Source organism: Tachyglossus aculeatus, chromosome 9 (assembly GCF_015852505.1).
Source record: "Tachyglossus aculeatus isolate mTacAcu1 chromosome 9, mTacAcu1.pri, whole genome shotgun sequence".
Lineage (NCBI taxonomy): Eukaryota > Metazoa > Chordata > Mammalia > Monotremata > Tachyglossidae > Tachyglossus > Tachyglossus aculeatus.
This window is the reverse complement of record NC_052074.1, coordinates 144707-286342: the sequence shown is the minus strand read 5'-3', so window position 1 is coordinate 286342 and position 141636 is coordinate 144707. Positions and strand designations below refer to the sequence as shown.

The 141636-nt window shown below is 53.4% G+C and overlaps 3 protein-coding genes across 7 annotated transcripts in view; 2 read left to right on the top strand and 1 right to left on the bottom strand.

The window, feature by feature from the left end:
• The window catches only part of KCNG3 (potassium voltage-gated channel modifier subfamily G member 3), a 14684-nt gene extending 8538 nt beyond the window's left edge, over nt 1-6146 (top strand). The window contains exon 2 of the mRNA XM_038751566.1: nt 5489-6146. Within this exon, the coding sequence (XP_038607494.1) occupies nt 5489-6134 (646 nt within the window). The 3' untranslated portion in view covers nt 6135-6146. The remainder of the gene's footprint in view (nt 1-5488) is intronic.
• A 19840-nt stretch (nt 6147-25986) lies between these two features.
• Nucleotides 25987-30059, top strand: LOC119932385 (cytochrome c oxidase subunit 7A-related protein, mitochondrial). The gene is made up of 3 exons (XM_038751524.1): nt 25987-26103; nt 28648-28779; nt 29538-30059. Exons 1-3 carry the CDS (start codon nt 26032-26034, stop codon nt 29676-29678), a joined length of 345 nt encoding a protein of 114 aa, XP_038607452.1. The 5' UTR covers nt 25987-26031; the 3' UTR covers nt 29679-30059.
• Nucleotides 30060-36135: 6076 nt separating this feature from the next.
• EML4 (EMAP like 4) lies at nt 36136-99592 on the bottom strand. Of its 5 annotated transcripts, none has more exons than XM_038751162.1 (24): nt 99489-99592; nt 67130-67312; nt 64002-64134; nt 61799-61972; nt 59623-59751; nt 57870-57895; nt 57606-57641; nt 55689-55812; nt 54478-54627; nt 53482-53551; nt 53123-53233; nt 51430-51525; nt 50560-50694; nt 50259-50394; nt 48858-49009; nt 47195-47320; nt 46963-47094; nt 46769-46836; nt 44771-44859; nt 43542-43639; nt 39204-39291; nt 38469-38567; nt 37896-38026; nt 36136-36625 (listed from the first exon to the last, which is right to left on the bottom strand). In XM_038751162.1, the coding sequence occupies exons 1-24, from the start codon at nt 99511-99513 to the stop codon at nt 36188-36190; spliced, it is 2949 nt and encodes a 982-aa protein (XP_038607090.1). In that variant the 5' UTR covers nt 99514-99592; the 3' UTR covers nt 36136-36187. The 5 variants fall into 5 exon arrangements, with proteins under 5 accessions (XP_038607090.1, XP_038607088.1, XP_038607089.1 ...); XM_038751160.1 differs by lacking the exon at nt 99489-99592 and adding an exon at nt 72738-73079; XM_038751161.1 differs by lacking the exons at nt 57606-57641; nt 99489-99592 and adding an exon at nt 72738-73079.
• Nucleotides 99593-141636: the final 42044 nt, after the last annotated feature.

Sequence of the window (141636 nt, the reverse complement as noted above, 5' to 3'; positions counted from 1 at the left end):
CCTGGGTTCTAATCCCGTCATTAGAACCCTGCCATTGGTCTGCTGTGTGACCTTTGGCAAATCACTTAACTTCTCTATGCCTCAGTTACCTCATCCTCAGTACAGTGCCTGGCACATAGTGAGCACTTAGCAAATCTCATAAAAAACAACAACAAGTTAATCTTGGCCAAGAATATGCTTAAGTGCTAAGGAGTATTTTGGGCCAGATACAGCCTTGTGTCCCACCTGGGGCTCCCAAACAGATATTGACTCATCATTTTACAAATGAGGAAACAGAGGCCTAAAGAAGCTAAACGACGTGTCCCAAATCACCCAGCTGGCAAGCGGCGGGGCTGGGACTCGAACCCAGGTCCTCTGACTCCCAGGCCTGTGCCGTTTCCTTAGGGCCATAGAGGGCAGTCTTAACCTAAGGGGCAGGTTTCGCTGTGTTTCCCGGCGAGGACCATGGACCCCTCCAGGCCCTGGTGACTCTCAAATGCAGTAGGCCGGGCTGGGTTGGGCCGCTGGGCCTGGGGCGGCTCCCCCTGGTGATAACACTGGGCTGTTCTGGGTGTCAGTGCCCATTGTTGGGGTCTTCGCAGGGTGATAATAATAATAATGATGGCATTTATTAAGTGCTTACTATGTGCAAAGCACTGTTCTAAGCGCTGAGGAGGTTACAAAGTGATCAGGTTGTCCCACGTGGGGCTCACAGTCCTCATCCCCATTTTACAGGTGAGGTAACTGAGGCACAGAGAAGTGAAGTGACTTGCCCAAAGTCACACGGTTGACAAGTGGCGGGGCCGGGATTTGAACCCATGACCTCTGACTCCAAAGCCCGGGCTCTTGCCACGCTGCTTTTCACAGCCACCTGCTCTCCTGGTGTGACCCCGGATAGCCCACATTGACCTGGCCAGCCACTCATACACCTGTCTGATGTGGGGACTGGCACAGGGACCCAGAGGCAGGTTGCGGGCAGGGGAGATCCTCAAGTGGGGAGGGATGGGACCTGGGGGTTAGGGAGTCTTTCTTTGTATTTAAAGAGATGTCACCCGTGGGTGCAGCTGGTGAAAAATCCTGACTGCGCTGTATGCATGCGTGCGTGTAAACACACTCATTGATTGATTACGGTCTTGGGACTGGAAACTCCCTGGGCAGGGATTGTGCCTACCAACTCAGTTGTAGTGTATTCTCCCAAGTGCTTAGTACATTGCTCTGTACCCAGGAAGCACTCAGTAAAAACCATTGATTGATTTATTGGCAGCCACTCTCTGCAAACCTCCCCTCCCCTTTCCCCACTCCTCTGGGTGAGGACATCTCTCTCAGAGCCCCCAGCCGAGTTGGATCTCATGACACTCCACCCTGCCATGACCAAGGCCCAGGACAACCCCCCTCCCAACCCCCAGCCCAGTCACCACCCCTCTGTACCAGCTTGGGGTATCCAAAAAGCAGACCCATCCCACCATAGGCTAAGATGTCAGGCACAGAGGCTGTGTGTCATTTTTCCACCAGCTGCCCACACCCCCGATTCAGTCCTGGCACCTGTAGACTGCATTATTAAACACACAGAATATGAAGCTTCTTAGGAGGATTTAATGTCCCTGTTAACTGTTCTGCCATTGAAATGTACCATTCAAAAGTATAATTTTTTTCTGAAGTCAAAATGATGAGACTAAACGGAAGGAAATGGGAAGTAGCAATTTTTAGGGTGTGGCCCTTCCAAAGGCAGGGAGATGGCCAGAATGACTTATTGAGATCCTGCTTCTCTTGGAAGCCACGGGGTTTGCTGAAAATCTCTTGTCAGCTGAAGAGGGGCCAGGGTGGGTTCACCAGATGGAGAAGGAGGAGGAAGAGGTGGAGGAAAAGTCAGCCAGGCAGGAGCTGAAAGAGCCTAACTCCACCATTACCGGGGCCAGGGGGGCGGTGGTGGTCAAGCCAGCTGTGGGCCACATAGCAGCCCTGGACCCAATTCTGACTTTAGATGTTGGGTCCAGAGCCTGGACCTTGAGGGTCGATGAGGGGGGCCCTCCTGGGATGACTCTGGGAGCCTGTCGGAGACAAACATGGGCCGGATGGGCCATGGGGCCCCACCCGCTCACAGTCCTGTTGACACTGCGGATTTCAGGTTTCTGCAGTCCGAGTAAAACTGGAGTGGGATCAATCGGTGGGAGGCGGAAGCTGTCCGGAGCCCGCTCTTTTGCCCCCTCCCAGGACAGGCGTGGGAGCTGGGATGACTGGGCGGTCACTGAGGTTGAGGCCCCGGACCAAGGGCAACAAAGAAGTGACGTGTTCCCTATACATAAGGAGCTTCCAATCAGACAGGTGCCCAAGAAGGTCAGAACCGGTCCCGATTGGTCTCAGAGGCTCAGGCTGCATGCCTGGGGTTCACGATTACGCCAGTGTTCTTGCCGGGTCTCAGTGTGTTGGGCGGTGCCGGGATGGGATCTTTCCAAAGACTCCAGGATGCGGATCCTCCTGGGATTCGCCACCACTTGCGAAATGCACAGTTTCGCCTGGCATTGTTTGCCCTGCACATTCACGTCAGCCTGGGCTGCAGCCCGGGGCCCAGCCGCACGTCTACAGGCTGATCACCGTCCTGTCAATTCTACGCTCCTTGTGGGAAGAGATCAAAGCTACCAACCCTCTTGTATAGTAATAATTATAGTAATGGCATTTGTTAAGCGCTTACTATGTGCAAAGCACTGTTCTAAGCGCTGGGGAGGATACAAGGTGATCAGATTGTCCCACGTGGGGCTCACAATCTTAATCCCCATTTTACAGATGAGGTAACTGAGGCACAGAGAAGTTAAGTGACTTGCCCAAAGTTACACAGCTGACAAGTTGGCGGAGCAGGGATTTGAACCCATGACCTCTGACTCCTAAGCCCGTGCTCTTTCCACTGAGCCACACTGCTTCTCAAGTACTTTCCCAAGTGCTCTGCACCCAGGAAGAGCTCAGTAAATTCCACTGATGGATTGAGGGCAGAGGCACTCTGTCTCCGAGGGGGCTGGATGCAAATCTTGCAAGTCCTGCCACATCCACGATGGCTTGTTTTAAAGCTTTCAGGTTTTTTGTTTTGTTTTGTTTTTGTTTTTTCAAAAGAAAGACATTGTGCTTCCCATTTCCGGCTTCTGGTCCCTCATCAGCCCTTTATGGAAGATGGTGTCAGTTATTTTATAGCCAGGCTAATTACTCACAAGTTTGGGGCTGTCCTGGTCTCTGCCATCTCCTCCATTTTTTGCCTTTGAGCTAATTCCTAGGAGTGGGAAAGGGGAAATAAAGGGAACCCGAATTGCTGTCATTTGGTATTGTGGTTAAACAGTTTGGTAGAAGATGAGAGGATCTGGGGAGTGCAAGTCATGGCTGGAATGAAATTTGATGGTGTCTGCGAGTTTCAATTGTGCATAATGATATCCTGTGGCCATTGTGGTTGTGCGTTAGCCCCATGGCCATTGGGCTGGGGTTCATGTTGGCCCTGTGGCCATCGTGTCGGGGTTCAGGTAACCTCATGGCCACTGTATTTGGATTCGTGTAAGCCTCATGGCCATTGTGTTTGGTGGGGTTTGTAGTAGCCCTGTGGCCATTTGTTGTGGCCCGTGATAGTCCATGTCCATGGAGTCAAAGTTCGTGGTAGCCCCTTGGCCACTGGAGTGGATAATGAAGCGTTGGCTTTGACGGCTGGAAACCATTTGTTTCTTTAAACGCTGAGGATGAAAGAGAGGAGGACTGCTGATCTGACAACATTCAATTATACATAATTGTCCTTCACATTCACAGATGATGCCCTGACAGGGGCAAGGGAGGATGAAGGAACCCATCTGCTTGGGGGCCAGTGGGGGACCACCACCCAAGGGAAGGACAGACCCTGCTGTAATGCCCGGAGGGAGTCCCGGGGGTGGGGTAAGGGGAGCGGCAAATGGGAATGGGCTGGGGAGGTATCACTTGGAATCTGGGGCGATGAATTCTGGCCAGGTGAACTGAGTGGAGCCGCTTTCAGGGAAGGAGAGAGTGGGATGCAGTTTCGAACTCATCTGGAATTCGAATGGCATTTTGGTTCTTCCAGGCACTTCCACATCGTGGTGACCTCATTACACTTTGAAAGACTGTCCTCTCCACAGTGGGCACGCTGACCACACCGTGCTCACCCACTAAACCGGGCAGACCCACCACACTGAACACAAAGACCGCATTTTCTACCCTCACCACACTGTGCATGCACAAAGACTGTGCTGTGACTTGCTGTTTGCTTACTGTTTGTGGTATCTGTCCATCAGTTATTATTATTATTGTTTTTATTAATTCAGCCTGGCCTTGTGGTTAGAGAATGGGCCTGGGAGTCAGAAGGAACTTTGTTCTAAACCCAGCACCATCACCTGCCTTCTGTGTGACCTTGGGCAAATCATTTCACTTCTCTGGGCCTAAGTTACTTCATCTGTAAAATGAGGGTTCAGATTGTGAGCCCCATGTGGGACAGGGACTGTGTCCAACCTGATTAGCCGTGTTGGGTAGGGACCGTCTCTATATGTTGCCGACTTGTACTTCCCAAGCGCTTAGTACAGTGCTCTGCACACAGTAAGCGCTCAGTAAATACGATTGAATGAATTACCTTGTATCTACCCAAATGCTTAGAACAGTGCCTGTCATATAGTAAGCACCTAACAAATACCATTAAAAAAAATATATAAACAAAAAAACCCAGTTCTACCTGAATTCATTCAGAAAGGTCAGGACAAGTATTTGGCTCTCCCAAGGCCTGGGTAGACATGGACAGTGGTCCGTCCATCTCCACCTAGACAATGGTCCAGAGTATTGTACTGGGCATCTACTACTACTGCTAGAAATAATAAAGGTGTTTGGTAAGCACTTACTCTGTGCCTAAGCGCTGGGGTAGATAGAAGGCTTGGACACTGTCATTTTACAGATGAAGGAACTGAGGCCCAGAGAAATGAAGTGATTTGCCCAAGGTCACACAGCAGACAAGTGGCAGAGCCGGGATTAGAACCCAACTCCTTCTGACTCCTAAGCCTGTGCTGCTGGGTCACTAGGCCACGGCTGCTTCCTCCTCATACTGTGTGTGCAGAATGCTGTACTGGGCACTTGGAAGAGGACAATAAGAAAAACCTGGTCCCGTCCCTGTCCCCGAGGAGCTTGCCAATCTACTGTCTCTGTGGACCCAAGTTAAGAACCACTGCTCAAAGGGAGTGAGTCTGGGGGATGTTTTAGTGACTCCCAGTAAACTTGTCTTCCCTCTCATTTCAAGACTGATCCGCCTAAACCCATTGCATGAATTGACCTTGTAGCCAAGCCCCATGGTGGGGGTCATCTGTCCCGTCCCCAGGCACAGAGGTGGAAAGCCAGGGAGGGCGAGGTGGCGTCGGGCACCCCTCCTGCTCGCTGGCAGAGCCACCGGGCCAACACCAACCCGTCTTTCATTCTAGCTGAAGAAATAGGGGCGCTATTAAAAGGCTCCACGATGAAATGATCAATTCGTCTTTTGTTCTCTTGACAGGATAATTGAAGCCATCTGCATCGGCTGGTTCACCGCCGAGTGCATCGTGAGGTTCATCGTCTCCAGAAACAAGTGCGAGTTTGTCAGGAGGCCCCTCAACATCATCGACTTACTGGCCATCACCCCCTATTACATCTCCGTTGTGATGACGGTCTTCACGGGAGAGGATTCCCAGCTCCAGAGGGCAGGTGTCACCCTGCGCGTGCTCCGGATGATGCGGATTTTTTGGGTGATCAAGCTGGCCCGCCACTTCATCGGCCTGCAGACCCTGGGCCTGACGCTTAGGCGCTGCTACCGGGAGATGGTGATGCTGCTCGTCTTTATTTGCGTTGCCATGGCGATCTTCAGCGCGCTCTCCCAGCTCCTGGAGCACGGCTTGGACCTGGAGACGTCGAACGAGGACTTTGCCAGCATCCCCGCCGCCTGCTGGTGGGTGATCATCTCTATGACGACGGTCGGCTACGGCGACATGTACCCCGTCACGGTGCCCGGGCGGCTCCTTGGGGGGGTCTGCGTGGTGAGCGGCATCGTCCTGCTGGCCCTGCCGATCACCTTCATCTACCACAGCTTTGTGCAGTGCTACCACGAGCTCAGGTTTAGGTCCGCTAGGTGCGGCAGGAGCCTGTCCGCCGACCTCCTAAATTGAGGTGGGGCCCAGGCCGCCCTCTTCCTGCCCGTCCCCGGAAGGGCAATGTGGGGGCGATGCTGGCCTTCCCCAGCTAAGGGCGGAGATGAGCAGAGCGGCTCTTCCCGGGCAGGCCACGCATTGTCGCCTGCATCGGAGGCGCGCCCTGTCCCAACCTCGTTCTTTCAGGAAAGGAAAGGCAGCTCCCCCAGCGGGACGACGGAGAGGCTCTTGGGGCTCCGGCGTCTTTGGGTCGTCATCAGACACCCGCCGGCCCGGGACCACGGGAAGGGTCCGGGTCAATCAGAGACAATGCTCTCGGAGAACTGGGTGATTTCTCCCTCTCGGGTCAGGGATAGCCCGGAACCAAGTAGGGGCAAGAGGGAGAATCCCCCACTGAGTGCTGGGGAGCCCCCACCCCTGGTAGACAAGAGACGCAGGTGCCCCCCACAGCGCCCGGCCCTCCGGGCGCGCCTGTGCGTGGAGGTGGGGAGGGATGGTCCCCTGGGGCTGTCCTCCCAGGCGGATCTCCCCCATCCTCGGGCCCGAGTGCAGCAAGACATGGGGGACAGAGACCAGCCGGTCCTCATGCAGGGGTCGGGCATCCTCGTCCCCCACCATTTAGCTCTGGGCGAGCAAGCCCGGCTTCCCCCAAACCAGGGCAGCTCCAGCCCTCTGGAGACCTGGGGCCAATCGGAGGCCAGGAAGTTCTCCTCTACATGGGGCGGCTCAGCTGCGGGAGTCAGCCGACACCTGGTTGAGTCCGGCCCGGTGAGGGAGAGGGCCAATCGGCGTACATGAGTGGGGTCATTCTTTAGGTGCAGTGAGCCCGGCTGACCATTCCCTCCCTCACCCGTGCCAGGCTCCGGATGCTACGTCAGGCCACCCTGCCTGGAGCCGCTATGGACCAGTGGTGAGCAGAGCCGCCTGGACCCCTGGGACAATGTGGTCGTTTCACACGGGATCCCCTTCCTGCCCCACACCGGGCTCCTCCCACCTCCCCTCCCCGCCCACCGGAGCTCTCACCGGGCGATGCCTCACCCCAGGGAGGTCCAGCTCCCATATTCCCAATCACCCCCACCCCCTGCCCCGGCTCCAGGTCCACGGAGTTTGGGATCAGAAACATAAAGCGCAGCACGCGTTTAATAAATACCGGTCGATACATAGGCCCAGGCAAGTGAGTGCAGGAGTTGAACTCCGGGCATAAAGCCGGTCTACCGGAGTGGGTCTCGCTGGCGGGTGGGCTGAGGCCGTCAGGCTCGGCCCAACCACCCAACATGAGAGGACGAAGTGGCGGGGGATGAGATGGGGGGGCTCCCTTCCCCGGGGCCAGGAGCACCGTTGGACTTTGCAAGTGCATAGTGCAGTGCATCTTTGAGGGTGGGGGGAGTTGTTATAGTGAGGCAGGTTTCCCGTCCATTTAGCCTGCCCCCTCCCCTCACCAATGCCCCTGGCTCCACCTGAGCTCTCTGTGTGGCCGAGCGCCGGGGGCGGGGGGACGGAGAGGGGGGAGTGAGGCGGCGCTGTGTCTGCCAACTCTGTTCTGTTGTACTATCCCAAGTGCTTAGTACAAGTGCTCCGCACCCAGTAAGAGCTCTCAATAAACACCATCGATTGATTGGGGCCAGTCCGCTCTGGAGGAGAGTGCGCTTGGCCTCACAGCTGGGGGCTGGGCTGTGACCACTGCTTCCCCCAGTTGTCCACAGGTGGAACGGACCCCAGCCCAGTCCGGCTAGGAACCTGAGGGACAGGGGAGTTCTCCTTCCTCATGACAATCAAGGGAAGCAAAAGGTTTTCTCTTAAAGCCCGGTCCCCTGTGTTATTCTGAATTTCCTACACATGTAGAATGGTAAGAGAAAACTCATTAATTGCTGCTACTACCACCACCACTTCTAAGCAGAACAGGATCAGAAGCAATTTAGCCTTAGCTCTGGCCCATTTAGAATGGATGTTTTGGGAAACCAGGCGTCATAGCCACTTTTTTGACCCTTTTCCATCCAGTGCGAGCACTGTTTTAACACTTAGGAGAGAAGTTGTTAGCTGTCAACTCCAAGAGCCACACTAAACCCAAGGAGAGCCTTGGGTCCAGCTGCCAGAAAGGAATGGTTTATTTCCAGAATTTGGGAGAAAAGTGTAAAGCTGAGTAACTGTGCTTATGTCAAGTCCTCACAGTACCCAAATTTGGCAGTCCCTGAAATTAGGAGTCATTTATAAAGGCTCTTCTCTTCTCATACAAAACAGGAGAGCAAAGTAATAAATCAAGCAGTCAATCAGTAATATGTAGTGAGTGCCTACTGGGTGCAGGACACTATCCTAAGGGCTTGGGAGACTCTCATAGAGATAGTAGCCACTGTCCCTGCCCTTAAGGAGCTTACGGTTCACTTTGTGCAGAGCACTATCCCAAGCACCTGTGAGAGTCTTACAGAGTTAGTAGGTATGCTCCCTGCCCTTAAGAAGCCTACAGTCTTCTTTGTGCAGGGAACTGTACTGAGCACTTGGGAGAGGACAATAGAACTTGCAGACATGCTCTCTGCCCTCGAGGGACTTAGAGACTGTATGCAAAACACTGTTCGGGGCACTTGGGAGAGTACAAAAGCGTTGATAGACACGCTGCTCTCTGCCCTCCAGGAGCTCCCAATCAATCAGTCAATCCTATTTATAAAATGGTTACTGCGTGCTGAGCACTGGTATTAAGCGCTTGGGAGAATACAGTATGGCAGAGTTGGAAGACATGTTCCCTCTCCACCAAGAGCTTACAGTCTTCTGTGTGCAGAGGTCTGTACTGAGCACTTGGGGAAAGTACTATATAGAGTTAGCAGACATGCTCCCGGCCCTCAAGAAGTTTACCATCTAGCAGGGGGAGACAGACGTTAAAATAAATTGCAGTGAATGAATGAATCGATCAGTCAGTCTTATTTACTGACCGCTTACTGGGTGCAGGACATTGTACTCAGTGCTTGGGAGAGTACAATATGACAGTATAACAGATACATTCCCTGCCTGTAACCAACTTAAAGTGGGAGATGAGGAGGAAGATGTAAAGTGAGTGGTTTGAGTAATAGAGTAGAAACAGAAGGGCTTTGGGGGCTCAGATGAGTGAGAACTGAAGATTGTGGGGTGAGGGGCTCAGGGCTTGGTAAGGCAGTGCGGAAGGGAGTTGAGCGGGGAGCCATCTGTCTTCCCTTCTATTCAGGGTGAGCCGGGTGGGAGCAGAGCGTGTGTGAACACGGCCACGTGGAACCTCCGCTCGTAGGCTCAGCGGACCCTTGCCGGCGCTCAGCTGCTCCATTAATTTAGCACTTTATCCTCAATGAACTTTAAAGTGATTCCTCCAACGGGTGCAACAATATCGTGAAAGAATCGTTCATTAATACAGTCCGAGGTTCCAGGCCTTTCTAACCTTCTCAAAAATCTCAAGTTCAGTTCCTAGCAATGCTCTGCTGGAGTCATTTTTCCAATTGCTCGATATGTGGGTCGCGGGGAGGAGACCTAGCCTCGGACCGGGCTCCATATGTAGACCTTGGGAAGTACAAAACCATTTTCAAGAGGTTCAAGGTTCAAGCAGAAAGAAATGGGAGGAGTTGGGGCTGGGGCAGCCCTAGGAGCAGGACTTGGTTGGTAGTGTCAATCTGTAGGTTGTTCTGAGCGTCTCTACGGGCAAAGCACTGCGCTTAGCATTTGGGAGGAGGAAGCAGAGTTAGAAGACACGATCCCTGTCCTCAGGGAGCTTAAACTGTTGGGTACAGATCCCTGAACTTGAGCGCTTGGTGGGGGGCAGTAGAGGCAGTAGACCCGATCCCTGCCCCCGAGGAGATTACAGTCGGCGGTACTCAGAGCACTGTACTGAGTGCTTGGTGGGGGCCAGTAGAGTTGGTAGATTAGGTCCCTTCCAGTCTTCTGTGTGCACAGCTCTGTACCAAGGGTTGGGAGAGGACCGTGGAGTTAGCAGACTTGGCCCTGTATAGTCTTCTGTGTGCAGAGTGCTGTGCTGAGTGGCTGGGAGAGCACTGTAGGGGTAGTAGACTTGGCCCCTGCCCTTGAGGAGCCTCTCTTGGTCCCCTTCCCTCGGCCCCCTGCCCTTCCCTGCCCATTCCACTCCCCAGCCAGAGTGCTCAAAGCTCACAGTGTTTTTATTGTTGACATTTCCACCAGTTGATTTATCTGACACCTGTCTCTCATCTGGCACCAACCATGTCACCAAGCCACATCATCACCAGAACATGCCGGGCTCATAAATTGCTCATTTGTCCTTTGATGAGCCTGTTGATACCAGTGGGCACAATGACAGAGTTTTTGTATCCAAAATTTTCTCAAAATGCACTATAGAGATATCCCTGCCATTGGTGGCTACAGGTTTTCCAATTTTCTCAAAGGCAAGCAATTGAGAAATAGGACTTGTTGACCTCTGGGGAATAAATCTGGGGAGAAGTGGAGAGTCAATCCCTGCTCTCCCTCCTATTTACACTGTGAGCCCCATGGGGAGCCTAGTGATCTTGTATGTACCCCAGTGCTTAGTTCAGTGCTTGGCACATAGTAAGCACTGAACAGATATCACAGTTATTATTAAGATGACCCAAGAACTAACTCCCTTTGGATTCAGGTGACCTTAGAGCCTTGGGCAGCTGGGAACGGAGCTGAGGAGTGGGAGCCAGCTCACCTTCCTCCTGTCGCTGTGGCCAAAGGAAGCTGTGGGCTCAAGTTGCAGATAACAGATCCATTTCGCTTCAGCAGCCACAGTTTGCTGGGGGGGGGGGGGGGGGGGGGGGGATCTGGCTTTCGGCCCTAAATATTTCCCCCAAGGAGCTAAGTTTTGGAATTCCCCTGAGATGGCCTATGAAATGTGAGTCGCCAGGAGCTGCCCGTGGCCCGTCTTTTCCACACGGCTTCAGTGGTGGCCACAATACCTTCCGCTTTCTTTGGAACCTGCATTTTTCAGAGTGTAAGATTGAGGAGGGGAAAAATACTGAGGGAAACCAATTTGGTCACCAGCCAGAGCCTAGCATCTTTTTCAGCTGCTCCTCCACAATTTTCCAAAGTGCTTGGTTCCTGGAGTCTTCGGGATAGAAATGATGCAACCTATTTTAAGGGAGAAAGTGCCCAAAGCTGATAAATTATTCAACATCCAACTTTTCCACCGAAGAGTACTTCATTGCTTAAGTAGATGTAGCGTGGCCTAGTGGGAAGAGCTTGGGCCTGGGAGTCAGAGAACCTGGGTGCTAATCCCGGCTCTGCCACTTGTCTGCCGGGTGACCTTGGGCAAGTCACTTGGCTTTCCCGTGCTTTGGTTTCCTCAGCTGCAAAATGGGAATTTAGACTATGAGCCCCATGTGGGACAGGGACAGGGACTGGGTCCAACCTGAATAGTTTGTATTTATTCAATTCATCCAGTCGTATTTATTGAGCACTTACTGTGTGCAAAGCACTGTACAAAGCTCTTGGGAGAATACAGTATAACAAATAGACACATTCCTGCCCACAACGAGCTCACATCCACCTCAGCATTTAGTACAGTACTTGGCACATAGTAAGCTCTTACCAAATACCAGAATCATTATTATTATTGTTATTGTTTTAGCATTGATTTGAAGTGTGTATGTAAAGGCCAATGTCCATGTTTCAATGGAATAATTGTCGCCAGCTTCCATCATGGCCGGGCAGTTGCAAAATGGAAGCGTCGTGTCCAGCTCTGGCATATTTCCAAGTTGCTCCCTGAATAACTCAGCTCCGGCAGGCCAACTGTCTCGGCCCATCTGATGGCCCATCCTTATAGGGTGGGGATGATTTGGGGATTGGGGGTGGGTGGTTGCCCCTGTCCTCCTGCGAGCTTGGAAACCAAGTTGAAGTAGCCTTATATCCTTGCAGCCTTACAGCAGAGCCTTATTCTATAGATGTCATTTTCTAGAGGTGGTTTTCTTACACTTTCTGAGGTTACCCATTTTAGGGAAGAGTTCTACAAATACGGAAGCGTGCGTAAGTGTGTCTAATGTCACCGAGAGTTTGTCGAAGGGAGTCCAGTGGTTCTTTGATGAAAATTGTGCCCGAGGCTGGTTTTCGGTTTCTTTTTCTTCTTCCAAGCCCTTCTGACGTTTCTGGGCGGACGTGACTCGGTGCGTGGGGGTGGTCCGCATGTCAGGTGGTTAGAGGGCAGTCAGATGATCCAATAGCTTCTCAGAGGGAGGCACCCGAGCTTGCTTTCCAGCTGATGGCGGGCCGAGTCCAAGGGGCAGGGGGATGGACCAGGGCTGGGGGGAAGCTTCCTTCCCGTTGAGGCCTCAGGACGGGGGTGGAAGTAAGGTCACGGCAACTGAGGTGCCCATCTTCCAAAGCCCAGGTTTTCTGAGGGACAGGCCTGGGAAGGGACTTCGTGTTTTTTTCACTTAATTTACCCAGAAGAGAATCCAATTTGATAAGAGGTCATTGGGTCTCGCTGCACCTGATCCCAGGAGAACCTCAGCTCCTTGAGTCCAGTGGTCCTGTGGGCAACTTGGTCCCTCTAGTTATGCGTACAGGCCCGATGAGACCTACCCCTGGAGCCCACAGGTGGACTGGACCCTGACCCGGGCAGTGCCTTAGAGGGTCAGCCGGGGGTCCGCACTGTGTGGACAAGTCTGAGCAGCCCTGGGTGGTAGATAGGGCCCTGCTGGTCACGTGTTGGGGGATGGGCGGCCTGGGATGCTTACACACCACTGTTCAAATGAGCCTTTCCCTCTGGAGGCTCTTAAAGCGCCCCTGGGCCCCCAGAATCCCTTACCCGTCATGTCAAGTTGGAGCGAGGTAAGCATCCTGTGGTGGTGGTGGTGGTGGGTGGGTGAGGGGGGCAGCTCTACCATTTTCACCACGAGTGGGGTCATCTGGGCTTTTTAGAGACCTCCAGGGGGGTCCCATTCACATAGTTAATCAATTAGAAAACCAACTGGAGCCAATGCAGCTTTTTAGAATTCTCGGATCATTACAAAGCTAAATAGTTTATAGTTTTATACGGAACATTGATTTTATATGTCATTTGCATATCTGTACACATATTCTGTATAGTTCTAGTATTTGAACAGTTAATAAAATTTTGCTTCTAGAATCAGCCTCTGGTATTATGTGCCTACTACTGTATCTGTGGAATTGACTCCGTTCATTAGCAACATGACAATGATGTCAGCATTTACTGGGTCCAGAGCACTTTACCAAGCACTAGGGTGAGTATGGTAGAGTTGTCAGACACTATTTCTAGCCTCAAGGAGCATCCAGTTCTCTGTGGGCAAGAGCACTTTAGGGAGCATTTGGGAGAGGACAGTAGAGTTGGTAGACAGGATCTCTGTCCTCAAAGAGCTTCCAGTCTAGAGAGGAGACAGACAGACACACAGTGGAATAACTAACAGGGAGGAGGAAGGAGGAGACAGGAAGAAGTATCTAAGTTTGTGCGTCAATGTTAGGGTTTGGATAGCCACATAGCTCAGGAATGGCTTAGTTCTAAGATCCCTCTCTGGGCCAAAACAACCATAACAGCAGGAATGTGTCTACTCACTCTGGTGTACTTTCCCAATAATAATAATGATGGCATTTATTAAGCGCTTACTATGTGCAAAACACTGTTCTAAGCACTGGGGAGGTAACAAGGTGATCAGGTTGTCCCACGGGGGGCTCAAAGTCTTCATCCCCATTTTACAGATGAGGTAACTGAGGCACAGAGAAGCTAAGTGACTTGCCTAAAATCACACAGCTGACAATTGGTGGAGCCGGAATTTGAACCCATGACCTCTGACTCCAAAGCCCAGGCTCTTTCCACTGAGCCATGCTGTGATTAGTTCAGTGCTCTGTCCACAGTAAACGCTCAGTAAATACCATCAGTCAGTTGACCGAGGAGCAGCAGCAGAATCCAGTGAATGTCTGGAATTGGCAGAGGCGGCATCTGAGTGGCACTGGGCAGGATTCCGTCTCTCAGCATCTGTTGGCCTCTTGGACTCTCCAACGTCCAGACAGATATTGTGGCACCTAAATTGCTCTCACGAGCTGCCTCCATCTGGCATCCAATCAGAGAGCTTCGTTCTCCCAGAAGTTTCTCAGGGAAGCCCCCCACATTGCCCTCACCTCAAGTCTGGCACCACAACCACTGGGCAAACCCTCTTTCCCCAGCACTGAGGATGCTGTGTCGGCACAGATGTGGGTTGTCAGAAGCGCCTTCCCCAACTCTGCCGTTGCTTTCTCGCCAAACTGTCTAACGAACAAGTGGCCTCGCAGAGCTAATGGCATTCAGCATGGCGGTCCTGATGGTCCTCGGGGGATTTTGTCAAAAGGTAGCACCCCCCCCAACCCCGCCAAACAAGTGCAACAACCCTGTGGCCCCGACCAGACCCTGGTCAGCTTGGGTTTCAGGTCATGCCAATCTGGACCTTGGCCCTGCGTTTTGTTCTGGGCTCAGCCCCAGGTTCAGCGCCAAAGCTGGAGAAGATTAGGGAACGTCAAAAGGTTAAAGGTGAATCTCAGCAAGACTCCCAACCAGCTCTCTTGCGGTGTTCCTTGTCAAGATCGTTCCCCGTCACTACTCCTATTGCTCCTTGGGTTTGGGGGCGGGGAGAGGTGGGAGGAAGAAGTGAGCCTATTCTGGCTGCCAGGCAGTACCCCCGAGCCACAAGCCTTGCCATAGGGACCTTGCCACAGGGATCTGGCTCCAAAGCCCATGCCATGCGGTCAGAAATGACCAGGGCTTCTTGTGGAGCCTGGGGTGGCGAGTCCCTGTTTTGCCTCATGGGCTTTCCTGGAAAACAAATAGGGAGGGATCATCCTCAGTGGATTACTTTGGCCGGGTTGTCGGCCTTGGCAGAGGGACCCAAGCCAGCCTCGGGGGCAAGTCGCCAATGGGCTGTGAGCCTTTCCCTGTCAGGCAGCAGGAGGGAAATTTATATTTCAGCACCTGTTGCCTGTATTTTTCCTTCCAAGGAAATGTTGGAATTAATGAGCAGATGATTTGTGAGAGAAATAACCAGCACTCCCAGCTGGAGTGGCATCTCCCCTGGCAGAGGCTGCCACGTCATTGTGAACAGCTCGTTCCTCGCCCAGGTGCCCGGCTGCCAGTGGGGCTACAGGCCAGGCCATAGACTGCACTGGCTCAGGGACCATCAGAGCCCCCAGCCCTCCATGCCCCCCCCCCCCCCCAATCAACCCCACTGTCCTATGGACTCTGCTTTCCTGCTATGATCAGGATGGAATCCCGGGCCCCATGGGCTCCCAGCTTGAATCAACCCTGGATGACCTGTCAGGGCCTGGCAAGAGCTTCTGGGAGGGCAGCAGGCTGGAAACGCTTTCCGACTCACAACTGGCAAGGGGAAGGGCTGCGGCAGAGCCTGTCACAGGGGGATGGCTGCTTGCTCTGCCAGCTCAGTGCCCCCCTGCCCTGAAAGGCAGGTCCAGTCTTGCCTGGACAGGGGCCAAGGCCAAGCAGGAGCCAAGTATGGGAAAATGAGCAGGAGCCCCAACTGGCATTTCCACAGGTCCTTGACAAAGGGGCCCACGTTCTCTCCCTGACTTGGCTGCAGGAAAAAGAAGGGGAAGAAAAAACAACAAATTTCCAGGGTGGACAGTGTTCTCAGCTGTTTGGGGAGGCGGGAGCAGAATGGGGGCCGGGTTCTGCCTGGTCTCAGATCCATTTGGGCACCATCACCCGTGAGACGACAATACTGATGGAGAAATCCGACTGCCGGGACCCCTGGGCCACATCCTCAGGACAGCCATGGAGCTCGGACAGCCACGGAGCTCAGCCCCCACAGACACAACCCCAGAGGGCTGTTTCCTTCCGAGTTGGCCTGCGATGCTGTTCTGGTCAAAGCTGGGTGCAGAGGCTGAGGACTGGGCTAGTGATGGCACTTAGGAAGCGCTTACTAAGAGCCTAGCACTGTGCTAAGTGCTGTCGCAATGGCAGCATAATTTGATCAGAATGGGTCCCCGTTCCTGACCCCTGGGGTTCACAATCCACCTTATTTCCATTTTACAAATATGGAGATTGAGGCCTAGAGAGGTTCAGGGACCTGCTAGGTCCCCCTGTTTGCAAGTGTCAGAGCAGGACTCCCAACCCTGTACAGCCTTCCCTCTCTAAGCTGTGCCTCAACTGCCAAACGTTTTCCCCAAGGTTACTGTTCTCTTTTGCTTACATGTCCCAGTGCTTAGTACAGTGCTCCAGCACTTAGAACAGTGTGTGGCACATAGTAAGCACTTAAGTATTAATTATTATTATCATGTCCCCCTGATCCCACTGGCCATGGAATGCTTGCTCCGCCTGCTTCCCCTAAAGACCTCCCTCCCGTCTCTCTCTCTCTCTCATGGGGCTCTCCGTAAAAACCACCTCTGTCACTTGGGTGACGTTGTGCCAAGCATGCCAGCTTCTTCAGGGCTCCTGTGTGGGTGAAATAGCCATGATGTTCACTGCTGTCTTATGCTGCCTGGCTGGCCTTCTGAGACCATCAAGGGGCTTGGGTTCCCTGGCTTGACTGTGGGCTGCCAGATGGGGAGGAGCATATGCTCATCTTCCTCTTCCACAGCCTCGTGTGTGGACATTGGCACAAAGTTCGGCACCAAGCCCCCGACTGTTGTTGGGGCTGGGGGGGAGGATCAAAAACTTCTCGCTTTTCTATATTCTCTGGTGCTCCCAGGCTCCTCATCTCTGATTGGCCCTCTGTCACCCAGCCTTGAATTCTCTTTGAGGGCCTCTTTCATCCAGGCCCCTTCAGAAGGCCTACCTCCGAGGAAATTTCAAAGCTCTTCTTCTGCTGAAACCAAGCATCCGGCCTCCCCAGGTGGGCTCCTCCTCCTTCCTCCTTCTTTGTAGATCTGGGATGTGGCATTGCCAGGGACAGGACTGCAGTCCCTCCAGACTCCCAGTCCTCTCACAATGCTGGGCCGGCCGAGCAGCCCGCAGCCCAGAGGAGGAGCACGGAAATGTTGGTAGCCACATTCGATGCTCCTTTGATCTCCTGCTCCCAAGAAAGGCCCCATGGACTGCGCTTATCAGGTCTGGAGTCCCAGGGGACGCTGCCCCTGGCCCCCTGGCCCTGCTGGTAGTTCTCTGGGCAGAATGAGACACCCCCGCCCCCATCTCCACACTTGTGCGATCAGCTCCACCACTCGGGATAGGGGCCAAACGGCCTTTTCTTGACCCTGAGCTGGCCGAGATAATAAACACGTTTTCCGGCACCGACTCTGAGATGTTTGGAAGCCGTTCCAGGCCATTAGCTGAGTGACTTCCTCCCTCTGGAAGGCGGAATCCAAGGGGAATGCGCCTCTGCGGAACGCTCCCAGCACCAGCCAGAACACCCAGCTTTCAGCTGTACCTCAACCTCATCTACCTTGCCGACGAGCCCTTGTCCAAGTCCTACCTCTGGCGGATCTCCTTCCCCCTTCATACCCGACACAGGCCATCACTCTTCCCCCTTCAAAGCCTTACTGAAAGCACATCTCCTCCAAGAGGCCTTCCCTGATTAAGCCCTCATTTCCTCTTCTTCCACTTCCTTCTGTGTCACTCTTGCAGTTGTACAGTGCTTTGCACATAGTAGGCGCTTAACAAATGCCATCATCATCATCATTTGCACCCTTTACTCACCCACCCCTCAATCCCACATCACCTATGTACACAACCGCAATTTATTTATTTATTTATTTATATTAATGTCTGTCTCTCCACTTAAGACTGTAAATTCCTTGTGGGCAGGGAATGTGGCTACCAACTCTGCTGTTCTCCCCCACTCTCCCAGTGTACTCTCCCACCCAGTGCAGTGTTCTGCACGCAGGAAGTGCTTGATAAATAATACCATTAAAGGGTTGATAGATTGACTGGAGGGTCAGTTGCTGGGGGCAGCATGCAGGAGGGTCAGCATGCCCTCTGTGCTGTCATCTTTTTTTAAAAAAATAATATTTGTTAAGTGCTTACTATGCACCTGGCACTGTTCTAAATGATGGGTTGGGGTAGATACAAGCTAATCAGGTTGGACACAATCCTGGTCCCACAAAGGGATCACAATCTTAATCCCCATTTTACAGATGAGGTAACTGAGGCACAGAGGAGTGAACTTACCACTGCTCCGAAAGGCGTGGGCAGCTCTGGGAGGTTTTAAATGAAAAAGTGGAGAGACACTTCAAGTTGGCTGGCAGACTGAGTGGGATGGTGGGTATTTGTGAACTCTGATTAGTCAGTTTGGGCCAGTTGATCGACAGGTGGGATCTGAGGAAGCAGTCACCCGCTTCGTCTTTGCTCTTTACTCTGCCTGACCCTTCGGCCGTTTGGTCAGTGGCCCCCGCTGGCATACCAGCAAGACTGGGCAGGGCCAGGGCCAGCAGGATGGCAAGAGGGGAGGGGGGAAGAGGGGAAAAGGCAGGTGAAGGAGGCAGAAGTTGTCTTGTTGGGCCCCAACCAAGCTCTTTGATTGGCTGGAAGGCGGCTCCCCGTCAGCAGCTAGCTGGAGGGTGGGAGCAGGGGAAGGGCAGAGGACAGTATCAGAGACAGAGACAGGCAGGGGAGGGCGGAGCAAGGAAGTAAACTAGGACAACTGAGCCTAAATCAAGGATTCCTTTCGATTCCACTTTGCAACCCTGCTGACCAGCCAACTAGGTGACCAACCAACCAGCCGACCAACCATCCAGCCGAATAGATACGACTGACTGACTGAATGAATGAAGACCAACTTGCCCCAGGGCATCTTGGTGCACACCACCATGCCCCAGCTCTCCCAGACTGGCCCAGATTGATCCAGAGTGGCTTGGGGCATCCCAGGGCTTTTCGGACAAGCCCAGAGGATCCCAGCTCCACCCAGACTGGCCCAGCCAGCAAACCAACCAGCCAACTAGCTGACCAACCGAAAAAGCCAACCAGCCGGCCAGACAGAGGCGCCTCGAACCACAGGTTTGGGGTGAAGAGCTGTGGCTTTGTGTAAATCAACCTTCTCCCTTTGCAAGCCTCCCCACCTCTTCCACCCCAGGGTTCCCACGCTGAACTAGCCCTTTCTCCCGGTCCCCGAGCCCTTCGATTCCTCCTCCACCATCTCTGTCCTTCCAGCCTATCCCAGTCCCACTATCCTGATGTAACCCAGCATGCCCCAGGTCCCCGAGCCTGGCCTAAACAGTCCTAGACCATCCCAGCTCTTCCCAGACCAACCCGGATGGTCCCAGCACATCCCACACTGGGTACAGAGAGTCTAGACCATCCCAGCTCTTCCCAGACCATCCCAGATGGTCCCAGCACATCCCACACCGGGTACCAAGAGTCTAGACCATCCCAGATCTTCCCAGACCATCCCAGATGGTCCCAGCACATCCCACACTTGGTACAGAGAGTCCTAGACTGTCCCCGCTCTTCCCAGACCTGCCCAGATGATCCCAGGTGGCTCCAGCTGGGGTGCGGGATCTCTGCTGCTGGATTGCAGTGGGAGAAAAAATTGGCCCAGACAGCAGGTCACGCTCATTTTTGCTGCAAGCCAACAGAGCTGGGGTTTCCAGGGTGGGAGGGGTTCACTAAAGTGGGGAAACCACTTTACCCTGTGATAAGGCAATTGCAACTGTCTTCTGGAAAAGCAGGGATATTCATTTTTCCAAAAGAATGATCCTACAATTAGAATAGACATTTAAGAAAATAGCTTGATCTCAACTATTTGATCAGCTCCATCATTTAAACCGGCACTGAGTTTCCTAAGTGAAAATTCAATGCAAAATTTTTTTCTCCCCAAACACCTGAGCCCGCTGCCCCTACTGTTTGCCCAGTGAGGCTGGCACCAGGAGTAGCTGTGCCAGTGGTTGGCATCTGTTTGAGGAGGGTGGCAAGGGGCCCAGGCCGCAAGGATACACGATAGGGAGCCTGGGACACAGCGGGGGCCCTGCTGAGGACCCTGAAGGAAAACTAATTTTAACTTGGGGAAAATTGCACCGTTGAGATTATTCATGCATACTAAGCCCTTGGTTCCTGATCCACGTGGGCTCAAACCTTGTAGGGGGCAGGAGGTGGTGATGGGTGGCCACCGTGAGCCAGCTGCCTCTGTCTGCACTTGCTGCTTGCCCCCACCGGTCCCCGGCCCCCAGCCCCGGCAGCCACCAGCTCGCTGGGCTGGAGGATGGGGCTCAGTTACCGCTCTGGGAATGGACAACACACTCCCTGGGAGTGTCGCGAATGCCAGGCAAACAGAGGCATGAGGCTGTCCCAAGAAAGAAGAGGTGCACCTAGAAACGACTCCTTCCTCAACAAACAGGGTGCGTGCCCAGCAAGCTGCTGTTCTCGGGCCACCACCCACCCACCCACTCAGCCGCTTGCAACCAGTCTGGGAGAGCGGGCAGATGGTTGCGTGCGCGGGCAGACTGGCAGGGCTGCACTTCCAGACATCTGCGCCCTGACACTGCCGTGTGAGCTCACGGAGCCGTTTCTCCTATGAAAGGGAAAGCTGATTGCATTTTGCCTTTCACTGAAGAAAAATGAAAACAGCCGTATGAAGACAGGGCCCTCCTCTGGCCCCTGGTCGATCGGGTGAGACTCGCTCAGATGCCGATGGTTTGGAGGGGAAAGATGGGGGGTCCCACCACCCCCAGCAGGACCTGGGCTGGTGTTTGTGTTTGCAATAGCGGTGACGGCTGGCACTAAGCCATCCCCACTCTCTCGCCTGACGGACACACTGCGAGAAGGCCAACAGGGAGAACGGGTGCGGCCTCTGGTCACGGTACTGGATAGCTCTGTGGCCTGGACAGCCCTCACCCACTGGTCAGCCATCGTGGAGGGGACAGAGGGCCCTAGCATGGGCCCTAGGAGGCAGAGGGTGGAGGGAAAACCAGGGAAAAGGTAAATATAAGAAATGAAAGAAAAACAGCCAAGAGCAAAACCATAAAGTTGTCCTTCCTCCTGAGCGGGATGAGGTGTGGGGAGAGCACAGGCCGGATGCAGGGGGCAGGCACTGGGCAGGGTGGAGGGTGGTGGTTACCCCTTGCAGGGGCTGGCCTGCCTGACGGAGGGAGTCCGGTGGCGCTTGCCCCAAACCTAAGTGGAGACAATTCTCCCGCCCGCTCTCTGGGTTGGCGACCCTTCCTGCTTTGGCTTGGAAATGCAACCCCTCCACTCCAGGGTCTGGATCCCTGGCCCCCCTGGGCACCTTGTCCCGCCCGTGGGTCAACTGAGCCCCTTTCTCCCCACCTCCCCAACCATCCCCCCCCCGCCCCCGGGCCACAGCAGCCAATCCAGGTCCAGACGCAGCCCGGCCTGGCCCAGCCCGGCCTGCCATCATTCCTCCCAGAACCCACGGGCTGGTCTCCCCTGGCTCGCTCGGAGATCCCAGCAGGGCTCCCGCCAACTCCCAGAGTGGGAAACAGGCCAGGAGTGAGTCTGGTTCCAAGGGAGACCCGCAAGCCAGACAATTCAGAAATGAAAATGATGGTTTGCCTAAATTTCTCATAATGCAGCCGGCAAGCCTGTTCATCATTTTCATTTCACCTTCCACGTACTCGAGCAGCTGTTAGCCAGTGGCCATTAGCCGGACCAGGACTGGCAGGTTGAGATAGAATGGGGTCTGACAGGGCCCAGATTCTCCCAGTCCCACACACCCTCTTGGAACCGTCCGCCGACATTCTGGGGTCCCGGCCCAAGCCCCGGCACTCGGCGGGAGCAAGTCCAGAGCCGACCGGGCTTCGACCCCACGTGGGGACTTTGGTGCCCAAGGGCCACTGTGGGGCTTGGGCTGGGGCTAGTCAGTCAGTCAATAGTATTTATAGAGTGCTTACTGTGTGCAAAGCACTGTACTAAGCACTTGGGAGAATACAATATAATAATAAACAGACACATTCCCTGACCACAACAAACTAACAGTCTAGAGGGGGAAACAGACATTAATATAAATAAATAAATTACAGATATGAACATAAAGTGCTGGGGGGGGGGGGGTGAATAAAGGGATCAAGTCAGGGCAACACAGAAGGGAGTGGGAGAAGAGGAAAGGAGGGCTTAGTCAGGGAAAGCCTCTAGGAGGAGATGTGTCTTCAATAAGGCTTTTAAAAGAGGAGGAAAGTAATTGTCTGTCATATATTCTTTCATTCATTCAATCATATTTATTGAGCGCTCACTGGGTAAGTCACTTCACTTCTTTATGCCTCGGTTCCGTCATCTTCATTACCTGTTCTCTCTCCTACTTGGGCTGTGAGCCCCATGTGGGACTTGATTATCTTGCTCCGGCACTTAGTACAGTGTTTGGCATATAGTAAGCATTTAGCGAATACCACATTTATTATATGTCAGGCCACCACTCTCCCCACCTTCAAAGCCTTATTCAAATCACACCTCCAAGAGGCCTTCCCCAACTAAGCCCTCACTTCCCCCAATCCCTCTCTCTTCTGTACAGATAATAATAATAACGATGGCATTTGTTAAGTGCTTACTCTGTGCAAAGCACTGTTCTAAGTGCTGGGGTGGGGGGCGGAATATAAGGTGATCAGGTTGTCCCATGGGGGGCTCACAGTCTTCATCCTCATTTTACAGATGAGGTAACAGAGGCCCAAAGAAGTTATGTGACTTGCCCAAAGTTACACATCTGACAAGTGGCAGAGCCGGGATTAGAACCCATGACCTCTGGCTCCCAAGCCCGTGCTCTTTCCATTGGGCCATGCTGCTTCTCTACATTCATTCATTCAATCGTATTTAATGAGCACTTACTGTGTGCAGAGCACTGTACTAAGCGCTTGGGAAGTACAAGTCGGCAACATATAGAGACGGTCCCTACCCACCAATGGGCTCGTAGTCTAGAAGGGGGAAACAGACAACAAAACAAAACATGTAGACAGGTGTCAAAATAGTCAGACCAAATTGAATTAAAGCTATATGCACATCATTAACAAAATAAATAGAATAGTAAATATGTACAAGTAAAATAGAGTAATAAATCTGTACAAATATATATACAAGTGCTGTGGGGAGGGGAAGGAGGTAGGGTGGAGGGGATGCGGAGGAGAAGAGGAAAAGGGGGGCTCGGTCTGGGAAGGCCTCCTGGGGGAGGTGAGCTCTCAGTAGGGCTTTGAAGGGAGGAAGAGAGCTAGCTTGGCGGACGTATGGAGGGAGGGCATTCCGGGCCAGGGGAAGGACGTGGGCCAGGGGTCGACAGCGGGACAGGCGAGAACGAGGCCCAGTGAGGAGGTTAGCGACGGCAGAGGAGCGGAGGGAGCGGGCTGGGCTGGAGAAGGACAGAAGGGAGGTGAGGTAGGAGGGGGCGAGGTGATGGACAGCCTTGAAGCTGAGAGTGCGGAGTTTTTGCTTGATTCGTAGGTTGACAGGCAGCCACTGGAGATTTTCGAGGACGGGAGTAACCTGCCCATGTACAGATGCCAATAATAATAGTGATGGTATTTGTTAAGCGCTTACTATGTGCAAAGCACTGTTCACTTGAACCTGTACCCTTTAAGCACTTGATATTCCCCCCATCCTCAGCCCCCCAGCTGTTACGTACATATCAGGGGAAGCAGCATGGCTCAGTGGAAAGAGCCTGGGCTTTGGAGTCAGAGGTCATTGGTTCAAATCCCAGCTCCGCCAATTGTCAGCTGTGTGACTTTGGGCAGGTTACTTAACTTCTCTGGGCCTCAGTTACCTCATCTGTAAAATGGGGATTAAAACTGTAAGTCCCCCCGTGGGACAACCTGATCGCCTTGTAACCTCCCCAGCGCTTAGAACAGTGCTGTGCACATAGTAAGCGCTTAACAAATACCATTATTATTATTATTATTATCTCATTTATTTGAATGTCTGTCATCATCATCATCACCATCAATCGTATTTATTGAGCGCTATGTGCAGAACACTGTACTAAGCGCTTGGGAAGTACAAATTGGCAACATCTAGAGACAGTCCCTACCCAACAGTGGGCTCACAGTCTAAAGGGGGGAGACAGAGAACAAAACCAAACATACTAACAAAATAAAATAAATCATCATCATCAATCGTATTTATTGAGCGCTTACTATGTGCACAGCACTGTACTAAGCGCTTGGGAAGTACAAATTGGCAACATCTAGAGACAGTCCCTACCCAACAGTGGGCTCACAGTCTAAAAGGGGGAGACAGAGAACAAAACCAAACATACTAACAAAATAAAATAAATAGAATAGATATGTACAAGTAAAATAAATAAATAGAGTAATAAATCAGTACAAACATATATACATATATACGGGTGCTGTGGGGAAGGGAAGGAGGTAAGATGGGGGGATGGAGAGGAAGGAAGGGGCTCCTGGTCTGTCTTCCCTTCTAGACCTTGTGTGATGTTGGGCAAGGCTGTCCGCCGGGCTGGGCCTTCTTCTCCGGAGCCGCACCTCGTCCCAAGCCGAAGGGTGATCCCTGATCCCTGCTGGGTAGGGACCGTCTCTCTATGTTGCCAATTTGTACTTCCCAAGCGCTTAGTCCAGTGCTCTGCACACAGTAAGCGCTCAATAAATACGATTGATGATGATGATCCCTGATGGGTAGGGACTGTCTCTAGATGTTGCCAATTTGTACTTCCCAAGCGCTTAGTCCAGTGCTCTGCACATAGTAAGCGCTCAATAAATACGATTGATGATGATGATCCCTGATGGGTAGGGACTGTCTCTAGATGTTGCCAATTTGTACTTCCCAAGCTCTTAGTCCAGTGCTCTGCACACAGTAAGCGCTCAATAAATACGATTGATGATGATGATCCCTGATCCCTGTTGGGTAGGGACCGTCTCTAGATGTTGCCAATTTGTACTTCCCAAGCGCTCAGTCCAGTGCTCTGCACACAGTAAGCGCTCAATAAATACGATTGATGATGATGATCCCTGATGGGTAGGGACTGTCTCTAGATGTTGCCAATTTGTACTTCCCAAGCGCTTAGTCCAGTGCTCTGCACATAGTAAGCGCTCAATAAATACGATTGATGATGATGATCCCTGATGGGTAGGGACTGTCTCTAGATGTTGCCAATTTGTACTTCCCAAGCTTAGTCCAGTGCTCTGCACACAGTAAGCGCTCAATAAATACGATTGATGATGCTGATCCCTGATCCCTGTTGGGTAGGGACTGTCTCTAGATGTTGCCAACTTGTACTTCCCAAGCGCTTAGTCCAGTGCTCTGCACACAGTAAGCGCTCAATAAATACGATTGATGATGATGATCCCTGATCCCGGTTGGGTAGGGACTGTCTCTCTATGTTGCCAATTTGTACTTCCCAAGCGCTTAGTCCAGTGCTCTGCACACAGTAAGCGCTCAATAAATACGATTGATGATGCTGATCCCTGATCCTGGTTGGGTAGGGACCGTCTCTATATGTTGCCCATTTGTACTTCCGAAGCGCTTAGTCCAGTGCTCTGCACACAGTAAGCGCTCAATAAATATGATTGATGATGCTGATCCCTGATCCTGGTTGGGTAGGGACCGTCTCTATATGTTGCCCATTTGTACTTCCGAAGCGCTTAGTCCAGTGCTCTGCACATAGTAGGCGCTCAGTAAATACGATTGATGATGATGATCCCTGATCCCTGTTGGGTAGGGACTGTCTCTCTATGTTGCCAACTTGTACTTCCCAAGCGCTTAGTCCAGTGCTCTGCACACAGTAAGCGCTCAATAAATACGATTGATGATGATGATCCCTGATCCCTGTTGGGTAGGGACTGTCTCTGTATGTTGCCAATTTGCACTTCCCAAGCGCTTAGTCCAGTGCTCTGCACACAGTAAGCGCTCAAGAAATACGACTGATGATGATGATCCCTGTTCCCCGATCCGCTTCCCGCGCTCAAACCAAAGGCGGGCGGCTTCTCGTCGCGCAGGCCCGGGGGTCGGGGCTGTTTCTGCGCAGGCGCGCGCGGGGGGAGGGGGCGGTGTTTCTTCTGCGCAGGCGCGGGAGCGGGGCTTCTGGAGCGGCGTCGGGGCCGGGCCTGGTGGGGCCGTGCGCTGGGGCCCGGGGGCCGGCGGCGCGGCATGTACTACAAGTTCAGCGGCTTCAGCCAGCGGCTGTTGGGGGCCTGGGCCTCGGCCGCCTACAGCCCGCAGGTACGGGACCCTCCGCCCCCGGCCCCGGCCCGTCCCGCCCTGCCCTCCGGCTGGCCTCCCCGTGACCTTCCTGGGCCGCAGCTCGGGGCAGAGGGGCCGGGACGGGAGGGAGGGAGGGAGGGCAACGGTGGGCACGAGTCGGAATAGAGCATTCATTCATTCAGTCGAATTTATTGAGCGCTTGTGAGCCCACTGTTGGGTGGGGACCGTCTCTATACGTTGCCAACTTGTACTTCCCAAGCGTGGCTCAGTGGAGAAGAGCATCGTCATCATCAATCGTATTTATTGAGCGCTTACTGTGTGCAGAGCACTGGACTAAGCGCTTGGGAAGTACAAGTTGGCAACATCTAGAGACAGTCCCTACCCAACAGTGGGCTCACAGTCTAAAAGGGGGAGACAGAGAACAAAACCAAACATACTAACAAAATAAAATAAATAGGATAGATATGTACAAGTAAAATAAATAAATAGAGTAATAAATATGTACAAACATATATACATATATACAGGTGCTTTCGGGAAGGGAAGGAGGTAAGATGGGGGGGATGGAGAGGGGGACGAGGGGGAGAGGAAGGAAGGGGCTCAGTCTGGGAAGGCCTCCTGGAGGAGGTGAGCTCTCAGCAGGGCCTTGAAGGGAGGAAGAGAGCTAGCTTGGTGGATGGGCAGAGGGACTGGGGGCATTCCAGGCCCGGGGGATGACGTGGGCCGGGGGGCGATGGCAGGACAGGCGAGATCGAGGTACGGTGAGGAGATTAGCGGACTAATTAGAGCCCGGGCTTTGGAGTCAAAGGTCATGGGTTCCAACCCCGGCTCCGCCAATTGTCAGCTGTGTGACTTTGGGCAGGTCACTTCACTTCTCTGTGCCTCAGTTACCTCATCTGGAAAATGGGGGTTGAGACTGTGAGCCCCACGTGGGGCAACCTGATCACCTTGTAACCTCCCCAGCGCTTAGAACAGTGCTTTGCACGTAGTAAGCGCTTAATAAATGCCATTATTATTGTTATTATCAGTACAGTGCTCTGCACACAGTAAGCGCTCAACAAATACGATTGATGATGATGATGCAGAGCACTGTACTAAGCGCTTGGGAAGTCCAAGTTGGCAACCTATCGAGACGGTCCCTACCCAACAGTGGGCTCCCAGTCTAGAAGGGGGAGACAGTGAACAAAACCGAACATATTAACAAAATAAAATAAATAGAATAAGTATGTACAAATAAAATGGAGTAATAAATGCGTACAAACGTATGTACATATATACAGGTGCTGTGGGGAGGGGAAGGAGGTAAGGCCCGATGGAGAGGAGGAGGAGGAGGAGGGGGCTGAGTGTGGGAAGGCCTCCTGGAGGAGGTGAGCTCTCAGTAGGGCCTTGAAGGGAGGAAGAGAGCTAGCTTGGCGGATGGGCAGAGGGAGGGCATTCCAGGCCCGGGGGATGACGTGGGCCGGGGGTCGACGGCGGGACAGGCGAGAACGAGGCATGGTGAGGAGATGAGCGGCAGAGGAGCGGAGGGTGCGGGCTGGGCTGGATCCCGGAGGAGTTGGGCCGCGATGGACACACGATGCCTTTCGCCATCAGAAATGCTTCCGGTCGCACGGAGCAGAGGGGGCGCACGGCGGGGAGGCTCCGGAGAGGGCCCCCCCCCGGCCTGTGTCACGGGGAGAAAGAGGTGGTGGAGGTGGGGGTGATCGGGGGTAGGGGGAGAAGAGGGAAGAGGTGGAGGAGGAGGAGATGGTGGAGAAGGAGATACAGCGTGGCTCAGTGGAAAGAGCACGGGCTTTGGAGTCAGAGGTCATGAGTTCCAATCCCGGCTCCGCCAATTGTCAGCTGTGGGACTTTGGGCAAGTCACTTCACTTCTCTGGGCCTCAGTTACTTCATCCGTAAAATGGGGATTAAGACTGTGAGCCCCCAGTGGGACAACTTGATCACCTTGTAACCACCCTCAGCTCTTAGAACAGTGCTTTGCACATAGTAAGCGCTTAATAAATGCTGTCATTATTATTATTAGATAACGAAGGTGGTAGTGGAGGAGCACCTCCTCCCCCTCCCCCCGCCTTACCTCCTTCCCCTCCCCACGGCACCTGTATATATGTTTGTACATATTTATTACTCTATTTTACCTGTGCATACTTATTCTATTTATTTTATTTTGTTAATATGTTTTATTTTGTTGTCTGTCTCCCCCTTCTAGACTGTGAGCCTGCTATTGGGTAGGGACCGACTCTATATGTTGCCAACTTGGACTTCCCAAGCGCTTAGTACAGTGCTCTGCACACAGTAAGCGCTCAATGAATACGATTGAATGAATGAATGAGGAGAAGGAGGTGGTGATGGTGGAGAAGCAGGTGGTGGTGGTGGAGGAGGAGGTGGTGGGGCTGGAGGAGGAGGAGCAGGAGGAAGTGGTGGGGGTGGAGGAGGAGGAGCAGGAGGTGGTGGAGGAGGAGGTGGAGGAGGAGCAGGAGGAGGTGGAAGTGATGGGGGAGGGCACTGCCGTCAGCGCAAGACAGGGGAAGGGGCCTTACTTCACTTCGCTTCACTTCCCAAAGGGACTGCGCCCCTTGGACCCTGCTGGAGCACCAGCCATCACCTATGCTGGCCCAACCAAGTTCACCCCAGAGGCCACCGGCCGTGACTTTGCTGCTCAAAACCGGGTCCCTGAGCTCCAGAAGTTCTTCCAGGTGGGCATGGCCGGGCATGGGGTCAGGGCCCAGGCCAGACGTGGTTGGGCCCAGATGATCAAGGTGCACTGGGGCCCATGTAGGCCAGAGGGAAGGTTAGCAAGGTGGGGGAATGAGGCCCCGGCCCCCAGGGAGGGCACCTCGGCTACTGCCCCAGCCAGTCGGTTCCAGAACGAAATCAATCCACCTGTGGAACCGCTCCAGGGGCCGTACGTAGTAATGATAATAGTAATAATAATAATCATGGTGTTTGTTAAGCACCATGTGCCAGGCACTGTACTAAGCTCTGGGGTGGATACAAGGAAATCGAGGTGGACACGGTCCCTGTCCCACTTAGGTCTCAAAGACTCAATCCCCATTTTACAGATGAGATCACTGAGCCACAGACAAGTTAAGTGTGCCCAAGGTCACACAGCAAACAAGTGGTGGAGCCAGGATTAGAACTCATGACCTTCTGACTCCCAGGCTCGGGCTCTGTCCACTACGCCATGCTGCTTCCCATGCCCTCAAACATCGGGGCATTGTAAAACCGAACACACTAGTCACGCCTTGGGGAGACGGCCAGACTCATGGCCTAGGGTCTGTGCTGGTCCCGTGGAGGGAGGATGAGGGGTGAAGGGCCCTGACCTTGAGGGTGGGGGTCCAGGAGGGCAGCCTGCACATCATCATCAATCGTATTTATTGAGCGCTTACTGTGTGCAGAGCACTGTACTAAGCGCTTGGGAAGTACAAGTTGGGCTCTGTCTTCTTCCCCAAAGAAAGCCGACGGCCGGCCTGTCCACCTGAAGCGGGGTCTCCCCGACCAGATGCTCTACCGGACCACGATGGCCCTGACCGTGGGCGGGACCATCTACTGCCTGGTTGCCCTGTACATGGCTTCCCAGCCCCGGAACAAGTGAGGCCGCGGTGGGAGCTGAGGGCCGGGACCGTCGGAGTTGAGCCTTGCCGGCCCGGCGCAGACTCGGCGGCGGCGACGCAGGGGAGGATGTTTCTGAGGGAAGCACTTCTGCTGATTCCGAAAGAGGGCCCGAGTCGGCCTCCAGGCCTGCAGGAGTTGCTGCCGGATAAGCCTGTCACGGGGGAAGGGAGCGGGTAACCAGGGGGGTCTCCCAGTGGCCGCTCTTCCTGGGCGTCTGGCCTGTCAGCCGCTGTTCCTCTGCGGTGGCCAACCTGTAATCAGAGGCGCTGCAGGCCGACCCCCTCCGGGGCTTGGTCCCTGCCCGCCGCACCCAGGCCTGGGTAAGACGCAATAAATTCAGTCATCCACCGAGGTTCTAACAGTGATAACTCTGGTATTTAAGTGCTTTTATGCTAAGTGCTGGGGGTAGATACAATGCAAACAGATTGGACACAGTCCCCATCTCAAGTGCAACTCCAGTCTAAGTGGGGAGGGCGTTTCATCCCCATTTTTCAGGTGAGGAAACCGAGGCCCAGAGAACATAAGTTCACACAGCAGCCAGGAGTAGAACCCAAATGTTCTGAATCCAGGCCTGTGCTCTCTCCGCCAGGCCGTACTGCTTAACAGTGTGGTTCTCATTTTAGTTTCCCAGAATTTTCCAATGTCTGCATCCCAGGACAGAGGAGCCAGTGCTACTGGTCTTTGGCTAAGAACAAGTAATTTCTGCTGCCAGGAACCCTTGTAAACCAACCCAGCTTGAGCTCCCATGAGGGCCGTTGCACCGTGGGGTGGGGGAGGATGAGAGGGCACTTCAGGTGGTGGGCTTCCTTCCAGCAGGGGCCCAGCACCTGCCCATCCCCTGCTGTGGGTGGGGCCAAGTAATAATAATGATCTTGGCTTACTATGTGCTAGATACTGGATCATATCCTAGGGTGGATACAAGCAAATCAGGTTGCTGCCATACATGGAGCTCACAGTCTTGAACCCCATTTTACAGATGATGCTGATAATAATTGTGGTATTCGTTAAGTGCGTACTGCATTGTACTAAGCGTGGGGGTGGATACAAGTAAATTGGATTGTGGGGCTCACAGTCTCAATCCCCATTTTTCAGATGAGGTAACTGAGGCACAGAGAAGTAAACTGACTTGCCCAAGGTCACACAGCAGGCAAATGACAGAGCTGGGATTAGAATCTAGGTCCTCCTGACTCTCAGACCTGTGCTCTATGCAATAGACCACACTGCTTCTCAGTGCTTAAATAATCACGAAGGAGCAGGGGGCAAAATTCTTGAACAGGGCCCTGATCCTGGCTATGGCAGCTGCCCACTGCTCCAGCCCCATGCTGCTTCCACCATCACTGCCCAGACAGTGAGGAGTCCATCAGCCATGGGCTTTTCCACCTTCCTTTCTGAGCCTGGGCCACTGCTCCTGCTGACAGTATGTTCTCCGGAGGCTGGCTCGTCATCTGCTCCCCAACCGCTCCCAGGGCTCAGAGGGCTGGTCTGGGCAGGGTGGGAGTGGGGCTGGGAGAGGATGGCTCTTGGCCCACTGCTCCCAAATCAGCCACCCGGGGCTTGGGTAGCTGGCCCGGTCAAGGTGGGAGTGAGGCCGGGAGAGGGTGGCTTTCCATCCACTGCTCCCGGGTCAGGTGCGTGGCTGACTTTGCTCCCTGCGGAACTCTGGCCTCGGCCCCGGGAGTGTGGCTGCCCCCAGCTCGTGGGAGAGGAGGCCCCACCCATGGCCCCATGTCACACGCACGTCCTGTCCATATCCCCTGGAGACCCCGACCAGTGGCGGAAGCTCAGCACTCACGTTTGGTGCTTACTGTGGTATTTATTGAGCACTTACTGTGCAGAGCACTGTACCAAGTGCCTGGGAAAGTACAGTACAGCAATAAAGAGACAATCCCTGCCCACAACGAGTTCACAGTCTAGAGGCGGGGAGACAGACATCAATACAAATAGACATCAATATAAATAAAATTATAGAACTATACATAAGTGCTGTGGGGCACGGAGATGGGGGGGAAGAGCAAAGGGAATAAGTCAGGGCCATTGCAGAAGGGATTGGGAGATGAGGAAAAGTGGGTCTTGGTCTGGGAAGGCTTCTTGGAGGAGATGTGCCGTTAGTAAGGCTTTGAAATTGGGGGAGAGTAATTGGTGGATTTGAGGAGGGAGGGTATTCTAGGCCTGAGGTAGGTTGTGGGCCAGGGATTGGCGGATTTGAGGCGGGAGGCTATTCTAGGCCAGAGGTAGGATGCGGGCCAGGGGTTGGTGTGGAGACAGGAGAGAGCAAGGTACACTGAGATCAGCACCAGAGGGGTGGAGTGTGCGGGCTGGGTTGTAGGAGAGAAGCCAGGTGAGCTTCCACACTGGTCGGCGGTCCCGTGGGCACTCCCCAGGCCATGAGTGGAGTGGGGTGGAGGGGGGTGCTGTGCACCCTGTCCTTCCAAGGTGGCTGGCAGGTGGGGCGGGAATGGGGGCTGGGGCTGGGGTAGAGCAGGGCCACGGCACCCCAGGCTCAGCCATGGCAGCTGAGAGGAGTGGGCTGCTGTACGTGCGGGGCACATGCATTTGTTTTGGTGCTGAGATGCAAGAGCTCCCAGGCTCACAGCCACAGTCCCCTGCAGCCTCAGCCTCTCAGACCCCAGCAACCTCAGCCCCCCGGGCCCCCACAGCCACAGCTGGCCCACCGCACACCGATTTGGAAACTGAAATGCCATCACCTCTGCCGTGCAGCAGAGGGGACTTTGCCACTGTCTAATTAGGTGCTGCCCAACGCTTCCAGGACCAAGGGAATTGCTCCGGGAGCATAAAGGCTAAACCTGCATTTGTGGCAAAAGGTGCATTGCTCTCAGCACCTCCAAAACAGGAATTCCATTAACCTTTGCAAAATCGGTGGTAAATTACTTGAAATTAATTGTCTCCAATTAAAAGTCACCTTAAGTTGTACTTCTACATTCTGAGTAGGTGTGCGCTAGGGAACAATCAGTCATTTAGTGAGTGTACTGTGTACAGAGCACTGTACTGAGCACTCGGAATAGTACAATAAAACAGTTTGTAAACAACCCATTTCCTGGAACAGACCTCCACCCCTGTCAGCCTCCCTATTCATCTCCCCCTCCCCCTTTCCCTCCAGGGGTCCTCATCACCAGCTCCTGGTTGAATCTCCTCTCACAGACCCAGCCAGAAGAACTGGAACCTGGGAAGAGAAAGGCTTTGGGGGAGGGAGGAGGTGCCTTCTTACCCCCTTCGTGGGGTTATGGTGGACAGTCTAAAGCAGGGGAGCTCTCAGAGGGTGGTGTAACAATAATAATAACGATGGAATTTGTTAAGCACTTACTATGTGCAAAGCACTGTTCTAAGCGCTGGGGAGGTTACAAGGTGATCAGGTTTTCCCTTGGGGGGCTCACAGTTTTAATCCCCATTTTACAGATGAGGTAACTGAGGCACAGAGAAGTTAAGTGACTTGCCCAAAGTCACACAACTGACAGTTGGCGGAGACGGGATTTGAACCCATGACCTGACTCCAAAGCCCGGGCTCTTTCCACTGAGTCACGCTGCTTCTCAGCGTGTAGACCTGACCACCACTGACTGGGACAACTTCCGCCTACAACATTACGTTCTAGAGCTGCATGGCCTGAGGCCCATGGCAGTCACCCAGGAGAGCACTCTGCCCACAGCAGGCACCCTGCCCAGTGCCCAATCCAGTGCTTTGTCCACAGCAGGTGCCTAACCCAGTGTTCTGCTCTCAGCAGGCACCCAACCCAGTGCTCTGCCCATAGCAGACACCCAAACCAGCATTATGCCTTCAGCAAGCGCCCAGCCCGGCACTCAGCAGGCACCCAACCCAGCACAGTGCTCTGCCCACAGCAGACACCCAAACCAGCATTATGCCTTCAGCAAGCGCCCAGCCCGGCACTCAGCAGGCACCCAACCCAGCACAGTGCTCTGCTCTCAGCAGGCACCCAACTCAGCACTCTGCCCAAAGCAGGCACGTAGCCCAGTGTTCTGCTCAAAAGTCACCCAGCCCAACACTCTGCCCACAGCAGGCACCAATATATACTGACGACAATCACAACCAAGTCCTCATTTCTTCTTCTCCCACTCCCTTCTGCATCGCCTTTGTACGTGGATTTGTGCCCTTTATTCCCCCTCCCTCAACTCCACAAGAACTTGTGTGCGTATCGGTAATTTATTTGTATTACACGTGTCTTCCCCTCTGGACTGTAGCTCATTGTGGGTAGGGAGTGTGTTTACCAACTCTGTTATATTGTGCTCTCCCAAGCGCTTAGTGCAGTGCTCAGCCCACAGAAAGCACTCAATGAATACCATGGATTGACTGATGATTGAACAAAGGCTGTGGCTCCAAAGCCCCCGAGGAGGCGGCTGGCACTGCCCCATCCAAGAAAGACGGGAAAGTAGCTCTCCATGGAAAGAGACAAGGCAGGGTCTGATTTGGATCATTTTATTTTTTCAATCTTCAAAATTTTCTGCCATGAGACAGGAATGCATCATCGATAGAAATGGCTCAAACATCTTCACATGAAACATGGATTCCTATTTCGTTCACAATTTTCTACCACCATCTACAGTTACAGACCCACCCCCTTCACCCCCCACCCCCCCCAATAAACAGACTCGTTCATCCGTTAACAGTAGTAGCCGGGGCCCGGCCGCCGCCCGGTCTTCTCCGGCCTTCAGGCTCAGGTGGGGGCCCGGGGTGGGGCAGATCCCCTGATGCAGCCCAAAAGATCTGCCCGGTTCCTCCCCCGGGGACCCCAGCGGCCCCGCCCACGCAGACCGGGCTAGACCCGATGTGCACTAGGATGCGGGTGGACGGACGGGCAGGCTCAGGTTGGAACCGTCCCTTCACCCCGGGGACAGCTGGTTTTGAGGTGTGTGATCCGGTTGTAAACAAGTGCTGTGGGCACATACCCGTGTACGCCCGACCCTGTGGACAGGTGTTGGGTGCAGCCCGTGTTCATAGTAGGGGCCCCCGGGCGAGGGTGCAGTGGGTCCGATTCTGGCCGTGAGGTCGAAGAGGGGAGGTCCGGGGCCTCCAGCCCCCAGGGGGCTGGGCTCTGGCCAGGTTACACTCGCCTGGTGCCTCTGCAGGTGGCCTTTCCTGGGGCTGTCCTGTGGCCCTGCTGCTGTGAAGCGGCCCTTTCTGTCCTGCCCTGCCGACGGCTGCAGGGGTAGAAGGGGAGGGGGTGCCGCGCACGCGTGTCCGTGTTACGTGCATATTCTCACGTATGCGCGTTCTCTCCCAGGATTCAGCCCGTTCTCCCAGCTACACGGTCCCACTCAGGGAGTACCAAGTAGGCTGTAGGCGCTCGCCCACCAGCCTACTGGGCGGACACCTCCACTCCTGCAGCACCGGTGCACCCGCTCTTCGGCCAAACGGTCCTGGGGGGGGGGGGGGTGTCTTTGGGAGCCCCCCAGCTTGGTGCAGCCCGGCGGTGACCTCACGTGACACTTCTGCATCCCGTGGGCCCAGCTCTCTGCTTCTGGGGGCAGGGAGGGAGGGAAGGAGGGCGGGCATCTCCCAGCCCTCTGGAATGGCCCCGCCCCGGACCCGCTGGCACACTTAAGACTTCTGAACTCACCCAGAGTCTCTAAACATGGTTTCTACCTAAAAGTATCAGAACAATGCAGCTAGTAACAAAACAAAACCAGGAGATTTTATGTAATCAGAGTAGAAACAAATACAAAGAAATGCATATTGTCAGTAAATCTTCCCTTCTAGGAAATGGACGAACTTAAACAAAAAGCAGCTGTCCGACAGCCACCCGCCGAGGCCACGGGGCTCCCGGCTGGGGATGTGTCCCTGATCGCTGTCGGTTGAGTCCCCGCGGCAGCCGGGGTAGAAGGAGGGGAACCGAGTCACCGCCGACCAACTCCTACAGTGTCAGAGGGAGCCGCCGGATGCGGCGGCTCCGGCCCCTTGGCCTTGCAGGTTCCACCACCTCACCCGGATGCGGTGGGGACTATGGCGGGGGCTGGTCTGGGGACCGGAGTGAACACAGCTGGGCAGGAGAAGGGGGTGGCGAGGGACCAGCTACCCTCTCCCCAAAAAACAGTCTGGGTGTGGCTGGATAGACCTGATGCTGGGGTTTGGGGGAGGTGGGGACTGGGGCTTGGGGCTCTGCCCTGGCTGGCCGGGGGGGACCTGGACCGGAGGAGAAGCTGTGCTCGGCGGAGGCCGGAAAGGCGATGCCAGGCTCCCGGCCTGCTGGGCTGGCCCTCCTCCTCCTCCTCCTCCTCGTCGTCCCGATAATGGGGAAGACCAGGGCAGCTCAGGGGCTCGATCTCCAAGTCCCAGGGGCCCAGTCGGACCGATACCAGTTCGTCTGCCCCGCCATCATCGCTGGATCGAGCCCCTTGTGCCGTCCTTCCACCTCCACCCGCCCTGGCCCACAATCCTGCCCCTCGGCCTCCCCTCCCCTCCCCCCAACCCTAGCACCTCTCCCTGGGGGCTCCCCAGCCCGGCTCCCGCCCCGCCGGGGGCTAGGACTCCGGCGAGGGAGCTAGCCGCTCTTCTGTGAGTGTCGACTGGCTCTGCTCCTCGCTGACCTCGTCGGCCAGATCCGCGGAACTGGGCTCCATCAGCTCCTCGATGCTCCCCTCACTCCTCTCCTCGCTCCCGTCCTCACCCGGGACCGGAGACCCGCCCGGATCCTCGCTCTCGTCCTCCACAACCTCGCTGCCCGGGGCGGGCGGGGGTGGCGTGCCCGGCCAGCGGAGGCCCTCCCCAGGCCCAGGAGCTGCCCTGGCGAGACCGGGCTCTGCGGTGCTATCGTTCTGCGGAGGGGCGGCCTTCTCCACTAGCCGCCACTGGATGATGCTCATGTCTTTTCCCCCAGTGGAAATCAGGTGGCTGTCATTGTGGGTGAAGCTGACATTTGTCACGTGGCTGCTGTGGGCACTGTACTTGTGGCTTGGGGCCTGGGGGGACAACCAAGGGCACAGGTTTAGCACCTAATTAAGAATGAGCACTTCCTATGTGCTAAGAGACAAGGAGATCGAAAACAGCACCAAGCACTACCAACCACAAGGGACAAATGAATTGGGGACTGTGGATCCCATGGCAACCTGTACCCCTCCCCTGACAGACACACACACTCCCACCCCCCCGGACGGGTCAACTTCACTATCATTTCTGTCTTTCAAAACGAAGGATAAGTGCTTATGTATGTATGGTACATAGAAATGTGTTAAGCACTGGGGTAGACATAGTCGCCGTCCCCTGGGGGCTCACTGTCTAAGAGGGATTTTACAGCTGAGGAAACTGAGGCCCAGAGAAGTAAAGTGACCTGCCCAAGGTCACACAGCAGGCAAGGGGAGGAGCCAGGACAAGAAGCTGGGTCTCTTGACTCTTAGGCCTGTGTTCTTTATACTAGACCCCGCATGCTGCTTCTCCAGTGCCTGTCTAGTGTTGCCAGCTGACCCTCAATCAATCAAGGTGCTCATTGAGCTTTTACAACAGAGTGCCCTGTCATTCATTCACTCATTCATTCATTCATTCAATAGTATTTATTGAGCGCTTACTCTGTGCAGAGCACTGTACTAAGCGCTTGGAAAGTACAATATAGCGAGACAATCCCTGCCCACAATGGGCTTACCATCTGCGGGGGGGAGACAAACAACGAAACAAGTTATCAGTCATCAATATAAATAAATAGAATTATAGATATATACATATATATAAGTGTTATGGGGCGGGGAGAGGAGGGAAGAGCAAAAGGAGCAAGTCGAGGTGATGCAGAAGGGAGGGGGAGCTGAGGAAAAGGGGGATGGACCCAGGGTGTCTTCCCCGCGGATGGCAGAGTCTGAGCCTGCAACTGCTCCCGTGGGAGGTTGAACAGATTGATGGGCGGGTGCTCGGACCGGACAGATAGGCTTTCTTCCTCACCACTGTGGGCCACTTCACTGTCAGGGTAGGGTAGGGGAGAGAGAGGAGAGAGAGGAGAGAGAGGAGAGGGAGAGAGAGGGAGAGAGAGGGAAAGAGAGGGGGAGAGAGAGAGAGAGAGAGAGAGAGAGAGAGAGAGAGAGAGAGAGTGTGTGTGTGTGTGTGTGTGTGTGTGTGTGTGTGTGTGTGGCCAGCTTGGGAGGGGCCCAGCCATGTGATAGTCCACAGGCCCAGCCCCTCCCTTCCTCTTGGCCCAGGGGGCCAGCGGTTGGGGAGGGAAAGGAGACGGGGGGACTGGACACTGACCTTGGGCTTGGAGCAGGGGTACTGGAAGAGGTGGACCTTGCAGAAGTCGTCGGCCACGGCCATCACCTTGCGGTTGTGGGACCGGACCAGGGCATTGATGTCTGTCCCGTCTGAGCCCTCCGGCCACACTCCTGGATGGGAAATCCAACGGGGGCCTGCCTTCAGCCTGGATGTGCCTGGTCTCGGGGGGCACGGCGGGACCACGTGGGGGGGAGGCTGCATGGCCCCCCACCTGCCCCCACACCAGGCTGGACAGAGGGCCCCAGGACGGCCCCAGGGAGGCCGGGGGCAGTGGTGAATTGCAGGGAAAACCGCTGGCCAGAGGCTGGGGGGCAGCGATCGGAGAGGCGACAAGAACCTCCGAATCCACCTCTGACCGATCCCTGCTCCAGCTCCTGGCCCGGCACCCACGGCACCCACGGCACCCACAGCACCCACAGCGAGTGGGAGCAAGGAAGGGGCTGCTGCCGCCCAGTTTCTGGGGGCACCCACTGGGGCCTGTGCCAGGCGGCGCCTGCCCCCTGGCGGCCAGTCTGCCCACCTGCCGCCCCCACTGCCAAGCCCGGTCCTCACCGAACACCTGGAAGCCCAGCACACACGTGTACGTGGTCCAGTCCACGTCTTTACAGTCCGAGCGATTCCTGATGAGCTTGCAGCCTCCGGGAATGTCCCCTAGAGGGGCAAAGAGCCAACGGCACAGTAAGGCAAGCTGCCGCCGCCTTCCTCCCACCAGCACGGGGGCATATGAGGGGAGGGGGCTTGGGAACACAGGGAGGAGCTTTCTGGGTCTTTAAAAGAGGTTCTGAGTTGGGGCTCTTTTCCCCCCCCCGTCCAGGGCCCCTTCTGGTGGAGAAGTGAAGCAAAGAAGTGTGTAGTGCCCCCCAGACTGGATCCAAACCCAGCCTGGCCAGATCTCCCTGCCCCTGTGGCTCTTCAACCCAATACACCCCACCCCCACCGCCCCTCCTCCCTGACTCTTTGTCCCCGACCCTGCCTACCCTGGTCCTGCCCACCACTGGTGCTGCCATGGGACTCCAACAGAGCAGGTGCCCCGAGGGTGCCAGGGGGAGCTAGCTGAGGTCCCCACAGCTTGGGGGCGGGGGGAGTGGAGGAGGCAAGAGCAATGTTTGATTTTTATTCCATGATCTGCAAGAACCACACCTGGTCCTGCTTGGTCACGTCATGACCCAGTCCCCAGGAAGCAGCCCCCTCCCCTTTTCTGCACAACACGTGGGCACATGCGGGCATGTTGCCCCACTCTGGCTGCTCCAGGAGCACCTGCCTGCCCACCTGCCCCCGTGTACTCACAGTAGAGGATCTCGTAGTCCCCCGAGTTGGACATGATGTACTTGTTGTCGGGCGACCAGTCGAGGTGAGTGATGTAGCTGGAGTGACCCTGGGGGACACAAGAGACCAGCATGAAGGTTGCCCATCTTGCAGAGCAGTGGTAGTAGTGGCGGTGACACTGGCCCAGCCTGCCCCTTAGCAAGCCAACTGGCTGAGCCCCCCGGGCCCCCCGCCCAGTCCGAGGGGCGGCGGGGCCTACGGCCCATGCCAAACAGTCACCTGGCTGGGCATGTTGGTACCTGTGCAGACACAGGTGCTTCCAAGGCCTGGCGGGACCTGGCCAAACTCCCATGTTATCTATCAACAAGGCCTTTCCCAGGAAAGGCCCCTCCCACCCTGACTCCCGGTGAATCGGACACCTAAGGAATACTCTGCTCTAGTGAATGCAGCATGGGACTGGGAGTCCAAAGGACCTAGGTTCTAATCCTGACTCTGCCTCTTACCTGCTGTGTGACCTTGGGCAAATCACTTCACTTCTCTGTGCCTCAGTTCCCTCATCTATCTATAAATGGAGATTAAGACTGTGAGCCCCATGTGGGACATGGACTATGTCCAATACGATTATCTTGAATCTACCCCGGTGTTTAGAACAGTGCCTGGCACATAGTAAATGCGTAATACCATACAAATATAATAAAAAGAATAACCCCTATACGCCGTGCGGGGTACCTATGGTGTGCCACGGGCTGAACTGAGCACCTGGAGAGTACAACGGAAGCTAAAGACAGTGCCTGCCTCTCCAGTGCTTCCCCTCAAAAGTACAGGCCAAGTTCTGGCCCCGCAGAGTCATCCCCCACCGGGCCGCTACAGGTGAGAGCCACTGCCAAGCCAGCCCTCCCCCCCACATCCTCGTGGTTTTCTCACGTCTCTGCAGCCCCCCATGCCGGGGGCTCACCTGAGGGGTGAAATTCAAGGGGGGGCCGGACCCCCTGTTGGGGGGACACCAGACAGACCCCCGAGAGTGGGGGAAGTAGGCCCATGGCCGGCAGCACCAGCAACCAGCTGTTTTTGAATTTTTTTTTTAACAGCATTTGTTAAGTGCTTACTGTGCTCCAGGCCCTATACTAAGTACTAGGTAGATACAAGATAATCAGGTTGGATACAGTAGATGTCCCATACAGAGCTCACAGTCTTGATCCCCATTTACAGATGAGGGAACTGAGGCACAGAGAAGTGAAGTGACTTGGCCAAGGTCACACAAGAAGACAAATGGTGGAGCCGAGATTAGAATCCAGGTCCTCTGACTCCCACCAGGCTCACGCTCTTTCCACAAGGCCCCACTGCTTGCTTCAGGGTGACGCCTTGCCGGCAGGCTGGGGCCAGCCCAGAAGTGGGGCACCTAGGCCTTTGGGGAGAAAGTGTTTCTGCCTACCCAGTGAGTGAGTGGGCAGCAGGAAAATCTTTTTTTCCTCCTCCCAGCCCACAGCTTTGGCAGTTCATCACATCCATCTTGGTGAATAAAAATCATCTCTCCAACGTCAGGCACTCCTACACTGACCCCAGCCCTCCGCCCTGCTCTCTTCATTCCTCCCAGAACTACCTGCTGGCCAGCCCTCACTCTACTCTCCCGCCCCCATCCCCTTGCTCACACAGTTCCTCGGCCCGGCATGCCTTCTCCCCGCCACCTAAGGCGGGCCGCAGAGTGGTGGGGGCTGTGGGTGAGAGGCTGTTGAAATGGGAGAAACGGGGAGAGGGGCAGCAGTGGGGGCTCTGAACCTGAGGAGAGCTACGGCACAAAGGCATCACCCTCTGGGTAGCCAGGGCAAGGCTGACATCCACTGGGCGACTACAGGGCCTCACCCTTTTGGGAAACTCATAGTTAAGGCACAGGTGCAGCAGGCCCCAAGAGAGGGCGACTGTGCCCCGCCGTCTGGTGTGGAGTCACAGTCGGGGAGGAACAGGTGGGGCTTCCGGGGGCCTAAGAGCTCGAGCCCAAAGTAGCCCGATGGGCAGATACTCAATAGAAACAATGATACTTGTGGTACCTGTTAAGGACATACTGTGGCCGGGCAAGGTACACAGCGCTGGGGTGGACACAAAAGAAGCAGAGCCAACACTGCCCAGGCAAGGACCAGCCTCGCTGGCACGGCAGTAACCCTGAAGTTCCGTGGGGTTGAGGACACTGGGGTGTGCAACACAATGAAACACTAGGAAGGACCCACGAGAAGGGTCTCAGCAGAAATCTGCAGAACCCAGAACGCCCCGCTGAGGCAAACCCTCCGCCAGCCGTCCCCATACCCCACAGGTAGAGAAGCAGCGTGGCTCAGTGGAAAAGAGCCCGGGCTTTGGAGTCAGAGGTCATGGGTTCAAATCCCAGCTCTGCCAATTGTCAGCTGTGTGACTTTGGGCAAGTCACTTCACTTCTCTGGGCCTCAGTTATCTCATCTGTAAAATGGGGATGAAGACTGTGAGCCCCACTTGGGACAACCTGATCACCCTGAAACCTCCCCAGCGCTTAGAACAGTGCTTTGCACAGAGTAAGCGCTTAATAAATGCCATTATTATTATTATTAAAAGGCATCAAGACTTTCCAGTTCTAGGTCGGTTCTGGTTACCATTGGCTTTAAAGCGCTCACTTACCTGGCCCCCTCCCATCTTACCTCGCTGATTTCCTACTACAACCCAGCACTATCACTTCACTAACACCAACATACTCAACTGTACCTCAATCTTGTCTATCTCACCACTGACTCCTTGCCCACATCCTGCTTCTGGGCTGGAACTCCCTCCCCGTCATATCTGACAGACCACTACTCTCCCCACCTTCAAAGCCTTATTAAAATCACAATTCCTCCAAAAGGCCTACCCCAAGTCCCTATTTCCCCTACGTGCTCTCCCTTCTGCATTGCCCCTACAACTATATTTGCACCCTTTAGACATCTCACCCTCAACCCCGCAGTGCAGGTATTCATAATTTATTTAAAAGTCTGTCTCCCTCTCTAGACTGTATGCTCCTTGTGGGCAGGGAACATGGCTACCAACTCTGTTATATCGTACTCTTCCAAGCACTTAGTATAGTGCTCTGCATACAGTAAGCACTGATCAAAGTGGAAGGAGCATGGGCTTGGGAGTCAGAGACCATGGGTTCTAATCCCGGCTCCGCCACAAGTCTGCTTTGTGACCTTGGGAGAGTCACTTGACTTCTCTGGGCCTCAGTTACCTCACCTGTAAAATGGGGAAAAAGACTGTGTGCCCCACGTGGGACAACCTGATCACCTTGTATCCTCCCCAGCGCTTAGAACCGTGCTTCGCACATAGTAAGCGCTTTACAAATGCCCTCATTATTATTATTATTATTATTATTATTAAAGATGATGGACTAATTAGCTCCTCTAGCACCAACCTACTCACTGTGCCTCAATCTCGTCTACCTTGCTGCCAACTCCTTGTCCACATCCTCCCTCTGGCCTGGAACGCCCTCCTACTTCATTTATGTCAGACTGTCACTCTCCCCACTTTCAAACCTTTATTAAAATCACATCTCCAAAGGAGGCCTTCCCCAACTAAACCCTCATTTCCCTCTCCCTTCTGTGACACTATGAGCTTGGATCTGTACCATTCAAGCACACGATATTCACCCCACCTTCTGCCCCACAACATTCATGTACGTATCCATAATTTATTAATAAGAAATAATAGTAATAACTATGGTATTTGTTAAGCACTTACTAAGTGTCAAGAACTGTTCTAAACACTGCCCTCTCCTACCCAGGGCTCACAGTCTAAGTAGGAGGGAGAACAGGTATTTTAACGTCTGCCTCCCCATCCTGTAAGCTCCTGTGGTTAGGGAATTTCTCTACCAACTCTGTTGTACCAGACTCTCCCAAGTGATTAGTACAGTGCTCTGTACACAGTAAGTGCTCAATCAATACCACTCACTGATTGATTGATGCCAGTGGGCAAGCAAAGCGCCAGAGACTGAGGCAAATACTACTGCCCCGGCCCCCGCTTCCCCAATACGGGGCATCCTGCCCGCCAGCACCACCCGACCACCAGCCCCACATGGATCCTGCTGGAAAGAAACCCGATCTGAACCCGCCCACCCATAAGAAAACTTTTCTTCTCCTCCTCTTCTTCCCGCGGCAAGTACAGTCACCCCTCCAGTTGTCAGCCCCACACCTGCCCAAAGAGCAGACACGGTTCTTTCCGCAGAGGGCAGTGGAGCCGGCTGATCCCTCGCTGCTTCCCTCTTTCTCCCAAAGCCAGCGCCTCGCACTCTCAGCCTGGGCTTCTGCGGTACTTCCCCAGCGCTTGGTACGGTGCCCCGCCGCCCCCAGGCTCGCACACCACTCAACTCACCGTGCACTTGCCGAACCTGCTGTACTTCCTTCCGTTTTCGGTTACAACATAGAGGTAAATGAAGTTGTCGTGAGATCCCACTGCCAGAAAGGTTCCATCTATAAGAGAGGCAGAGAAACTAAGGATGGTGGGCCGGTATTGCTACTTTAGTTTTTTGGGTTTTTTTCCCCCCACACCCTTCCCACCCACCCCAATCCCTTCCTCTCAGTGGCCATGGTCTAGCATGGGGCCCCTGGTGGGCTGCGGCCAATCATTGGTGGCCTCAGGGGGTTGCCCCGTCCTGATGGCCACATCTCTACCCTGCACAGGTCCAGCAGGTCAGCCCAGTGGAGACACAGACGTAAAGTCCTGAGCGGAAACACTCAAATGACCCTGAACTTCTCCCAAGGACAGATCATTCCTGGCCCTGGAGTTGTTCCCCGGGACCACTTGTCCATCTGGTCCAGCCCGGCTCCCCCTCCCACGCCCCTTGGGTTCCCACTGGCCTCCAGCCCCATGGAAAAGGGAGTGCTCATGGGCGAGGCAGGGCCTGGTGACCCCTCCACTGCCTCTACTCCTTGTGCGGCCCCCTCCCCACCCCCCGGAGACCAGCCCCAGGGGTTGAGCCCGAGCACCCCGCCTGGGCTGCGCATTGGCACAAGACGCAGGGCTTCCAGAGAGCTGCAGGGGCTCATTCTAAGTCACCTCTGATCGGTGGTAGCTTTGAGCTCAGGGGGCTGAGAGTACTGCCTCACCACAGTAGGTTTACAGCAAACTGTCCGCAAGCAAGAACTCAGGGGAGCTTCTGCAACCAATGATGAGTTTTGGGAAAGAGCTTAAGCCTGGCTTTCTTTTTTGGGCAGGTTTGAGCTAAACCTTGTTGCTATCAAAATGATTTGAATTCAACCCCAAGCCCTACAAGGCACTTTTTTGCGATTCTCATCCTTATGTACATATATTTACATTTTGTATTGCAAATTATTTACTTATATTTATGTCTGTTTCCCCTTCTAGACTTGAAAGCTCATTATGAGCAGGGACTGTGTCTGCTAATTCTGTTGTACTCTCCCAAGCACTTACAACAGTGCTCTGCACATAGTAAGCATTCAATAAATATCACTAATGGAGAAGGGGCTCATCAGGGCGGTCCCTGGGCCAGAATGGAAGGATGGACAGATGGTAGCCTGACTCCGGAGGATCGGCTGCGCAGAGTGGGGGGCTTCGAGGGGGCCGCCCATCCAGACACCTACCAACCGCATAGCGCATGACCGACAGCTGTTCGTTCCCATCTGTGTGGATCGACACCAGGTCCCGGGTCTCCGCGTCAAGAACAAACCACCTGGAGGGAAGAAGTACAGGCTCAATTGGTGCTTCTTTCAGAGAGGAAACATAAAAGCTTACTGAAGTCAGCCTCGCTGGTTCTCAGGGCCTTCACTCCACGCTCATCTTCTCTTTGTGCTGGGTCAGAGCTGGGGGTGGGGGGCGCCAAGCTGCAGAGCTGGGGCTACTGGGGGTCAAGGAGCAGGGGGGAAGCACAGGTTCTGGCCCAGTTGAGCATGTGCTCAAGGAGAAGGCAGTGATCCCCCGAGCCTCCTCGTGGTCTCGGGCTCAACCCCCAACCCAACATGAAATGGTACCGCTGATCTCATCTTGTGTATCTTGCCGCCGACCTCTTACCAACATCCTGTCTCTGGCCTGGAATGTCCTCTCTCCTCACAGCTGACAGACAATTACTCTCCCCACCTTCAAAGCTTTTACTGAAGGCACAACTCCTTCAAGAGGCCTTCCCAGACTAAGCCCTCCTTTCCTCTTCACCCACCCTCTTCTGCGTCACCCTGGCTTGCTCCCTTTTCTCATCCCCCCCTCCCAGCCCCACAGCACTTACGTACATATCTGTAATCTATTTATATCAGTGTCTGTCTCCCACTCTACACTGTGAGCTCATTTTGGGCAGGGAAAGTGTTTGTTTATTGTTATATTGTAATAATAATAATTAGTAGTAATTGTGGTATTTGTTAAGCACTTACTCTATACTATGCCCTGGGGTGGATACGAGCAAATTGCGTTGGAAACGGACGCTGTCTTGCACGAGGCTCACAGTCTTAATCCTCACTTGTAAAATGAGGCACAGAGAAGTGAAGTGATTTGCCCAAGATCACACAGCAAATTGTGGAACCAGGATTAGAACCCAGGTCCTTCTGACTTGGTTCTGCTGAGCTGGTATACATGTTCCCTGCCCACAGGGAGCTTACTGTCTAGAGGAGGAGACAGATATTTAAAAGAAATTATTGATCTGTACATAAGTGCTGTGGGGGCTGAGGGAAGGGTGAATACCAAGTGCTTAAATGGTACAGATCCAAGTGCAAGGGTGACGCATAAGGGAGAAGAAGTAGGGGAAATGAGGGCTTGGTCTGGGAGGCCTCTTACAGGAGATGTGATTTTAATAAGGCTTTGAATGTGGGGAGAGTGGTGGACTGGTTGGATATGAACAAGGAGGGAGTTTCATGTCAGAGACAGGATGTGGGCAATGGGTTGGCGGTGAGATAGATGAGATCATGGTACAGGAAGAGTAGCCTTCTCTCGCCCTGGGACCTGCCCTACCCCCATCACTGGTGCACTTTTCCCCACTCTCTCCACCTTCCAGGCACCGAGATACCACCCATTAATGCAGCAGGGGAGAGGAGGCAGAAGCCACCAGGCTGGCCGGGGGTCTGCCATCAGCATCAGCAGCCCTTCCCATCAGCAGGTGAGGACAGTTTTCTGTGCTCCAGACCTCCTGTTCCTCCCAAGCCCCAGGACTCCCCACCTCACCCCACCCCATCCTCTTCCCATCCTCCTGCCTCAAGGCCAAGGGGAGTCTTGGGACATCGCCTGTGGCTGCAAGGCTCATCTACTGATTCTGGCTGCCACAAACCTCTTTCATCCAAAGCCCATTCCTGGACACTTGGGCGCTGGGGGACCCTGGGAAGCCGCCCACAGGAGGCTTAGTCCTGGGGCTGCTGCCGGGGCACTGGGCTGAGCTTCAAGGTGGCCAGTCCCTTTGGAGAGCCGCCCCTCCCCACTGGCTGAGGTGCAGACGATGGGCATTCCTGCGGAGACCGGCTGTGCTAGAAGCGGCTGGTGCTCTGGGCGGAAATGGCTGATCTCCAGCTAGCCTGAGCCCTGGGGTGTGTGCCCAGCGGGCCGGTCCCCAGGACCTTCACATTCTAATCCCACCACCGCACTCTCCCCGTCACGTCCCAACCTACCTTCCTGAGTGGGTCCCTATGGCCACCACCACACCGCTGGGATGGAAGTCTGCACAGTGCCCTGGCTCCTGGAGGACACACAACGACACGCTGGTGGGCTTCCCCAGGCTCCGAGGGACAACCCGTGCTCGCCCCCGCCGCTCCTGCTCGGCCCCCAAGCTGCCCCCACCCGCCGTGCCTGTGAGCTCACTCACGTCCACCAGCCTGGTCCACTCGAGTGTATGCTCCGCCGAGTTCCACAGGCACACCTGCCGGTCCTGGGCGCAGGTTAGCAGCAGGTCCTTGAAGGGGTGTGTGGCCAGACCCCACAGCTCATCCGTGTGGCCCTGCCCGCCGTGGTGGGAGAGAGACCGGGGGACCCACATGTCTGTCTTCCTCCATGCCCGCTCAGACACAGGCACCTCCCTCCAGCCCCACAGTGCTCACCTGCACCTCTATCTGGAATCCATCATTAAAGGTCCCGCGCAGAATAAAGTTCCGTGACGTGCCCACCAAAAACTGCTCCGCTTTGCCTTCTGCCACTGCTCTGATAGTCCCGTACTGATCCGGTACCTGGAACAACGCCTTCCCTTGAGCCGCCCCGTCACCAGCCCACCAGTGGGAGATCTGATTCCGGATTCCTAAGGGGTTGGTCCACTCCTCTTCCCATCCTCTGAAGCTATGGCTGCTGGCCAGGCCCCCCCAAGGCGGTTCCGCAGGCCCGCTGGTCAGTGGGCTGAGCTTGCTGCCCCAAACATACGTGCCACCCTAGCCCCCGTGTTCACTGTCCACTCTCAGCCAGCAGGATCGGGTCCAGTCTGGGGCCCACTGGCTGGCCGGACCCCCAGGGGAGGGGGAAACAGTACAGCTCCCGGTTAAGGATGGAATGACGGGGTGAGAAAGCTGCAGGCTGGATGAAAGCTGGCAAGCTAAGGAAGTGGGGGGACACGGGGAACCCTGGAACTGCTGCTGCTGCTGCTGGTCAGCACCAGAATGCCCAGCTAGCAGGACAAGCACAGGGCAGGGGGCCAGGGTGCAGGGGCACTGGGGGCAAAACACAGGGAATTTGGATGAAGGAGGAGGATGGTGCAGTCTGAAGGTCCTGATTTGGTACTGCCTCTCAGGCAATGGTCAGGATTTACCAAGTGTGCTAACACTAGGTAAGTCATACTGCTCAGTCAAAACCTGTCCTTGAGAGACCAGCTCTATGCTCTGGGACTCAGCCCCACAAGAAGTAGTGGGGCCTAGTGGACAGAGCAAGGACCTGGGTTCTAATCCTAGCTCTGCCAGTTGTCAGCTATGTGACCTTGTGCAAGTCACTTCACTCCTCTGTGCCTCAGTTCCCTCCTCTGTAAAATGGGGATTGAGATGGTGAACCCCATGCAGGACAGGGATTGTGGCCAACCTGACAACCCCGTATCTACCCCAGCACTTAGGACAGTAACTGGCACATAGCAAACACTTAGTAAATACCATAAAAAAAATGAGGAAACAAGCCTCCCTTTACTACGAAGGAAATGTGACTGGGTGAGAGGAACCGCCTTCCTGACATCCCCCAGGGCAGAGCCAGACCCAGAGCCCACGGGGCGTCCCTGTAGCAGCTGGCCCCACCTCTTCTCCTGGAGGACCCACAGCTGGCCCCGCACCCTCCCCCTTGAGCAGAGGGCCCGAGATCTGGCTGTGGCAGTGGTGATGGCTTCCTTCACAGACCCTACCGGAAGGGAAGGCAGGAAGCAGCGGTGGGAGAGGAAAGGGTGAGGAAGCAGCCTGTCTGCAGGGGGAGGGGGAGGAAGCAGCAGCAGTTGGGGGTGGGGGAGGGAGGTGGGGGCAGCAGGGGAAGAGAGAGGAAACAGGGGAGGGGAGGTGAAGGGGTGGGGAGGCGGACACATGTCTCTGCCCTCCTCCCGCACAGCTGCACTATTGCAGCACACCCTGGCCTCATCCCACTCTAGAATGTACGCTTGTTGTGGGCAGAGAGCATGTCTACCAACTCTGTTATCTTGTACTCTCCCAAGTGCTTAGTACAGTGCTCTGCACACAGTAAGCACTCAATAAATACGACTGACTGATTGAGCCCTTCTACCACAACTGTTTCCCGCTTCCAGCTTACCTCGATCTCCCTTTCAGGGTTCAGGTTGTGATCCCAGAGAATGATTTTTCTGTCTTTCCCGCCTCCGGTGAGGAGTGCTCCATCCCTCACCTGGCAGAGGGTGAACACGCTGCCGTCGTGGGCTTTGATTTGCCGGCTTATCTGATAGACACCTGAGGGAGGAGAAGAGAGCCAAATGCCGGAAACGTGTTTCTCCTTCTGGACTCTGAGTGCCAAGCAAGACCGGAGTGGAGATGGAGAGCCAATAAAGCCAGACTTCGACCTGACCCCGGTAAGCAGTGAAACCCCACCCTGTGGAATGGGTTGGGCAAAGTTGCCAGCACCTGCCAAGGGCAAGGCCTTTCCCCAGTCAAGCCAGTGAGTCGGGGCGGTGGGGATGGGGAGGGGAGGGGAGGGGAGGGGAGGGGAAAGGAGAGGAGGGGAGGGGAGAGGAGAGGAGGGGAGGGGAGAAGAGAGGAGAGGAGAGGGGAGAGAGAGAGAGAGAGAGAGAGAGAGAGAGAGAGAGAGAGAGAGAGAGAGAGAGAGAGAGAGAGAGAGAGAGAGAGAGAGAGAGAGAGAGAGAGAGAGAGAGAGAGTGTGTGTGTGTGTGTGTGTGTTTGCTGGGGAGACTGCTTTGCTTTGGAAGGGAAAGGGCTCTGAGCACCCCTGGTTCAATAGAAGCTTTACTCTCTGGCAGCTTAATGACAGAAAGCTGTGCCGCTGCCCCCTTTTCCCTCCTGATGCTGGTGTCTTAGCTGGAGAGGCCATGCCCTGGTGGGGAGGATCGGGGTGGGGGCATGGCAAGACCCTGTCTGGGGTACAGAGGGAAGAATATCTGACAGGGAGGGCTCCTCTGTGAGTGTGCCCTGCTGTGTCACACCCACTTTGCTCCTGTTTCAGCCCCCTCAAGTCAGCGCTTCTGCAGACTCCAGCTGCCTGCAACCAGACTTTCCCCTCATCCCCCCCCCATAACAATAATAATAATAATTGTAGTATTTGTTAAGCACTTATTACATGTCAGGCACTGTACAAAGCGCTGGGGTGGATATGAGTAAATCGTGTTGAACAAAGTCCCCGTCCCACATTGGGCTCCCAATCTTAATCCCCCATTTTACAGATGAGGTAACTGAGGCACAGAGAAGTGAAATGACTTGCCCGAAGTCACACAGATGACAAGTATCACTATGCTGCCAATCCTCCTCCGCCCCGAGGAGCCTCTCAGCCCGGCCCAAGGTAGATGCCTTGCCGGGCTCCTTCCAGCCAGAAATTGAGTGGGCAACTGCTTGGTGCCAGGTGCCCCAAGTGGTACTACTCACCCCTCCCCATGCTGCCCGTAAGTCATTCATTCAATCGTATTTATTGAGCGCTTCCTTTGTGCAGAGCATTGTACTAAACCGAGTGGGAGCCCAGGACACATCTTACCTTTAGGTCCTTTCCCCGGGGCCGCTTCTACAGTAGTTTTGCTCCAGACAAGAAGAATTCCCCCTGAGTCTCCAGTGAGGACATCGCCGTTGGCCAAAAAGGCCAGGCACTGCACAAACTTGGGCTTCTCGTATTTCTGCGATGGAACGAGGAGAGAGAAAGGTTCGATATGGAAGGCTGGAACGAGTACAACCCCGATGGCCCGAGGAACACAAGACGATGACTTTGGGTTGGTGGGCTCCGGCAGCTGGGGGCAGCGGCGGTGACTGGAGGTGGTGACATGCTCTCCGGACATTCTTACCCCAAAAATGCCTTGTTTCCTGGCCAGGGCACTGCCGCTCCAGGTCCAGAAGAAGATGTGAGACTTGCCACAGGTGATGATGGAATTGGCATCAGTTGGATGGAACTCCACTGCCAGGACCACCTCATTGGTCGTCTGTGTGGATGGAGACCTGGCTCAGGGGAGCCCCCTCGCTCCAACCCGAGGCAAGCCCATTCAAAGGGTTGAACCAGAGGCGGTGGGGGACCGTGCTGGGGGGCTGAGCTGGAGAGCGCTGGCTAGGGGAGTTACACCACGGGGGATGGGGGGACCGATGACCCAGCCTCAAGGATGGGCTTCCTCCTCTCCTTCCACCCATTGGCGTTGCGGTCCTGGGCTCACCTAGGTGCAGGGCTGTCTTGCTTAACACAGAGGGACTTGTGGTCCTGGGGCGAGCCTATTGTTTGGGAATTTTTGTGGTCCAGAGGGAGTGGTTCTGGCAGATTCAAACGTCGCCCAGTAATAGCCGAGGCTGGGGCTGAACTCAGAGTGTCCAGCTTGGCTGTGCGGTTCCTTGGCATAAATGCCCATATGGGGAACATGGCTGGAAGGCAGAAAGCTGCAGGCCTCCCTCCCTGTCCCCCAATGCGCGCACACGCACGCACACGCACACACACACAGAGTCCCGAAGGGGTCTTTCCTCCAGATTTCACGGTCTCGCCCTCCACTGGTGTGAGGTTTCACTTTGTGCTTTTCCTGTGTCAGGGCCTGGCTTCCCGGGGTGGACTAAGACCAGGCCTGGTGCTCTTGCCTCACTGTGTTGTGGGTGGGGACCCCAGCGTGACGCCCCACTGAGCAGAGCGCAAGGGCAATAATCAATTCCACTGGGGAATGTGGGTGCAGGGCACTCACCTTTATTTCTGCACTCTTGGACTTGCGTTGCCAGTCCCACACGGTGAGCATGTGCTCGTTGGAGTCATCGACCACACACAGATGGGTTCCTGAGTCCTGCAGCACGAGCCAGCCACCAGCGTTACTTTGCGACGTACAACCCGAGGGTGTGCAAACTCCCGTTTCCTGGGCTGCTGGACCCCCCAGCTCAGCTGGTCCAGCTCCCTGTTTCCACACAGGTGTGTGGCCAGCTGGACCAGAGCCCTCCAGGGAAGCGGCCCACACATCCCCACTGCCCCAACCTCCACCCCCACCCTCCAGACCTTGGGGCTTCCCAGTGACCCTATGACTTGGCCCAGAGTCCAAAAGTCTGACCCACCAGCACTGTCTTTACCCTGTGCAGCTCCAGGCTGGCCACTCAGACCCAATCCCCAACCTCCTCCTGGCCCGTTGCTGTCTAAGGGTTATCATGAGGTGGGCAGGGACGGAAGAGAATGCTCAGTTGGATGGATTCGGAGACAGATTAGTCTTTGCCCTTTAAGCACTTGATGTTCACCCTACTCTCAGCCCCAAAGCACTTATGTACATATTCATAATTTTTTTACTTACATTCATGCCTGTCTCCCTCTCCAGAATGTAAGCTTGTTGTGGACAGGAAACATATCTACCAACTCTGCTGAACTGTCTTCTCCCAAGTGCTTAGTACGGTGTTTTGCACAGTGAGCCAGAGAAGCAGCATGGCTTAGTGGATAGAGCACGGGTTTGGGAGTCAGAAGGACCCGGGTTCTAATCCCGGCCCCACCATATGTCTCCTGTGCAACTTTGGCCAGGTCACTTAACTTGCCTGGGCCTCAGTTACCTCATCTGTAAAATGGGGATTAAGACTGTGAACCCCCTGTGGGACTCACAGTCCACGTGGGACTTACAGTCCTCTGGACTCTAAACTCACTGTGGGCAAGGAATGTATCAATTTACTGTTGTATTACACTCTCTCAAGCTCAAAGTACAGTGCTCTGCACACGGTAAGCACTCAATAAGGTTGAATGAATAACAGGGACTGTGTCCAATCTGATTAATATGCACCTCCCCCAGCGCTTAGAACAGTGCACATAGTAAGGGCTATATAACTACCATAATTATTATTATTACCATTGATTGACTGGAGAGAGAGAGAGAGGGGAAACGAAGGCAGAGGCCACTCCCTGCGATTCTGAGCCAATGTCAATGGCCCTCTATTGCCATATCACGGACTTCTCCCCATTTCTAATGTCCACCTGGACCCACTGCCTGCCATGGCTGCCCCAATGTAGTGCTGGCTGTGTTCACTCAACGTCCCTTTAAAGGGCACTGGTGCCACGAAAGGCACCACAGAGCGATGGAGCAGTGTCATGAGCTGTTCCACGAGAGGTGCCACGGAACAGGCCCCGTGGCAGGGGCCTCGCGCCGGCGCCTTAGGGGGTCTCGGATGAGTCTATGGCCTTCAGGGGCACTGGGTGGGGCAGCTGGCGCATTCTAGGTGGGCCACTGGGAATGTGCTCTCCAGGGACAACGGGACCCCAACTGAAGGGTGCTGGCAGGACCGTGGAGGTGCACCCGCCCGTGGGTGTGGAGACCGGGGAAGGAATCCCCAAAAGTCTGGGTGGGAGCTGCTATGCAGACCCGTCGGACCCACGCCGGGTGCCAATTTGTGGCTTAGGAACAGAATCCTACTCACGGCTTTGGAAAAGTCCAGGCAGCCCACGCCACGCTCGAAGGTCCCCAGGCCGAGAACCTGCAGCGTCGCCAGGCTCACCGAGTCCCACACTCTGACGTGTGGCTGCAAGGGCTGTGGAGGCAGAGGGTCCCACCGGTGAGTAGAGCTTGAGCCTCCGGCAGCGTCCATCGGACCCGGCTCCCAGCCAGTGCGTCCCCCGCCATCGGGCCTGCCCAACCCCCGCCCCCGGGCCTGCACAACCCCCACCCCGGCCTACGCATCCCCCACCCCCAAGTTTTCCTCGACTAGACCAGAAAAGCCACCCAGTTCCGGGGCCCAGAGTCGGGGTTGGTGCCGATGGCAGTTCCACACTCACTCACCCTTCCATCCTTATCCACTCCAGCTATCTGGCCGGTGGCGATCCGGATCTTGTCAGGGTGGACTGCCAGGCTACGAGGAATTGCCAGAAACAATGTGACTCTTCAGGGCAGAGACAGCACAGAGACCTGCTTTTCCCTCAGGAGATTTCTGCAGCCAAGGGGTTTCATCGGGAGAAATCTCCCCCGCGCTGAAGTATACATGGGCCAAGCCCCTGCCCTGCCACAATCAGAGAAGTGATTCCGCCTTAGGCAGCCCACACTCTTCCCACAGCCCTCCACCTCAGCACCCTCCAAGGGAAGTAAGGCACCCGCTGCTAGGACTCTTCATCTATTTTTTGCCCCCTTGTAAAGAACAGGTCTACTGGCCTCTGATGGCTGAGGGCACAGTGGAAGGGCCACTTGCCACATGGCAGGGACATGGTTCAGATTCCGCAGTTCCAGGAAACCAGAGGATTAATCCTTAGAGCTGCTAAAATGGTCAACACTTGCTGACAAGATCGCCAGCATCGTCCCCGCCAGCCACAAAGAGACTGATGGATGTCTGGTTCTCTCCAGCCTCTGCTGGGCACCCCTTTTCCAAAACCTCTGCATTGGGCGGCCCCTCCCTAAAATCTCTGCACTGGATGTCCCTTCTCCAAAATCTCTGCATCGAGTGCCCCCTCTCCAAAAACCTCTGTGTCAGGCACACCCTCTCCAAATATGTCTGCTCCGGGCACCCCCTCTCCAAAGAGTTGCTGCACTACTGCAACCAGAACACAGGCCTTCCAAGAATCCTGGTGCCCATCAGAGCCCTGGGTGAGGTACGAGACTGACGCCTGGGGCACTGCTGACAGCCGGGACACAAATATATATTCCAGCTACCTCTGCTCAGCTTGCCCATCTCATGGCCTGGCCTCCACCACCCACCTTGCCCATCTCACATCCCCGCCACCGCTGCCCAGCCTGCCAACCTCACATCCCAGCCACTCAGCACCCGCCTCTGCCCCATACACCCACCACTTCACGCAGTCTGTGTGACCCAAGTAGTGCCGCTGAGTTCTCTCCTCATAATTGAACAGCACGACAACCGAAGCGATAAAGTAAACGATTTCTCCCGTCGGTAGGAGGAAAACATTGGCTCGACAATCCCTTCCCCGGTAGCCGTATCTTGGGGAATCAGTCAAGGCTCTCAACGACAATCGTTTTCCAGGTGTGGATTACCGACGCCTGAGGGTGGGCGGTTCAGAGGAACCAGGAATCTGGGGTAGTAGCCTGTGGGCTTGGGCGGCTCGCTCAGAAACTGGGGCACAGTACCACCCACGGGTGCCGGGCACTGGCTGACCGGCCAGCACCTCAGCCTCCCTGGTGGGAATCGCAGCTCCCTGGATGTGGGTGTGGAACGAGGACACCCCGGGAAATGAGGGCAGGTCTGACAAGCCCAGAGGCTCACACTCCTCCCGGGAAAGAGTAGTGGGAGTGGGGCAGGATTCCTGCAGGTGCTGTAGGAGCTGCAGCCCGGGTGCTTGGGCTGAACAGGGCCCACACAAACATGCACAGGAATCTGGGTTCCCACTAGATGGGCATGGCCGTTGATGCCCCTCAGCTCTTCCCCCAGCAGCACTTTAGACGAGAAGGGCAGCCGAGGCCAGCCCCAACCCTTGGAGCTGTAAAGAGCCCAGTGGTGGAGCCAAGATGGCAGGTCCACATCTGGCCTTCTACCAGCAGCAGCCCCCAGCTTGCCCAGTGTGTTGGAGGGGGAGCCAGAGTGGGTCTCCCACCCAGTCCCAGGGCTAACAGGATCAATCCGGCCCCTTGCCCAGCAGGGAGTTGCCCCTGTGCCCCCCAACACTTCCCTGCCAGTAAGCTGTAACCATCCCCCACCATCCTGGGCACCACCTGCCCACTCCAGCCAAGAGCTGTGGCAGCAGATGGCTGGTGAGCAGGAGGGGTTGGGCATATGATCAGTTGGCTATGGAAAAGGGGCTAGATGACCCCATGGAGATCTGTGGGCTCCGTTTGGCACAGGGACTGTGCCCGATCTTAATATCCTGTACCGACTTCAGTGCTTAGCACATGGTAAGCACTCAATCAGTACCATCATCATCATCAAAGGTGCAACTTGCCCTCAGGGCCCCACAAAAATCAAGTAGGGCTGAGCCTGCCAGAAAGTTGATCCAGCCCCCAGTGGGACGGCCTGTGAGGGGATGGGGGCCACTCTGGAAGGGTACGCCCACTCCAGTTTTAGCCTCTCAGAAGGCAGCTCGGTTCTGATGTCATCATAGCTGTCCACGTCAGAAGGAATGAACATGGTGATGGGTCGTCCTCGCATGAACATCTTGATGTACTCGCCCTCTGCCGGGACAAAACACCACAGTCACCTCCCGCTGGCCAGTGGGAGCCGGGGAAGAGCCACTTCACAGGGTGCACAGTGGTCTCCGCTGGAAGTCCAAACCATCACCCAGGATTAGGCCATTGGAGCTGGGAGTGGCCGCAGGGAGGGGGAAGGAGAGGGGAGTGAAAGGCGGTAACGGTGTTTCCCTGAGCTCGTCGGGGCAGGGCTTATGGGGCATGGGAAATTGGCGGGGGCAGTTAACTGAGATTCAGGCCAACGGGTGGAAGGAAATTTCAATATTACAGAAGAACACAGAAGCATTGTGGCCTAGTGGATAGAGCACAAGCCTGAGAATCAGAAGAACATCTAATCTTGGCTCTGCCACTTGTCTGCTGTGTGACCTCAGGCAAGTCACTTCACTACTCGGTGCCTCGGTTACCTCATCTGTAAAATGGGAATGAAGGCCTTGAGCTCCATGGGGGACATGGACTATGTCCAACCTGATTCACATGTATCCACTCCAGCACTTAGTACAATGGCTGGCACATATAAATCACTTAACAAATACCATAAAAAACCCACATAAAAAATCTGGGACTCACTAATCACAGTAATATAACCAGCTATTTCTTGATCTTCCCCTAAAAGTCCGAAACCGTGGCCAGTAGGCCAGCTGGGTCACCGCTTGTCTCTGCTTCCCCATCTCTCCCATGCAGGGGAGAGGAGAGATGGTTGAAAAGGGCTCAAAACCAAGGAGGAAAGGAGGAATGAAGGCTGAAAGCCCAGAGAAAAAAGTAGAGTAAGCCCCAGTCCCTGCTACTAGTGAGCTGCTGAAAAGTCCCAGGGGGACCCCAGCTTTCTAGCCCCCTCCCCCTCTGCCGGTGTAGTCCATGGACCCCAGCTCAGTCCCCTGGGAGAGGACCGGGGTTGGCGGGAGCACCATGCAGGGGGAATGGGCACTCGGGACCTACAGGCCTCAGTCCTGGAAACCTCCATGGGAAAAGCATCCCCAGAGGAGGGGTCCCAGCGCAGCAAGTACAGGAGCTGGTGGAGCAGGGACGGAAGCACAGGCCTTGCGGGGGAGTGGGGCAGACAGCCGCAGGGCAGACAGCAGAGGCCCGGGCCTCATGGGAAGCATGCACAGCAGCACAGGCCTCAAAGCAGAATGTCATCCCGAGGGAGGGCGAGCCCAGAGTGCTCAAGTCCAACAGCCCCAGTACCCATGGTATTCACAGAGTGCTTACTGAGTGCAGGGCATTGTACTTAGTACAGTGCCTGGCACATAGTAAGCGCTTAACAAATATTATAATAATAATAATAATGATAATACTTAGTGCTCAGTGTCCTGCCAGGTGGGTCAGGGTGAGCGGCCGCGGCAGGCACTCCACACTAACACACGAGGAAATAGTGAAAGCAGAGTTTCTCTGCCAGCGAGGACCCGAGCAACCGGCACCCCGGACTGCATCCTGGACCCCAAGGACGGCGAAGCAGGATATTTGGACTTTCGCTCGGCTTTTCCAGGGCCACTTTTGGAGGGAGCACAGTCCCCTTTCTCTTTGATGGGAATTTTTCTTCCAGCAGGAGAAACCCAAATCTACAGTAAAGGCTCTCCAGGCCCATCCCACGGGAACGAGTGGGGATCTGTTTTCGAAAATGGTCCAACTGAGCATTTCAACACGGTGACCCTGGCGCATGGCCGCCAAATCAGAGGGTCTCAGAACGTGCACGGGAAAAGCCAAGCCAGAGCCCGATGCCACAGGCCCAGCCACGGCCAACAGCAAGGGCTACTGCCCCTCCCCGGCCCCGTCCTTACCTTGACTGTTTTTTTCACGGGTTGACATTTTGGCTGCTTTATGAGACAGAAATAAAACATCTTAAAATGATTCCCAGTCTTTCCTGCCTGAAAGCCAGACCACAGATCAACCCATTTTCCAGTCTTTCAGTAACAAATCAAAAATAGTGCAATTGGTCCAGCTCCAGGTCTTGAATGCCGAGCCCCAAATGAAAATGGTTCCCGTTTTGTGGAATCACCAAACGCATTTCTCACAAATACAATAAAAATGATATTTTCATTTACCTTGGCTGACGATGACATCTTTATGTCTGGGGAAAGAAAACAAAATTGATAGTTTTACTTGAGAGATCCTCACATTCAGTACTAGCAATACCTGGTTGCTGACGCTCTGGCCCACGGTCAACAATGCCAAGGCCCCCGGTCAACAACCTCGTGGATCATGGTCAAGAAGACCTGATCGATGACGCCACAGCTTATGGTCAATAGCACCTGGTCAGTGGTACTGTGGCCCACAGCCGCTCACTGCCACAAATGATGAAAGAACCATATTATGGCTAAGGATGCAATGACAAGCTGGTCCCGACCACGGCAAAAGGACCGGCCGCATCACCCGGGGCCTGGGACATCACTGAACTCTAGCAGCTGCTCTTTTTTAACTTTCAAAAAGCTGTGCAATATTCCACGCTACCCCAAGCTCAGGGCAAGAGGGGCTGGAAGAAGGAGGGAGCCCGCAAAGGGGGCCCTCACCTGCCTCCATGGAGCAAATGATGATGGTATTTGTTAAGCGCTTACTATGTGCCAAGCACAACAAATATGAAGAGTCGGCCAGACAAAGGGCCCCTTGTCCCACAGGCCAGGACCCTCCCAAAGGAATCAGAGGACCTATCAATGGGTCCCAGTGAACAGAAATTGGCAGGGAGGGTGGGTGGGCTCTGGCTCCTGCAGAGGCACTGGACACTTTTGGAGGATGCTGGGGTGGGAGCGATTCCTGGGCACTGGAGGGGGCATAGCTTTCCCTGTCGCTAACCTGGGGTAGGAAGGAGCCGGGCCATTCTGGACCATTACTACCATCCCATTGCTACCAGGTTTGGGAGAGGATGCAAAACTCATCACCAGACTATCAGCGGGCAGCCACCCGAAGCGCCCGGGACACAGGGAAGACTCTGGCTCCCACTGGCCACAGCCACTGGGCCCGGCTGGGATGGAGCCAAGCATGCCCAGGCAAGAGGGCTGCCGCAGAGAAACAACACATCCCCACCCCTGTGAAGTGCTGAACTGTGGCCCTTAAAAGGGCAGGCCAGGCCCCAGGCAGGCCTGGAGACTGCGGCTGGCCCACACCTCGTCTCTGTCTTTACGGAGGGGAGGACCTCGCCCGCTCCCTGCCATTAACCACAGCCTGTCCGGGGGAATCACTGGAGAAGGAAACCAAAGCAATCTGGCTTTCTGGGAGAGTTACAGCAAACACCCTTCACCTGGGGGTAAGGGAGAGAATGGCCAAGGAAGCCAGGTAGCCTTGGTACCTTTCTTGCCCTGCTCATCCTGTGGCCCCGGCTGTGGTCAGCAAAAAAGGGACTCGTGGGGAAACGGCCAGGGTGACCCCGTCTCCGGAGGCTCCAGCTCACCCCAGCCTCTCTGGGCTAGCAGGCCTGGGTTGGGGCTGAGGCCGGAATCAGCTGCTTCCGGGCCCTCTTGGTGGACCCAGAGCAGCGGGCCGCATGACGAGGCCCTGGACGGAGGGGCAGTCAGCTCGCCCGGGGTCCCAGCCTGTTCTTCACAGTTGAAAGCAGCCCTTCCAACCTCTCTTCCTCTCTCAGCCCGAGCCCCCATCCTTTAGCCTCCTGCCCCTCAGAGGGCTGACGCCGTCCCTCCTGCTCCTGGCCACTTCCATCAATCCACCTCAATGGGAGGGAGTCGCCACAGACCCTCTAGCCAGGGGCTCTCCTGAGCCTCAAGGGGAGTGATGGTTTGAACACCACTGGGGCCACCACGTTCATGTGGCTCCCGACAGGAAGGGAATCGGAGCAATGCTACTCACTTGTCGGAGTTTTTAATGACCTTGGAGATCAGCCTGGATGTGGATGCTGCCCTCAGTAGCTTGTTCCGACTGTCATCCTGCCCGTCCCATTGCCCAGATATTTTTTCAGCCGTCGAGAATCGCTTTATGCTTGAATGAGAAAGAAAGCGCCTTCAGGGACCAGCCTGTGGCTGCCAGGGGCGGGTGACCGCCAGCCGAGAGCCAAGCACAGAGGCAGCAGCGAAGAGATTTCCGCAGAACTGGGCCAGCTCGGAAACCAGAGATGAGGGTTAGTCAGAAAGTTCTAGAGGAACGAGTGAAGCCAGGAAGCAAGGTGACTCCCAAGCGTGCTGTGTCCCCACCTCTCTGACGGGGCCCTTCGGCCCAGCCGGGAGCAACCTGGGGCAGACCATGGCCGTGAGGGTGTTGTGAGGCCCCAGCCAGTGGCAGCAGGGAGGCAGTTCTGATGGCAGGATGGAGGACTTCCCCCAGACTGTCCCTGATCAAGTCTGTCTCCCAGTTGCAGCAAGACCACCCTCTCTTTCTCTCAAAACTACCTGACGGGGAGACACAGGCTTCCTGGTGCCACCCCTTCCTTTATCTCTTCTCTGAGGGAGCCAGCTCCCCCAGGAGTGCGCTGTGGAACGATGCTGGGGCCGGCAGTGACGTCATGGCCGGTGGAGCTCAGAAAGAAGGCCGGGACCACAGGGACAAGGCTCGACCAGGCTCGAGTCCCCGAGAGGCGTTTCAAGTGACCCGGACGGAGCTGTGATACCACCTATGGGGGGGCTGGATGTCTGCCCCACCCCCTCCATTCATCCTGCTCAAAGCACCGTGGGCCAAGGGCCCCCAAGCAGCCCTCTCAGAACAACAAACTCACTGGCTCCAGCCCACCAGGAGCTTCCAGGACAGAGGAAGCAAGGGAGAGTTCAAAATCTCAGACCGAAACACACACATATAGCTGCGCTTGGAAGGGGCCAGGCTGGAGGGCCCCAGGCTTCGCCCTTGAAGCAGTGGAATTCTGCCTACCACAAAGAGGCTTAGACTTCAATCCATCACGGAAATATGGATTCTTGCCTCAAGCTTTGGATTATTCCAACAGTACCTTGAGGCAAGACCCGTTTGGGCAAAGAAACAAATCTCAGAACACAAATCTTTACAAAGTGGCTTCGGTCTGATTCTTCTGAAACGCTGGTCCATTTTAGAAGAGAGCAAATTTGGTCCTCCTGCATTTTCACCATGCATTTTGACTGAATAAATATTTTGCCCCTCCAAATATGCTAAGTTTGACTACTGATTGATTGATCTATTGTCTTTCCCTTAGGCAGCGTGGCTTAGTGGCAAGAGCCTGCTGGGTTTTAGTTCCAGGTCTGCTCCTGGCCTTTCTGTGTGACCTGGAGCAAGTGGCACTTCACCTCTCTGGGCCTCAGTTTCTTCATCAGTAAAATGAATCCAAAACACTATGAGCTAACTCCATGAGGGTAGGGGCCTTGGCCTGACCTGATTCCCCTGGATTTATTTCAGTGCTCAACCCAGCACTCGGCACTTAGGCAGGGCTTACTAAATGCCCTCATGCTTATTAATTAGAAGGAATTCAGATATCCAGCCCCCGGGCTGATTGAGGGCTGGACAAGGGTTTCTGGACCCATGATCCCTGGGGAACAGGCAGATGTGGGGTCAGATTTCCCAATCCCCCTGTTGAGCACTGCCCGTCTTCCCGGTGCCACCTCCCCGCCCGCCACGTTAGCAGATTTGAGTCGAATGGAGGTGCCCGCAAGTGAGGCTGCAGAGCAGAATGAGAAGGAGCAGGTGATCCCCCCAGTGGTGGCAAGCAAAGGAGAACAAGGAAAGCCCTAGCGGAGCCTTTTCCAAATGCCAGCACACTGCGGAGGTGGGAGGGGGGAAATCCCTCAGGGTCAAGGAGGTGATGATACCAAATTTTGGGGGGTTTGGCGGCTTGGGCCAGAGGGATTGGCCGCGGGGCCCTACAGGAGAGTCAACCCCTGAGCACGGCTAGGCCAAGTCAGCGGAATCACTCCCCACTGGAGCGGACACCACTTGGAAGGCCAGGCCTGCCTGCTGGGGGCAAGCATTCTGGCCTCTGACCACATTCCAGTTCAGAAGAGGAAGGCTGAAGTTCTGGATTGGGACGGGGAGGGGGCAAGGGAGAGTAGGAGGTGGGGCAGGGCAGGGAAACCTTTTGGCGGGAGCTGGGCCCCTGGGGTGTGGCGTTTGCCTGTGCGCTGGGAGAGGCTGTGACGAGGGCTGGGGAGAAGGCGGTGCCGGCCTTTGGGGGCTCGGATCATTAGACTGACATTCCTCTGTTTTTTCTCTCTGTCCCGGAGGCTTTTCTTTCTTTTTTTCAGAACCGCTGGAAAATAAAATTATAAAACGGAACAAAAAGGGTTGAAGCGATGACAGTTACCGCGGGAATTTAGCTGGCACAGGCAGGAATGAAATCGACAACAAGGTACGGAGAGATGGGGCGTGATCCAAGTCCGACCGAGACCACCTCACCACAGAAATGTGTCTTCTGGAAATCTCACTGCTCCTTCTTTCCCCGGGTCCCAGCCCCCTGGCCATTGCGCCCTACTCTAATGCTAATCTTCTCACTGTACCTTGAGCTCATCTATCGCGCCGCTGACGTCTTGCCCAATCCTGCCTCTGGCCTGGAATGCCCACTGCCCTCATATCTGACAGACAATTACTCGCCCCACCTTCAAAGCCTTATTGAAGGCACATCTCCTTCAAGAAGCCTTCCCTAAGTCTTCCTTTCCTCTTTTCCCACTCCCTTCTGCGTCACCCTGACTTGCTCCCTTTATTCATCCCCCTTCCCAGCCCCACAGCTTTTATGTACATATCTGTTATTTCTATCAATGTCTGTCTCCCCCCCTAGACTGTAAGCTTTCTGTGGGCAGGGAATCTGTCAATTACATTGTTTTGCTGTCCTCTCCCAAGCACTTAGTGCAGTGCTCTGCACGCAGTAAGACTGTGAGCCCCACACGGGACAGGGACTGTGTACCAACTCGATTTGCCTGTGTCCACCCCCGTGCTTAGCAAATAATAATTATACTATTTGTTAAGTGCTTACTATGTGCTAAGTACTGTTCTAAGCGCTGGGGTAGATACAGGGCAATCAGGTTGTACCAGGTGGGGCTTACACTTTTAATCCCCATTTTACAGAGGAGATAACTGAGGCACAGAGAAGTTAAGTGACTTGCCCAAGGTCACACAACAGACAAGTGGCAGAGGGGGAATCAGAACCCATGTCCTCCGACTCCCAAGCCCGTGCTCTTTCCAGTAAGCCAGGCTGCTTCTCTAGTAGCACAGTGCCTAGCCCATAGTAAGTGATTAAGTACCATTATTAGTAAGCACTCAATAAATATGATTAACTGACTGAGTGCTGCCCCTCTGGCTCTTAATCTGCCCTGCCTCCCTGAGACTCCCAGACTGCCATCTGGCATGCCACTGGTGCTCTGCGGGTGCTGGAGTGACTGAGTTTCTGACAGGCCCCGGGGTTAGTCGGGCAGGAGACAGCCTGGAGCTGGGGCTCAAGACAGATGCTGGGCAGCCAAGCCAGAACCCCTCCTCCCACCCCTGCCCAACTGCAGAGGTGGTTTGAGCTGTCCCAAGGTCAGGGGTGAGTCTTCGCCTGTTCCAAATGGTGGCGGCTGCCACCAAGGCAGCTGCATTTCCTGTTGAGGGGTGGAGGCCCAGGCCGGTGGGCAGTGTGGCCTTTTCGCCCTCACACGCCTCCAACTTTCACGAGCTGCACTGCCCCTGCTGCCCCAGAGTGGCTTGGAAAGGGTGGAGAATTGTTCTCCTCCTGTACTGCAGCCATCCTGCTCAGGCCGAGGCAAGGGTGGAGCACCACAGGTCAATCCATCATCCCCAACTGGACCGCAGCCAGCTGCCGGTCGGTGTTTCTACGGCACTGCTCCCCACTGGCCGAGCGCCGGGCTTGTCTCCCCTCCCTCGGTTTCCTCCTCGGGAGAGGCAGCCGGACCCCAGGTTGTTCCGGATTCTGCTCGGAGACCTTGGGAGGAAAAACTGGCCAGCAGTGAGCCACAGCCAGGTGAGCTGTAACCCCTCGCTCCGGCTCCTACAAACTCTTTCACCTCCCCCTTTCCGTGACTCAGTCTCCCCCTCAGCCAGATGGGCACCATGTGAACTCAACCCATCTCCTCCACCTGGTCCAAGATGGGCCAGGGCCTTTCCGCCGGGTCCCACCTCAGAGCTGCTTTTCCCAGAGGAGTGGCTCTCATCTTCCCCATGCCGGCCGTGCGGCTGTCCTGGCACTCCGACTGCACTGCCCACGGGGGCGGAGGCTGGTCCCAACCAGCTTCCGAAAAAGCAGGGACCGTGGGTGGTCTGCCCCCCCTCCCGCCCAAAGTGGGTACCTTTTAGCAGCAGAAGAAAAGGTTTCTTTTCTGACCACAGAGACCGAGCTTCCACCGTGCGGGCCTTTCCGGCTCCCGCCACTGCCGTTGGGAATGCAGGACACAGAAATGGCTTCCCGGAGGCCTGGCTGACCTAGAGGCAAATAGGAGAAGAGTAGGCTCAGGTCAGGATATAGAGTCTATGCTCTGCAGCAGGGGTGCGACAAAGGGCACAGCCTGGCTGGCCTCAAACTCTTCTTGAGAGACGGGCTCCGGGCCAAACTGCTCTCTGGAAATCAACCAGAAACCACGGACGAGGCCATGTGGATGCCCAGCTCAAGGCACTCAGCTGCAGTGCCCTGTTCCCAAACTCTGCTCATCAGACCAACTGCAGCAAGCCCACTCCTCCGACTAACTTTTCCATCTCAGTCAATAACACCACCATCCTCCACTACTGAAACTGCACGGATACAGGCACCATGGCACTCTCACAGCTTGCGGGAGCCTGGGCAGGACCCCTGCTCGGGGCAATTCACCATGGGTGTGGGAGGCCAATGCCCAAGCGTGGCCACCATGGAACAGCCTGATCTGAGGTCAAATGGGTGAGCTGGGGCAGGGAGAGGGGCCTGAATAGAGCCCCAGCCAACTGGAATGGGTATCGGGGACCGATCACATCTTTCTGCCACAGCGCCCAACTGCTGGGGCTCAGGCAACTGCCGGCACCCAGCATCCTGGGCTGGACGGCCAGATGCAGCAGGCTAGATGTAAAATGAGAGCTGGGATCTGGCGCTCGGGCCTGGAGCCGACCACCAAAGATTAAAGCGGGAAGAATGCCTCACACGGTTAATGAATTCCATCTCTACTTGGACATTTTCAGAGCACGGGATCTATCGAGTTATGAGCCCTCCTCTTCGGGCCTGATCAGGCAGCGTGGGCAGGGATAAGCGGGTTGGTAGAAGGGATAGTGAGGGAGACAATAAGACATCCACAAACCGCCTGCTGGAGCTGAATTTGGCCACAACCATCCAATGAAGAAACGGGAAATAACTGCTGTTGGCTAATGGAAAAAGAAAAAGAAGCACGACCTAGTGGAAAGAGTACGGACCTAGGAGCCAGAGGACCGGGTTCTAATCCTGGCTCTGCTACTTGCTTGCTGTGTGACCTTAGGCAAGTCACTCCACTTCTTTAGGTCTCAGTTTCCTTAACTGTATAACGAGGATTAAATCCCAGCTCCCTCCTACTTAAACTGTGAGCCCCATGCAAGACAGGGACTGTCTGCAACCTGATAACTTGTATCTGCTCTAGCCTTCAGAACAATACTTGACACGCAGTAAGCAATTATTAAATATCATAATGATGATGATAATGGGGAGACTCATGACACTTGAGTACAGATCTGTAATTTATTTATATTAGATATCTGCCTCCCCCTCTACACTTTAAACTCATTGTGGGCAGGGAATGTTTTTGTTTATTGTTATATTGTACTCTTCCAAGCACTTAGTACAGTGCTGTGCACACAATAACTGCTCAATAGATACAACTGCTTGACTGACAAAACCAGCTCCTGCTGCAGCGTTGGGACAGCCTGGGGTAGTGCAATGGGGGCCAGGAATGCACGGGACAGTGTAGCAGGGACCACTGGGCAGTGGGGGCTGGGAACCAACCATCCCACACTTCTGACTTTCTCCCAATGACCCCCCCCGCCCAGTCCATGAATTTATCAGTGAAACCTATTGGTCTTTCTGTCTGCCCAACTTGAAAAAAATTGGAAAATCCCAGGTGATAGCACATTGGCCACGGCTCCCCCTCGTCAATTCCACATACACCAATTCAAATACTCCAATGAGTTTTTCTTTTTTGTGTTCTTGATGTTACAGATTGTTTCAATATCAATTAGGGTCTGTCAGTCTCCCCAACAGGCCACATACTCCTCAAATGCCTCTCTTTTTATTGTGCTTTCCCAGGCCCCGGCTGCCGGGCTCTGAATCAGAAGAAGCTCAGGAAGCACCAATGATCGATCAATCGATTGATTGCCTGAGCAAGAGGAGGAAGAGCAGGGAGTCCACCAGAGACAGAAGGAAAAGGAAACTTGAAGGATGGACACCAACCTCCCCAACCTTCACTTTTAAAGACTGGCTTTGTTGTGCCCTGGGTTCTATCGGTGGCTTAGCTCACAACAGTGGCCGATAGCGGCGGGGGTGGGGGGGCGCTGTGATGAGGCCACACGAGCGGGATGAACCCCAGGGGAACCCTTGATTTTAGATTTCAATTGAGGATGGCAACCTGGTAGGGCCTGGAATTAATTTCCAGAACAGTCGGATTCGCTCTACTCTGGCAGGCAGGGAATGTGTCTGTTATACTGTACTCACCCCAGCACTTAGAACAGTGCTCTGCAACAGTAAGCACTCAATAAACATGACTGACTGACTGACTGACCTTTCGCCAACCCAGGTCCGCACCCACGCACAAAGCCGCTGGGGCACCTGCTAATGCCACGCACACAGACTCACGCATACACTTGTCCACGCACTTACCCACTTGCTTAAGTACACGCGTCCTTGTACACAAGTGCCCGTCCGCCCCCAAGCTAGCTGGGCCTCCTCTAGGGAAACCGCCTGCCTTCCGGCCTTCCCCTGCAGTGGACGCTGCCACCAGCCTTGCTGCTGAAAGTGCCTGCCAGCTCCAGTCTCCTGACAAGCTCCATCTGGAGGAGGAGCCAACCAAGATGCAGTTCTGGGTCTGAAACTGTCCCAGCCTTGCATAGTTAGGAATGTTTCCTTTGGAGCAGACACGCTCCGGGTCTCTCGGTCGGCCTCCCTGCTCCACTGGATTCCTACTCCCCAGCAAGCTCTTTCTGCCATTTCCTGCAGGCCAGGAAGCTCCAGAGTGATACCTAGGGCCATCCCTCAGTCCAAGGATAAGCCGGGCCAGCTGCCCCCAGCAAGAAGAAACCCCTGGCGCATCCTCATTTCTTTTGGGCACAGAAAACTGAGCAAAACTCTTTGCCAACAGCCAGCCCTCTTCAGCCTCAGCTGGGGATGGCTGGTGGAGAACTGGGGTCGGGGAGGAAGGGATCTGCACTTTACACACATGCACACACACACATACACACACTTGCACCCACCGTCCTCTCCCCCACATTTTACCTTTGCCGGTGGCTGCCTTCTTGCCGGCAGCCACGGTCTCTTCAGAGATGGTGAGACGGCGCAGCACGTCGGCCAGCGCGGCCTTGAGCACGGTGAGCTCGTCTTCCTGCTGCTGCACACGCAGCTCCAGAGCGGAGAGGCGGTCCTGGACATCGGACGTACTCGTGGCCGAGATGCTGTCGTCTACGGAGACAGGAGGCGATGGAACGTTTGGTAAGGTGGACGGCTCGGCCCCGAGAGTCCCTCAAAACCCAATGTGCCAACCCAAATGATCCTGTCTCCAAGAGGACGGGTCCTGTCAGAGAACCGTGGCATGGATGCCCCCCATGGCTGAGACCTGCTGGCGCCATCCCATCCCCTCCCAGTTTCTCCATCACCACTCAGATCACCGGTGTCAAGACCAACATCAGGGCAGGCAATGTAGGAGAGCAGGGGGACAAAGAGGGCCTGCTTTCAGGTCAGTGCCCCCGCATAGCCTGCTCTGGACCTGATGAGAGAAGGACCCAAGTTAAACGCCCCACAACCCATTGCTAAAATCTGTCTGGCTCCATGGGGACAGGGTCCACTGAACAGGCAGGGTGTGAATGCTTGAGCGCGGGTGTGCGCGCGCACGCGCACGCGCACACACACACACACGCGCGCGCGTGCGTGCGCGCCCCCCCCCCCGCCCCCCAACCATGTCCTAAGCATTTGGAGATGGCACTTCTGTGTGCATGCACAGCACAGATATAGCTCCTGTGGGGAGAAGAGGAGGCAGAGGAGACTTCTGGACCCACAGGAGTCTCTCCTCTTGTCACCCCTCTGCCACACACCCTGCTTCAGACCTTGTTTTCTTCTGCCTTTCCTTGTCTGAGCGACCTGGAAATTCACACTGCCATGGAGAAGACAAAAAGCCCATTGTGGGTGACTAAAAGGAAGGTCTGGGACAGCTTTGCGGGCCCCGTTCCCAGGTATCGATGCTCCTGGGAGGGCTCGTGGAGCAGGGCCACCCGACAGACACAGGTGGCCACGAGACATTGATTGCTACATCCCCAGGGGCAGCAGAGCCCCACGCTGCAGGAAGCAAATCTCCCATTCTCCCACACTGCCATCTCCTGGGGGTCATCAAGGCAACTGCCCATCTGGTCTCTCTGGTGCTGGCGGACCACCCCAGGCCAGTTTCACCAATCAGCTGGCCGGAGAGGACAGGAGGAGCCACGGGGTCCGGGTGCAGCTGGCTCCTTTCCCTCGCTCCCCATCTCTGGCTCTGGTGATCCCCACCCAGCTGGCAGGCCTGACTCAGCCCTGCTACCCTGGACCCCCTGCGAGTCCACGGGTGCCACAGACTCCCCTCCTGCCTGGCCGCCCCAGGATCTGGGTGGGAGATCGTCCCGTCACAGCCGTCGTCATTCCCGAGGAAAAGCAACCAGACAGCGATCTGGGCGTGAGAAGGGTGAACGGCAACGCTCTTGGCGATCCCTCGAAAGCAGCAGCCGCTGAGCCGGCCACAGCTGTGCCCGGAGAAACACGCCAGGGCCCCCGGCCAACGAGGGCGGGGGCAGGAGTCCCCGGCAGCTCTCCCCCAGCTCGGCCGGCAGGAGGTTTCCCCTTCCAGGGGAACCTCCACCCAGACGGAGTTGCAGAGAAAAGCTCCAGCTTTTTCCCTGGAGCTGCGGAGCCCAGTACGCATGGCAGGGGGCTGGACGTACGGCAGGGGGCTGGGCGTCTATTGGTCTGGTTTAATCCCACAGGCCAGATGCAGACCTGGACCCCTCTCAGCTGGGGAATCTGGGCCCAATGCAGGCCTCTAAGTTACTCGGCCCGGAGGATTATTCAACCTCCTCTCAAACCGCCCCCTCCCAGCACTTAATCGACCTGAGGTGGATTTCTATTTCTTATGCGCTTTTGGTTCCAGCTCCTTCGAAGCCAGGGGCTTTCACAAACACCTAGCTGGGCCTCTCAATCATTACAGTGCTCGGCCAGCAGATCGCCAGATGGCTCAATCGCTCCAACGGGGCTCCAGAACCAAGGGGCGGCACTGGCTCGTTTCTGGGCACACGGCTCTTCAATCCAAGTGTTGCCAGCTGCCGCTGTCGCTTGGCAGGGCACGGGTGGTCGCTCAGAAGGAAAAGTCTGGCCCCAGCTTGCTCTCAGCTGGAATGTGGGGCGAGTGGCAGGGAGGCAGGGGGTGGGAAGTGATGTACAAGTGATTTGCTTCAAGGCCGGCCCTCTCGAAACTCTCCCGGCCCTTCCCAGAAGGGTGTGTGTGTGGGGTGCTACTCTTAGAATAAATCGTTGGGGTGGAGAGGGGCCGACCTCATTTCTACAAAGGCAACCAGTTCCCTCCCTCTTGTCGGGATGTACCAAGTTGAGTAGCCCAGTGTGTCGGGGGGGAGTTAAAAATGTCTTCTCAGGAGCCCCTGGAATCTCCAGCGCCAAGTCAGCTCTGAACCTCCACGTGGAAAGCAGCAGAGCCAGAGGCCCAGCAGTACTTGCTGTGTTGTTTAGTGCGTTACATCCAGACACTGGGAGGTGTGGGACAGAATTCTTCCCCCTCCAAAGTCTCGGTCCAGTTAATCGGTGTGATTGAATGGTGAGTCAGATGGTCAGGTCCCAGGGGTCCCAGTGGGGGGACGGGACAAGGGAGACCATTCGTGCCAAGGAAAGGGGACAGAGACTTCCAACTGTCCTCACCCCCATCTCCATTCCAGACGCTCATCAAATTCACTGAGCTAAGTGTGCCCTCTCCCAATCAAAGGAGAGAGGAATTGCGGTCCCGGCCCCACGTCCTCCCCCGCCCCATCTTTTTTCCTCTCCCTTACCAATAAAACTGAAATAAATGAAAAAAATCACAGCTGCACATTACAGGATTGAAATGTCTTAGTTCCACATTTTGAGGTTCTTAAAACTGATTATTCATCGGCAACAGGTAAAGTACATTAAAAAAGTCGATTTCCAAAAATAATGGTACTTATCATTGTCCAGCACCTAGGGTAAAATGAATATCTGGTGCATAGTCCCTGCACATGCACACGTGTGTGCATGCACACAAACGCACACACACGTCTAATGACTTATCTAAAAATAATGATTATAAATTCTTAAAGGAAATATAATGGTTAAATACTGCCAAAGACATGTAGACAATTTCATTTACTTTGAAGGACCTAGAAAAATCCATTATTTTAATATACAACAGCCCCACCCTACACAGCATATCCCAAATCACTCTCTCGTGATTACCACATCTGCTTTACACAGAGAAGGTCCTGGGTTCCAGCCCCAGTGGAACCCAGCTTCTCCTTCACATCGACTATACTCTCCCAAGTGCTTAGTACAGTGTTCTGCACAGAGTTAGCATTCAATATATTCCACTGATTAATGAGCCTTTTGGATTTTTTGCCAACATATTTTACTTTCAAAAGTACCTATTTGAAATACGTATTATACAGAAAAAACTTTTCAGCAGAAGTTAAGTCACCTATTCTCACTTATTTTGCAACTGCAACATACATTGCTCATTTCAGGGGCTTCCGAGTGTCTGGCACACTCTGCGTGACACAACTGTGGGTTGAGTCGCAAGATCCGCTATGACGGTTTCATTTAGACACAAAAGCCATGCTCCTTTTTAAAAGAAAGATCTTCCCTTCCAGCTTTCCTCCTCCCTTTTCCATCCTATCCGACAACACCATCCACACCCGTCCCAGAAGCCCTCAAACCTCGGCGTCTTCCTTGACTCCTGGCTCATCTTCAACTCTCACATTCACATTCATTTTACTGCCAAACTCTGCCACACCCTCCTCCACTACATCTCCCAGACCCGCCCCTCCCTCTCCACCCAAACCCTCCTGCCCAGATCCAGGTTCTGGTCACTGCGCAGTTGAACTATTGGGTCAGCCTCCATGCCGGGCTCCCTGCCTCTAGCCTCTCCCCCTCCAATCTAAACCCACGCTGCCGGTGCCTGGATTGTCTCCCCAAGGCGTCACTCTACCCATGCCTCTCTGCTCCTCGATTCCTTCCGAAGGCTCCCTGGGTCTCTCTGCATGAAGCAAAAACACCTCCCACTGGGGCTTCAAGGCTCTCCACTCTCTGGCCCCACCTCACTCATGTGCTCTCTTCTTCCGCTATTCCCCATCTCACCGCCTTTGTTCCAGCTTAAGCCGAACTTTAAGCAACAATCTTTCTCTCGACTCTCCGGCCTCCGTCCCCTAGCTCAGGCTGTTCCCTCGACTGAAAACTCCTTCCCCAAACCCAACAGCCTTAGCTCACCTCCCACACTCAGCCCCCTGAAAGCCTACCTCCTCTAACCCACATTCCCTATTCAATTTCCAGCATCTCAAGTCACATCAACCCATCAGGCCTCTCTAGCTCTTACTAATTTATTTGTACCTATACTTAACACTAACATGTAGAGGTTGATTCGTTTTTTTTTTCGTTTACAGTATTTGTTAAGCATTTACTATGTGCCAAGTACTGTTTTAAGCTCTGGGGTGGATACAAGTCCCACATGGGACCCACAGTCTAAGTAGGAGGGAGAACAGATATTGAATCCCCATACTGCAGTTGAGGAAAATGAGGCACAGAAAATTGAAGTCACTTGCCTAAAGTCACACAGCAGAGAAATGGAAGAGCTGGGATTAGAACCCAGGTCCTCTGGCTCCCAAGCCCGTGCTTTTAACCACTAGGCCATGCTGCTTCTCTTTTATACACTCAATGGAATATTCTGCTCCCTTTCAGGTCTGTCTCCCCTGTTGGAATGATAGCTCTTTGCAGTCAGGGAACCTATTGTTTGCTGGTCCAGTGCCCCACACTCAGTGAGTGCCCAGACACATCATCTGGTTTTCCTGAGAGAGTGACCTTTCTGTGGTAGAAGGATCTGTTCCCAAGTGATCACTTTCATTTGCCCCCTCTCAGCGGGGCTTCCTGGGCTTGGAGCAGACCAATGCTTACCTGTGGGGTCCCATGGCCCTGGGCTCCCTGTCCCTAAATTAAATCCCAAGGAGATAACCTTGCCTGCAAATGGCTGGCAAAGGGGTTGCAGGTGGGGCTGGGCTGGGCAGTGCAGCATGGCCTACTGGAAAGAGCACGGACCTATGGGTCAGGAGACCTGAATTCTAATCCCAGCTCCACCACTTCCCTGCACTTAACCTCTCTGTGCCTCAGTAAATTGGGAATTCAATCCCTGTTCTCCCTTCCCCCTGGACTGTGAGCCCCGTGTGGGACAGGGGTTGTGCCCAACCTGATTATCCTGTATCTACCACAGAACTTACTTCAATGCGCAAAGTAAGCACTTAAATATCACCATTATTATGAGGAGGAGGATGGAGATTAGGGGGAGGTGGAAGAGGACAAGGAGAAGATTAAGAGGAGGATAGTGAGGACAAAAAGGATAAACTGGAGGATGAGGAGGAAGAGGAGAAGAATGAGAAAGAGAAGGAAGAGAAGTAGGAGGAGGAAAAGCAGCAGAAGAACAAGGCAGAGGAAGAGGAAATGAAAGAGGAGGAGGAGAAAAAGGAGGAGGAGGAGAACAAGACAAAGGGCTGGGGTGTCCCCTTCCGCTCTGCCGCCAGCCTCCCTCTGACGGAGGCTGGTTCTGTGCCTAGTTTCCGCGAGGAGAGAGCGACGTTACCGGTGCAGAAGCTGAGCAGTGCAGCAGAGTCACACAGGGAAGCGAGGCCGAGATCGGGTGGGCTGTCTTCCATGGTCGACCCGAGCCACCAGCACTAGCGACTGCTCCCGACTCCACTTCCCGCCGCCCAGCCGGAGTTTCCGCACACTTGGAATTCCAAGCAGACAGACTCTTCCTGGCCAGCGGGCCGCCACACAACCCTGCTGGCTGGCACAGACGGAAACCCCTCCAGACGCTCCTCTTCTCCGGCCTCCTTGCACTGAGGCCCCCCAAAAAGTTGCCTGCTTACTTACAGAAAACAGGGAGTGACAGAGACAGGCAGGACAGGGAGGGGAAGAGAAATGGGGAAGAAAAGGGAGAGAGGGAGGAAAGGGGGAAAGAAGTAAGAGGAGGTTACAAAGGGAAGGAGGGGAGAGAGAGAAAGAGAGAGAAGAAAAAGTGAGACAGAGGAGGGGAGGGGGAGAAAGGGGAAAAGGAGAAGGGGGAGGAAAGTAGAAAGGGGGAGGGGGAGGAGAGGGGAGCAGGAGAGGAGGGAAAGGAAGAGGGGAACCGGAGAAGGAGAGGGCCGAACACCGGAAGGGGGTGGGATCCAGAGAAAAGTGTCGGCTTGCTTCAGGGAGGGGCTAACCCTCTGGCGTCAGAAACAATGAAGAAACGCAGCCCATGCGATCCATTGGGTGATCTGTTGGTCACCGGTAACCGGCCGCTCCACCACCTCTTGCTCACCCTGCCCCGGTTATCCTCGCCAGTCGGCTCAGGGGGGCAGGGGGGAGACAACACCCCTGGCCTCAGCCCAGAAGCCTAGCCAACCACCCGGTGGTCGGACAAGGCACCCCAGCCCCCCAGAGCTGAGGGGTCCCAAGCCCGGCAGGCCATGGGTCTGGCCACACCAGATCGAGGTAGCTGGTCCATTCCGGAGGCCCTTAAACAAATGAGGATTTGAAGAAAATGACAGACAAGTGCCCTCAAAAGTTGTCTCTGGAAGCCACTGGAAAAAGGGTTCCTCCCTGAACGTCGGAAACGGTTCGGGCAGATCCATCAGCATTACTACCGATCAGGTTCCCCAAAGCCGAACAGGCCCTCAGTCCCTGCCTCTCCCTTCCACAGAAAAGAGATGTGCCCATCTGCTTTCTGCCCATGACACCGGTTTCCAAATGATCCCATCGGCTTCCCTCCCCCTCATGAAGCGGGGCCCCAGACACCCCCCAGTTCCGGGGGTGGGGAGAGGTGGGGGTCTAATGTGGCAGCTCTGGGGCCGCGTCTGTCAGAGCACTAATGAACGCAACATGTGGTCATTGTTTTGCAGCCGCTTCAGAAGCCAACTGGCAGGCGTGATTCAATAAAAAAGATGTCAAAACAAAGCTTTTGCTGGCTATGTGTTGCGTCTCTTGTTTGAAGTCCGAAAATGCACCAAGTTAGTATTTCCAGACCTTGCACACCTGAGGGGAGCCCCGCAACATCTGATGCTCAAACCCAAGAAAAAAGTCTGAGCAACGGTCTTCCCAGCAGCCACACTACTCAGCTCTTGCAACAACAGGCCCTGGGCCCAAGGAGAGATGGTCTGCCAACTGATTGATCAATCAGTCAAAGGGATTTGCTGAGCACTGACTGAGCGCCTGGCACTGTCCTAAATGCACCGAGAGAGTAAAACGGAAGCGAGACACACATTCCCCTCCTGCCCACAATGAGCTTTCTCTCCAATGGCCAAGCAACAAGACAGCAGGCTGAGGATGGGATCTAGGCCCCACGGTCTCATTCTTTCCAAGCCTGGACTTGTGGGTTCCGAAGGCAAGCATGGGCTGCGACCAGGCCCCTTCCAAGATCGAAAGCACGACCGGAAGCAAGTTGCCCCTGGAGATTCTCTTCCTCTCACCTTACCCAGGCCTGTTGGTCGCAGGAGATCTATCTGAACCCCCAAAACTTCCCTGACTGCAGCTGCGCACCCTGTTCTCCAGGGTCAAAACCCAAATCTTCTCCAGGAAATGAGCAGCCATCTTGGGTCATCGCTTCCCCTGGCATCTAGATAAACTGGGCTCTAAAACCAGAAATGATGCGCCATGTGGCCTGTCCAGCCCAGGCCCCAGCAGTTGCTGGGAGGAACAATTTGGTTTTGACATAAAGGTTTTTTTCCCTTCCCCTCACACTCAAGCTATTCCTAGAAACCTCCCTAGTGACCTAGGGGAACAGTCTGATGATTCTCCAGGGACCCTCGGGCTGCCGAGCCTGTGCTAACACACTCCCGCAGCTCACTGGCTGAGGGCCGGCGGGAGGGGGACTGGCGGAAGTGTAGGGCACAGAAGAGAGAGAGAGATCTCTGCCAAGCGGGTCCCAGGAGAATCTCGGTTCCCTCACTTCACCAGTTATCCAGGCAGGTGGATTTGGACTGAAAGATGGAAGCCTGGGCCCACCAGACCTTTCTACAAATGCAGGCGAGGTGACCGGATTGATTGAAAACTTGCTCTGATGGGAACAAAACTGTGTTCTGGGGTCCAGGGACCCTGGAAAGTCCCGAGGATCTGGCCCTCTGCCTCCAAGCAGGTGAAAGTCTGACCCAACTAGGACATCTGACCCAACTAGGACACTCCCAAGCGCTTAGTACAGTAAGTGCTCAATAAATACGACTGAATGAATGTTTTCTATGTCGTGGTTGCGGCCGGGAGTCACAGTGCCTGATGCTTCTTGCCTACCCTGTAAAAGTAGCCTAGTGTAGGGGATAGAGCATGGGCCTGGGAATCAGAAGGCCATGATTTCCAGTCCTGCCTCTGCCACTTGTCTGCTGTGTGGACTGTGAGCCCACTGTTGGGTAGGGACAGTCTCTATATGTTGCCAACTTGTACTTCCCAAGCGCTTAGCACAGTGCTCTGCACACAGTAAGCGCTCAATTAATATGATTGAATGAATGGCCTTGGGCAAGTCACTTTACTTCTCTGTGCCTCAGGTCCCTTATCTGAAAAATGGGGATGAAGACTGTGAGCCCTGTATGGGACAGGGACTGTGTCCAACCTGATTTGCTTGTATTCACCCCAGCGCTTAGTACAGTGCTTGGCACATAGTAAGCACTTAACACATACCACAATTATTACTATTATTATTATTACTCTGAGACTTTTGGTCTTTTTGAAGAATTTGCTCAAAAACAAGCTGCCTAATCTGGTTTGCCACCGCCTCCCCACTGTGCATTGCTTCATCTGCGCTGTTAGAGTTTTGGTTTCCAGGATCTCCAAAACATGCCTTCCCCTCACCCGGCTCGCTGCCATTTCAATTCTCTCGGCGGCAATGGCCACTGGCCCCTGTGGCGATACTCTCCCGGTCCAGACCCTGAGGCCCCCTCAGAGATATCCTCCCCGTCTGGACTGGAGGCTAGAAGCAAGACGTGTCTCTAGACTCCTTGTGGGCAGGGATCGTGTCTACCAACTCTTTTTTTTTCTTCTGGTATTTGTTAAGTGCATATTCTGTTGCCAGGCACTCTACTAAGTACTGGGGTAGACACAAGCTAGTCGGGTTGGACACAGTCTGTGTCCCAAAGGATTGAATTGTACTCTCCCAAGAGCTTAGTACAGTGCCCCGCACACAGTAAGCACTCATTAAATACCATCAATTGAAAACTGGCCACCATTAAGAGGCTGTGCACCTCCCTGACATTACACAGACCCGCTGGAGACCGGCACGGTAATTAAATGGAACCAAAAGGGCCAACGGCAAGGAGGAGTAGGAACCTCTGTCCAGTCCCTCCACTCCATGCCTCTCTGGGGCCCACACTCCAAGAAAGGAACCTGAGCTGTAGGCTGAGTCATGTTTAGCCACTGGCAATCAAGCACTTCATCTTCTTGTGCTAAAACTTTAGGCTGGGTGTTTGCTCTGACACATTGTTACTGCTGATTTTCTGGCACAGGAAGCCCACCAATTTTTTTTATTATATGGTAATTGTTAAGCCCATACTAATGAAGCAATGAAGCTAGGCCCTGGGATAGATACCAGCTAATCAGGTTGGGCACAGTCCATGAGCCACATGGGGCTTACAGTTTTAGTTCCCTTTTTACAGATGAGGGATCCGAGTCACAGACAAGTGACTTGTCCAAGGTCACACAGCAGATAAGTGGCAAAGCCGGGATTAGAACCCAGGTCCTTCTGACTGCCAGGGTCAAGCTCTACCCATTAGGCCATGCTGCTTCTCTCTTCAGAATGCCAACAGTCACTCAAAGTGATGACAAACTGTTCATTAAAAAATGAACTCTGACTGAAATGGGTCTAACATTTAAAGTGACCGAAGGCCACTGTGTAACTGCGTCCTGTAATGATTCAACATCTTAGGTCTCTCAGGTGTTCACCTCCTCTGGTTTCCTCCACAACTACACCTGCAAGGATTCAAATGAGGTAATTCCACTGGGGAGAATTAAAACGCTCAGTGCATCTGGGGGATTTCACAACCAAAGTGTGTTTTCATCCTGACACCAGGGAACCCAGTGGACCCAAAAGGAGCTAAAACTGTGATAACCCAAGAAGGCCATTCCATTGGTTTGCATACCAATGTTTTGTAAGCGGGTTATTGCGTGTCTGGAAAGAAAGCAGCCCAGCCTGCTGCCAGCCCAAGTTTACATTACCAACCAACACAAAGGGTAGATCTTCCGTGAGTCACAACACTGGCAACCTTCTGCAAAGTAGCAGCCACGGTTATGAAAGTTTAACTTCATTTCAAAGGGAAACTATGCAACCTCCAGTGTTTCAGGAATCCCGAGTGCCATGTAACATTCTATTGAAAATGACTTGAAAGCGTACAGTATCTGCTGCCTGTTGGGAACCCCATCAGCCTACCGGCTCCGTGGCCACCTGCGGCCCACCGGACAACCAGTGGCAGCGGGCTCCCCGGAGGCTCTGTGCAGCGGGCGGCTTGTCCCCATCCACCCGTTCCTGGATGGCTTCTGGGGAAATCGGGCTTGAGTTACGCACTGGCAGATGATCTCAAAGGCTGGAGGAAGTGCCAGTCGATCCATAGGTCTGGATCCACCTGATTAAATCAATGATATTTAATTCATTCAATCAATCGTATTTATTGAGTGCTTACTGTGTGCAGAGCACTGTACCAAGCACTTTAGAGACTATAGTAGTACAATATAACAGACACAATCCCTGCCCACAACAAGCTTGCACTGAGGAGAAAATAAAACAACAAATTTGGTACACACGATTCCTTTCCTCAAGAAGTTTACAGTCTAGTCTGGGAGACAGATATTAAAATAAATTTCAGGCTGCGAATAAGGGATATGGACATCAGTGTTGTTGGGCTGTGGTAAGGTGTCCCCCAAAGAGTCTAAGAGTAATGTGGTGCTGGGGTGCAGAGAGAATCCAAGAGCTTAAAGGATATAGAACTGAGTGCACAGGCGATCTGGGAGGGAGAGCAAATATGTGGGGATATGAGGCTTAGTCAGGGAAGGCCTCAGAGGACAGGAAATTTTAGGAAGGCTTTAAGGATGGGAGAGAGGTGGTCTGTGGGATTCAAGGTGGAGGGGAGGGAGGGCGAGGAGTCGGTGATGAAAGAGATGAGATGGAGGTGCCGTACACAGATGGATGTGGAGTGCAGTGTGCAGGCTGGGCTGTTAGTGGGAGAGGAATGAGGTTCACAGGAAAGGGAGAGAGGGGATGGACAGCCTGGATCCAACTCAGCGTCAGGCCTCAGGGGACTGACCCACCAGCCTGCTCAGGGTCCTCAGCCACTCCAGACCCAGTGGGCCCACTGGGGGGGGTCCCCTGTGGCTGGGGCCTACGAGCCTTGGCTGCAGCCAGGCAAGCCCCAGAGTGGTGGCTTAATGGCACCCCCAGCCCAACTCCATGGCAGGACTCTGTCCCTGCAGGGCTGCCGAGTTTGAGGAGAGCCCCATTTCCGGGCTTACTTACAAACCAGTGGGGTAGGCAGGAACCAGGCACTCGACCCCCAGGAAGGGCCCCTGGGATCCCTCCCAAATCACACTTTGCTCAGGGAAGACAGGAAATGCTGGGAGTCGTAGGTCACCCATACACTTTACATGGACCCCTGCCTCCGGTCATCCTCCAACCATACAGCCAGTGTCCTTTGTCCTGTTATCCTTGACTCCTCACTGCCATTCTGCTCTTTCTCCAACCCACCGCCAAAAAACAAAGGCTGGGTCTGACCTGATTTATCTTGCATCTACCCCTGTATTAGTGCTTGGCACATAGTATGTGCTTAAATACCACAACAGTTGTTACTATTACAAAACTGAAAATTCTTGAGGGTTCAATTAGTTACCAAAGTGTAAACTAAGGCTCAGACTGCTCCTTGGAGGTAGATCCAAGCAACACTTTCCATTCCCTCTCACCCCGACAACCTAACCGTCTGAAAACCGGAGGCCAGGAAGCGTGGGTCGCCCCCGGCGCATCTGCCCGAGCCGCCATCCGCCCCTTACTGGCAGAACCAGCTATTGAAGAGCAATGGGAATCACGTGCTCTGGGAATGAGGCTGAGGTGGGCACACCGCAGTTGCCCGGTGTGACGTGAGCCCGGAGGAAGCAGTTCTTGGAGACGGGCAGGGACCACCAAGAGCCCCAAGCTGCAACGATGAGGCGACGCCCCGGCAGGCCTGGGTTTCCTGGCAGCAGTCGCCGAGGTCTGGCCACCCCGCAATCCTTATCAAGACCCTGGAGCTACTACACAATGGCTGGGCTGGTCGCGGCAGAGTCGGAGGTGACCTGTCTGATCCTGTTCCATCCCCGGGGAGGGAAGCCGGGATTGTGGAACAGGACCAGTCTTGTTCCACCCAGCCTTCACAGCCACGATGGAGGAGGGTGAGAAGTGAACTGGTGCCAGAACACCTTCCAGCCGTCTGGGACACCACGACGATCCCCCGGCTCCCGTCCCAGAACCGGTGCGTGGTCCCTCGGCTGCCTGCTGGGGATCGGGCCCTGGGCCCAGCCAGACACCCACGGTGATCTGCAGAGCCAGCAAAGCAAGATGGACCACCCGCTTGCCCAAAGGCTGCGATGATGTCCCAGCCATCCCTGGGGAGTTGTGCTCGGAGCACTTGTCCCTGCGGTCAGAGGCTTCTCCGGTTTGTTCAGTGGGGCACCCCACTGGGCTCACCCTCCAGCAGCTTGGCATAGCCTGCTCAGGTGGTGAAGGCCTGAAGGGCAGGGGACAGACCTCCACCTCGCCGGACCCCGTCCCAGTGGCCAGTGATGCCCAACGTGATGCAGCTGAAGAAAAGAGGGCCCCAGGCTGTGCCCACGACATAGGGAACCCCTTGCACGAGGATGCAATACCACCCACATCAGCCTCATCGCCAAAACCTGAGCATGGCCAAGGCGCAAAGGTCACCGGTGCTGACGGCCCTGACCACTCTTGTGGGTGTCAATCAATCAATCAACCAACCCGGGTGGTGTGCACCTCAATGGCGATGTTTGCACACTTCCTGGGGTTCGGACAGGTCCTCGGACAAACCGTCTCTGGACGTGGACTGGCAGAATCCAGACAGACCCAGGTATAAGCGATTTGGGGACGGACAAACAATCTCTGGACACGGACTGGCAATATCAGGACAGACCCAGGGATTGGCGATCTGTGGACATGCGTTGGCGATATCTGGACACAGCCTGGGGTTCGGAGAAAACTGGGGACAAAGCAACCTAGGCTGATTTGTCTAGGGGAATGTTTCCAAAATAAAGCTGCAGGAAGTAGAATCTCCTTATACAAACATTCATTTCAGATTGAGCTGGTGAGATTTTTCTCTTTTACAGTGATAAGTTTAAAGGAGGAAGCCCTTTTTTTCCCAAGAAAAGATCAAAACCAACCCTGCTCTTCATGCTAGACTGTTCAGGGACACTGTCACTGCAGACCTTGTGTTGGTTTAGAAGATAATGGGGGCCCTTTCCTTCTCATTGTGGGCAGAGAACATGTCTCCCAACTCTGTTACACTGTACTCTCCCCAACACTTAGAACAGTGCCCCGCACACAGTAAGAGCTCAAAAAATACAAATGATTGGGTTGATTGATGAATAAATAGGATGAACTCTTAGGAAGGATGTGAGACACCAACAAATCCATAAACGGAGTGAGAGAAGGGGCAGGGGTCAGCCAGAACAGTCAGGGGGACGGAGCAGTTCCACAAGAGGAAGGATCGGATGAGCCAGGATGCCGCAGGCTGGGTCAGAACAGGGATGGAGTTCACAGCGCTCAATAAATACCACTCACTGACTGAGTTCATAGCACACAGTGGGTGGGCAGAGTGAACCCAGAATTACTGCTCCCCAAATCCCACCCCACCCAAGGCAAGGGCCCCCACTGGAGCTGGGGAATGGAAGGCTGGGAACAAACCTGGGCATGGGGAAGTGGACAGTCCCATAGCAACTGATCTGTGCAGGGTCACTGAGGAAAAGTCAGAATCGCAGAACCTGCTGTCATTCTCCATTTTGTTCTAGTGGCCTATAAATTATTTATTCATACTAACATCTGTCTCCCTCTCTAGTCTGTAAGCTCACTGTAGGCAGGGAGCGTGTCTACCAACTGTTGTATTGTACTCAGGTGCTTAATACAGTACCCTGCACACAGTGGGCACTCAATAAATACCATTCCCCCACTTCAAAACTTCACTGAAGGCACATCTCCTCCAAGAAGCCTTCCCTGACTAAGCCCTCCTCTCCTCTTCTCCCACTCCCTTCTGCATTGCTCTTACTTGTTCCTTCATTCACCCTCCCTCCCATCCCCACAGCACATATGTATATATCTGTATATAACTGTAATTTATTTATTCTGTTTGTTTATATTAATGTCTGTCTCCCCTCTAGACTCTGCACTCACTGTGGGCAGGAATGTGTCTGTGGTTATATTGTTCTCTCTCAAGCACTTAGTACAGTGCTTTGCACACAGTAAGTGCTCAATAAATATGATTAAATGAATGAATACCATTGATTGATTGGCCTGAGTTGGTGGCTGGGGGAGGAGGAAAGAGGGTTAAAGTTTTTAAGAGTCCATTCCCCACTTGCCCTCCCTCCCGTACCTCTCAGCAAGGGCCTCAGAGTCGGTCTCAGACAGTATATGAGTGAGGCAGCTGACTCGATGTCCCAAAGGAAAGGGGGAGCTGGCCCAGCCCAGAGGGACCTGACGTGGCAGGGACGGAGAAGGAGGCCTGGCAGGGAGCACCAGCAATGTGACAGGAGATGAGGGGATGATGATGATGGCCCAGCCTGTTGGCAGCAGTGCCTGAGGGAACTCAATGGCTTTGGAGGAAGGTGTGGGGGGCTGGAGGTTCCCCCCCCAAGACAATCCGAATGGCTACCATGCTGCTGCCTTTCTAGCTTCTCTGCTCCTTGCCCTTTCAGATGCTCCAATTTCCTGCAGGTTGGCAGTGCTTCCTGATCCTCACTAAAAACTCAAGGCTTCCACGGGGTCTGGCAAAGACACCCCACAGGGGAAAACACATCCTACTGCCGGTCAAGGGACAGACTGGGCTGTCACCCATTCATCCAGGAACGGTGGGGGGGATGTGGCTCAGTCCAGAAAACCCGCCCCGGAAAAGTGCACTGGACCTGGGAGCAAGCCCACGAAGCACACCCAACCAAGCAGGCTCCGTAACCGGACCAAATGCCAACCGAAGGCAGTCAAGCAGAACGTAGAGCTAGAGGAGGAGGAGAGCAGGAGAGAAAGGAGAAAGAATGGAGGCTATCCATGCATAAGAAGCTGATTCCACCAGACTGAAAACTCAGCAGTAGCAGCTGCTGCTGCCAGCTCGGGTCTCCTGGTCTTTGGGCCTTAAGAAGCCTTTCAGCAATAATTTTGATACCTCAAAAAAAAAAAAAAAAAAATCACTTGACCACACATTCCCCTGTACCAAAATGCCACCATCACCATTCTTTAGAGACCTCCCCTTCCACGCCTACCGGATCACACTTGCTTTCCATTTAAATACATAGATCCGAAGAACCATGATCAGTGGATGGGTTTGGGAAACAACCAGGAATTCAGAAACCTCGGCTTGCCACTGACGCCTGCGCATTCTTTATGAGGATTCTATTCCCTTTGCCCCTTTTCCGGGAAGGCGAGGCTAAAAGTGACTGTGTGCACCTTGGCTAATATGTCTTGGCTCTATCCCAGAACTCAGCACACAGTCAGGACTTAAATACCATTATCATTATCCTTATTAATAGCTACCACAGAGTGTCGAAACTCATCCTCTTTCGTTTCTCTCCCTGTTTCTGGCCAAGAAGCCCGCCCAGTGCGAATCCTGCCATAGTAGAACGGAAGCGCTCGCTTCATGCCAGACGACCCAATTGCTCTTCTTGGACAGGCTGCTTCCAGCTGTTAGGTCCAGAAAAACAAAACGGGCTCTTAAGATGAAGGTCACGGACGCTACTCCTTCCTACCTGCTAGACCTTCCTCTCCGGGAAGGGAAAACCCAATGGAAACCAAAGAGAGGGAATAAATAAGCCATGGCTCCCCAAGTAACCTCTTACCAAGGCATTTCTACGCCAACGTGGCATCAAGAGAAAATACCAACCCACGCTAAAACCACACACAAGTATCTTCAGGTGTTTTCGATAAAAATAGGAATACTTCAAACCCCATTAAATGCTTTGAGAATTCAGTGTAGCATTCAAGGAGAAACAGACGAAACTTCAGAAAACACACAAAACATTTTCTAACACAGACCCACACCTGCATTTCACTACCGATCAATTTATTGATACATTGATTTATTACGATACCTACTAAGTTATTCAAATGCATTTCCATCCAAGGACTGCCCAGAGAAATCCAATCCACAAGAATCAATGGCCACCAACGTCTTTCCCCAGGAACTGTTCAAAACACCAGCGATCACAGCATTCTAAACATAATCTCACCCCTTCTAGGTGGTGGCTCTCCTTCCCCGTGGCCTTAGGGGTGTGGGTCTGGGCACATCACCCAGAGACCAAGGTGTCAAAGAGCAAGGATCACTGGACCCAAAGGCCGAGGGAGTAGCGGCTTCAAGGAGCCAGGCGGCCGGGCCCACAGGGCTGGACTCATGGCATCCCTGAGACATAGTCACGGGGACCATCTCGGCACCATGCCCCATCACTAGAGTGAACCCCCACCCCCCAGCCTGTCCCGATCACGGGTCGGGGGAACAGAGAGGCAGAGCCGACCCCTGCCGCTCTCCAGAACTCAGCTGGTCCGCTGGGGTCCGGGGAGCCAGAGCCGGCAGTGGCCTCCTCAGGCTCTTGCCACTGCCCCCAGGACCAGCTCTCGCCATGTCTCCAGGAGCTGACCGACCCCTCCTGGCTAGACAAACATTCATTCATTCATTCAATCATATTTTTTGAGCAATTACTGTGTGCAGAGCACTGTACTAAGCGCTTGGGAAGTACAAGTTGGCAACATATAGAGACGGTCCCTACCCAACAGTGAGCTCACAGTCTAGAAGGGGGAGACAGAGAACAAAACAAAACATATTAACAAAATAAAATACATAGAATATGTACAAATAAAATAGAGTAATAAATATGTACAAACATATATACATATATACAGGTGCTGTGGGGAGGGGAAGAAGGTAAGGCGGGGGGCATGGGGAGGGCGAGGAGGGGGAGAAGAAGGAGGGGGCTCAATCTGGGAAGGCCTCCTGGAGGAGGTGAGCTCTCAGTAGGGCCTTGAAGGGAGGAAGAGAGCTAGCTTGGCAGATGTGCGGAGGGAGGGCATTCCAGGCCAGGGGGATGACGTGGGCCGGGGGTCGACGGTGGGACAGGTGAGAACGAGGCACGGTGAGGAGATTAGCGGCAGAGGAGTGGAGGGTGCGGGCTGGGCTGGAGAAGGAGAGAAGGGAGGTGAGGTAGGAGGGGGCGAGATGATGGACAGCCTTGAAGCCAAGGGTGAGGAGTTTTTGCCTGATGCATAGGCTGATTGGTGGCCACTGGAGATTTTTGAGGAGGGGAGTAATATGCCCAGAGCATTTCTGGACAAAGACAATCTGGGCAGTGGCGTGAAGTATGGATTGAAGTGGGGAGAGACAGGAGGATGGGAGATCGGAGAGAAGGCTGAGGGCAGAGGGCACTTCTGCTTCCGGTGACACAAATGATGCTTCTGCTCAGTATGTTCCTTACTTCATAAACCCCAAAACAGGAAATGGTCAGTACTGCCTGAAACTCGATGAGTGTCTGGAGAGATCTGGCATTATCTAGCTTCTGCAACAATGTTTCCATTGCCCTGAGGCAAATGCCAGGTCCCGGAAGAGAAAATTCTTCCTCTGGCACCGATTCTAAATTCTCTGATCAATGATGATAAAAATAAAATAAAGAAAATGGAAGGAAATCAACCATCTGAGCCTTTGAAATGACCCTACTGTTACCCACGGGTCCCTTTTCTTTGACCCTCCAGTATGCTGGCGTAGAAATGGGGGGTGGGGGTGTGAAGCTCCAGTTGCTAGCAGAGGAGAAATGGGGAGGGATCCCCACCGGACACACTCCCCAAGGCCCTTTGCTAGCTACCGCTTGCCCGTCCGAGCCACCTGGGATATGTGCCCTGGGAAGGCTGGGCTCATTCTGGGCTCTGGGCCTGCCACGGCTGCTGCCGCTGCCGCTGCCGCCCTCAACAACCAGCTCTGCAATCCTTGGTCGAGGAGGGGAGGCATGCAGAGAAGGCGGAAATGCCAGATGAAACCCGTGGGGCTGGGAGGGCCAGCGAGCACGCCGCCGCCAGCGTCTACCAGAGGGACACCAGAAACTCCCCACGGCAGAGCAGCTGACCTCCCCAGGCTGAGGAACCCGAAAGCCCACAGACAGACCCGGAGGAAGCCTTCTCCACTGTTCAAGCACAGGCCAAGAAGGAAAGTTGGATGTCTGAGAAAAGAAAAAAAGGAGGCCTTCCCTTAGAAAGCAGGAGAATGTCTGAACCTGACAATTTATGGAAAAAAAGCTTTTCCTTGACAAGAAGGAGCATGCAAATTTGCTAATCCTCCCAGCTGACATGGTGACAATAATCCTTACTGCATCCCTTAGGGACAGAGAGTGGAGGAAAGGAGCTGGGGCACGATGGGTTTCAGAGTCCCACGGGACTTGATCACTCGACACTGGCTCTGCCACTGGCAAGTAACTGGGCCTTCCAGCAAAGTTTTTTGCCAACCACCTGCCAGGTACCATCTAGAAGGGGCTCTCCCTCCCCCCAACCCCTTGACCAGTGGACAACTGATTCAATCGAGCTTCCGGCTTACAACCTTGTTCCCACCAAGTCAACCCCCATCGGGCAATGAGATGGTAGCTGACGGCCCAAAGACCTTTCACCCCAAGTTAGCAAACGCCCCACCTTCTCCAGACACCATCGTTCCCTTGCTGAGCTCCCTCTAGGGCTGAGGGCTGTACTAAGCCGTCACTCCCTTTGTTCATCCCCCCTCCCAGCCCCAAAGCACTTACGTAAGTATAATTTATTTACATTAGTGTCTGTCTCCCCCTCCTGATTATAAGCTCATTGTGTGCAGGGAATGTGTCTGTTTATTGTTGCACTGTGCTCTCCCAAGAGCTTAGTGCAGTGCTCTTAACACAGTAAGCACTCAATAAATATGATTGAATGAAGGAAGGAGGGTCCATTAGAATGAGTAGGCAGGATCTCTGCCCTCAAGATGCTTACAGTCTGTACTTTGAGGGGGGTGAGGGGAGAGTCAGTGTACATTAGCTTTAAGGCTGTGGTTCACTGCTTTTCTAATCCCGAAATTGGAGCACCAAGGAGAAAAGCAACGTGGCTTGACTCGGCTCGACACAAATGTGAGGATCAGGTGGTGTCGTCAGGTCAGCCTGAGAACCTCAAGCCAACAACCCGCCCACCCTGGAGCCCCGCAAGTCCAGAATTCCCTTTCCTCCCACTTCCCCTTCTATCTCCAGGGGCAGGCCCTGAGCACACGGACCCTCCTGGCTTCCCGGAGGCAGGGCCCAGCCCTGACTCTCCCTTCTCCAAAATGGCTCCCTCCCAGCATACATCTATTTCATGTTCACTTTTCCCCAAAGTTCACATGTGATCCCTGTCTGCTCTGTCAGGGATGAATGACGCCAACGGGGTCCTCCCGGCAAGCAGGCAAAGGAACTCGGCTGCTGCGACCCCTGAGCACCAGTACACCCTTGTGGTCTCCAGCGCCACGAGGCAATCTCCCTGCCGGCAGCACCTCCTTCAAGCTCGGAGGAGAGGTACCCAGAGGTACGGTGGAGCTAGGCAAGTAGGCAGGCTTGATGATGCTTTGTGTGGGGGCCCTTTTGAAGTCCCTACTGAAGTCTTTTAGCAGGAAAATCATTAGGATCTTTGAGAATGGTCTCAGCCCCAACCCCCACAGTGACTGTGGAGGGTTTGGCTGCTCAATTCCAGAGGACTAAAGCCACCCGGCTCCTGGATTTCTGCTCCCAGCTCAAGGCGAAGGGCACCGCTCCTTCAGTCTGTTGACAGTATGAAGCAGGCACACCTCGATGGTGAAATATGAAAACAGCCCAAGATAAAAAAAGAGGGGAATCTCAGCAGGGCCTCAGCAGGGAGGAAAAGACAAGGGGTGGGCCCCTCGAGGAGAACTGTGCTGGCCGGAGAGGGGAACCCCACCCCAACATGCCAGAGTTGCCCGCGGGTCCCCCCTCAGGTATTGAGAAATCATTAACTTTAATAACCCCAGGTGCACCAGTGACTGAAATGGCTGAGAGAGAAACCTTCAAAGAGCAAAGGCTCTACTTCCTTCCAGGCTTCCTGTAGTAAATATGTCCCGTGTTGCAATAAAGCTCCTTGAAAAAATGAGTCATCTCGAACCAAATATAATCAACCACATAATGATTAACAAAAAGCTGGCACATATCCTACAGATTAGTTCAATTTAGCATCCAGGTTTCAAAGACAATTCCTACACTGACGTGTGTTTTCAAACTCTGCCCCTGGAACACGCACAACCAGATCCCAGCTCGATTTCGCCCCAGTCTCCGGGTTGGGTATTTTCCGACAATTATCACCACTCCTCCCCGCCCAAGGAGAGATGGACCATGGGCCCTAAAATCCAATTAGACCCTCTTCGGCATGGAAGGATCCTGGTGGACTGTACTCCGGGCTTCTTTGCATAAACTTCGAGAAGCAGCATGACTTAGTGGATACAGCCCGGGAGTCAGAAGGTCCTGGGTTCTAATCACAGCTCCACCACATGTCTGCTGTGTGACCTTAGGCAAGTCATTTCACTTCACTGGGCCTCAGTTACCTCATCTGTAAAATGGGGATTAAGCATGTGAGCCCTATGTGGGACACAGACTGTGTCCAACCTGACTACCTAGAATCTCTCCCAGCAATTAGAAGAGTGATTGGCACATACTCATTCATTCATTCAATCGTATTTACTGAGCGCTGTGTGCAGAGCACTGTACTAAGCGCTTGGGAAGTACAAGTTGGAGAGACGGTCCCTACTCAACAACGGGCTCACAGTCTAGAAGGGGGTAAGCGCTTAACAAGTACCATTATTATTAATGGTAGACAAGCGGCATGGCTCAGTGGGAAGAGCCCGGGCTTTGGAGTCAGAGGTCATGGGTCTGAATCCCGGCTCCGCCGCATGTCTGCTGTGTGACCTTGGGCAAGTCACTACACTTCTCTGAGCCTCAGTGACCTCATCTGTAAAATGGGCATGAAGACTGTGAGCCCCACGTGGGACAACCTGATCACCTTGTATCCCCCCCAGTGCTTAGAACAGTGCTTTGCACACAGTAAGCACTCAATAAATACGATTGAGTGAATTATTATTATAATGATGGCATTTATTAAGCACTTACTATGTGCAAAGCACTGTTCTAAGCACTGGGGAGGTTACAATGTGATCAGGTTGTCCCTCTTGGGGCTCACAGATTTAATATTATTAAATTATTATTAACAGATTATTATACACTGTAAGCTCACTGTGGGCAGGGAATCTGTTACACTGTTATACTGTACTCTCTCAAGTGCTTAGTACATTGCTCAATAAATACTATTGATTGATTCCTTTGAGGCTGACAGGTGCTCGGAGCCCCACCCCGGGCACAGAGGGGCCCTGCGGGCCTTGGTTCCCCACGGGAAGGAGCAGGCTCCCGGAGAGAAAGGTTCATCACCCACGCTGGTACCTGCAGACTGAGGGCTTCTTGGAGGACAAACCCAATTACGAGTACAGCACAAAGACTGCACCTCCAGTGGGTCTCACCTCTCTTGAAACCTCAGGTCTAAAATGACCACTCAATGCATCAGTCACACCTCAGAGGCAGCAGAAAGACCAGTTGCCCCCTCACCACCCACTGGAATAACTCAACTGTCCCCACCCCACGCCCAAAGCCAGCACACTCCAGTTGCCAAGACTCCTAGGACCTGCGGGCCCCTCCAAATCTGGCCTCAGCCCTCTGGGGGCCCACAGCCCCATGCCACTGGGGTCCTGTGGGGGCCAGGAGAGAGAGCTGCCCACAGAGCACACCAACCACTCTGGGCCGGTGGGAGCCATGTCTGCCTCGACAACCTTTGGCGTGGCACCTGGGAGTGTTGTAGCGGTGTCTGCACGGCACAGGTGGGGAGCCTGCCACCGCCCCCTCCCAGCACCATTTAACTAGATAGAGTGTGACTGCACAGCCGCCGGAGATTCACTGTAACCAAACGATGGCCTTTCATTCTACAGATCTGCCCGCCTGCTTAGATGGGGAGATAGGCAGCTCCTGGTGGGTCACGAACTGGGTCCGAAGCAGATTTTCTTGTAATTTCTCCAGCATTTGGTTTGGTGCTCTGCTCAGTGTAAACATCAGGGCAACATCAAAAAGTCATCATCTCACCTGTGATAGTAATAGAGGGAGATTTATACCTCTAAAATTAACAAAGAATGCTCTAGTTCACCACAACAGTAATCAAAATGAAAACACCTACAATGAAGAAACACCTCAGCTCTTAAATGCGGCTCCCCAGGGTAGGTGGGAGAGGTGGGTACCCCACAATTCAGCAGCTATGAAGCATTAAGTTTTGAAACAATAATAATAATAATGATGATGATGATATTTGTTAAGCACCTACTATGTGTCAAGCACTGTTCTACGCACTGGGGAGGGGATACAAGGTGATCAGCTTGTCCCACACGGGGCTTACAGTTTTAATCCCCATTTTACAGATCAGGTAACTGAGGCACAGAGAAGTTAAGTGACTTGCCCAAGGTCACACAGCTGACAAGCGGCGGAGCCAGGATTAGAACCCATGACCTCTGACTCCCAAGCCCGTGCTCTTTCCACTGAGGCACGATGCTAAGTAGGCCTTTTCTGAAATAGTATGATGCCTTAGACAGCAGGAGGAAGAGAGGTTTGGGACTTAAGATGATACACTAGCAACAGTAGAAGGCTCAAGCAGGGTTTAAATAGATCACTGGAGTTCAGTTTTCATGACAAAAGAAAGGAATGTTGGATGATCCATGCTGGGCCACTGGAAAGAATAGGGATGGAGAAAGGAGAATCAGGGCTGTTGGATGGTTCATGCTTGATCGCTGGGGAGAGTCAGGGATGGAGAGGGGAGAGTCAGAGGTGTTGGACGGTCTGTGCTGGGCCAATGGAAAGACAGTCGGGGATGGAGGGGGAGAATCAAGTGTGTTGGATAGTCTGTGCAGGGTCACTGGAGAAGTCAGAGATGGAGGGGGAGAGTCGGGGGGTTGGATGGTCAATCAATCATTCGTGTTTATTGAGTGCTTACTAGAGAGGCAGCTTGGTTTAGTGGAAAGAGCCCGGGCTTGGGAGTCAGGGGTCGTGGGTTCTAATCCCAGATCTGCCACTTATCAGCTGTGTGATTCTGGACAAGTCACTTAACTTCTCTGTGCCTCAGTTACCTCCTCTGTAAAATGGGGACTTAGACCCACGAGGGACAACCTGATTACCTTGTATCTACCCCCAGCGCTTAGAACAGTGCTTGGCACAGAGTAAGTGCTTAACAAATACCATCGTAATTATTATTATTATTACTATGTGCAGAGCACTGTACTAAGGGCTTGGGAGGGCACAATACAATCTGTGCTAGGTCACTGTGGGAGAGGCAGGGGTGTTGAACGGCTCATCTCTCATCACGATAGTAGGTGTTCAAGGGAGCAACCAGCATCTGGTTCCTCTTAGGACTCTGGTGCTGCTGTCAGAGTCTTGGCCTGGGCAGATCATAGTCACTAATGGCCTGCTTCTGTTCTTATGTTCCAGCGATTAAAAAAAAGGGGGTAAGGACCTAAATCACTCCATACCATCGCCTCGATGTCTCGAGGAGCCAAAAACACAAGGAGAAGCACCACCTGGTGGGTCCAGACCCGAGGAGTCTCAATGGCCGGCGAGAGCCTAGAACCAAGCAGCCGTTCTTCATGGGTGGGGCTTGGAGCCAGGCATCACCCAGAGGCCCAGGGACAGGAGGCCAGCCGGGCGGCGTCCCTTGAAACATGCCAGGGCAGAAGCCCTGCAGAGAATGGGGCCAGAGGCGAGCAGACGGTACCCGTGTGTTTTATTCATGTCTCTCTCCCCACTAGACTGTAAGCTCATTGTGGGAGGGAATGTGTCCATTATACTGTTATATTGCACTCTCCCAAGAACACAGTACAGTGCTCTACACACAGTAAGCCCTCAATAAATGCAGTTGACTGACTCTGCCAAGCCAGGGCCAGGCCATGGAGGGGAAGGACGTGGAAGGATGTGGCATCCGGCATGGTGGGGCAGTGGCACCACTTGGCTTCGGGTCCAGATGGAAATCCAGATGGGGGATGAGGGGACCCTTACCCGATCACACTCCCAAAGCGGAAGCGCAGCAGCCGGAGCAGCAGCAGCCCCTCTTTCTCAAAGAGACAGTCGGACTTTCACCGCCTTGCTTTATTTGGGGGAAGCATCAGCTGCCTGCCTGCCACCCTCACCGGATTTCCTGGCACATCAGAGCGGGGCACAGCAGAATAGAACAGAGTGTGGGCAAGTACGACACACCACCCCAAGACAGGGATCAGTCATGCTGGCGGACCGGCGTGGGGGGCGGGGGGAGGGAGGAAAGGGGCAGAGAGAGAGCAGGAAACCCCGAGGGCGGAGGCAGTTGGGAGCCACTGTCATGCCACCTCCTAAAGAGCTGGGCAGGAATAGTCCACCTCTCCGGGGGACCGGGACATGCCCAGTGGGAGAGCCACACACTCCAGACGGAAGGAGGGAGGGAGGGGCACAAGGCCACACTGCCGACCGCTCCCTGACCCCAGCTGCTGAGAGAATCTAAAAATAATGCCAGGGGGCGGCACTGTAGCAGGGCCCCTGCCCTACCGACATGAAAATGCCCAGGCCCCACCCTGATCTCAGCCAATGGACAGGCCCGTGGCAGCATGAGTCGGGCCCTCCGGGAAGCGTCCTGCACCCAGTTCGGGGGAGCCCCCAGACTGGCAAGGGCCACATGTGCTCCCACCCCCAGTCCCAGAAGAGCTCTCAGTCTGGCCCAGTCCAGCGGGAGCGCAAGGTCCCTCAAGAGGAAAAGCCGTGATAGCTGAGCTCAGGGTGAGCGGGAAGCAGATACAGGCAGCTCGTTTTGCTCAAGTGGCTAAACAAGCAGCATATGCAAAACCAAATAAATTCACCACCCTAGGGACTGGAGGCACACCACCCAGCACAAAATTCCGATCAGGGTTAGAATTCCCCGGGCTTCTCAGACGGCATGCTTACAGTTTGAAACAGCTGGAAAACGTGCACCATCCAAAGAGCAGGCCCAATTTACCAGTAGGGAGGGTGGGCAAGAAAGAATCAAATGGGGACCACTCCCCCGGCTGACTGAAACGCTGATTGCCTACAACCAACCAGGCAAACCCTGCTTCGATCCCCCAAAAGGTAACCGGTTAAAGTGCCCAGCTACACTTCCTTCTTCTCTCCCTTCCCTCCCAGGCTCAGGGAAAGGTTCCCACAATCCCAGATCTAGAACAATCCTGGGGTCTCCTTGTCTCCCACAGGCTCCGGGCAGAGTATCCGTGATTCCAGAGGGCAAACAATCCTGGTGCCTCTGGGCCTTACCCCATGAGTTCCAGGAAGTGTTCCTCCGATCCCAGATCCAGAACAATCCCGGGAGTCTCCCGGTCTCCTCCCATGACAGGTTCCAAGAACTGTTCCCACAATCCCAGATTCAGAACAATCTGAGGAGCCTCCAGGCCTCTCCCCCTCAGGTTTGTGAAACCATAAACACAAACTGTGAGCTCCTGAAATGCCCAGCTTTGCCCTTTGTTTTTGCCATCTGGGAAGATAAAGGAAAGTGGGAGAGGCAGAGAGAATCCTGGGAAAAGGAGCGAAAGGAGAAAGTGGCAGGAAAGCCGAGGAGGAGGAGGAACGTGCATGTCACACTTCAAGAAAACCTTGGAAGTCCCCTCCCCCACCGGCAGAGACCACCCCTCCTGGCAGAGCCAGCTCACTAGTTTCTACCCTGGACTGCTCATTCTCCCCTCCACCCAACTCCCAGGGACCACCAAATCCAGCAGACTGTTCCATGGGGTCCTTCCCTCTGGCTCTACACCCTGGGGCCGGGTCCTAACCACTGGGAACCTGGAGTGCTCGAGAACTGAAATTCAGAGGGGTTGCACTAGGAAACCAAAATACGCAAATGACATTTCTGCACAAAAGCAATTTTCACAATTTTAACCAATCAGCGTCACCTTCAACACTGAGTGCCTACTGCACGTGCAACATTATACTGGGCACCTACTGTTTGCGAGAACTGTTCCAAGCACTGGGGAACATATAAAAGCAAAACAGATGCAGGCCCTGCCGTCAGGGAGCTTTCATTCTAGAAGGGTGACTGTAGGCCCAGTCTTTAGTCTCTAAAAGGCAGAGTAACTTGCGGAGTTTGAAAGTTTAAAATGACGGCCTTATTATTTTCCAATCAGCATCTATAACTTTTCCTTGTACCCAAATCTGATGCTATGAACGGCGCGATCCAACCCTAGTTTGAAGCTCGGGGTGGGGAGGGGGGGATGAAAATACTGGTGCAAGGCCAGCCTAGCTCTGCACACCATGCTCTGGCCGGTCTTTACCACGCTGCCACCTCTGCTGTGGAAGAGCACCTGGTGCTTGGTCTCCCCAAAGCCTCCACTCCAGGGGGGTCCATCCTCTCCTGACAGCCTCCTGGTCACTCCACTGCTGCCGGTTTGTCCCGACAGTGGATAATCAAGACTACTGGCAAAGCGCTAATAAGACCATGGGCTGTCTGAGTTTATCTTGATTCAAAAATGTTGACTGGACATATCATTCCCAGCAGCTCCAAAGGCTACTCACAAAAAATGAAATCTCCGGACCGCCTCCTCCCTCTCTCCTCCCACTACATCCCAGATCCTGCTCCTCACTCCTCCCAAACAGACCTCCCCACCATCATTCCTTCTCAACCTGCCTCCAACCCATTGCTCATGACACCATTGCTTATCCCCCAGGTCTGGTTCCCCCCCCCCCCCCCACACACACACCCATTTCACCAAACTACTCCCCTCCCTCCCCAAGCCACCTCCTTCAGGAAGCCAGAATTAATGAATCCCCATCTTCCTGGTCATGCCACTCCCAGGTGCCAGAAATATAATTCAAAGTCAAGGAAGATTTGGAAGGGCATTAATGACCTACTGACAGAGGAGACCTGACAGAACTTGGAGGAGATTTGGGAGTGGAGGAAGATACTCAGAGAGGAGAGTGAGAGTGGACAGTCAGGGATTAAGGCCGGGGTGCTAGATAACTACTACGGAAATCCAGTTGAACCACTCTGATCATGGTATTAATGCTGTTAGCTCTGCTGGAGACAATGGGTTTTCTAAAATTACCCAGATCCTTGGAATCATGATCTCACCGTTGTTTATACGATCTGATCATTTGCTTTTTAAATGACCCCAACACTGATTAACTCTCAGAGTTCATCTTAAACTTTTGGGGCTCTCTTGCTGCCTTGAAGGAAGTCCTGGACAGTAGTACAGTGTGATCCTTTATTGTTCCACATAGTCCCAGCCTGGCCTCTGAGAAGGGGTGGGGAGAAAGAGAGGGTGGGAGGGAATAGAGAGAGAGAGAAGGGGAGAGAGGTGTGAAGCAGCAGGAACCCTGGCCCAGCTTAGGGCTCCCCTAAGCAGAAGGCGAGGGTTTTTGCAGGTGGCATGGCCAACGGGCTGGCCTGCCTGCCTGCCTGTTGGGAAGCAACATCAGACCCTGTAAAGAGTCCCAGCCTGGCCCCAGTCCGCTTCCACCGAGTGCTGGGTTTCCTCACTGCTGCTGCTACTGCCACCACTTTCCTTTTGGTTTAATTACTGGCTACCAAGGCATCCGCAAGCAGCAGGAATCACTGAGAATCTCTTGTTCCGAGAAACCGAGCTCTGAAACTCTGGCCCAGAAAACCCTTGGGGGCAGTGGGGGGTGGGGTGGAGGGGAGATCTCCTTCCTTGCTTGCTGTTTTGCTTCCTTCCTTCCTTCCACACCGGAACAGTGAATAAGGCTCCCTCTTGGGCAAGGTTCAATGTGAAAGTTAGAAAATCTGTATTTTAAGAACCCCTGCAAAGGAGTAACTCTGCGGTACCTCGAAGTCTTGCTTCCTACAACGCACATCCTGGAAGCCAGTAGGGCAAGTTGAGTTTGACAGATGGAATTTAAATGTAATCTTCTGAAGGCCAGGCAGCAGAGTGTGATTGGAAAAGGCTGAAATGCTGGGGGAGGGGATCTCTGCGGGGGCTTTTTTTTTTTGAGTTCTAAAAAAGCTTTCCCCGAACCTGCCCTCTCCTCCAAGTAGGCCTCTCCGGTCGGGGGCTGTTAGGACCCAGGGGAGTCTTGGGTGGCTGAGAGGGGACCCCGGAGGGCCCACACTCTCTCCACCTGCTCCGAGTTCTTCAGCGGCAGGACACGCAAGGCTGTGCTAGGTTTGCGAAGCAGCGTGGCTCAGTGGAAAGAGCACGGGCTTGGGAGTCTGAGGTCATGGGTTAGAATCCCGGCTCTGCCATTTGTTAGCTGTGCAACTATGGGCAAGTCGCCTAACTTCTCTGTGCCTCAGTTTCCTCATCTGTAAAATGGGGATTAAGATTGTGAGTCCCACGTGGGACAACCTGATCACCTTGTATCCCCCCCGCGCTTAGAACAGTGCTTTGCACATAGTAAGCGCTTAACAAATACCAACATTATTATTATTTCGGGCCGGCCGTCTGTTGGGCCGGACACCGCGCCAGCCCGCTGGTCCCCAGGCGGTGCGGGGCTGCAGTAGGAGGAGGGGGGGAGGGCAGGGCTGCAGTGCGGGGCTGCAGCGGAGGGGGGAGGAGGGGAGGGCTGCAGTGCGGGGCTGCAGTGGAGGGGGGAGGAGGGGAGGGCTGCAGTGCGGGGCTGCAGGGGAAGCCCGGACCCCTGGCGCGGGCCCCAGCGGAACTGCAAACCGGCCCGCCGAGAGCAAGGCCCACCCCATCCCCGCCCCGGCCGAGAATCAATCAATCAATCAATCGTATTTATTGAGCGCTTACTGTGTGCAGAGCACTGTACTAAGCGCTTGGGAAGTACAAGTCGGCAACACATAGAGACAGTCCCTACCCAACAGCGGGCTCACAGTCTAGAAGGGGGAGACAGAACAAAATCAAACATACTAACAAAATAAAATAAATAGAATAGATATGTACAAGATAAATAAATAGAGTAATAAATATGTACAAACATATATACAGGTGCTGTGGGGAAGGGAAGGAGGAAAGATGGGGGAGATGGAGAGGGGGACGAGGGGGAGAGGAAGGAAGGGGCTCAGTCTGGGAAGGCCTCCTGGAGGAGGTGAGCTCTCAGTAGGGCCTTGAAGGGAGGAAGAGAGTCTCTGGAAGTCTCTGGACTCCCCGGGAGGGCGGCCGCGGAAGCTGGGCAGAGCCCCTCTCCCGCCGAGCGGCCCTGAAAGCCGGACATGCCGGCCTTCCTGCCCCGCGGCCGCCAACGGGCCCGCTCCCCCGGGGAGGGGAGGGGAGGGGAGGGGCGGGCAGGGCAGGACCGTCCGGAAAGCCCCCCGCCACTGACCCCGGGGGGCGGCGCGATCCCCTTCCCCCCCGCCCCCCCGAGGGGCCCGGCCTCAAACCCGGAAACGCTCCTTAGGCCCCGGTGGGGTCAGCCCCAGCAACAGGAAACGGCCGCGGGGACGGCTCCTCCCGGCCCGCTGCTGCCCCTGCCTGAGCCCCGGGATTGGGGGGGGGGGGGCGGGGACCACGGGTTTGGCCCGAGAATGCCACCGCATCCGCTCGCTTGCGGGCGGCCGAGGAGGCGGAGTCACCGGACCCGGGACGGTCTAGCCCCAAAACGTGACGAAGACAAACGTTCAATATTTCGGGATGTTCCAAACGCTGTTCTGTGCGAGCCCCGTGTGGCCCAAGCCCTGTGCGGAGCAGACGGCACGGTGCTCTGCACACAGTAAGCATTCAATAAATACGACTGAATGAATATTTCATCCCCATTTTGCGGATGGGGAAGCCGAAGCACGGTGAAGTTTGGTGACCTGTTCATGGTTACTCAGCAGGCCGGTGGCAGAGTAGGAACTGGAACCCTGGTCTCCTCCCGGACCCCTGCACTTTCTCCTAGGCTACGCTGCTCCTTTTGAACCCCCACCCCAGATCTGACCATGCAGCCGAAAGTTGTGGCCCCACAATTTGGGGACGTGCCAGGGGGCCGACTCCGGACATTTCCCTCTGTCCTTCCATCCCTGGAGCAGGGAGCCCTCCTGCACGCTCTGTGCGGCTGGCCTGGGGCCGAGGCCGGAGTTCTGGGCTGGGCAAGGAGGGCCTCTGCCTCAGTGCTGGCACACTGGCGTCTGGCATTAGATTCTAAGGGACGTGGGAAGAACCATCACTAAAAGCTCTCAATTCCTGGCTAACAGATTCTGGCCTGGCATATAAGCAGATTAAAAACGCCGCCAATGCTGCAGAAAACCACCAAGGTCTCTCAGGACTCATTTGCTATATTTCTGCCCGATGACGGCCGTCGGATCCCTGCAGGCTTTGAGAGCCTGCAGAGGGCTCCGGTAAAGGTATTCCCTCTGGTAAACACTCCCAATGGAGGAACATACGAGGAAGCCCATGAAATCGCAAGAGCCAACGCGGTAGTCAAGGAGGATGCAATGGGCAGCAGGAGGTTTTGCAGAGGGAAAGGGCTGGAGGGAGGGTCATCTCAGGAGCTAGATTCGCTTCTCAGCCCACCCCAATGCTTGTACCTGTTCCAGGACACCCTCTAGACTTTAAGCTCATCACGGGCAGTGAAGATGCCCATTAATTCTGTTGTACTGTACTCACTAAGTGTTAATACAGTGTTCTGCAAATAGTAAGCTCTCAATAAATACCACTGATTGATAGAGACCAAGCATCAGACAGGAAAAGCATTGTGGCCTAGTGGAAAGAACACAGGCCTGAGAGTCAGAAGACCTGGTTTCTGAACCCGGGTCTGCCACTAACCAACTGTGTGACCGTCAACAAATCACCTAACTTCTCTGTGCCCCAGTTTCCTCATCTGTAAAATTGAGCCTACATGTTCTTCCTCCTACTTGGATTGAGAACCCCATAAGACACAAGAACAAATACCACACTTATCATTATAGTAGGTAGGCCAATGCGGGTAGTTACTAGGCTGGAATAATCAGCTCAGGTACTTCTATTTACATGTCTTGAGACACATGAATCAAATCATCATCATCATCAATCATATTTATTGAGCGCTTACTGTGTGCAGAGCACTGTACTAAGCGCTTGGTAAATACAAGTTGGCAACATACAGAGACAGTCCCTACCCAACAGTGGGCTCACAGTAAACTCATGCACCACATTATCAACTCCTTGAAAGCAGGGCTCATGTAGACCAGCTCTACTGTACTCTCCCAAGTGCTCGGTACAGTACTCTGCACACGGTAAGGGCTCGGTAAATACTACTGATTGATTGCAACTGCACAACAGAGTGGCCTACTCCACTTGGTTCTCTCTCTCGTCCCCGCATAGCAGCAGGCTGTGACTCTCAACCTCCCCCGGGGCCCAGCGGCCAGGAGTATTCGGTGCCCTGGCCCGCACCCCACAACTCTCCGGGGCCGGACTGGCCACAGGTGTCCCGCAACTGGCAACTGCAGCCTGGCAGGAGGCGCCGGGATCCACTTGCTGGGGCGGGGAGGGCGCCAGTGGTCAGCCGGCCGGGAGCCGGCCAGGCCCGAGGGGGGTCAATCAATCAATCAGTCAATCGTATTTATTGAGCGCTTACTGTGTGCAGAGCACTGTACTAAGTGCTTGGGAAGCACAAGTTGGCAACATAGAGAGACAGTCCCTACCCAACAGTGGGCTCACAGTCCAAAAGGGGGAGACAGAGAACAAAACCAAACATACTAACAAAATAAAATAAATAGAAACGATATGTACAAGTAAATGGATAGGGAGGGCGCCGGGGTCCTTCCTCTCCTTCGACCCGGGGGCGGTCCCAGGCCAGGCGGCTCTCGGCGAGCTTGTTCGTGGGCGGTGTGTGTGTGTGTGTGTGTGTGTGTGTGACGCTTCTGCTTTCACTCTTCCCCACGCTCCCCTTGCAAGTCAACCGCCGTTCTCTTTCCCCCGGACCGGGTACGGTCCCCGCGGGTAACACCCCCTCCTCCGGCCCCTTACACACACCCTGCGCCCCAACAATATGGTCCGGTTCCCATCCCCCTTTCAGGGTCCGGTCCGGCCACCCGCCAAGGCCTGTCCGGTTTTCCTCCCTCCTGCCCCCCGGGTTGGGCCCCCCCCCCGAAGGGTCGACCCCGGGCCAGAGGAGGGGACGAGCGCTCGCCCCGACGGCGGCCCCCGCGGCGGACGCTCACCCAAGCTGCCGGCGAAGCCGTCCATGTCTTAGGGAAGGAGGCCGGCTCCGGACTCGGGGCGAAGTGGGGCCGGCGGGGCCGCGGCTTCATTCAGGGGACGGGACCGGCGGGGACGCGGGGGCGCGGGGCTCGCTCTGTGGCCCGGCCCGGCCCGGCTCGGCCGTCGGTCCCGTCGAGCTGGGACGGTGCGGCCCGAGCGGCCGCGCTCCCGGCCAGCCGCGACCCCGCCCCGCCCCCGCGCTGCCGACGTCATCGACCCCGCCCCCGGAGCGCCCCGCCCAGGATCCCCTGACGTCACCCTCCCCGCCCAGGATCCCTGACGTCACCGTCCCCGCCCCCTCCCTGCGCGCGGCGCGACCGGCTCCTCCTCGCCTCGGCTCCCGGGAGAGGTTTTCCGACCGCCGCCCCTTGAGGGCGCCATGGGACCAACTTCCGGTCGGAGCCACCTCGCCTCACCCCCACGTGAGGGATGACCCCCCCCCCACCCGCCCTACCTTCTTCCCTTCCCCACAGCCCTTGTGTGTATTTGTACGTATTTCATCAATCGTATTTATTGAGCATTTACTGTGTGCAGAGCACTGTACTAAGCGCTTGAAAAAAGCATTTATTAAGCGCTTACTATGCGCAAAGCACTGGGGAGGTTACAAGGTGATCAGGTTGTCCCACAGGGGGCTCACAGTCTCAATCCCCATTTTACAGATGAGGTAACTGAGGCACAGAGAGGTGAAGTGACTTGCCCAAAGTCACACAGCTGACAAGTGGCAGAGCTGGGATTTGAACCCATGCCCTCTGACTCCAAAACCCGTGCTCTTTCCACTGAGCCACGCTGCTTCTCATATTTATCAATCAATCAATCGTATTTATTGAGCGCTCACTGTGTGCAGAGCACTGTACTAAGCGCTTGGGAAGTACAAGTTGGCAACATATAGAGACAGTCCCTACCCAACAGCGGGCTCACAGTCTAAAAAGGGGGAGACAGAGAACAAAACCAAACATACTAACAAAATAAAGTAAATCATCATCATCAATCATATTTATAAATAGAATAGATATGTACAAGTAAAATAAATAAATAGAGTAATAAATATGTACAATCATATAGACATATATACAGGTGCTGTGGGGAAGGGAAGGAGGTAAGATGGGGGGATGGAGGGGGGATGAGGGGGAGAGGAAGGAAGGGGCTCAGTCTGGGAAGGCCTCCTGGAGGAGGTGAGCTCTCAGTAGGGCCTTGAAGGGAGGAAGGGAGTGAGCTTGGCGGATGGGCAGAGGGAGGGCATTCCAGGCCCGGGGGAGGACGTGGGCCGGGGGTCGATGGCGGGACAGGCGAGAACGAGGCCTAACGGTGAGGAGATTAGCGGCGGAGGAGCGGAGGGTGCGGGCTGGGCTGGAGAAGGACAGAAGGGAGGTGAGGTAGGAGGGGGCGAGGGGATGGACAGCCTTGAAGCCCAGGGTGAGGAGTTTCTGCCTGATGCGCAGATTGATTGATTGATTGATAGCCATTGGAGATTTTATTAATGATTTTATTAATGATTTAATCCTGTATGTATGTATATATGTTTGTACATATTTATTACTCTATTTATTTATTTTACTTGTACATATCTATTCTATTTACTTTATTTTGTTAGTATGTTTGGTTTTGTTTTCTGTCTCCCCCTTGTAGACTGTGAGCCCACTGTTGGGTAGGGACCGTCTCTATATGTTGCCAACTTGTACTTCCCAAGCGCTTAGTACAGTGCTCTGCACACAGTAAGCGCTTAATAAATACAATTGATTGATTGATTTGTATATAGCTATAACTCTATTTATTCTGATGGTATTGACACCTGTCTAGTTGTTTTGTTGTCTGTCTCCCCCTAAAAGGGGGTTGGGTAGGGACCGTTGTTGGGTAGGGACCGTCTCTATATATTGACGATTTGTACTTCCCAAGCGCTTAGTACAGTGCTCTGCAATCAATCAATCAATCAATCGTATTTATTGAGCGCTTACTGTGTGCAGAGCACTGTACTAAGCGCTTGGGAAGTACAAGTTGGCAACATATAGAGACAGTCCCTACCCAGCAGTGGGCTCACAGTCTAAAAGGGGGACACAGTAAGTGCTCAATAAATATGAATGAATGAAAGTGTATAGGTGAAGCAGACAGGAGGATGACTAGGGAAAATGAGGACTTAGTCCAGGAAGGCCTCTTGGAGGAGATGGAATTTTAGTAAGGTTTTGAAGTATTTATTAAGTGCTTACTTTGTGTAGGGCACTACACCAATAAATCAATGGTATTTATTGAGTGGTTACTATGGGAAGAATATGGTACTAAGTGCTTGGGGGAGTACAATACAACGGAGTTGGTAAATAGGTTTCCCGCCCACAATGAGCTTACAGTCTAAGGGCTAGGAAAGCTCTTCATGGGCAGGAAATGTGTCTAACAGCTCTGTTGTGTTGTACTCCCCCAGGCACTTAGTGCAGTGCTCTGCACACAGTAAGTTCTCAATAAATACCATTAATTGGTTGACTGATGGATTGATAGGAAAGATTATATGGTTGGTAATTAGACAGAGACTCTGTTCCTCAAGGGACTCACAACGTATCACTTTAGAAGGTAGGGGCGGACTGGAGACAGGCACAATGGAAGCAATGAAACAAAAACATTGAAACAAGATAAAGGGGCAAGGACAACTATGCAATACACAGAGTACAATCAGAAATCAGTAGGGAGCTGTGGTTAGAGAAGCAAAATTTCTCTCTTTTTTTTTAAAGAAAGCATTTAAGTGCTTACCTTGTCACTGGACTAAGCACTCAGGTAGATACAAGTTAATCATGTTGGACACAGTGCATGTCCCACAGAGAGCTCACAGTCTTATTCCCCATTTTACAGGTGAGGTAGCTGAGACACAGAGAACTGAAGTGGCTTGCCCAAGGCCACACAGCAGACACGTGGTGGAGCTGAGATTAGAACCCAAGTTCTTCTGACTTCCAGGGGTATGCTCGATCCATTAGGTCATACTGCTTCTCAAAACCACATTGTGAAGTTTTGTGTGTCCACATGCCTGTTGCAGCAATGAGTTGCACTAGTACACTCACTGGCCAGAGTTTCTCGGAGAATTCTCTCACAGCTGATTTTCCAAGTCCACAAGCCCAGCGGTCCAAAAGAGTTGAATCTTAATTTTCGAAGAAATCATCTCTGACAGTTGCCCACTTGGGTCAGGAGAAATTTCTCAGCCCCTTTCCTATCAGTCAATAAGTCAGTCGATCAAAAGGACTTTTGAGCACAGCACTCAGTACTTGGGAAAATATAGTTGAATTAATAGACACAATCCCTGCCCTCAGGGAGCTGACAGGGGAGACAGGCACTAAAATAGCTTATGGGCAGGAGGAAGCGACAGGATATAGGGAGATATACAGCTCCGCTACCTGGAGTCTGAAATCCTGAGTGGCAGTTAGGGGTGAAATAAGGCGGGAGAATGAGAGATTCATCAGGGAAGTCCTCCTGGAGGAGATGTGATTTCAGGAGGCTTTGAAGTTGGGGAGCGTGGTGGTCTGCTGGATGGGAGGGGAAGGAGTTTCAGGTAGGAAGGAGGGCATGAATAAGAGGTCAACGGTTGGCTATGGGAGAAACACAGTGAGCAGTTTGGCTCGAGAGGAAGGAAGCAGCTGAGCTGGGGTTTAGTGGGAGAGGAGTGAGGATAAGTATAGGAAGAGAGCTGATTGGGGGCCTCGAAGCCAGTGGTCAGGAGCTTCTGCTTGATGTGGAGAGGAAAGGGCCACCACTGGAGATCTTTGAGGATCAGGGAGATGAGTGCAGTACGTTGTTTTAGAAAAACGATTCAGGCAGCAGAGTGAAGTATGAACTGGAGAAGGGAAAGACTGGAAGCAGGGAGACCAGTGATGAGGCTGATGCAGGAATCTTGCCAGGAAGTCACAAGGACACCTCCCCCACCCCTCCTTTTCGCTAAGGGCTACAGGGACCCCCTTCCTTTTTCAAACCCACTCCTGCACAATAATTTGAGTTACCACTGGAAGGAGTGTGGTGAGGGGAGCAGTTCTATTAGCCTCCAGAGTAGGGAGAAGGCTCTGCTGTCTGCACTGTGGGTTGGACGGAGTTGGAAGTGAGCTCTCCATTTGCCTGGGACCCGAACAACCCCTCCCACCCGCTGGTCAAAGACAATAAAAAACCATATTGATTAGCCGAGGTCTGGTCGAAGAGAAGATGTGCATGTTCCAGCAGCAAACATTGTCCAGATGGCTTGCTTCGCGGTGAAACCGGAGATGCTGAGCGATTAGGTAGAGGTCGGAAGCAGCTGCAGATCATTCAGCCCCTCCCCCTTCCCCAGATGCCGCGGCCAGCTAAGACTCACCCTGGACGGTCCAGAGCCCTCACTCTCTTCCCCACCCCGGGCCAGCTTCAGCCAATCCATCGTCTCTGTTCTGAATGATGTCAGTGCGTTAGGCTGCATGCACCCTAGCACAGTGACATCATATGCCCCATTCTGCAGAAGAGTGTTTCCCACGCATCTGCCCCCCGACCACCACTCGATTGAATGCTCCAAACCCCTCAGCTCCAAGACTTCGACTTCCACCTGCCCAGACTCACCATCACCTCAGGGTGCAGGCTCGTGGGGGTTCCGCCAACATCTCTGGGGCAGTAGCACCATTACCCCCTCTGGAACTGTGGCCAAAGCAATGGCTTACCTTGCTTATCGTCTGAAGCCAGCCCTGCCATTCTCTCCACACACCCATCCCGTCTTCTCCCCAGCAGTCTTTATGGTCCCGAGGTCCAGGGACTAAGACGTCTGGGCCCTCAGAGTTGATCACCGCCATTCTCTGTTGGGTCCAATCTGGACTTGGGCCATGGGCCAAAAGCCATCCTGGACAAGTGACATCTTGGGAGCTGGACATGCTGTGGGATTAGGAGATGTGTGCATGAGAGAGAGAGAGAGAGAGAGAGAGAGAGAGAGAGAGAGAGAGAGAGAGTGCATGTGTGTGTGTGTGAAGGATATGTTTGTTGGGTCTGTATATGTTTTTAATGCATAAGGGTCTAAACATATTGTGGGTCAGTGTCTTTATGTGATATTTGTTGTGTGGCTGTCTGGCGCTTCCTTTGGGTTATGAAGGTTCCTCAAGTTGATAATTCTTGCTTGACCCTCACTATTGCCTCTTTTACTGAGCGGGTGACCATTTGGTGACCGTTGGCCCCCCCGCCCCCCCGAGCTATTTGAGTGATTATTGGGTGAACTTCAGCCCTCCCCCCTGAACTGTGCCGGTGTCCACTGGGTGACCCTTGGTGCCCACAGAGCTACATGAGGGACCACTGGGCAACATCCTCCCATTAATAAATGCCGTCATTATTATTACTAATGACTCTTCCCTCCACTTCAAAGATTTATGAACAGTGCTTTGCATATAGTAAGTGCTTAATAAATGCCATCATTATTATTATCCTCCCAACCCAGAGCTGTGCAGGTGTCCACTAGCTGGAGTTTCCTGGGTGACCACTGGCTGACCCTCAGTCCCCCGGAGCTGTGCTGCTGGGTGACCCTCCCTCCCCCCTGGAGCTGCGTGAGTCACCATAGCTGCTGCCTTTGGGACCTGATCTAGATGGGGCCTCTGCCCTTTGGCCTTGCTCCTGGCCCATTTCTGCCCCACCGCACCACCCCTGTTTCTTGGCCCATGTCTGAGCAGCTGTCCCCAGCTGTGGCCGCAAGAAACCACCAGGTCCGCAAGAAACCACCAGGTCCAAGCTCAGTGTGGGGGCAGTGAGGGGCCATCTCGCTGGCAGGATTGGCAGAGCCTGCGGTCCACGGTTGTGGACCAAATGTCATCGTGCCCCACTAGGCTGTCCCTTTAGGCTTCGTTCAGAGGGTCGTCTTTGACCCTAATCCCTCAGTCTCATCTGTCTCACTGCCAACCTTTTTCCCATGTTCTGCCACTGGCTTGGAATGCCCTTCCTCTTCATATCTGTTAGACAACTGCTCTCCCCACTTTCAAAGCCTTAATAAAGGCACAACTCCTCCAAGAGGACTCCTTCCTTGACTAAGCCCTCATTTCCTCTTCTCCCACTCCCTTCTATGTCACCGTGATTTGCTCCTTTTATTCATTCCCCATCCTCAGCCCCACAGCACTTATGTCCATATCCACAATTAATTTCTATTAATTCCTGTCTCTTGCTCTAGACAGTAAGTTCGTTGTGGGCAAGGACCTTGTCTACCAACTCTGTTATATTCATTCATTCATTCATTAAGTCATTTTTATTGAGCACTTACTGTGTGCAGAGCACTGTACTAAGCGCTTGGGAGAATACAACACAACAATAAACTGCCCACAAAGAGCTTACAGTCTAGAAGGGGGGAGACAGACGTTAATATAAAAAAAATTATAGATATGGACACAAGTGTTGTGGGGCTGGGAGGGGGGAAGAACAGAGGGAGCAAGTCAGGGTGATGCAGAAAGGAAAGGGAGAAGAGGAAAGCGGGGCTTAGTCAGAGAAGGCCTCCTGGAGATGTGCTTTCAATAAGGCTTTGAATTGGGAGAGAGTAATTGTTAGATTTGAGGAGGGAAGGCGTTCTAGGCCAGAGGCAGGACATGGGTGAGGGATCGGCAGTGAGACAGGTGAGATAAAGGCACAGTGAGAGTTATATTGCACTCTCCCAAGTGCTTAGTACAGAGCTCTGCACACAGTAAACACTAAAAAAATACAGTTGATTGATAATCCCAACCCCTCCCTGCTGCACCTTGAGCCATATGTCCTGGCTCTGTCTCCCTCTTCTTTTCACTAATCTCCTACAGGCAGAATGGTTAGTCAGTGTCTGCTGAAGCCTTTTTCAACTGCCTCATAATAGTAATATTAATAATAATATTTGTTAAGCACTTGCTAAGTGTCAAGCACTGTATTAAGCACTGGGATAAATACAAGATAATTAGAATAAGAGGGAGAACAGGGATTATATCCCCATTTTGCAGATGAGAGAACTGAGACATAAAGAAGTGACTTGCCCAAGGTCCCACAGCAAGCAAGTGGTGGAGCAGGATTTGAACCTAGGTCCCCCGACTCTCTGGCCCGTACCCCTTCCTCTAGACGACGCTGCTTCTCTAATCGCTCATCCTTCAGCAGAAAGTTTTTGCACACCAGTATTTCCCCATCTCTGCATCTCACCCTGAACCTGGAGCCTGGGGACCGGATTTAGGACTGAACCCTTGAGGGACAACGCGGGGCATGGGGCAGGATGGGGTCAGACATGGGGTACTCTGGAAGGCCCCACTGCTGCTCTGGCCCAAGGAAGAGGTCCCTCGTGGCTCCTCCACCTGGTTTCTGTCCATGTGCCACGAGGTCATATTGTTTAGGCCAGAGCAGCAGTGGGGCCTTCCAGAGTGCCCCATGTCTGACCCCATCCTGCCCCATGCTTCATATTGCTTCATTACTTGTGTGTCAAGATTGGGGTCCACAAGGATCCTGGGATCATTTCCCCATGTTGTGCTTGGAAGCCCAAGCTCCCCCTCTGCTTTGAAACCCCCAAGCACTTGTGGGCTAAGCTGCCGCTGAGACGCACACACCTTGCAGGACATCAAGAGCTCAGGGAGAAACTACTTGAGCCAGAGCCAGGGGGGTCAGCAACTGTCACAGCCCCTCCTCTGCCAGCCACAGTAGTACCTACGGCCCCTCCCTGGGTGGCTAGAGTGGCCCCTTCGGCCCCTTCCTGGGCAGCAACGGTGGCACTTCCAGTCATTTTTTTCAATGGTATTCATTAAGTGCTTACTATGTACCAGGCACTGTACTAAGTGCTGGATTAGATACAAGATAATCCGGTCAGACACAGTCCCTGTGCCATACGGGGCTCGCATTCTTAATCCCCATTTTACAGATGGGGTCCCTGAGGCACAGAGAAGTTAGATGACTTGTCAGGGTCACCCAGCAGACAAATGACAGAGGCCTTCCCAGACTGAGCCCCCTCCTTCCTCTCCCTCTCCTCCCGCTTCCCATGCCCCCCGCCTTACCTCCTTCCCCTCCCCACAGCACCTGTATATATGTATATGTGTTTGTACGTATTTATTACTCCATTTATTTATTTTACTTGTACACATTCTATTTTATTTTGTTAATATGTTTTGTTTTGTTTGTCTCCCCCTTCTAGACTGTGAGCCCACTGTTGGGTAGGGACCATCTCTATATGTTGCCAACTTGTACTTCCCAAGCACTTAGTGCAGTGCTCTGCACACAGTAAGCGCTCAATAAATACGATTGAATGAATGAATGAACCCAGGTCCTTCTGATTCCCAGGCCCATCTCAATCCATTAGGCCACACCGCTTCTGGTCTTCCCCAGCATTCAGTGATCCCGTTTCTCCACGGGCAAGGGCACTATTGCCTAGTCTCTAGAGCCCTTGGGCCTGTCCTCACTGGTCCAGGACCTACTGAATGCTGCATGAAGTCCCGTGGGTGCCTTGGTGTCTCCCTTGGTCACGGACTCCCGGCTGCTTTTGTAGAAGCCGACTCCATCAGCTGAGCACTCTGCCTGCCCCCACCATGGACTCCTTGCGGCTCTGGACTGTGTCACAGCCGGCCTCAGCGGCACCAGGAATGTTTCCTGACTTTGTTGTGTAAATATGTGTCAGGGCTGGCTTCGGAACGATAACACACACTGCAAATTACGGGATCGAAGGCCATCTTTAACTGAAACCCGAAGCTGGGAGCCGAGCTGGAGGAGGCTCGGACCGAGCTGTGCAGCGGGGGAGGGGGAGGGGCAGGGAGGACGTGGGTGCTGGAGACTTGGATGGGGGAAGAGACACATGGGGAGGCCGGACCCTCACTCCCACAGTCCCTGGAATTGGCATGGTTGTCCTTCAGATTCACAGAAGACACCTCTGCTGGGGAAATTGACTTGAGTGCATGTGGCTGAAAAATATCTTCCCCTCCCCTCAAGAGTCCCTGGGGGAGATGTGCTGGATTGCTAATGAGGACCTGCCTAAGGCCCTAGCCCCAGCCCTGCTGTGACCAAGGCCAGCAGGCCCCTTGTAAGGGGAGGAACCGTGATCCAACAAGGAGTAGTAAATCCATTTCTTCTTTCCCTCTCCTTCCTGGGAATGGCATTTCCCAGGGTCCTTTGGGAGGGAAGCATCCTGACAGTGGATAGACACGGGCCTGGGACTCAGAAGGACCTGGGTTCTAATCCCAGCTCTGCTGCATGACCTTGGGCAAGACATTTCACTTCTCTGTGCCTCCGTTACCTCAACTGGAAAATGGGGAGAAGGGTGTGAGCCCCATGTGGGACAGCAGCTGTGTCCAACCTGATTAACTTGTATCTACCCCAGTTCTTAGAACAGTGCTTGGTATCTACTAAGCGCTTAACAGTTACCATAATTATCATTATTATTAGATCATCTGGGAAGAGGTGGGTTTGGCTAATAGGAGCCTTGGCAGAGCTCAGGCAGGGCTCTTACATCCAAGAGAGGAGGAACTCTCTTCGCCATCCTCTGCTCTAACATGCTGCCATTTCTGTGGGCAAACTCTACCTACAGGCCCAGCCCATGTGCCCAGCCCTGAAAGGCTTGAGTGGTTCTGTAAGTGTACAACCTGGGATGGGGAAAGTGGCTGCGGACCCAGAGCATTCAGCTTTGGATAAAGAGAGACAGATGGGGATGGAGGTAGATTCCGGCTGTGGGGTGACAGGGCCTGTACTTCCTGGGTTCTAGCTATTGGGGGTGGGGGAACGGAACCAATGCCCCTGAGTTCCAGTTGTGGAGGGATGGGGCTGGTGCCCCTGGGGTCCTGATTGTGGGTGGATGGTGACGGTGCCCCCGGCTTCCAGCTGTGGGGGCATGGGTCTGGTGCCCTGGGTTCCAGATGTGGGGATGAAGTTTCTGTTCTCCCTCCGCCTCCGCGCCCCACCCCCGGTGTCCCCACCGACTGGGATGGGCTGATCCCGGGGCCCAGGCAGGATCCAAGATTGTCTGAGCAGGCAGGAAGGCCTCAGGTCAGGTGTCTTTGACCAGGCAGTTCTGCCCAGCCTGGCTGCCCACGGACCCGCCCTCCTGTGCCCACCCTAAAATCCCATCCTTACTTTGAGCATCTCCCCATATCCCCTGTGCTCACAAAGAAAAGTTGGCACCCGTACCCGGGCTTTGTTCAGAGTTCTGCACACAGTAAGCACTCAGTCCGTGCTATTGACTGATTGATTAGCTACACTGTCACTCAACACATACACACACTCTCCACCCACTCCCCTCAGCAGCTTGTTACAGTCCTCTGCCCTCTGTCAATACTATCAGTCTACTGCTACTCACACTCACTCAGACTCACCCAGGCACGAGCACACACTCACAATCCTACTCCTACTCAGACTCCTCCCTCCACCATCGTCCACCAGGGTGGACCAAGTTCGCCACCTACTGACTGTATGAGCTCTAGTCCAACTTGACTTCTTCCCTTCCTCCCAAATCAATCAGTTTATGGTGCTTATTGAGTGCTTACTGTATGCAGAGCGCTGTACTAAGAGCTTTGGAGGGTATGATATAATAGAGTGGATAAATATGTTTCCTGCCCGCAAGGATCCTGCAGTCTAGAGGGGGAGCCAGACATTAAAATAAAATATGGATATGTACATTAGTGCTGTGGGGCTGAGGGTGGGGTGAATATTGAGTTCTCAAAGGATAGAGATCGAAGTACATAGGTGACACAGAACAGAGAGGGAGTAGGGAAAATGAGGGCTTAGGGAAGTCCTCTTGGAGGAGATGATTTTTTATAAGGCTTTGAAGACGGGGAGAGTGGTCGTCTGTTGCATATGAAGGGGAGTGCCCGGCCAGAGGGAGGGTGTTGGCAAGGGGTCAGCGGTGAGATTGAGAATATTGAGGTACAGTGAGGAGTAGGTTGGCAGTGGAGGAGGGAAGTGAGTGGACTGGGTTGCTGTAGGAAATCAGCAAGGTAAGATAGGAGAGGGAGAGCAGATTGAGTTCTTTAAAACCGATGGTAAGGAGTTTCTATTTTATGCGGAGGTGGATTGGCAATCATTGGAGGTTCTTGAGGAGTGGGGAGATGCAAACTGAATTTTTTTTAGGAAAGTGATCCCGGAAGCAGAGTGAGATAAGGATTGAATTGAGGAGACGCGGGAGGCAGAGGTCAGTGAGGAGGCTGATGCAGTAAAGGCAGGATATGATAATGGGTTGGAGCCAGCATAGTATCAGTTTGCATGGAGAGAAAAAGGCAGATTATAGAGATGTAGGAAAGGTGGAACCGACGGCATCTGGTGACAGGTTGAGTTTGTGGGTTGAATGAGAGAGATGAGAATGATGCCAAGATATTGGCTTGTGAGGCAGAGAGGAGAGTGAAGTGGTCTTTAGTGATGGGAAAGACAGGGGAGGACACAGTTTGGGTGGCAAGATGAGGAGTTCTTCTTGCACGTGTTCAGTTTGGGGTGTCAATGGGACATCCAAGTAGAGATGTCTTGAAAGCAGGAGGAAATACAAGACTGCAGAGAAGAAGAGTAGTTGGGTCTGGAGCGGTAGATTTGGGAATCATCCATGTAAAGATGGTAGTTGAAGCTGTGGGGTAAAATGATCTCTCCATGGGAATGAGTGTAGACAGAAGATAGAAGGGGGCCCAGGACTGAGCCTTGAGGGCCACTCCACCACCTCTCCTGTTGGAGGCAGAGGAGGAGTTGATGAAAGAGACAGAGTGAGCAGCCAAAGAGTTAGGAAGAGAATGAGGACAGGGCAGCTTCAGTGAAGCCGAGGTTAGATACTAGTTCTAGGAGAAGGGAGTGGTTCATAGTATCAAAGGTGGCTAAGAGATTGAGGAGGATTAGGATGGAGTAGAGGCAATTGGATTTGGCAAGAAGGAGGTCTTTCACGGTCTTAGAGAGGGCAGTTTTCATGGAGTGAAGGGGGCAGAAGCCAGATTGGAAGGACTTTAGGAGAGAATTAGAGGAGAGAAAGTGGAGGCAAAGGTCAGAGAGCGGAGGGGACAGAAGAGAAATGGATAAGGCCAAGGGCTGGACTCCCCATCTCTGTCTACTTCCTGCTAGAATAACAAAAACAATAATAATAATGATGATGATTTTGGTATTTGTTAAGTGCCTTCTCTGTGCCAAGCACTATTCTAAGTGCTAGGGAATGTATAAGCTAATCAGGTCCTACATGGGGCTCACAGCCTAAGTAGGAAAGAGAACAGATATCCATCTATTTTGCAGATGAGGGAACTGAGGTAGAGAGAAGTTAAGTGACTTGTCCAACGTTACACAGCAGGTAAGTTGGCAGAGCTCGAACTAGAACTCAGGGCCTCTGACTCCCATGCTCTTTCCAATAGGCCATACTGCTTCCCTGTCATGCCAAGCTCCCTCCGAGAAGGGTCACATTGGCAGTGCCCCCCTCTTCCCCAAGAAAGAGCCAACTCTTCCCATATGGGGAAGGAGTGGGAAATGGAGAGAGAGAAAGAGAGAGAGAGAGAGAGAGAGAGAGAGAGAGAGAGAGAGAGAGAGAGAGAGAGAAACTGAGGCCAGGGAGATTCAGTGATTCAATCAAAGCCACACTGTGGGCCAGGGACCGAGCTGGGGTTTGAACCCAAACCTTCCAACTCCCACCACTGGGCTCTGTCCCAGAACATGCCATTCCAACCAGCTGAAGTGTTGCACTGGAGGTGTCGGTAGTAGTTGTAGTAGTAGTTGTAGCAGCAGCAGCAGCAGCAGCAGCAGTAGTAGTAGTAGTAGTAGTAGTAGTAGTAGTAGTAGTAGTAGCAGTAGTAGCAGTAGTAGGAGTAATAGTAGCATTTACAGAGTGCATTGTGCTGTTCTAGGCACTTGGGAAGGACAGACTGATGAAGTGACACGTGCTCTGCCCACAAGGAGCTTACACTTTGATCATCAGACTTTGCTCCTCTCCCTCCTAACTGGGAGACCAAGAAATCTGAAACAGAGCAGAGGGTTGGCTGCTTGGGAGCTAGAGACTGGAGCCGGCAGGCAGAGTTGGGTTGGGGAAGTCTCTCACTTCTCATTTCACAGTGAGGTGGAGGTTGTCCCCATTTTAGAAATGAGGAAATTGAGGCCCAGATAGGTTAGCAGACTTGCCCACATTCACACAACAGGCCAATCAATCAGACAGTGATATTTATTGAGCTAGGTGAAGAGCACTGTACTAAACACTTGGAGAGTACAACAGAATTAGTAGACACGTTCCCAGCCCATAATGAGCTTACAGTCCATATGCTAGTACCAGAGTCAGAATTAGAACTCAAGCCTCCCAACTCCTGGCCCCTAGATCTTTCTAGGTGATTCCATTCTCCCCTCAGCCTGCCCCGGCTCCTTCCGCCACCCTGCCACCCCCAGACCTGCAGGAGACAGCTGCCTTAGCATCTGGACACTGGATGGCCACCATCCAGGCTGATGTGTGTCCAGTGGCCTGTCCGGCTGATGCCACTTCCCCCTCAGCTTGCATCCCCCCAACCCCCCAACCCCTGACCTCCAGGAGACAGCTGCCTCAGCATCTGGGCATTGGATCACTACCAGATACAAGAGAAGCAGCAAAAGGTTGTGGGTTCTAATTCCAGCTCTGCCACTTGTCTGCTGTGTGACCTTGGGTATGTCACTTCACTCCTCTGGGACTCAGTTACCTCATCTGTAAAATGGGGACTGAAACTGTGAGCCCCACGTGGGATGGGGACTTTGTCTAACCCAATCTGCTTGTATACACTTGTATTGCTTGTATTGATTGCTTGATTGATTGATACACTCCAGTGCTTAGTACAGTACCTGGCACATAGTTAAGCGCTTAACAAATCAAGTGGCAAAACAAGCAGCGTGGCTCAGTGGAAAGAGCCCGGGCTTTGGAGTCAGAGGTCATGGGTTCAAACCCCAGCTCCACCAATTGTCAACTGTCAGACTTTGGGCAGGTCACTTAAGGTCTCTGTGCCTCAGTGACCTCATCTGTAAAATGGGGATTAAGACTGTGAGCCCCTCGAGGGACAACCTGATCACCTTGTAACCTCCCCAGCGCTTAGAACAGTGCTTTGCACATAATAAGTGCTTAATAAATGCCATTATTATTTATTATTACTAAATCAATCAATCAATCGTATTTATTGAGCGCTTACTGTGTGCAGAGCACTGTACTAAGCGCTTGGGAAGTACAAGTCGGCAACACATAGAGACAGTCCCTACCTAACAGTGGGCTCACAGTCTAGAAATCTACTAAATCCCATAATTGTTATTGTTACCACCCAAACCGATATTTTTCGAGTGGCCTGTCCAGTTCTTCTTCTCCTCCTCCTCCTCTTCTTCCTCTTTCTCCTCCTCCCCCCCCACCCTCCTCCTCAACAAACAGCTGCAGTTTGCTGGGGGGGGGGGGGGGGCGGGGGCGGTGCTAGATGCAGGCTGTCTTTTAGGCTCCCGTCCACCAGATGGTGATAGAGAGCCAGTAGCAAACAAGGCCTTTGTCCACTAGGTGGCGATAGGCAGCCCAGCCTCTTAAAAGCGACTTGCGTCCACCAGGAGGCGCTAGAGAGAATGAGATGAGCCCCCCAATAAGGGACGTGACCACCAGATGGCGCTAAAAAGACAGCTCTAGCCTCTCACGTACGGTTTATATCCACCAGATGGCGACAGAGCCCCCCAAATAAGGGACGTGACCACCAGATGGCGCTAAAAAGACAGTTCTTGCCTCTCACGTACGTTTTGTATCCACCAGATGGCGACAGAGTCCGACCTTTCAGACCAGGTGGCTAGAGACAGACATTCAACTGCTCAAAGAAGGATTTCTCCGCCAGGAGGCGATAGAGGGACCATCTCTGTGCCCGACGGGTAAGCGAGAGAGAGAGAAAAGAATCATCAATCAATCGTATTTATTGAGCGCTTACTGTGTGCAGTAAGCACCTCCATCCCCCCATTTTACCTCCTTCTCTTCCCCACAGCACCTGTATATATGTATATATGTTTGTACATATTTATTACTCTATTTATTTATTCATTTTACTTGTACATATCTATTCTATTTATTTTATTTTGTTAGTATGTTTGGTTTTGTTCTCTGTCTCCCCCTTTTAGACTGTGAGCCCACTGTTGGGTAGGGATTGTCTCTATATGTTGCCAGCTTGTACTTCCCAAGCGCTTAGTACAGTGCTCTGCACACAGTAAGTGCTCAATAAATACGATTGATTGATTGATTGATTGCAGAGCACTGTACTAAGCGATTGGGAAGTACAAGCTGGCAACGTATAGAGACAGTCCCTACCCAACAGTGGGCTCACAGTCTAAAAGGGGGAGACAGAGAACAAAACCAAACATACTAACAAAATAAAATAAATAGAATAGATATGTACAAGTAAAATACATAAATAAATAGAGTAATAAATATGTACAAACATATATACATATATACAGGTGCTGTGGGGAAGGGAAGAAGGTAAGATGAGGGGGATGGAGAGGGGGACGAGGGGGAGAGGAAGGAAGGGGCTCAGTCTGGGAAGGCCTCCTGGAGGAGGATCATGTGGTCCAGAGCCACAGCCCAGTCCCTGGAACACCATCACCAACCCCACCATCCCCGTAGAATCCCCTCCCTCCTTGCCCCGGCTGGGCACCGAGGCCCAGAATACCGTCTGAGGATCCCCTCTCCTGGACTCGACCTCTTTGTCTCGCAAACCTGGGTCAGGCAACTGACCGACCCCCAGGAGAGCCCCCCCACAGCCACCCGCCTCCAAGAGCATATGTCCAGTTGTGTGCAGAGCATTGTACTTACTACTGTAGTAGTGAAGCAGCATGGTGTAGTGGATAGAATGCAGGCTTTGGAGTCAGAAGTTCACAAGTTCTAATCCTGCTCCACCACTTGTCCACTGTGTGACTTTGGGCAAGTCACTTCACTTCTCTGGGATTCAGTTACCTCATCTGTAAAATGGGGATTGAGACTGGGAGCACTTAAAATGATAATAATAATAATAAATGTGGTACTTGTTAAGCACTTACTGTGTGCCGGGCACTGTATGAAGCACTGGTGTGGATACAAGCAAATCGGGTTGGCCATAGTCCCTGTCCTACATGGCTCCCAGTCTCAATCCCCAATTTACAGATGAGGTAACTGAATCCCAGAGAAGTGAAGTGACTTGCCCAAGGTCACCCAGCAGAAGAGCTTAAAAATGCCATTATTATTATTATTAATAATAAAAGTGGCATATTTTGGACACATAATCGGGAGGACTAATTCTCTGGAGAAGACACTAATGCTAGGAAAAGTCCAGGGAAAACGTGGAAGAGGCAGACCAGCAGCTAGATGGGTAGAGACCACAACAACGGTAATGGAAGAACCATTAAAAAGGTTGTGGGTTATAGCAGAGGACAGGACGTTTTGGAGAATGTATATCCATGGAGTCGCTATGAATACATATTTATTTATTTATTTTACTTGTACATATCTATTCTATTTATTTTGTTTTGTTAGTATGTTTGGTTTTGTTCTCTGTCTCCCCCTTTTAGACTGTGAGCCCACTGTTGGGTAGGGACTGTCTCTATATGTTGCCAACTTGTATTTCCCAAGCGCTTAGTACAGTGCTCTGCACACAGTAAGCGCTCAATAAATACGATTGATTGATTGATTGATTGAATCGAAAACGACTCGATGGCACTTAATAATTAAAAGTGGCAGGGTCAGGATTAGAACCCATGACTTTCTGACTCCCAGGCCTATGCTCTATCCATTATGCCATGCTGTTTAACTGAGAAGCTGAGAAGCAGCATGGCTTAGTGGAAAGAAAATGGGCTTTGGAGTCAGAGGTCAAGGGTTCGAATCCCGGCTCTGCCAATTGTCAGCTGTGTGACTTTGGGCAAGTCACTCAACTTCTCTGTGCCTCAGTTATCTCATCTGTATAATGGGGAATAAGACTGTGCGCCCCATGTGGGACAACCTGATAACCTTGTATCTACCCCAGCGCTTAGAACAGTGCTTTGCACATAGTAAGCACTGAACAAATACCATCATTATTATTATTATTTAACAAATGCCACTATTATTATCATTATTATTATGAAGAGTCACTCACGGGCTCCTCCTTCCCCTCCCATCTCCTAACAGTAGGGGTATCTCAAGGGTCAGTTTTTGGTCCCCTTCTAATTCTCCATCTATACTCACTCGGTGAATTCATTCGCTCCCACAGGTTCAACCATCATCTCTATGTGGATGAAACCCAAATCTATATCTCTTCCCCTGTCCTTTCCCTGACTTTCCCATCACTCTGGATGACACTACCATGCTTCGCATCTCACAAGCCCTCAACGTTGGTGTCATCCTTGACTCCGTTCTCTCATTCACCCCACATATAATAATAATGGCATTTATTAAGCGCTTACTATGTGCAAGGCACTGTTCTAAGCGCTGATGGATATCCAATCCATCACCAAAACCTGCTGGTCCCACCTTCACAACATTGCCAAAATCTGCCTTTTCCTCTCCATCCAAACCGCTACCACGTTAGTACAATCACTCATCCTATCCCCACTGGATTACTGCGATTACTGCATCAGCATCCTTTCTGATCTCCCAACCTCCTGTCTTTCCCTACTTCACTCTATACTTCACTTTGCTGCCTGGATTATTTTTCTACAGAAACGTTCTGGGCCTATCGCCCCCCTCCTCCAAAATCTCCAATGGTTGCCTTTCAACCTCCATAATGAGCAAAAACTAGTCACTATTGGCTTCAAGTCTCTACATCACCTTGCGCCCCCCTACCGCATCTCCCGTCTCTCCTTCTACATCCCAGCCCACACACTCCATTCCTCAGGTGCTAACCTTCTCACTGTTCATTGTTCCCTGTCCCGCCGTCGACCCCTGGCCCATGTCCTACACAGTTACACAGCCCTCTCCCATTTGGTTTCTGTGGGCCTGGGACAGTTGATATCCATCCCAGTGAAGGTGATGTGTAGATTCAGGGAGTGAGGGAGACTGGGGAGGGGCTTGGTGTGTGGGGCTGGGGAAACTGAGTAAACTGGTGGTGGTAATGTTGGCAAATTTCTGCTGCTGTTAATCTGGTATAATTTGGGGCTAAGGTCTGAGTTCAGGACCCGGGACAGTAGAGGAGGAGTTGGGGTGGGGGGTGAGGGAGGGGCCCAGGAAAGTGAAGGGAAGGGCTATCTGTTGGTTTGGGGTGTCAGCGGGTGACATAGGATGGGGCTTAGGGTTTGTATCTGGTTGGTCTTGGCTTTGGGCTGGCCAGTTCTGGCTTGGGGGATGACTGTTAATTGAGGGAAGTCGGCGAGGAGGCTGATGCAGTATCAGGGTGGGATATGATGAGTGCTTGGGCCAGCATTGATTTGGTGACAGAATTAATATGCAGGTTGAATGAAAGTGGTGAGTTGAGAATGATGCCATGGTTAGAGGTTTGTGAGACAGGGAGGATTGGTGTTATCTGTAACAATGGGAAAGTCAAAGAGAGCGAATAGGTCACTGTGAGCAAGGAACATGTCTACCAACTCTGTTATATTGTATTCTTCTAAACACTTGGTATAGTTCTCTGCACACAGCAATCATTGGATAAATGATTGAAGGCAGAAACTCTCTGTGTTTCCTGCCAGCCCTTCCTTGCTACCCTGAGAACCCTGGGGCAGGACATTAGAGAAGCTCAGGGAACAGCGCTGGCCTCCACTTTCTCCTTCCCTTTCCTCTTGCCTTCTTTTTGGTCCAGCACAGTTTCAGCTGCTCTGGACACAGAGTTTTTAGGGATGGTGGTGTCTGCCTCCCCATCTAGTCTTTAAGCTCATTGTGAGCAGGGAATGTGTCCGTTTATTGTTCTATTGTACTCTTCCAGGCACTTAGTACAGTGAGTACAGTACGTGCTCAATAAATACAATTGAATCATCATCAATCGTATTTATTGAGCGCTTACTATGTGCAGAGCACTGTACTAAGCGCTTGGGAAGTACAAATTGGCAAAAAAATTGAATGAATGAGTGAATGTTAAAGGTGGTGGTAGTGATGAGGGCTGGGCAGGGGCAGTTTGAGAGCAGCCCCCACTGGTCTCTGTGCTCAGAGAGAGGCTGCTCTCAGTCAGCCAGTCAGATGTGGAGATGTGGTTTTAGGAGGACTTTGGTTGGAGATGTGGTTTTAGTACAGTGCTCTGCACATAGTAAGTGTTCAATACATATGATTGAATGAAAGGATAAAGCACGGGCCTGGGAATCAGAGGACCTGGGTTCTAATGTGGGTTCCGCCACTTGTCTGCTGTGTGACCTTGGGCAAGTACCCTTCCAAGTGCTTAGTACAGTGCTTTGCACACAGTAAGAGCTCAAAAAATATGATTGAATGAATGAATGAACTTCTCTGTGCCTGTTACCTCATCTGTAAAATGGGGATTAAGTCCGTGAGCCGCACATGGGACAGGGACTGTGTCTGACTTAATTAGCTTTAATCTTCCCTAGTGCCTTAGTACAGTGACTGTCACATAGTAAGCACTTAACAAAAATACCATTTTAAAAAACCAGCAAAACCTGGGACTCTGCCAGGATGGATGCTCAGTCTCAGGAACATTGGTTCCTCTAAGCTGCCTGTGGGGGCCAATTGTCCCCCTTAGGTCTTGGCGGTCTTCCCAAGGAGCTTGGGCTCACCCTGGCACAGACTAACCCCAGGACATAAGGAAACATTCGAGAAAGGTAATGTTTTGAATGCCAACTTCCACTTCTGTCGAATTCTTTGCCAGGGCAGCCATAGTGCATTTTTTGTACAGCTGATATAAGGTAGCTACAGATCAATATCCAGAATAGACAACTATTCTGGGGAGCAATGGGGTCTAGAGGAAAGAGCCCGACCAGGGCATCAGAGGACCTGAGTTTTAATTCCAGGTATGCTACTTATCTGCTGATAACCTTGGGTAAATCATTTAACTTATCTGTGCCTTAAGTTCCCTTTTTCACAAAATGAGGATTTAGTACCTGTACTCTCTCCTACTTAGAATGTGGGGCCTGATGATCTTGTATCTACCCCAGCACTTAGTACAGTGCTTGGCACATAGTAAGTGCTTAACAAATACTATTATTATTATTATTTACAAAAATTTCACCCTCATCCCTTAATCAGAAACACACAATGTTTGCACAAATGAGCAGCATTTGGAAACTTTCAAAGTCATCATAAGATCCCATGCATTTGAGAAGCTTAGTAAATGTTAATAACAATGTAGGGAGATATCGACCTATGAGCCCCCCTTTTAAGCGAATGTGTAGGCTCCAGGTGAAATTATCATATTTATTGAGTGCTTACTGTGTGCAGAGCACTGTACTGAGCACTTGGGAGAGTACTCCTTGCCCAGAGCAAGCTTACAGTCTAGAGGGAGAGACAGACGTTACTAAAAATAAATAATTAATTGAAATGACCTCTCTGGGCAGCACGTATCTGCTGTGTGACCTTAGGCAAGCCACTTAACTTCTCTGTGCCTCAGTTTCATCATCTATAAAGTAAGGAATCAATACTTGTTAGTAACTGTGGCATTTGTTTCAAACTCTATTCTAAGCACGGGGGTAACTACAAGATAATCAGGTCGGAAACAGTCCCTGTCCCATAGCTGACTTGCAGTCTAAATGGGAGGAAGACCAGGGTATTTGATTTCCATTTTACAGATGAGGAACTTGAGGCACAGAGAAGTTATGTGGCTTGCCCAAGGTCACATTGCAGGCAAGTGGCGGAGTCAGAATTGGAACTCAGGTCCTCTGATTCCCAGCCCCGGGCTCTTTCCTCCAGGCCACACAGCTTCCCAGTCTCCCTGTCTGTCACCCTCCTACTTAAATTGCAAATACCATGTGGAAGATGGACCAAGTTCTACCTGATGATCTTGTACCTACCCCAGTGCTTAGCAAATAGTAAATACTTAACAAATATTATTAATATTGTGAGTTATTATGAACTTAGGTACTCATTCCCACCTTCCAAAACATTTTTATGTTCATATCATAGAGAAGCAGCGTGGCTCAGTGGAAGGAGCCCAGGCTTTGGAGTCAGAGGTCATGGGTTCAAATCCCGGCTCCACCATTTGTCAGCTGTATGACTTTGGGCAAGTCACTTAACTTCTCTGTGCCTCAGTTACCGCATCTGTAAAATGGGGATCAAGACTGTGAGCCCCACGTGGGACAACCTGATTACCTTGTACCCTCCCGGTGCTTAGAAGAGTGCTTTGCACATAGTAAGCTCTTAACAAATACCATCATTATTGTATTCTTATTCTTCGTTGCTTCCCCTCCCCACTAGAGGGAGAATCAATCAATCAATCAATCAATTGCATTTATTGAGCGCTTACTGTGTGCAGAGCACTGTACTAAGCGCTTAAAACTGAAATACATTATCTGTTGGCAGGGGTCTTGATGGTAGAGATACATGTCCTCGTTTGGACTCTTCCGAACACCTAGTACCATGCTCTGCATGCAGGAAACGCTCAGTAAGTATCATTGACTGATTGAAAAAGAGGAGAGGTGAGGAAGGGGAGAGAGAGCATTCTGATAGCATATTCTTAGGCCCAGAAATGGATTGTGAGAGGAAAAGTGTTCTGGGAGAATCTTGCCAAGCCCAGAAATGGTTGGTGGGCTGAAAACTGCCGTCTCCATGACAGGCTGGAATCCAGTCTGAGCAGGTGCCACTCATGACAAGAGCCTCCCCGCGAAAGGAGAAACGAGAATGAGGGGAGAGGAGTGGAAAGGGACCAGGGCTCGAAGCTAAAGTCTGCGGTAGTCCCTGAGGCAGCTGCTGCCCCATCCTCTCCGGCTCTTGGATAGGATCATTCAATCATATTTATTGAGTGCTAACTGTGTGTAGAGCACTGTACTAAGCACTTGGGAGAGTACAATATAACAGAGTACAATACAACAGAGTTAGCGGTTACATTCCCTGCCCAAATCAATCAATCACTCAATCGTATTTATTGAGCGCTTACTGTGTGCAGAGCACTGTACTAAGTGCTTGGGAAGTACAAGTTGGCAGCACATAGAGACAGTCCCTACCCAACAGTGGGCTCACAGTCTAAAAGAGTGGGCTCACAGTCTAAAAGCAGTGTGGCCTAATGGATAGAGCCCGGGCTTGGGAGTCAGAAGGACCATGGCTCTAATCCTGCTCTGCCACTTGTCTGCTGAGTGACCTGCCTTCAACCAGGGTGTTGTTGTCCTGACTATTATTTTACAGGGAGATCAAGCTGGGGTGGGAAATGGGTGTTGCCTGCTAGCAGCCCTTTCCAAATGCCATTCCAGGTAGGCTCCTGGATCTCTGCTTTGGAGAAACACATTTAATCCTTGTGGTTTCTTTGGAGCCTTCTGGACCTCAGAGCAGGGAGGGGGAGTAGACAAGTAGCAGTCAGGAAGGGGAGAGATGTCTGCCAAAAAGAAGGAAAACCTCGGTAGCATGACTGGATTGTGCCACAGTTTTTCACACATAGATCCAGCCCCCCTGACTCTCCACCAGTGACCCACCACCCCACTAGGCTTTGAGCAGAATTGGGGTGGGAGCACTAAGGGGGGCTTTGGGCCGTGAGCAGGGTCGGGGTTGGATCCTTGTACAGTGCTCTGCACACAATAAGCCCTCAATAAATATGATTGATTGAATGAATGAATGAATCCTGGTTCCTGGGCCCCCCGGGATTTTGCCATATGCTGCCTGGTGCCATTAGTAGCATGGCTTAGTGGAAAGAGCACGGGCTTGGGAGTCAGAGGATGTGGGTTCTAATGCCAGCTCCACCAGTGCCTCAGTTATCTCATCTGTAAAATGGGGATTAAGACTGTGAGTCCCACCTAGAACAACCTGATTACCTTGTATCTACTCCAGTGCTTAGAATAGTGTTTGACACCTAGTAAGCACTCAAAAAATGCCATTATTATTACTATTAGCTCTTCTGCGAGAGTGGCTGGTGGGTGTTTCTTTGGGCAAAGCAATTAAATGACTTGCCCAAAGTCACCCAGCAGGCTGGGGCTGAGCCAGAACTAGAACTTGGGTCTCCTGGCTCTCATTCTGGGTCCTTCCCACTAGTCCATACTGTTTTCCCCAGTTGGACCGCAGCTCCAGGTGCGTCACTGTGACTACAGCAAAGTTTGTGAAATCTGGTACCCAGGTACCCCGGTCAGTCCCAATATCCGAGAGAGTAGATTCCATCTCCTGGGGCTGGCATTGGTATCTCTAAGGTGCACGGGGAGGGAGAGAGAGAGTGTGTGTGTGTATGCGCCTGCACAACTGACCATGAATGAGGGATTTTTTTGTGGATTTATGTGCATGCCGGGAATGTGTGCATTTGTGGACGTGTGTGTGCATGTCTGTCCTGTTCTATGATACCAAAGAGAATGTCAGAGGCTTCCACACCGCTCGTCACCAAGGAACTGTCCAGGATTCAGGACTATTTTTTTATGGTATTTGTTAAGCTCTTACTATGTGCCAGGTACAGTACCAAGCGCTGGGATAAGTACAAGCTAATCAGCTTGGATACAGTCCATGTCCTACATGGGGCTCATCATTTTACAGATGAGAGAGTTGAGGCCCAAAGAAGTGAGAGACTTGCCTGAGGTTACATTGTAGACAAATAGTGGAGGCGCGATTAGAACTCAGGTCTTCAGACTCCAAGGCCAGTGCTCAGTCGCTAGGCCACTCCGCTTGCCCTGATAAATATGTGATTCCCCATGGATGTATTCTCTAGATACTACCAATGGGCAACGGGACCATGTGGCTGTCTCTGCATGGACAACGAGGACGAAGGGGCGTCCTGTGCCCCTGCCGCCCGGCCCTGCCCCGCTTATACGGCTCCCTCCCTCGGAACGGTGGGAGGGAGAAGCAGCGTGGCTCAGTGGAAAGAGCACGGGCTTTGGAGTCAGAGGTCATGGGTTCGAATCCCGACTCCGCCACATGTCTGCTGTGTGACCTTGGGCAAGTCACTTAACTTCTCTGAGCTTCAGTGATCTCATCTGTAAAATGGGGATTAAGACTGTGAGCCCCACGTGGGACAACCTGATCACTTTGTATCCCCCCAAGCGCTTAGAACAGTGCTTTGCACATAGTAAGCGCTTAACAAATGCCAACATTATTATTATTATTATAACGGTGGGCGCTGAGCCGAGCGAGGCTCGGCCTGTGTGGTCTCCGATTCGCGCGCCGCTCCGTGTCCGCCACTAGACGGCGCTGTGGTCCCAAGTCCTTTGGATTCTGGCGTCAGCGAAAGGTTATTTTAAATAAACACAGAGTTTTGAGCTGGGTTTTTTTTTCCCCCACTCCTTTTTTCCTCTCAGAAACAATGTTTTCCGCTCTGTCCTCCTAAGTAAGGCCAAGTCTCATCCATCTCCTCCAGGACCACCCGGGAGCTGAGACCTCCCCTGCCCGGAGCCCAGAGCAAGGTGGTGGCAGGGCAGGCTTCCAGAACCCACATCTCGGGGGAGGAACCGTTGCTCATTTCCTGCCCCACGGTGCTCCCTCCTTTCACCGTGCTCCTCCTCCCAGCCTCAGGGCCGGGGAGAGAAGCAGAGCTTTGCAGACTGGAGCCTGAGTTTAGCAGTGCGCGGTCCATTCTGACCCCAGAGGGCCATTGGACAATGCTAGCAGTCGAAGGCTTGAGGTCTCATGGTCAGACCAGACCCAACCCCCAGCAGGCAAGCTAGGACCCAGGCCCAGCTCAGCGGGCAGCAGAGACCAGAAGCAGAGGAATGTCTCTACCGAGGTCCAAGTCAGCAAGCCCTTGGGCCAAGCAAGACCGGATCCCGCAAGTCTCTTTGGCCCTGGTCCCGGCAGCTCCAGTGTAGGATGAGCAAGAGAATCTGTCTGGATGTGCATCTGTTCCCGAATCAGCACAACTGTCATGGCAACCCAGCCAGGGTAGAATTGGACATGTTTGCAGGGGGGCAAATTGGTCACTGCATCACCTGTGACCGGGAGAGAATCATGGGTAATCCTGGATCAACATAATGGCCACAGAGCCATGTATAGCCAGAGGAGAATTGTGTGTGTTTGCAGATCAATCCAATGGCCATGGTGTTTGTGTGTTTACACTGTTGTCCAGTGTCGCGTGTGGCCAGGGAAAAATTGTATGTGTCTGCAGTTGAGTCCGATAGTCATGGTGACCAGTGTGCCTGGGAAGAATCCTGTCTGTTTGCAGGTCAGTGCAATAGCCAAGGCATCACATTATGACCAGAGGAGAATCTTCCATAATGATCCCAGATCGGCACCATGGTCACAGCATCGCATGTTGGCCATGGGAGAATTGTGTGGGAAAACCAAACCTCCCTGGGGGAGGGAGGGGAATGGGATGGGCACAGCTGTGGAACCACAGGGAGCCGGTGCCTCCTTCTCCCCTCTCGGCTGTTTCCCCACAGCGCTCCAACCCTTCCAGCATTGGCAGCTCAGCGATCGGTGACTGGCACTGGGGCAGCGACCCAGCTGGTGGGACCATGGGAGAAATGGGTGGTGGCATTGGGCCTGGGGGTGGGGGGTGTGCAGTGCCGGTGTCATTGGTGGGGGAGGGAGTGGCAGGTGGGGATCCAGGAGGGTGGGCTCCGAGAGGAAGCCAGCTGGTGGTTCCTCTGAGATCCTGTTGCTCTTTTTCAGTCTGTGTCCCACTGTGGGCTGGGAGGACTGGGTGGGTCGGACAGTGTTGCTCACAGCCTCTACAAGTGGCACAACCAGGACTGGCCTTCATCCGTCTTCATCAGTGCTACTGAGGGCCAATTCCAGCAAGTGGGAGGTGGGGTCCGTGGCTATGACCGCACTGAGCGGGACACATGGTTTCCATATCCAACACCCAGAGGCTTTTCCTGAGCCCCACCTGGGGTCCATTTTTGGGTTGGGCATCCCCTTGGTCTAACTGTCAGATACTGGACCATCCACATGCTCTGTGATCTTTTCTGTCCAGTGTGACTGACCCAGCAGGCCAAGGCCAGAGCCGGGCCTCAAAGCCGGGTCTCCCGACTGCCAGCCCAGAGCCCTCTCCCCTGGGCCCCTCTGCCTCTGGCTTTAAGCCTGATACCTGGTGGGCATCGCCACTATGAAGAGGAGGGACTTCTCCAGGTAGGGTCTTGTGCCTGGCCTGCACCAGGAACTGGAGACTGCCGAGGAGATGAGACCAAATCTTGGGGAGGAAAACACTGTCTCCTCCCCCAGCATCTCTCTACCGCCACTAGCAGTCTGATGCCCTGATGCCCTGAGGCCACCCTACTGCCAGCAGTGCCCCATCCCCTTCCGGGGCACTTGGCCCCAGGTCTGACTTCCTGCTCCCGCAGCACATCCCCTCCATCCTCAGAGGGGCATTTGGGATAGAGCCACATTTGGCCATAGGGAGTTTGATTGGGGTATAGCTAGGGCCCCTGGGTGACCCGGCCCCAGGCTGGGTTATTTCCTTCCGCCCCTGTCCCCACCAAGCCCTTGGTGGCCTGATAAGCTCCCTCCTCTGAGCTAGAGAGTGGTTTTCCCTGGAGTTCTGGCGTTTCTCACTCAGAGGAAAGTGATAGAGAAATACTTCATGCATAGAAAGTTCTTGGGGCAGACTTTAAGTCTTAACAGTAGAAATCAGGCAGTAGAACCTTGTGAAGAAAACCCGAGGTGTAAGTACAGACTGACTTTAGCCTGGTACTGATCCTTAACGTAACATGGGATACTGAGAAAATCAGAGCCCTCTCTTATCTTCCCTAGGACTGTCTTCCAGCGCAGCATGAGGTCATGGCCCCAGCTTCAGCTTCAGCCCGGGCCAAGCAGAGATAGGCAGAGGCTAGAAGTGGTCCCTCCCACTCTCCTTTGCCCCAGTCCTTCTGTGGGATGGGCAGGGCCCCATCTGATGCCACCTCTGGGTGTCCATTGAGCCAGCCCCTCCAACAGTGACTGGCCAGGCCTAGAGATCGACCTTCAGTGTTGGGCTGTGCCCAACACCCCTGACCTTCCCTCCTCCATCCCAGACTCTCTTCCTGCAATGACCCAGTATGGACCATCAAGCAGCCTTGACCCTCCCCTCTTTTCCCTGGATCCCCACTCAGGATTCAGTATGGACCATCTAACACCTTGGACTCTCCCCTCTCCATCCCTGACTCTCCTTCCAATGACCATCTTACTCTACCCTCTCTAACCCTGGCACTTCCTCCAGTGGCTCAGCACAGACTATCCAATACCTCTGACTTTTAATAACAATAATAATAATAATAGTAATTATGGTATTTGTTAAGCTCTTACTATGTAGCAGGCAGCACTTTACTAAGCTCTGGAGTGGTTACAAGCAAATCGAGTTGGACACAGTCCCAGTCCCGCAAAGGGCTCATAGTCTTCACCCCCATTTTAGAGATGAAGTAACTGAAGTCCAGAGAAGTGAAGTGACTTGCCCAAGGCCACACAGCAGACAAGTGGCAAAGCCAGGATCTTCTGCTCATCCCTGACTCTCCTTCCAGAGACCCATCACGGCCCAGCCCAAGTGCCAGACCCTCCCCTCTCTAGTCCTGGCTCCCTGCTCAAGCTCTAGCACGGCATAGCCAACACTCCTTAAGAGAAGCAGCATGGCTCAGTGAAAAGAGCACGGGCTTTGGAGTCGGAGGTCATGGGTTCAAATCCCAGCTCCACCACTTGTCAGCTGTATGACTTTGGGCAAGTCACTTAACTTCTCTGTGCCTCAGATACCTCATCTGCAAAATGGGGATTAAGATTGTGAGCTCCCCTGGGACAACCTGATCACTTTATAACCTCCCCAGTGCTTCAAACAGTGCTTTGCACACAGTAAGCACTTAATAAATGCCATTATTCATCTCCATTCCTTCTTCTCCCCACAGAGACACCTGTGGGTGGGGGATTGGGGCCCAGGCTGGATGTGATGGGGGTGCCACGTCATGATCAGATCAGTGGCAGGGGCTTATCTGGCTGTGTAGCTAGCAGGCGGGGTATGTCCTCCTCCGACATTCTCTCTTCCCCCAATCCCCCCAACGTGGGCCTCTGGGTCTTCTAGACTGGAAGAGCTTTCCGAGACCCTCAAGAGGATGCGAGTGTGGGGGTTGGAGCGAGCCAGATGTGAAAGAGTTTCCAAGGGTCTAGTGTGTGGAAAAGGAAGGTTGTTAAATCAACACCAAACTGATATTCCTGCTGTACAACGGCACCCCCAGAGTTCGTCCAAGGGTCTGTGGCCCTGGGAAATCTCCGTGGGACATGTCCCCGGGGCACCCTGGCTCCACGCACTAGAAAGGCTACAAAGAGCCAATTCTTGCAATTAGCAAAATGATGGTTGCTGAAGTAGGTGGCGGAGGAGGAACACAGGTTTCTGAGAACTGGCTTCTTTCTGCAGTTGAGGGGTCAGGGAGAGCTGACTGTCTGTAGGATGCAGTTCCCCAAGTGAGAGGTGCCGATCACTCCGTCTTTACAGTGCCAGAGTAGGACTACTCCCTTCTACTCCCCGTCTCCTCCAGCCCATCTGGCAGGGTCTGAGCCCCTGTGGGGGCAGAGACCATTCAGCCAGATGGCCTTTGAGTAGCTGTCAGCCCACAGGCACTGGGGCCCGAGGTGAGTACTGGACGCTCCCGGGGATTTGGGTTTGTGTAGACAGGATACTGGCCATTTCTACTGTCACCCAGAGCAGTAGCTTGCTAGGTTCAATCCCCCAGTGCTTGACCTTGTCTTATTTCTGACCCTCTGGCACCTCACCGACTGATGCCCCCCTCCCCTCCCAGAATCCCTGCCCACTCAGTCCAGGTCCTAGCTCCTGGAGGGACACCAAGCTGGACAGACACAGACTGAGAGGGGCAAGGTTAACATTTGCTTCCAAAATCCCAGAATCCAGAAGGAAGGGCCCCTAGTAGAGCTGTTGGGTGTTAGGTTCAGAACAACCAAAGGAAACACCTTTTCATCCAGCGGGTGGTGAGCACAGAGAGTTAATTACAATTGGAATTTACCAGAACAGACAATAGGCGTCGATACAAGCAGGGTTTAGACAGACCCGTGGATGAGTGTCCATGCCGGATCACTTGAGGGAAAGGCAGGGGTGTGGAATGGTCGGTCCTTGCTGGGTTACTGTGGGGGAAGAGTCAGTGATGGACAGTGGAGAGTAAGAGGTGTTGGGTGGCCCATGCTGGGTCACTGGGCGAAGAGTCAGGGATGGAAAGGGGAGAGTCAGGGGTGTTGGATGGTCTGTGCTGGGTCACTGTGGGGGAATCAGGGGTGTTGGACAGTTCATACTAGGTTACTGTCACTAGGGGAGAGTGAGGAATGGAGAGGGAAAAGTCAGGGATGTGGGATGTTGGTTGGAGAAGCAGCATGGGTCAGTGGAAAGAGCACGGGCTTTGGAGTCAGAGGTCAAGGGCTCAAATCCCGGTTCCTCCAACTGTCAGCTGTGTGACTTTGGACAAGTCACTTAACTTCTCTGTGCCTCAGTTACCTCATCTGTAAAATGGGGATTAAGACTGTGAGCCCCAAGTGGGACAATGTGATCACCTTGTAACCTCCCCAGCACTTAGAACAGTGCTTTGCAGATAGTAAGCACTTAACAAATACCATTATTATTATTTATGGTCAGTGCTGAGTCACTGGGGAAGAGTCAGGGGTGTTGGATGGTCTATGCTGGGTCACTGGAGAGAAAGGCAGGGGTGTGGCATGGTCCATGCTGGTTCACTGGCGGAGAGTCAGGGGTAGGATGGTCCTGAGGGGGTCACTAGGGGAGTGCCAAGTATGGAGAGAGGTGAGTCAGGAGCACTGGATGGCTCATGCTGGGTCACTGGAGAGAAAGGCAGGGGTGCGGAATGGTCCATGCTGGTTCACCAGGGGAGAGTCAGGGTTGTTGGATGGTCTGTGCTGGCCGGTGGGGGAGAGTCAGGGATGGAGAGGGGAGAGTTGGGGTGTTGGATGTCTCATCCCTGGCTATGAAGGTGGGCATACCAGGAGGGCAACTAGCACTTGATTCTTCTTGGGGTCCTGGTACTGCTGCCAGAGTCCTCAGCTGGGTGGGTTGTGGGACTGATTATTCCGTTAAATATTTCTCTTCTGATATTTCTTGGTGTTCCCGAAGCTTCTGCTCAGAAAGCACAGTTACTGGCTGTGCTTGGCCACCCCAGGCTGATCTGTCTCCACACACCCACGCAAGACTCCAGGATTTGTGTCTGTGCTTTACTTCACCGGGTCCTCAACTCTCCAGTCGTCCTCATTCAGCTCAGGGGCAGCGGGGTTGGATGCTAGTTCTCCCAGAGGTGGGAATGAATGTATACTTGTGTACAGATGCATGCTTTCATTTATTTATGTATTTCTCTGTACATTCCGTTATTTGTTCAGCTGCTTTGCCTGATGTGTTTGTATTGCTTCCTGCTTCATGTTTGTTCTTCTTTCGGACTTAACCGTCCACAAATAATTTCTGTCTGTCCGTCGCCCCTGTTAAATTGTAAGCTCCCGGAGGGCAGGGAATCTGTGTCTGGCTGCCATTGCTCTGTCCCAGATGCTTAGTCTAGTGGTTAGTGCTCAGTATATGTGCAGTGTTTGCCATTGATCGATTGATTGCTTGATTGATTGGTTGTTCCAGTTCCCAGGGAAAGATTGACTGATCTATTGAAAGACTGGCTGTTCCTATTCCCAGGGAAACTTAGAAAGCAGACAAGGGAAGGGTCTGTTCTAAAGAAGGGCTTTTAGACTGTGAGCCCACTGTTGGGTAGGGACTGTCTCTATGTGATGCCAATTTGTACTTCCCAAGCGCTTAGTACAGTGCTCTGCACATAGTAAGCGCTCAATAAATACGATTGATTGATTGATTGAAGAGTCATTTGAGCCCCTCCTCCAGAAATCCTGGCTGCCAGGCAGTGTCTGGTCACTTAGTCTTCTGTCAATCAATCAATCAATTGTATTTAGTGAGTACTTACTGTGTGCAGAGCACTGTACTGTTTGGGAGGGTACAGTATAACAGAGTTGGGAGACATATTCCCTGCCCACAATGAGCTTACAGTCTAGGGCGGGAGACAGACATTAATATCAATAAATAAATTGCAGCTGTGTAACATAGGTGCTATGGGGTTGTTCTGAGTGCAGAGGATTCTGGGCTTCTGGCAGTGATAGGATTTTGTTCCACAGAAGATGACACCGGCCGGGTTCCGGCTTTGCTTCTGTGAGGGAGATTTTTTTCTCTCCTGGCATGGCGTCATGCCCCACCCCCATCTCTGCCCTCTCCCCAACCCCCACCCCCGGAACTGACTTCCCCATCTCTGTTTCCCCTGATGATTGGAGCACCTTTTCCTGGCCTGTATCTCAGCGCCTTGCTTGCCTCCCTTCCTGATCTGGGCCCTGGAATCTGATATACGTGGGAAACAGCCAAATGGAGAGCCAGGCCCTCGATTCTCTGAACACCCAGCCACAATGCACCCTCGGGCCGGGGGACTTGAGCACGTGATGGAGTGTCAGTGTGGGGTGAGGCAGAGACGGAGCTCAGGCCCTCGAGATGTTGGGCCAGACTTCCCGGCAGGATTAACAGCCCAGATTGGGAAAGGAGGAAGGGCAGGCCGAGCGTGGCAAAGTTCAAACAAAGGGCAGGTGGCAAGCAGGCAAAGGTCAGATGAAGGCTGCACCTAGGTCAGGCAGAAGGCAGATAAAGATCGTATGGTGGGCAGGTGGCATTCGGGCAGGCGGAGGGCCGTTTGCCTCCAAGAGGTTAGGGTGGGCTGGGGCCAGGCCCAGGGAGCACGAGTGCAGGGAGAACTGGGATAGAGGTGCAGGAAAGGTTACTTCATGACTGCTGGGGATCAAGAATGAGGCACCCGCCTCCCCTGGGAAACCGGAGCCTCCATTGTCTCTGAGTGCTGAGAGGAGGAGGCTGTGGTGGAGCGGCTAGCTGGAGGCTGTGGTGGAGCTGCTAACTGGAGGCTGTGGTGGAGCAGCTGGCCTTGCAGATCAGAGTGACAATCGCCACCCAGTTCTCACTCCAGGAACATGCGACACAGCCGGGTTGTCCCCAGTGAGAATGGTGGTGAGGGGGAGGGTGTGGCAGGTGAGGGGGCAGAGAGCACCGAGAGAGTCTATAGGATAGGTGAGGGGTACAGGGAGAGGCAGCTGCAGGGAAACCTCGGCCGGTTCCACTGAAGAACCTTCAGCCCTTTGTGTTCTGACTGCTCACCCCCAGGCAGAGGAAGCAGAGGATGTGGTTGGTTCAGCTGAGGAATGTGCCACTGGACGCAAGCAGGGCTCTGAGTTCCCAAACCAAGCCAGGACCTTGCCCCAGCCCCAGCCTGGCTCTGGCTGCCAACTTCCCTCAGCATCCCAGCACTGGGTTAAGGGCAGGCAGCAGGAGCAGTGGGAAGCAGCTCCTTCTTCCTCCGCCTCTGTATCCCAGCCAAGACAGGAGACAGCTTGCACCTGGCTGCCTGGAGCCTCCTCTTCCTCTGGCCCCTGAATGTCACCTTGGTGCTGGATGCCAGCTAGCGGCCAGGGCCCATATGTCCTCCTGAGGCTGGCCTCCACACTGGGGATGGCTGGGGGCAGGTGCTACAATTCATAGCCCCTTTTGATCCCTGTGTTCCCTCCTCCCACACTAAAGTCTCCCACTGCCTGGAAAGCCTCCCCTCTTCCAAGATCAGCCCTAATCCTATCTCCTCCAGCCCCTTCCCCTATCAGCCCTCAATGCCAGCTCTGTCCCCATTCCCACTGGACACCCTCCAACAGATGGATCCTGGGACCGTGCAGCAGGTGGCCAGCCAGTCTTCTCTACACTTTATGTCAGGGGCCCCGCACCCCCAGATCCGGAGAAGGCAGGAAGGTTCCTTATTGGAATTCCCACAGGGAAGGCGAAAGGGTGGTCCTGGAACAACAGTGACTAATCGCTGCCACCACAACCGCCCCCCACCCACCCCTCCTTGAGCCTGTCACAGTGTCAGGATCTCGCCAGGAGCAGGGGTCACAGCAGACCTGCTCCTGGCTCAGATCCCATTGCTCCATCATTTCCTCCAGCCTGGAATTGTGGGGAGATGGCCTTTGTTTAGTGACAGCGGAGAGAGAAAGAGGAATAGAAGGAGGGAGGAAAGGAGGGGGGCATGGTGGAGAAGACTGTGGGGGAGAACTTTGCACAGGCGTTTGGGAAGCTCCATGGCCTGGGGTAGAGTCAGGAGTGGTTGATATTTCAGAATTTGAATGGTTGTGGGGATCATGGCTTGGGGGCTGGGGGTGCAGTAGGGCCTCCATGGGCAGCTGAGGGGCTGGTTTGGTGACCTACAGGTCATGCTATAGTGGGGATGGCGAAGAGGGGCTGCAAGCAGAGTTATTTTGGTCCCAGGTAATTAAATGAAAGAGAAGCTTCTGTTGCCTAAGCAGCTTTGCTCCCACCACGCCCCAATGAAAGCAGTTTAATTAAACCTCTTAATCTCCCCTGAGGAAAACAGCCCTCACCTGTCCGGCTGGCTGTCCACAGCCCTTCCTGAGGCATCTCTTGGGGCAGGAAGGGCCACGTGCTCTGCAGCACTAGTTTGACCAGGCCATCGGGGCTGATGGATTTGCCGAAGTCCTGGCTGGCCTGGACTGGGGTGGGCAGGAAGGGGATGAGTTGTTCCCTCCAGCCGAATGAACTGAGCTGAGGGAACCCAATGTCTCGGACCTCAGGAGGCTCTGGAGCTGTGATGTATCAACAGGCTGCAGCGCTGGAGCTTCTCAACCCTAAGCAAGTCTGGAATGCAGTTACTTGGCGTGCTGGCGCTCAGGGTGAAAGGTTGGAATGTAGTTATTGAAAGAGCATGCGCTGCATTTGCACTGGAAGGAGCACATATTGCTCTTGCACTGGAAAGAGCACACGCTGTGCTTGCACTGGAAGGAGCATGTGCTACGCCTGCACCAGAAGGAGCATGCGTAGCGCTTGCATGGATCAGATTGTCCCTCCAGATTCGGCTCCTGAGCCATTTCCATTTTCTCTGGCCAGTTGCTTGGGAAAGGCTTTGTTTGATACTAGTAATAATAATGATTGTGGTATTTGTTAAGCGCTTACTAAGTGCCAGGCACCGTACTAAGTACTGGAGTAGATACAAGGTTATCAGGTTGAACACAGCCCCTGCCCCACATGGGGCTCACAGATTCCCATTGTATGGATGAGGTAACTGAGGCACAGAGAAGTGAAGTTACTTGCCCGAGGTCACATAGCAGACAAGTAGTAGAGCAGGGAGTAGAACCCAGGTCCTTGTCACTCCCAGGTCCACGTTCTATGCATTAGGCCATGCTCCTTCTCTGGATCTCATCTCGTCTCATCTCCTCTGCTTTTCGGGTCAAGTCTTTTCCCATTTTTGTCTGTGCTCCAAAGTCTGGCAGAGAGGACATCAGTAGGCTCTTTCCGAGCGGCTACTCCTATGGGAGCTTCCTTCACCCCTAGGTCTTTCAGCAGTGCTCAAGGAAGCTTCCAGCCCCGTCAGGCTGCAGGACCAACTCAGCCAAGCTACCTCTTGCCGGCCGACTCTCCAGGCTCCTGGACTCTGGGCTCCCAAACCCTGAATCATCATCCCCATCAGGGCAGAACCCTGGACTTGAGTGCCTGCTGTGGGCAGGGCACTGTCCAGGTGCCTGTTGTTCCCTCCACCCTGCAGCAAGTCGCAATGAGCGATGACCCAGGTCAAAGCCAAGATGCCAAGCAGGCTCAGAGGAAGGTCCTCTGGTGGTCCCCCACAGCTGGGGGCAGTGGATGGAGCATCAGATTGATTGTTCCTGCTCTGGGGTAATATTGGGGGGTTCCAGGGTTGCTGGGCTGCAGGGTGACAACAGCGGGCTCTCTGGGCTACTTCCACTGCTCACACCACCCTTCTCCCCTGAAAAGCACCGAGCTGGAAGCTGGCCCCCCCGGACTACCATCCGTACCCTGTGTACTGGGCACCAGCTCAGGGCTGCCCGCCTCCTCCGGGGGGCTCCATCTGATCGGTTCCTCCCTGCAGCGGGCACTTTCCGCATTTGCTGAAGAAACAGACTGACGTCGGCCCGCCTGCACTCTCTTCTGAGAGCAGAGCGCATGGCTGGCTTATTACGGATTAATCCTCTGACGGGTATGTTCATTATTCTAATTTAATTGTGCTTCGTTTCAGAAAATAACTGAAACCAGCACAGAGGAGACTAAAATGCCGATTGGTTTTCAAGAAGTTTAACCTTAAAAAAAATATTGCTGGTGGCTGCAATTTAGCATCATTAAAGGGAACCATGTAAATAATAAAAACAAAACTAAATGCAGAATTAAATTAAGGGATAGGAAATTGAATTTGTGAATCTAATCTGAAATTTGGGTCTTATATGCACAAACCTCCATTGGTTTGGCTGCGTTCAGTGTACGAGCTGCACATTCTCCTGTGGCCGCAGCGTCCGCGGCCGTGAGGACGGCAAACAGACTCTGGCCCGGGCTCTGCCCGCTCTCTGGACTCTCCCCCCGGGAGGGGAGGTTGTGGACCGGTAGGGGGAGGGGGTGGGAAGAGGGGACCGGTGTGGGGGAAGGGGAGGAGGGAAAAAGGAGGAGGAGGAAGTAGGGCCGAGAAGAGAAGGGGGAAGGGAAGAGAAAAAAAGAGAGACGGAGAAGGGAAAAGAGGAAAGGCATAGGGGGACAACCAAGGGTACATATCTCTCTCTACCCATTCGTTTATTTAATTGCCTGTTTTTGGTTATCTTTAGCGCTGCTCTGCTTCTTTCACTCGTGATTTGTTTACAGCTGGTGTCCCTTTGCTTTCCCCGATAAACTCCAAGGATTTTGAGGGCAAGGACTGGGCTTTTTTACTTCAGTCAGTGGTCTTTATGGAGAGTTTACAGTGTGCCAAACACTGTACTACTGAATGCTTGGGAGAGCACAAAAGAGCTAGAAGATATGATCCTCGCTCTCGAAGGGCTTTCAGTCTACAGGGTGCAGAGTGCTATACTGGGTACGTGAGAGGACACTAGTCAGAAGAGACAATCCCCGTCCTGGAGGACTTTATAGTCTAATGGGGGAGACAGACATTAAAATAAATTACTGAGAATCAATCAATTGTATTAATCAATCGTATTTATTAAACGCTTACTGTGTGCAGAGCACTGTACTAAGCGCTTGGGAAGTACAAGTTGGCAACATGAGAAGGGAAGGAACTGAGTATCTGTACATAATGATAATAATTATAGTATTTGTAAAGTGCTTACTCAGTGTCAAGCGCTGTTATAAACTCTGAGGTAGGTTCAAGATAATCAGGTTGCCCCATGTGGGGCTCACAGTCTTAATCCCCATTTTACAGATAAGGTAACTAAGGCATAGAGCAGTTAAGTGGCTTACCCAAGGAGCCTGTGGGTGTGCGTGTGGAGGGGGTGACATGATGTTCTAAGCGTTTGAGGGTGAGGCTCAAGTGCATGAGTGATACAGGAGGGAGGGAGAATAGGGTGGGGAAATGACTATTAGTCTAATAGTCTGTTGCCCAGGATGGTGTTCGGCCCACAGTAGGCATCCAGCAGGATGCTCTGCCCATGGTAGGTGCCATGCATGGTGCTCTACCTGCAGTAGGCACCAGTATGGAGTTTTGCACATGGTAGATGCCCAGTAAAGCACTAAGCCTGTGGTAGGCATCCAGTATGGTGCTCTTTCTGCAGTAGGTGCCCAGTAGGGGACTCTGAGCAGTAGGTGCCCAATACAGCACTCAACTCTGCCTGTAGTATGCACCCAGTATGGAGTTCTGTGTTAAGGAAGTGCCCAGGATGGTGCTCAGCCAGCAGTAGGCACCCAGTTTGGCACTCTGCCCTTGGTAGATGCCCACTGTGGTGCTCAGCCCATGGTTGACATCCAGGGGAGTACAGCCCATGGTGGGCATCCAGGAAGGCGCTCAACCCACAGTTAGCATCCAAGATGGTGCTCAGCCCATGGTGGACACCAATTATGGCACTCAAACCTTGGTAGGCACCCAAACTAACACTCAGCTCATAGTAGGTGGCCAGCATGGTGCTCTGCCGACAGTAGACCCTCAGCCAATACTGGTGCTGAAGATAGGAGAGAGGGCAGCCTTGAGAAAAGGTGACCTGGTCTACTCAGCCCCCTAAGATGATGAAAGCCAAATCTTCTCTCCCACCATTTGTTGGGTGGCTTGTGCCCTCCTGGATTGTGTTGTTGGTTTGTGAGGAAGTTCTGCTGGCGTCCCTCTGCCAACTGTGCCCAGGACATCAGGGCACAGAGCTGGGGGCCAAGCCATTGTGAGACCATACTGTGGAGGTTTGGTTTAACCTGAGAAGGACAATAGCCCTTACCCAACCACAGCCCAGACCTGGGGCCTACCAGGCACAGCCACAGCCTCCTTGGAGCTCTCCCTCTCTCCACCCTCTTCCTGGCTTGGGCCCATCTTTCACACTGTTGTCCGGGTCACCCGGCTGAAGCTTCACTCAACACATATCATCATCATCATCAATCGTATTTATTGAGTGCTTACTATGTGCAAAGCACTGTACTAAGCGCTTGGGAAGTACAAATTGGCAACATATAGAGACAGTCCCTACCCAACAGTGGGCTCCCCAACCCTTCCAAAAGCTGCCCATTTCCCTGCACCTCAAGCAAAGACTCTTACCCATTGCCTGCAGCCAGCTCTCTGTGCCTGCTCTCTGCATCAGCTCTCTGTGCCAGCTCTCTCCACCTTAACTATCAGCTCTCCTCACCCACTCTTTCCCTGTTGGCACTCTTGGCTCCTCCCAGTATGGCCTCCTGGCTGCACCCTGGTCTCATCTAGGCTTCCTCCCGACCCCTTGCTCATGTCCCCCGGGCCTGGAACGCCCTCCTCCCCATATCCCATATCCACAAGACCTCAGCCTTCCCCTCCTCCAAAGTCCTCTTAAAACCCCACCTCCTCCCAGGGGGCTTCCCTGTTTAATTACCAACACCTCCAATTATATCAACTCTCCAGCCGCCTCTCGCAGCCATTTGCCGCACTTGTGAATATCCTCACATTTGATCACTCTATGTCTGCTTTCCCCATTAAAACATAAGCTCCCCAAGGCCAGGGAGCATATCCTGGCTTCTACTGTACTGACCTAGCACTTAGCAGAGTGCCCTGCATTCAGTAGGCACCTCGTAAAAACCATTACTAACTACTATTACTGTGGACACATTGCCTGCCCCCCTGCCAAGTCTTCTTCCACACCCCTCAACTCCCCTCCCCTTTCCACTGCTGGCTGAAGTTTGGGACAGAGAAGAGGGGGTCACTCTTCTCCAATCTCTCATGTCTACATTTAGGATTTACCTTCCAAGTAATTCTGCTGCAATGCGTCTGTTACACTTGTTATATTGTACTCTGCCAAGCGCTTAGTTACAGTGTCCTGCACACAGTAGGCACTCAATAAATGCAATTGACTGTCTGACTGACTGACTGCTATGGGAGATTTCGAAAATCTTGCTGAGGCACCTTGAAAGAGAAGGCCACCCGCCAATCAAGTCCTCCCTCCAATCGAGGCTTCCCTCTAATCAAGGCCTCCTGCCAATCAAGGCCTTTGCCATTCAAGGCATTCAAAAGGAACTGGGGCCTTAGGAACCAGGCCAGGATTCGAATTGCAGCCCTGAGCAGGCCCCCTGGGCATATAGGAGGCTTTTGGTGAACATATTTGAGAGGGAATTCACAGACACAACATTAACGATTATAATATACTCAGAGAAGGACTGGAATTTGAAATGAAAAAATGAAGATGGAATTCACAAACCAGAGGATCACCCCGTATTGCTGAGGCTTCCACATAGCACTTTTGTCCATGTCCTTATACTCTGCTGCTTCCTCCTGTATCTAATTTATCTTGGCATTCGTCTCCCCTGCTGGACTATAAGCTCTCTGAGGGCAGGGTTCCTGTCCACAAACTCTATTATACTCTCCCAAGTTCTTAGTACAGTGTTTTACACCCAACTGTCATTCAGTGCATACAGCTGGTGGGTGAATTGGTAGCTAATCTTCCAACAAGAATTGGTCAGGTGTTAAAGCTGGAGGCTCGCCATGTAGAGGCAGCCCCAGCTACCAGCCACGGGGACAGAAGAGAAAACAGTAAGGTTACAGCCAATGCCTTCCAAAACTGTAAGCTTGTTGCTGGCATGGAATGTGTCTACTATCACCTCTCTTATATTGTACTCTCACAAGTGCCTACTACAGTGCTTTGCACACAGTAAGCACTCAATAAATGCCATTGATTGATTGATTGAGAGAAATCGGGGAACTGGGCTCTGCGTCAACAGGCTCTTTGGCTGTGCCGTGAGCCAGCCCCTTTGCCTGCTGGAAGATGTCATTTTCTCCACTCCTGCCCTGCAATTCCTCTGCCCAGAGATGTGAGTGGATGTTTGGAGATAGAGCACAGCCTATTGCCACCACTCTGGCTGCTGCTGTGACCCTGCCCGCCCTCAGTGACCTGTCCCCCTGCCACTGCTCCAGCCCCCAAAGACTCATGTTCAGCCATGTCAGTGGAGCCCCACCTGGGTTGGGGAGCATGGCAGCAGCAGCAGCAGCAGTACCAGGGTAGTAATACAGGAATGGTGGCAGTGCTGGGGCAGCAGCTGTGCAACCTCTCAACAGTGGTCTCTGCTGAGTATGTGCCTGCGGGGGCGTTGTGTGACTTGCCATTTCCCAGGTCTCTGGTTTGGTGGCCTGGTGGCCCCCGAGCCCCTGGGGACCCGGGGGACCCTGGCCTCCCTTGGGCCGTGGGCACAGAGACGACCCTCCGGAACCCCGGCTGAAGTCTATTCCAGCCATGGGCTGGGGGAGAGAGCTTCATCGTGCAGAGGCGGGAAAGGCAGTGGGACTGCATGGCATCAGCCGTTATTGGATGGGACTGCAGGCGGGGTAAAGAGGAGAGCGTCGGGCCATGGGCCTCCCCTTCTTCGGAGGAGAGCAAACATGGTTGCGGTTTCCCTCACAGAAGGCTCCTTTCTTCATCACCAGGTCTTTAAGAGCGAACTCTCACTGTCTGGTTGCCAGAGCACATTTCCTCCTGGCGGACATGAAAGCGGTTCAATCCCAGCTAGGGCAGGCTCCAGAAGGGGCCCTAACAGCAGGGCCAAGCCCTTCTGACCAATGCTGGGTGTCGGGGCACTGAGAGCGAAGGTGCCGGACCAGTCAAATGGGGACCTCGCAGTCTCCTTGGAGCCCCATGGCCGGTGGTTTGGCTCTGGCCCCAGGCCGTGTCTGAACGGCTGAGTCTGGGGAGTCACAGCCAAGCTGGCCCCTTGACAAAGGTGGTTTTGGGGCTTCAGTCTCCCAATTAATCAATCAATCAATCATATTTATTGAATGCTTATTGTATGGAGAACACTGTGCTTTGCATATGGGAGACTACAATACAGCAGAGTTGTAGACACATTCCCTACCCACAAGGAGCTTCCAGTCTAACAAAGAGCTTGCAGTGGCCATTGGTGCTGCAGAAGAGTTCAGCCGGCCCTTCCCTGGGCCTGGGCCTGAGCAGCCTTACGGGCCTCCCGCTTCTCCTGCTCCTCCCACTCCTCCTAGTCCTCCCACTCCTCCTGCTCTTCCCGCTCCTCCCAGTCATTTCTGTCCTCCCTGGCCTCTGGGAACCAGACCACATCCAGAGGGTCTTTTTCCTCCAAGTGGGACCCCATGGCCCAGCCGACACGGCAACCATCCCAAACAACAGCCACAACACCCCATTCTCTGTTCCGTGTCTCCATCCTCACCCCACAGGCACTGCCGCACCATGGGCACTGCAGTCAATGCAGGCACCCAGAGATGCTTGTGGGTCAGAAGGTCTCTTTTTTCTTTTATGGTATTTGTTAAGTGCTTACAGTGTGCCAGGTCATGTACTAAGCACTGGGTAGATGCAAGCTAATCACTGTGGGACAACCTGATCACCTTGTAACCTCCCCAGTGCTTAGAACAGTGCTTTGCACATAGTAAGCGCTTAATAAATACTATTATTATTATTATTATCAGCTTGAGAAGCAGCGTGGCTCAGTGGAAAGAGCATGGGCTTTGGAGTCAGAGGCCATGGGTTCAAACCCCGGCTCTGCCAGTTGTCAGCTGAGTGACTTTGGGCAAGTCACTTAACTTCCCTGTGCCTCAGTTACCTCACCTGTAAAATGGGGATTAAGACTGTGAGCCCCCCATGGGACAACCTGATCACCTTGTAACCTTCCCAATGCTTAAAACAGTGCTTTGCACGTAGTAAGTGCTTAATAAATGCCATCATTATTATTGCTATTATGTTAACCCCAATCCATGTCCCACAATGGACTCACAATCTTAATCCCCATTTTACAGTTGAGGGGAAACTGAGGCCCAGAGAAGTGAAATAACTTGCCCTAGTGGCAGAGCTGGGATTAGAACCCAAGTCCTCCTGTCTCCCAGGCCCATGCTCTAGCCACAAGGCCATATTTCTCTATTAAGAGTGGGTCATTTGAGAGGCCTGCCCGAGAACTGGTAGACCTTCTGTGCTCCGGATGTCTGCCTGCCTGCTCCACCTCTGTGCAACCGGCCCCGAAAAGGTGGCCTGGAAGTCCAGACCAGGGCGTCCAGCCCTGGGAGTCTGGCCTGGGGTGTCTGTCTGCCTGCCCATCCATCATCTGTCTGTCTGCACATCTGTCCACCCTCTGTCTGCCCATCCACCCTGTCTGTCTATCCACCACCTGCCTGCCTAGCCATCTAACCATCTGTCCAACTTTCATCTGTCTTCCTGTCCACTTGCCCACTTGTCTGTCCATCTGGCCATTCATCCACGTGCCGCCTACCTACCGCATGCTCTGTCCAGCTGGAGGAGAGCGTGGCTGGGCTGGGGGTGCAGACCAGGGGTGAGTACAGTTTCCCCAGCAGCCTGAAAACCATTCAGTGTGTTTACATTCAGCATCAGGACCACTAGAGATGGACAATAACAGTCGTAAATATTTGGCTGCACATGGGCTGCCCCCCTGGCTGACGGAAGCACCAGAGGAGCCTGCCGACTACTAAGGCCACACCCCCAGCCCCTGCACAAGAAATCGCTGATTTCAGTTCCCGTTGGTTGGGGTTTATTGGCCAATCATGGTCATCAGGTGCTGGGAGGAGACAGGGCAGGGTATAGCACCCAGGCATTATAAGTTTACGTACGGTGGGGGGCGGGGGGGTCAGGCGCTAGAATGAGTGCAGGGTGCTTGGTGTAGGGTGCAAGCATTAGAATGGGTGCAGGGTGTGAGGTGCAGGCACTAGAACAGGTGCAGGGCCCCAGGTACTAGAAGGTAGCGGGGTTCAAGTAGGGCTGTAAAAAATGGTGGAGATAATTGGGATGGGGTCCCTAAGCTCAACACCAAGTAGAGACCACTCTGGTCTAGGTGCTTTCCAGGGCCCCAA

Coding starts and splice junctions, on each gene's coding strand:
- LOC119932385 (XM_038751524.1), top strand. CDS start 26,032: ATGTACTACAAGTTCAGCGGCTTCAGCCAGCGGCTGTTGGGGGCCTGG. Junction 26,104..28,647: donor CGGCCGCCTACAGCCCGCAG/GTACGGGACCCT, acceptor CACTTCCCAAAG/GGACTGCGCCCCTTGGACCC. Junction 28,780..29,537: donor AGCTCCAGAAGTTCTTCCAG/GTGGGCATGGCC, acceptor TCTTCCCCAAAG/AAAGCCGACGGCCGGCCTGT.
- EML4 (XM_038751160.1), bottom strand. CDS start 72,810: ATGGAAGACAGCCCACCCGATCTCGGCCTCGCTTCCCTGTGTGACTCT. Junction 59,752..61,798: donor GGCCCAGCTCCCGCCAAAAG/GTTTCCCTGCCC, acceptor TTCTCATTCAAG/CATAAAGCGATTCTCGACGG. Junction 53,234..53,481: donor GAGTGGATAAGGATGGAAGG/GTGAGTGAGTGT, acceptor CTGCCTCCACAG/CCCTTGCAGCCACACGTCAG.